Below are 144,179 nucleotides of genomic sequence, written 5' to 3' on the forward strand. Positions count from 1 at the left end.
GTAAAGTCTTGACACTAATTTGCAGCAGACACATGTCAAGGTACTGCAGTTCATCTTCCTGCATTCTAAGCTCCATGTGGAGGGCCAGTGGGACACTCCAAGTTGTAGCAATGCAGTAGCCATGGACAACCACTTTATGCACATCCCACTCCATTGGTCAATGAGAGGCAATGAGAGGCAGTCCCCACATTCAGTGGAAATATTATGCGTTGTGCAACACCAGTTCCTCACAGAAAGGGACATCCTATAGCGTGTCAGTTTAGAGTTGCCATGTGGGAATGCAGGAATGAGCCTCACCCCATTGTAGGGAAAATAAAAGCAGACAGTGATCAGAGAGTGTCCGTGCTAAATATTCTGATTGAAGTACCGGGGAACAGCTCTGCAGTACAAAGGAACAGATCCATCCAGGTGTTTAACTTATAGAGGGGGAGGAGGGGTAAAATCAGATCTCATTGCTTTCTGGATGATGGAGGCACCAACCATCATGTAGCCTTCAGTTGCCAGTAGCTAACCACTGCTGAAGTGCTGGGAAACCATGCAACAGCTGGCATGGCGATGTTGAACAGTCCCTTACAATGTCTGGTGCACAATTGAAATCACTTCCCAGATTGCAGGAGTATGAGGATCTAGAAGACCAGCTGGAGTAAGCCGATCCAAAAACGCAGAGTGGCTGGCATTTGGATCATATATTGCCAGTAGTGCATGGGGTGAGCCATCAAGTTGACCTTCCACCACCACATATCACCCTTTAGGACTGCCTTATGCATTGTCATTGTAAAAGGGGCACCAGACACATTCCATATCAAGACCCCTCTAGCGTATGCCAACAACATCGTATCATACACCTGGCCCCTCCACCTTGTACAGAGCCTCTGCAATTCCAATGCTACCATGTGAGTTTCCTGTAAGAATGCTGTATATATGTGGCGACTCTTGAGATAGGCATGAACTGGATAGTGGTTTGCGGGGGAACCCAGGCCCTTAGCATTCCATGTAAATTGGTTGTATTGCAGTATGAAACTGTGTGGGGGTAGGGTCATGTCAGTCTGTAGAGGAAGCAAAGCCATGCTGGGGAAGAGGGGCGCATGATTGTTGAATAAGTACTGGCTGTGTGTGCACATAGCTCGTATCATCAGGTAAACCATGTACCTAAACCCTTTCCATCCTGCATCCACCACGTATGCAGGCACCAAGTGGACCCCGCACAATAACAGTGTAGCAAAGGCACAACAAACTAAAAAGAAAAATAAATAATTAAAGAGAAGTCCAATACGGTGTGTGAAATGCAAGTCAGGGATAGCAGTTAGCTACCAGGCCCCAAGTAAGTCATGGGATAAGCAGGCCCCCTCCAACAAGTATTAACTCCTCTCCATATCGTTAAAGTACTGGCCATGGGTTAAAGTTAGGATCATTCGAGCTAATCAGGCCTTACCAGTCAGGGAGTCTGTTATTTTCAAAGTAAGTCGTTCGTCAAACTAGGGGTAATCCATCACTTCATTGGTATCGGAGTCTGCAGTGGAGGTAAGTTTGTCCTGTAGGACCACAAACAGATTGTGGTTACTGTGTAGTGAGTCTGCTTCTGACTGTGCATAGTACTTGATGGACAGCTCAGTGGTGGGCCGGTTTCAACAGTTCCCCGGTTTCACCATTTCGGCCTTGGCATCTGCCACCCTTCCAGCGGTTGGGTCTCCGGCGGTGGAGATGCCATTAGTTTAGCATGAAGTCATGTCCAGACAGGTTAACATTCTCACCTTCGATGACTGAGTCTTGTTGGAAATAGAAGAACATATTTGAGCCTTAGGTTGCGGAGTTGACGTTTAACAGCAGCGTAGGAATTGCATAGTCGCTGCACTTCCCTAATGTTGTTGGGATAAGCAGTAAGGGTGGCACTCTCAAACTGCCAAGGCTCATTAGAACAAAACAGTTGGAGGATCAGATCACCATCTCTGTAGTTCAGAAGTCATGCAATGATTCCGCATGGTGGGGCTCCTGGTGGGGGGGGGGGTGCGGCAGGCAGTGCACGCATTCTATGGAGAATTTAGGTACTTTGCCTACTAGGAATGTAGACTCTAACCAGAAAGAGTTCAATGCTAGACCCTTCTGTCTGTTTCGGGAACCTAGAGAAGTGTATATTTTGCAACGTGATGGTCCCTGGGCCCTTCTTTGTTAGGTGGTGACATCTCCACATAATTCGCAGAGATGAGATTGTACCTCCTGCACCATGGGGTGCATCAAGTAATTTAATCAGCTCTCTCTATCAGCTTCTGGTCCTTGGCATGGAGCAAGCTCACATCAATTGACAATGAATCTATCTTTGACTCCAGCATAGTCTTTGTGTCCTGGAGTATCTTTTCAAATTGTCTCAAATGTGTGTCCAACGTAGTTTCCAAGTGACAAAAGGCATCCATTCTGGGTGGTGGGTCTCAGTCAGTGTTTTCGGGTCTTCTGAGGGGGGGGCTATCTTGGTGTATTTGGTTTCATCACTGCTGCACTTCAAAGGAGTTGGTGTTGTCTCAGGGCATCAAGGGCATATCACTCTGTGGTGTTTGGCACAATTGTGCGTCCTTGTGCCGATTGGGCTTCTTGGAAGCAAGTTTTCTTAGTCCTGATCGGGCCAAACAGGACATCTGTCAGAGCTCCTATGGCCGGGTGTGTCCTGAGGGTGTTACCCGCATGTGTTCTCCAGCACAAGAGCAATGGGGGAATGGTGAAATTGTTTTCGCATTGCTCCCCCTATGACTGAGGTTAAGGTGACATGTCTGAGTCGCATGGGTTTTGTTCAGATTACAGAGTGGACAGAGTCATCCAACTGCTGATTTTGTGAGGTGTACCCCGACTAGGTCATCTACCCTGCAGGTACTGGCAATGGCCTCTGGTTCTTGCAATTGAAACAGAGGAGGGGGAAGGGAGGCCAGAGACTATCAGGGAAGAGAGCACTGCCAGTGCTGGCAGTCTTCCACCCACTATATCACGGGTGCTGCCCGATTTCTGTCACACTTTGGGCGGAAGTCCAGCAGTAGTCATGCTGGCGGGCAGAGGCGCTTGGGCAGTTCCACCACCGGCCCCGCCAGTAAGACTTCACCAGCCATATTATAGGCAATAATACGGCCTGGCGGTGTCCTGTTGGCTGGGCGCTGCTGGCGGTGGAAGCGCCCCATCCCGTTCCCTGGTGGACGACCTTCTCCCCAGACCAGTTAAGGTGATCGTCCGACAGGGGAGGGGTGGGAGGGTGATCGGTATTGTGAGTGCGTGTATGAGTGTGTGGTGTCTGGGTGTGTGCATGAATGTGCATATGTGTGGTTGTATGTGTGTCTCAATGTGGAAGTGAGTGCGTGTCTGCATGTAAGCGTGTATGCCTGTGTGGATGCGAGTGTGAGTGTTGTGGTGAATGCGTGTTTGTCTACGTGAGTGTATGCATGTTTGTCTGTTTGTGAGTATGCGTGTTTGGATGGGTGTGAGCATGCATGTTTGAATGGGTATGAGTAGGCCTACCTGAATGGGTGTGAGTATGCGTGCTTGAATGCATGCATGAATGTTGAAGTGAATGCGCGCATGAATGTTGAAGTGAATGCGTGTATGGATGTATGTAAGTGAATGCATGTATGTAAGTGTAGGTGAATGATTATATGCATGGTGTGTGTGGATGTATATGTGCATGTATGCAGGGAGGGAGGTGCTATGTCTGGAGAAGGGGTGGGGAGGTCTAGTGCTTACTGGGGGTTGGGTGATGGAAAGTGTATATGCACTGCTGTGCAGGCTGTGTGTCGTTTCTGGCAGGCTGTGCATAGAATTTCAACGCACAAGGAGTCCTTCTTGAAGAGATAAAGGTGGTCATTCTAACCCTGGCGGTAAAAACCGCCAGGGCGAATGACCGCGGTAGCACCGCCAACAGGCTGGCGGTGCACCGCTGGGCATTCTGACCGCGGCGGTTCAGCCGCGGCCAGAAACGGAAAGTCGGTGGTGTACCGCCGACTTTCCGCTGCCCTTCAGAATCCTCCATGGCGGCGGAGCGCGCTCCGCCGCCATGGGGATTCTGACACCCCCTACCGCCATCCTGTTCCTGGCGGGTCTCCCGCCAGGAACAGGATGGTGGTAGTGGGTTCCCCAGGGCCCCTGGGGGCCCCTGCAGTGCCCATGCCAATGGCATGGGCACTGCAGGGGCCCCCGTAAGAGGGCCCCACCTTGTATTTCAGTGTCTGCTTTGCAGACACTGAAATACGCGATGGGTGCCACTGCACCCGTCGCACCTTCCCACTCCGCCGGCTCAATTCTGAGCCGGCGTCCTCGTGGGAAGGCTGTTTCCCACTGGGCTGGCGGGAGGCCTTTTGGCGGTCGCCCGCCAGCCCAGTGGGAAACCCAGAATGACCGCCGCGGTCTTTCGACCGCGGTACGGTCTTCTGGCGGTTCCCGCTTGGCGGGCGGCTCCCGCCGCCCGCCAAGCTCAGAATCAGGGCCAAAGTCTTTTTGATCCTGAGACTTTAGGGAGTACCTCTTCACCAGAGAGCAGCACGGCTGCAGGGCAACAGCAAGGCAGCAGTCATTCACAGAAAGCAGAAAAGTGAGTCCTTTGGGCAGCCAGGTAGTTCTTCTTAGCAGGATGAAGTTTCTGGTTCAGGTTTCTTCTCCAGGAAGTGTCTGAGTTGGTAGGGGCAGAGGCCCTATTTATATACCCAAATGTGCCTTTGAAGTGTGAGGACTTCAAAGAGTGACTTAGAAGTGCACCAGGTCCCCTTTCAGTTCAATCCTGTCTGCCAGGGTCCCAGTAGGGGGTATGGCAGTCCTTTGTGTGAGGGCAGCCCTCCACCCTCCCAGCCCAGGAAGACCCATTAAAAATGCAGACGTATGCAAGTGAGGCTGAGTATCCTGTGTTTGGGGTGTGTCTGAGAGAATGCACAAGGAGCTGTCAACTAAACCCAGCCAGACGTGGATTGTAAGGCACAGAAAGATTTAAGTGCAGAGAAATGCTCACTTTCTAAAAGTGTCATTTCTAAAATAGTAATAGTAAATCCAACTTCACAATCAGCAGGATTTTGTATCACCATTCTGGCCATACTAAATATGACCTTCCTACTCCTTTCAGATCAGCAGCTACCACTCAAAACAATGTATGAGGGCAGCCCCAATGTTAGCCTATGAAGGGAGCAGTCCTGCCTTTTGCCTACACAGCACCCTGCCCTATGGGTTACTGAGGGCATACCTTATGGCTGTCTTATATGTAGAAAAGGGGGAGTTTTAGGCTTGGCAAGTACTTTTAAATGCCAAATCGAATTGGTAGTGAAACTGCACACACAGGCCTTGCAATGGTAGGCCTGAGACAAGATTAAGGGGCTACTTAAGTGGGTGGCACAATCAGTGCTGCAGACCCACTAGTAGCCTATAATCTACAGGCCTGGGCACATGTAGTGCACTCTAGTAGGGACTTATAAGTAAATTAAATAGTCCAATTGCGTAAGATCCAATGTCACCATGTTTAAAGGGAGAGAGCATATACACTTTAGCACTGGTTAGCAGTGGTAAAGTGTGCAGTTTCTTAAAACCAGCAAAAACAGTGTCTAGAAAGTGGAAGGAGGCAGGCAAAAAGTTAGGGGTGACCACCCTAAGGCTGTCAGGTCTAACATGTGTCCCCCCCAGCTGAAAGTGGGGAGAGCTACCCGACCTCCTGGGAGCTCTCATCGATAATGCGGAAGCATCTGGAGAGACCATCAACGTTGGCGTGGTCAATTCCTGGGAGATGCTCCACTGTAAAGTCCATCCCCTGTAGGGAAGTGGACCACCTCAAGTGTTTAGGATTCTCACCCCTCATCTGCATGAGCCATCTGAGGGACCTGTGGTCTGTCTGAACCTGGATTTGAGTCCCAAACAGGTATGGTCTCAGCTTCTTCAGTGCCCAGACCACAGCAAATGCTTTTCTCTCAATAGCACTCCACCTCTGTTCCTGTGGTAATAGTCTCCTGCTAGTAAAGACTACTGGTTGGTCTGAGCCCTCCTCATTTAGCTGTGCTAGAACAGCCCCATTGCCATGCTCTGAAGCGTCCGTCTGCACAATAAATTTCTGGGAGTAGTCATGAGCCTTGAGCACAGGGGCCGTGCACATGGCTTCCTTCAAAGAATCAAAGGATTTCTGACAAGCCTCTGTCCAATTTACCAACCTAGGTTGCTGTCAATGGTGACACAATGATCACAATAGCCCTTGACAAGTCTGCAGTAGTATCCACTGAGGCCTAAGAAGGCTCTCACTTCGGTCTGTGTTCTAGGTGGTTGCCAGGCCTTGATAGTTTCAATCTTGGCCTGGAGTAGCTGCACCTTGCCACCACCTAGTAGTTGTCCCAAGTACACCACGGAACCCTGTCAAATCTAGCACTTACTGGCCTCGATGGTCAGGCAGAGTTCTGGCTTTGCACCGTGTGAGAAGATAGCCTCTTTCTAGCCTTGTTACCCCCACTTTTGGCCTGTTTGTGAGTGTATGTCAGGGTGTTTTCACTGTCTCACTGGGATCCTGCTAGCCAGGGCCCAGTGCTCATAGTGAAAACCCTATGTTTTCAGTATGTTTGTTATGTGTCACTGGGACCCTGCTAGCCAGGACCCCAGTGCTCATAAGTTTGTGGCCTATATGTATGTGTTCCCTGTGTGATAACTAACTGTGTCACTGAGGCTCTGCTAACCAGAACCTCAGTGCTGATGCTCTCTCTGTACAAATTGTCACTAACAGGCTAGTGACCATTTTTACCAATTCACATTGCCTTACTGGAACACCCTTATAATTTCCTCGTATATGGAACCTAGGTATTGGGGTTCCAGGAGATCCCTATGGGCTGCAGCATTTCTTTTGCCAACCATAGGGAGCTCAGACAATTCTTATACAGGACTGCCACTGCAGCCTGAGTGAAATAACGCACACGTTATTTCACACCCATTTTAGACTGCACTTAAGTAACTTATAAGTCACCTATATCTCTAACCCTTACTTAGTCAAGTTTAGGTGTAAAGTTACTAAGTGTGAGGGCACCCTGGCACTAGCAAAGGTGCCCCCACATAGTTCACAGAAATTTCCCCGGACTTTGTGAGTGTGGCCATGTAACATGTCTAAGATCATGGAATTGTCCCCCATGCCAAATATGGTATTGGGGTGCCAATCCCATGCATCCCAGGGACTCCACAATGGACCCCGAGTACTGCTAAATAACCTCTCTCGGGTTTTCTCTGCAGCTACCACTGCTGCCAACCCACAGACAGGGATCTGCCCTCCTGAGGTCTGGGCAGTCTAGTCCCAGGAAGGCTGAACAAAGGATTTCCTCTGGGAGAGGGTGTTACACCCTCTCCTTTGTGGAAATAGGTGTTAAGGGCTGGGGAGAAGTAGCCTCTCCCAGCCTCTGGAAATGCTTTGAAGGGCAGAGATGGGGGATCCTCCAGTCCCTGCTCTGGCACGAAACTGGACAAAGGTAAGAGGAGTGACCACTCCCCTGTCCATCACAAACCCAGGGGTGGTGCCCAGAGCTCCTCCAGTGTGTCCCAGACCTCGCCATCTTGAATCCAGAGGTGTGAGGGCACAATGGAGGTCTCCGAGTGGCCAGTGCCATCAGGTGACGTCAGAGACCCCTCCTGATAGGTGCTTACCTCACTAGGTGGCCAATCCTCCTCTGGGGGCTATTTAGGGTTTCTCCTGTGGGCTTTTCCTCAGATAACGATTTGCAAGAATTCACCAGAGTTCCTCTGCATCTCCCTCTTTGACTTCTGCCAAGGATCGACCGCTGACTGCTCCAGGACACCTGCAAAACTGCAACAAATTAGCAGAAAGACTACCAGCGACATTGTTGCGCCTAATCCTGCCGGCTTTCTCAACTGTTTCCTGGTGGTGCATGCTCTGGGGGCTGTCTGCCTTCACCCTGCACTGGAAGCCAAGAAGAAATCTCACGTGGGTCGACTGAATCTTCCCCCTGCTCCAGCAGGCACCAAACTTCAGCATCACTGGTACTCTGGAACCCCTCTCATGCTGACGAGCGTGGCCCCTGGAACACAGGTGGTGGACCCAAGTAATCCAGACTGTCCAGTGGTCCAACCGTCCAAATTTGGAGGAGGTAAGTCCTTGCCTCCCCTCTGCAGACAGTAATCCTGTGCACTGCGTGAACGGCAGCTGCTAGGACTTCTGTGCACTTTTGCAAGGAATCCTTCATGCACAGACTAGCCCAGGTCCCCAGCACTCCGTCCTGTATTGCTGAACTCGCTGAGTTGACCACCGGCTTCGTGGGACCCGCTTTTGTAGTGTTGAGATGACTGCCATGCTCAGTTTTCTTGAACCTGTGTTCAAGTACTTGTGCAGGTGCTGCCTTCTTGTGCATGGGCTTTCTTTATTGCTGAGGGCCCCCTCTGTCTCCTCTTCCAAGTGGCGACCTCCTGGTCCTTCCTGGACATGGGCAGCACCCTTTATCTTCAACCACGACCTTTGCAGCTGGCAAGGCTTGTTTGTGGTCTTTCTCCAAAGAAACAATGCTGCATTCTCCAGCACTCCGTGGGACATCTTCTGCACAAAGGAGAAGTTCCTAGCGCCTTTCGTCATTGCAGAATCTTTGGCTTCTTCCACCCAGAGGCAGCCATTTTGCACCTTCATCCGGGGTTTAGTGGGCTCCTGCCCCCCCTGGACACTTTTGTGACTATTGGACTTGGTCTCCTTCCTGTAAACATCCTCAGGTCCAGGAATCCATCTTCAGTGCTTTGCAGCCTGTTGTTTTCCTTGCAGAATCTCCCATCACAGGTTTCGTGTGTTTCTGAGAAAGTAGTATCATTTTACTCCTACTTTTCAGGGACTTGGGGTGGGGTATCTTGGACACCCTTAGTGTTTTCTTATACTCCGAGTGACCCTCTACACACTACACTAGGTCAGGGGTCCCGAAGTGGTTCGCATTCCACTTTATTAGTATATGGTTTGTGTTACCCCTAGGCCTATTGCATCCTAATGTATTCTACAGAGTTTGCACTTCTTTTATAACTGTTTACTTACCTGATTTTTGTTTCTGTGTATATTGTGTGTATTTTACTTACCTCCTAAGAGAGTATATCCTCTGAGATATTTTTGGCACATTGCTACTAAAATAAAGTACCTTTATTTTAAGTAACTTTGAGTATTGTGTTTCTTGTGATATAGTGCTACATTATATAAGTGGTATAGTAGGAGCTTTGCATGTCTCCTAGTTCAGCCTAAGCTGCTCTGATATAGCTACCTCTATCAGCCTAAGCTGCTAGAACACTACTAAACTACTAATAAGGGATAACTGGACCTGGCACAAGGTGTAAGTAACATCAGGTACCCCCTATAGGCCAGGCCAGCCTCCTACACACTGGGGGCAGCAGCCTTAGGTACCAGTACCCCAGGGCTGGCCCAGGGACTACTGGACTTCTCGATAACCCCTAGGGTCAACATCTTGGAAACCTCCTCCTTGATGCTGGCCTTCACCTTATCCGACAACCTGTAAATGTTGGTCTTCACAGGGGGACTGTCTCCCCTGTCATTGTCATGGACACACAGATGAGTAAGTCCAGGAGTAAGGGAAAACAGGGAAGATAACTGTTCTAATAACTCATAGCAGTCTCCTGTCTGATCTAGAGTCAGGGAGTCAGAGAGAATGACACCCTCCACTGACCCTGTAGTGAATCCTAGTTTGTTTTAATGGGATAACAGGAGTTAGCTTAGCCTTTGGCTTGCAGACTCGTGCCCCCGTCATCTAGTGACTTTTAACCTACTTAGCTTGCTCTGTCTTAGCCCATTTAATTATTTAACTCTTCTAAGATGGCTGCCTTGTTTATAGTTAGGCCACTTGTTATGATTTGCATTATCAATGCCACCGCGTTAAGGCGTCAAGGTCAAGTGACAAAGACAATTAAACTGTAGGTGTTCACAGTTAAGGACTTTCCCTCTCCATGCTTTCGAGGCAATTGTTTATAATAATTGCCGTCCTAAGCATGCCTGTTATCTATTGTTTGGGAACACACCTACATCAGGGGTCCAAGTAGATCTGTATAAATACATCACACTTTAGACAGATAATCAGAGGGATTCCGACCAAAGGGCATCGCCACCATCGCTGATATCGATGCTGCACATCGACTTGAGGCTGACCTAGTCTTCGTGTCCTTACGGAGTCTCAGATAGAGACCTCACTGCAAGGTAACGAGGGATGGGGGCTCCTCTCATGGACATGGATTTCGCAGATTAGGTTTAACATACCCAGCTCTCCTTTAGGTAGGAGGTTAGGCCTATCATGATAAGGTATTAGGACATATTACACACTTTATATCTTTTCATTTTATTGCAAGATGGTGGGGGTCTTTGTAATAATGACTCTCGTCTTTATAATTCTGTTTCTGCACTATTCATTATCCTAATCATTGCAGCCCATGCAACTTATCGCAAATTGCAGTTGTGTTAAATAAAAACCATGGAAACTTTACTGCATCTTCGTTATTGCCTGTGTTTGGATGAGACATGATATATCTGTGAGAAAAGGGTAATCTCCGTTTAACCACGACACTCCCTGAGATGTCATACTTTTAAGTCCATGCGTAAAGGCTGCCACAAATCACCTTTTACTGTTTGGGTTTTTGGTGAGGTGCTGCTAGTGAGCCGGAGGGGTTGGGACTACAGCTGCGACTTGTTGTAGGATAGGCATAGTCGCCAACAAACATAAGTACTGTCATCCTTAAACCAGCTGTCTTGTCTAGAGCAAGAGTCCAACTACGACAACCCATCACCTTCTTTGGGAGAGAGGAGGTCAGGGAGAGGTTCACTATCCTCTTCCATGTCCTCACCTGTGACCAGGAGCACACTGACCTCAGACCTCTCAAAGTGAGGTTTGAGTCTGTTATGATGGAGGACCCTTAGGGGGTGCCTAGGGGTCTTGAGGTCCACTAGGTAAGTGGCCACCCCTTCCGCTCCTTAATCTCAAATGGGCCAGACCAGTGGCCCTAGGCTCTACTGGCTCAATCACCCAAAATATTGTTGAATCTCTCAACAAACCCATTGGATTGAGGTCGATAAGGGGGGGTAAACTGGTAGGTCACCCCACACTCATCCTACAGGGACTTCATGTATGCAGTTTGTGCCTCTGTCAGACACAACTTCCTTAGGGAATCTCATACGGGGAAATATTCCCAGTAGGGCTCAGGTCACCACCGGTGCAGTCACTGTTCTCAGAGGGATTGCCTTTGGATAGCGGGTGGCATGGTCCACCAAAACGAAGATAAACCTCTTGCCCAAGGCAGTTTTGGGGTCCAAGGGACCAACAATGTCGATGCCCAACCTTTCAAAGGGGGTGCAAACGACGGGGAGTGGGATCAGGGGAGCTTTAAGCTTTTTCCCTGTCTTCCCACTAGCCTGGCTGGTGAGGCAGGCTCTGTCGAAATTATCTGAGGCTACCCTCATTCTAGGACAATGGAAGTGGGTGGCAAGCCTGTCAAAGGTCTTGTCTTGGCCCGGATGTCCTGCCAGGGGAATGTCGTGAGCCAGACCCAGTAGGAAGGCTCAGTAACACTGGGGGGACACCAGCACACGTTCTGCCCCAGGGCCCAGAACCTTAGGCTCACTGTAAAGGAAATCATTCTCCCAGTAGAAACGGTGAGTGCCAGAGGCTTCACCAGCTGCTTGGGCTGTGGCCTGTCATCTCAGACCCTCAAGGGCGGGGCATTCTTTCTGTGCCTTGCAGAACTCTGCCCTGGTTGGCCCACCCTCTACTTGCCAGCCAGCAAGTTCAGGCAGGTTGCCCAGTTCAGCTATGTGCTCTCCAGTTGGCTCAGGGGCCTCCTCCTCCTCAGGGGCCCCGTCCACCACCTTTGGAACATCTGAGGCGGGTTTCCCACGCCTCTTGCCCTTCCTCTTTGCAGCTGTCTGGGCCATTGTTCCAGGCTCCAGACGCCCTTGACTCCCTCCACGGGCAGCCATGGACCTTGTGGTGATGCAGACCACTCAGGCAAACCTAACATCTCCAGCCGTGATCTGAGCCCTACCTCCTTCCAGGTAGTGTGCTCAAGATCATTGCCTAACAAACAATCTACAGGCATGGCAGGACTCACAGCTACTTTCAGAGTAACAGACCCCCCCCCACTCAAAGGGAACCAGAGCCACTGGTCGGTGACTCTCACAATTGTCAGCGACTATGACTGGGTGGAATTTATTAGGGACTATCTGCTCTGCTGACACCAGCTGACTCTTGACAGTTGTCATACTGGCTCCTGTGTCACGCAGAGCCTCCACCCTTTGCCCATCAATGGTGACCCACTGCCTATACTTGGAAGTATTTGCCGGCATGTAGGCTTTAGACACCATCTCTCTTTCCACCAGGGACACTAGGGAAACCTCTGTCTGCTCCCCAAAGCTAACTGGAACTATCTCCCCCCGGAGCGATACACTAGCCAACCCAGGTGTCTGTCCAGTGGTGGACTCTGCTCTCTTGGAACACTGTGAGTCGCCGTTAGAGTGTCCATGCTGGTAGCACTCTAAGCATTTGGGGATGAACTTCCCTAACTTTCTGTCAAAGAACCCTGGTTTCTTCCTAAATCTAGAAGAGGAATGGTTACCTCCCCCCTTGGGAATTGTTTGGGGGGCCTTTTGAGAACTCCTTTTTTAAAAAAGTTTTTCTCCCCCCTCTTTCTTCTGTTGGGAACCCTGACCACCTTTGTGGGTGTCCCCACCAGATGCCTTCTTGGACACTGGTGCTAACCCAGAGATCCACCTCCTCAGCAAGCTTTCTGGGATCAGTCAGCTTACTATATACCAAGTGCTGCCGCAACTCTGTAAAAGAAATACTGAGCATATGCTCTCCCAGAATCAAGTCATATAACCCTTTGTAATCATCTACTTTGCTGCCCCGCACCCATCCATCCAGTGCCTTATTGGAGAAATCAGAAAAATCTATCCAAGCTTGTGTGGAAATTTTGGTGCTGTCGGTAAACCTCTGACGGTATTTCTGAGGGGTCAGCCCAAACTTGGCCAGTGAAACAGCTTTCATGGGTGCATAGACATCTCTATCCTGTGGAGCTAGTGTAAGAAGTGTGCCCCTCCCCACCAGCAAAAACAGTGGCTACAAATTGGAGGGAGGCAGGCAAAAAGTTAGGTGTGACCACCCTAAGGCTGTCAGGTATAACAAGCACACTTCCACATTTTGAATCCTCTAGTAGACTCTGTGCTCATGGTGTTCCCCGAAGTTCCATCTTGTTACAGTCTTCGCTCAGCCCTTACATGATCGTGCTAGCTTATTTGATTCAATATTTTGGTTCAGTCTATTTCTTTCTGCGGATGATACACAAACCACTTGGAACCTGTCCCACGATGTCCAGTCAATGGTGGCTCGCCTGTATGATTGCCTCCCCAAGGTTCATCTTTGGATGAGTTCAAACCATCCCCGGCTTCATGGGGACCAGACATAAATCTTTTGTGGTACTAACCCCTCACTGTTTACATAACTATCATCTTGGCCCACCTACCCTGGGCCCTACGTCCACCTCCATGGCAGCTGTGAAAGATCTCAATGTAAAGGTGGATTCCTCCACTACTATGGTAGATCAGAGTCCTTCAGCCGAAAAATCTTGTTTACTCCAAATGCGTTCTCTAAAATGTTTTCACAGCTTCTTCCATTCCTTCACAAGTTTCAAATTAAGAACGCTTTTTATCAGCTCACTTGGATTACAGCCCGTCTTGACCTTCCAGCAGTCTTGTTCCACGAGAACAAATTCAAGGTCACGCTGCAGGACCAGCCCTTGGCTTTCATCAAAGGAACCATCTCTGACCAGCCCTCGCTGCATCGCCTGCAGTGAAAGACTTTGGGCCTAATTCATATATTGGCGGCAATGGCGAGGGAGGACCCTTTCCTCTAACATAATGGTCTACTCATCCGATTTAAATGCGGGCAGATCTATGGTGCAACCATAACAGAGACTACTGCGCCCTGTCGTGGTGACGCCCTCCTGATGGCCTGAAGGAGTAAGGCCTGTTGGAGGTTCACATGTATATTGGAGGCAATGGCGAGGGAGGACCCTTTCCTCTAACATAATGGTCTACTCATCCGATTTAAATGCGGGCAGACCTATGGAGACTACTGCGACTCTGTCGTGGTGACGCCCTTCTGATGGCCCGAAGGAGTAAGGCCTGTTGGAGGTTCACATGTATGTGCGCCCACATCATTCAGATGGGCGAACATGCAGGTTAGTTTTCACTGCCAGTCACCCACAGGAAAACCCTTGCTGTAAGTGACAGTGGAAACTGCAAAAATGCTTCCTTTGCTATGGCAGGTGTGGTAGGACATTGTTTTGTTTTTATTTTCAACAATGGAAATCCCTCTTTGAAGTTTTGTTTATGAAAAAAAAAAAACTTTTATCACACAGATCCTTCATGTCTGACGGAGACGTACAACAACATTACAGTGCATTGCAGTGACCACCTTGGCGGTTCCTCTCAATCCTTGAAAGGTCCAGAGACGTTTCAAAATGTGGCCGCTGGGACCCCCCCAAGAGACACGGAGGGATTTACTCCATCACCCTGGCGGAGGACAGCCCAACTGCAAAATGTTAAATTAGGCCCTTAAACTTATTTAAACAAATGTTATGGTATCAAAGCTACTTTTACTCCTGAACAGTCCTATTCCAACACAGATTTTACACGCACTCCTCTGGTCACCCATTAAGGCCTAAAAACAAGTGTATATTTGAGAATTCTAAATTTAAGTCCAACGACCACGAGTAGCAGGCCCTTTATCTATAACTCCAGCCCTTCAGTGGAATTACATGCCACCACATATGATGAAATTCAGAAAACTGCTGAAGACTGGTGGTGTCCAGCCCTCCAGTGCCCTGGGGTCTCTAGTCCTGCGGTCACTTTTTCAAGCCTGTTCAACTGGAGCTGTTGAGTGACTTTTGGTTTTCAGCATATACATTCCCTAGTTAGGGTGTAGATTGCACTTTACAAGTATCAAAACTAAACTAAAGCAAACACAGTAATTCCCCAAAAGCAGAAAGCTGTGCTTGGCTGCAGCTTGCAGTAGACACTGAGACATGGAGGTCATAGCTGGATGTGATACACCTGCTTTCTGGCCTATTGTTGATAGAGATCCTTGAGTGATACCATAGACCTTGATACCAGCCTCATTCATTCCACCCTTAGTGGTCCACCGACTTCTGAGAACTCAGAATCATGACCTCCCTCATATGACAAAGCAGAAGAACTGATCTGCACAGCTGCTCAACGACTGGCGGTGTGTATCTGACTCCAGACACATTGCTTCGATAGAGCAGCTTCGATAGAGCAGCACTATGTCCTCCATGTACATAAAGCAGTAATCGACCACATTCGTCTTACGACAGAGCTGCAGGACAGTTACTCTTTTAACAAACACTTGAAGGAATGTCGAAGCAGGCATGTTTATCTACAGAAAAGGTGCTACTATGACACTAGAAATTCTGCAGGAAGAACTGTTGTTCATTTTTACGCATTCCCAGGTCTACCACTAATGGTACATCTGGAAATATGTCAAGATTCATGGGCGGATGCTTGGGAACACCTATGTACCAACTATGGAACACCTCCCTGGGCCAAAGTTACGCCAGGCAACAATTTGCCAGACGTGCATGATGCCAGAGGATCAATTCAGCAGTCAATCCAGTGCTTAATTTGTAAATAAAAACGTGCTGGTGCCCAAAGCCTTCCTTTGAACACGCGGTTGCTGCAATTCAATGTGCGAGGACAGACTACTGAGGCAGCATAATCCTGAAGCCACCTGGGGCCTCTTTAATCCATTTACAGGCACTCCCTGCCTCTTCTGCTCACCCTTGCAGCTTTCTCCCTTTGTGAGGCTCTTTCGTTTTTCTCTTCCTCCACCTTTCCCACATGCATCTTTTGCTCACCGTAAATGCCTGATGCAGAAAAATAAGTACCGGCCCTCAAAAATAAGTGCTGTGCCCCCCCCCGCACCGGATACCACCAGCTCAAATTAAGCAGAGTCAATCATTGGTTTTCTGTATTAGTTCTCTTAGTTTTCTGCTAAAAATGAAAAATGCTAGGAACTTGCCAAAACACAGCAACCTCACAAGACAGGGTTCTGCCAAAAGGTCTTCTGCTACAGCAGCGTCAGCATTTTTAGTAAAAGAGATCCTCACCCAGACAGGGGGCCTCTACATAGGGAGGGATCTTGTGCGCCTGGGGGTGATGGGGGTGGATGCAGCAATCTGTACAACTCTGAATCAGACCTTCAGCTTGTTCCAAGTATAAAGAGCCCTCAGATCTGGACGCCCCATCCATGATGTGTATTTCTCGTCCACAGAACACTACATTTCAAGTCATCACTACAATCTGAGGCAGCATCTCCAATGAGGCTCCTGGTTGTAAGTAAATAGAAGTAAATAAAAAACGTACTTGTTCTCGAAGGGTTGAATACTTCCAGTACAACGTCCACGGGAACCTGCAGCTACAAAAGAATGAAACAAAGCGCTTAGAAGAGCTCTCCAAACACTGTAACAACAGTTCTTCTGTGCAATCACTGAAGTGTGACACATCACTGGCACTTACAAAGCTTTGCCTTTCACTCACCAGATTCTGTGCCAATGACAGAGGGCACAACGAGGTGGCAGACCGTCTGCTAGTTTTGATTTGTAATTCTCACTTGCATTGCAGTAGGAATCCTCATGCCCTTCTGCCATTTCCCTGTGGCACGTGTAACTGTGCCCTCTGACCCCGTCCTTCTTCACTTCGGGTCCACTCACAGCATGACCAGCACACATCCATGTGAGGGACCAGTCAGGTGTGTTCAACCCCTTCTGTGGAGGAGGTCAGAGGCCACACATCCATGTGAAGGGCCAGTCAGTTGTGCCCCCCGTGGAGGAGGTCAGAGGCCACACATCCATGTGAGGGGCCAGTCAGGTGTGTCCACCCCCCCCCCCCGGTGGAGGAGGTCAGAGGCCACACATCCATGTGAGGGGCCAGTCAGGTGTGCCCCCCGTGGAGGAGGTCAGAGGCCACACATCCATGTGAAGAAGGACCAGTCAGGTGTGCCCCCCCCATGGAGGAGGTCAGAGGCCACACATCCATGTGAAGGACTCAACAACCTTGGGACTCTAATTCCTAAACTGGAACTGAGGCCTCATTTCACTGCAGATAAACGGTGCCATTGCCAGGAGTTACAGAGCTCTAAGCAGACCACAGAGTCAACTATTCCAGCATCTGTACTTAGAAGTTGTTCTGAAAGTTGAGCCACTTCCATCGCTGCCTTAAGTCTCCTCTTAGGTGACGTCCATGAAATCTACTTCTCTGCATTGATGACCCAGATTGTGATGGATCTTAAAGTGCTGAACATAGCAGAGTGGATGCTCCCCTACTCTCGTCCTGATGAGCACTGGGGGCATATTTATACTTTGTTTGCACCGTTTGTGCGTCATTTTTTTTGACGCAAGTGCGCCACAAACTTAACTCCATATTTATATGTTGACGCTAGACCCGTCTAGTGTCAAAATATAGGAGTTTGCACCATTTTTTGGATGCGTGAACCTACCTTGCGTCAATGAGATGCAAGGTAGGCGTTCCCATCCAAAAAAAGCGGCTATCCCCATAGTGCCATATTTGTCCCCCTGTGCAAAATGACGCACAGGTAGGATGCGGCCCCAAAGAATGGGGTGAAGACCAGCCAATAGGGGACATGTGGACCCATTTCCATGGTCAAACACTGTAGGAGGCTGGCCTGGCTTGTAGTGGGTACCAAGGGGTACTTACACTCTGTAGCAGGTCCAGTTATCCCTTATTAGTGTAGAAGAGGTGTTTCTAGCAGCTTAGGCTGATAGAAGGTAGCTATGGAGAGCAGCTTAGGCTGAACTAGGAGATATGCAATGCTCCTACTATACCACTGGTGTCATATGCACAATATCGTAAGAAAACACAATACACAGATATACTAAAAATAAAGGTACTTTATTTTTATGACAATATGCCAAAAGTATCTCAGTGAGTACCCTCAGTATGACGATGCCAAATATACACAAGATGTATGTACACAATACCAAAATTATGCAGTAATAGCAAAAGAAAGTAAAGCAAGCAGTGTAAAGTTACAGTAGATTGCAATAGGAGCACATAGGTAGGGGCAACACAAACCATATACTCCAAAAGTGGAATGCGAACCACAAATGGACCCCAAACCTATGTGGGCTTGCAGGGGGTCGCTGGGACTGTAAGAAAACAGTGAGGGTTAGAAAAATAGCCCACCACAAGACCCTGTAAGGTAGGTGTAAAGTGCACCTACAACCCCCAAAGAGCACAGAAGTCGTGATAGGGGATTCTGCAAGGAAGACCAACACCAGCAAAGCAACAACAGTGGATATCCGGATCTGGGTACCTGTGAAACAAGGGGACAAAGTCCAAGAGTCACGACAATGTCGAGAGTGGGCGGATGCCCAGGAAATGCAAGCTGAGGGTGCAAAGGAGCTGCCACCGGATGGAAGAAGCTTGGTGTTTTGCAAGAACGAAGAGGACTAGGAACTTCCCCTTTGGAGGATGGATGTCCCACATCGTGAAGAAGCTTGCGGAGTTGTTCACACGCAGAAAGACCACAAACAAGCCTTGCTAGCTGCAAGGGTTGCTGTTAGGGTTTTTGGATGCTGCTGTGGCCCAGAAGGGACCAGGATGTCGCCACTTGGATGAGAAGACAGAGGGGCGCCCAGCAAGTTAGGGAGCCCTCACAGAAGCAGGCAGCACCCGCAGAAGTACCAGAACAGGCACTTAAAAGAGGAGTGAACCGGAGTCCACCCAAAGTCACAAAAGGGAGTCCCACGATGCCGGAGTACAACTCAGAAGGTTGTGCACTGCAGGTTAGAGTGTCGGGGACCCAGGCTTGGCGGTGCACAAAGGAAATCCTGGAAGAGTGCACAGGAGCTGGAGCAGCTGCAAATCACGCGGTACCCAGCAATGCAGTCTAGCGCGGGAGGCAAGGACTTACCTCCACCAAACTTGGACTGAAGAGTCACTGGACTGTGGGAGTCACTTGGACAGAGTTGCTGAGTTCCAGGGACCACGCTCGTTGTGCTGAGAGGGGACCCAGAGGACCGGTTGTAGGAGGCTGGACTGGCTTGTAGTGAGTACCAAGGGGTACTTACACCTTGCACCAGGCCCAGGTATCCCTTATTAGTGTATAGGGTGTCTAGCAGCTTAGGCTGATAGATAATGGTAGCTTAGCAGAGCAGCTTAGGCTGAACTAGAGATGAGTGAAGCTCCTACAGTACCACTAGTGTCACTTGCACAATATCATAAGAAAACACAATACACAGATATACTAAAAATGAAGGTACTTTATTTTTATGACAATATGCCAAAGTATCTCAGAGTGTACCCTCAGTAAGAGGATAGCAAATATACACAAGATATATGTACACAATACCAAAAATATGCAGTATAGTCTTAGAAAACAGTGCAAACAATGTATAGTTACAATAGGATGCAATGGGGACACATAGGGATAGGGGCAACACAAACCATATACTCCAAAAGTGGAATGCGAACCACGAATGGACCCCAAACCTATGTGACCTTGTAGAGGGTCGCTGGGACTATTAGAAAATAGTAAGGGTTAGAAAAATAGCCCACCCCAAGACCCTGAAAAGTGAGTGCAAAGTGCACTAAAGTTCCACAAAGAGCAAAGAAGTTGTGATAGGGGAATTCTGCAGGAAAGACACAAACCAGCAATGCAACAACGATGGATTTCCAAACGAGGGTACCTGTGGAACAAGGGGACCAAGTCCAAAAGTCACAAGCAAGTCGGAGATGGGCAGATGCCCAAGAAATGCCAATGGGGGGTGCAAAGAAGCTTCTACTGGACAGTAGAAACTTAGGATTCTGCAGAAACGACAAGGGCTAGAAACTTCCCCTTTGGAGGATGGATCCCCGACGCCATGGAGAGTCGAGCAAAAGTATTTTCCTGTAGAAATACATCCAACAAGCCTTGCTAGCTGCAAATTGTGCGGTAAAGGTTTTTGCATCCTGCTGTGGTCCAGGAGGGACCAGGATGTCGCCAATTGTGTCTGGGGACAGAGGGGGCATTGAGCAAGACAAGGAGCCCTCTCAGAAGCAGGCAGCACACGCAGAAGTGCCGGAATAGGCACTTCAAAGAAGAGGGAAACAGTGCTCTCCTGAAGTTGCACAAAGGAGTCCCACTCCGCCGGAGGACAACGTAGGAAGTCGTGCAATGCAGGTTAGAGTGATGTGGACCCAGGCTTGGCTGTGCGCAAAGGATTTCTGCCGGAAATGCACGGAAGCCGGAGTAGCTGCAGAAGACGCGGTTCCCAGCAATGCAGTCTGGCGTTGGGAGGCAAGGACTCACCTCCACCAAACTTGGACTGAAGAGTTACTGGAATGTGGGAGTCACTTGGACAGAGTTTCTGGAATCAAGGGACCTCGCTCATCGTCCTGAGAGGAGACCCAGAGTACCAGTAATGCAGTTCTTTGGTGCCTGCGGTAGCAGGGGGAAGATTCCGTCGACCCACGGGAGATTTCTTCGGAGCTTCTAGTGCAGAGAGGAGGCAGACTACACCCACAGAATGCACCACCAGGAAAACAGTCGAGAAGGCGGCAGGATCAGCGTTACAGAGTTGCAGTAGTCGTCTTTGCTACTTTGTTGCAGTTTTGCAGGCTTCCAGCGCGGTCAGCAGTCGATTCCTTGGCAGAAGGTGAAGAGAGAGATGCAGAGGAACTCTGATGAGCTCTTGCATTCGTTATCTAAGGAATTCCCCAAAGCAGAGACCCTAAATAGCCAGAAAAGAGGGTTTGGCTACTTAGGAGAGAGGATAGGCTAGCAACACCTGAAGGAGCCTATCAGAAGGAGTCTCTGACGTCACCTGCTGGCACTGGCCACTCAGAGCAGTCCAGTGTGCCAGCAGCACCTCTGTTTACAAGATGGCAGAGGTCTGGAGCACACTGGAGGAGCTCTGGACACCTCCCAGGGGAGGTGCAGGTCAGGGGAGTGGTCACTCCCCTTTCCTTTGTCCAGTATTGCGCCAGAGCAGGGCTAAATGGTCCCTGAACCGGTGTAGACTGGCTTATGCAGAAATGGGCACCATCTGTGCCCATGAAAGCATTTCCAGAGGCTGGGGGAGGCTACTCCTCCCCTGCCTTCACACCTTATTCCAAAGGGAGAGGGTGTAACACCCTCTCTCTGTGGAAGTCCTTTGTTCTGCCTTCCTGGGCCAAGCCTGGCTGGACCCCAGGAGGGTAGAAACCTGTCTGAGGGGTTGGCAGCAGCAGCAGCTGCAGTGAAACCCCTGAAAAGGCAGTTTGGCAGTACCCGGGTCTGAGCTACAGACCCGTGGGATCATGGGATTGTACCAACAATGCCAGGATGGCATAGAGGGGGCAATTCCATGATCTTAGACATGTTACATGGCCATATTCGGAGTTACCATTGTGAAGCTACACATAGGTAGTGACCTATGTGTAGTGCACACGTGTAATGGTGTCCCCACACTCACAAAGTCCGCTAAGTAAAGGTTAGACATATAGGTGACTTATAAGTTACATAAGTGCAGTGAAAAATGGCTGTGAAATAATGTGTGCATTATTTCACTGAGGCTGCAGTGGCAGGCCTGTGTAAGAATTGTCAGAGCTCCCTATGGGTGGCAAAAGAAATGCTGCACCCCATAGGGATCTCCTGGAACCCCAATACCCTGGGTACCTCAGTACCATATACTAGGGAATTATAAGGGTGTTCCAATATGCCAATGTGAATTGGTAAAATTGGTCACTAGCCTGTTAGTGACAATTTGGAAAGAAATGAGAGAGCATAACCACTGAGGTTCTGGATAGCAGAGCCTCAGTGAGACAGTTAGTCATATACACAGGTAACACAGTCAGGCACACTTATGAGCACTGGGGCCCTGGCTGGCAGGGTCCCATTGACACATACAACTAAAACAACATATATACAGTGAAAAATGGGGGTAACATGCCAGGCAAGATGGTACTTTCCAACACAACCCCCCCACAAACGAAGGACAATAAGACTAATCATTACCAGATGGGTCTTCATTGTCTAAGTGGAAATATCTGGAGAGTCCATCTGCATTGGAGTGGGTACTCCCAGGTCTATGTTCCACTGTATAGTCCATTCCCTGTAGGGATATGGACCACCTCAACAATTTAGGATTTTCACCTTTCATTTGTTTTAGCCAAAGTAGAGGTTTGTGGTCTGTCTGAACAATGAAGTGAGTGCCAAACAGGTATGGCCTCAACTTCTTCAGTGCCCAGACCACAGCAAAGGCCTCCCTCTCAATGGCAGACCAACGCTTTTCTCTAGGGGTCAAACTCCGACTAATAAAAGCAACAGGTTGATCCTGGCCCTCAGAATTGAGTTGTGATAGGACTGCCCCTACTCCTAATTCAGATGCATCAGTCTGGACATAGAATTTTTTAGAGTAACAAGGGCTTTTCAGGACAGGTGCAGAGCAGATGGCCTGCTTCAGCTCCTCAAAAGCTTTCTGACAGTTTTCTGTCCATAATACCTTCTTAGGCATTTTCTTTGAAGTGAGGTCATTAAGAGGGGCTGCAATGGAGCCATAGACCCCGTATTTATACTTTTTGGCGCTAAACTGCGCTAACGCAGTTTAGCGTCAAAAAAATTAGCGCCGGCTAACGCCATTCTGAAGCAACATGCGGGCGCCGTATTTATTGAATGGCGTTAGCCGGCATTAGCAGACCGGCGCTGCCTGGTGTGCGCGAAAAAAAAACACGTACACCAGGCAGCGCCGGCGTAGGGGAAAATGGCGTTAGGGCGTCTTAAAATGGGGCAAGTCAGGTTGAGGCAAAAAAATCGCCTCAACCCGATTTGCGCCATTTTTTTACGACGCCCAGGCGCCATTAACATGACTCCTGCCTTAGTAAAGACAGGAGTCATGCCCCCTTGCCCAATGGCCATGCCCAGGGGACTTATGTCCCCTGGGCATGGTCATTGGGCATAGTGGCATGTAGGGGGGCACAAATCAGGCCCCCCTATGCCAAAAAAAAATATAAAAAAAATACTTACCTGAACTTACCTGAATGTCCCTGGGGTGGGTCCCTCCATCCTTGGGGGTCCTCCTGGGGTGGGCAAGGGTGGCAGGGGGGGTCCCTGGGGGCAGGGGAGGGCACATGTGGGCTCATTCTGAGCCCACAGGTCCCTTAACGCCTGCCCTGACCCAGGCGTTAAAAAGAGGTGCAAATGCAGGTTTTTTTGACCCGCCCACTCCCGGGCGTGAATTTTGTCCGGGAGTATAAATACGACGCATATGCGTTGGAGTCATTTTTTAAGACGGGAACGCCTACCTTGCATCTCATTAACGCAAGGAAGGGGTTCACGCCAAAAAATGACGCTAACTCCAAGAACTTTGGCGCTGGACGCGTCTAACGCCAAAGTATAAATATGGCGTTAGTTTTGCGTCTAATTTGCGTCGAAAAAAACGACGCAAATTCGGCGCAAACGGAGTATAAATATGCCCCATAGTTCTTAATGAACCTCCTATAATACCCAGTGAGGCCTAAAAAGGCTCTCACCTGAGTATGAGTAGTAGTGGGAACCCAATATATAATAGTCTGGATTTTCCCCTGCAGTGGTGCAATCTGTTCTCCACCCACCAGGTGTCCCAGATAAACCACCTTCCCCTGCCCTATCTGGCACTTTGAAGCCTTGATAGTGAGGCCTGCCTTTTGCAAGGCCTCCAAAACTTTCCATAGGTGGACCAGGTGATTATCCCAACTGGAGCTAAAGACAGCTATATCGTCCAAACATGCTGGACTAAAAGCTTCCAGCCCTTGCAGGACTGTGTTCACCAACCTCTGAAAAGTGGCAGGTGCATTTTTCAATCCAAAAGGCATTACTGTAAATTGGTAATGACCTCCAATGGTTGAAAATGAAGTTTTTGCTTTAGCATCTTCTGATAATTTGATCTGCCAATACCCTGCAGTCAAATCAAAAGTGCTTAGATACTTGGCAGATGCCAGTGTATCTATGAGCTCATCTGCCCTCGGTATGGGGTGAGCGTCAGTTTTGGTTACCTGGTTGAGACCTCTGTAATCTACACAAAACCGCATTTCCTTCTTTCCATCTTTGGAATGGGGTTTTGGTACAAGTACCACAGGAGAAGCCCATGGACTTTCAGAGTGCTCAACCACTCCCAGTTCTAACATTTTCTGCACCTCTTGCTTTATGCAGTCTCTGACATGGTCAGGCTGCCTATAGATTTTACTTTTGACAGGCAAGCTGTCTCCAGTATCTATAGTGTGCTCACACCAAGAAGTGGTACTTGGCACAGTAGAGAAGAGTTCAGAAAACTGACCCAGGAGATTTCTGCAGTGGTCTTTCTGCTCAGCAGTAAGACAATCTGCCAGTACAACACCTTCCACCAGAGCATCTTGTTCTGTGGAAGAGAAGAGATCAGGTAGAGGATCACTGTCTTCTTCCTGTCCCTCATCAGTTGCCATGAGCAGGGTGAGATCAGCCCTGTCATAGTAGGGTTTTAGGCGATTGACATGGAGCACCCTAAGGGGACTCCTGGCAGTGCCTAAGTCAACTAAATAGGTGACTTCACCCTTTTTCTCAACAATTGTGTGGGGTCCACTCCATTTATCTTGGAGTGCTCTTGGGGCCACAGGCTCCAAGACCCACACTTTCTGCCCTGGTTGGTACTGAACCAAAACAGCCTTCTGGTCATGCCATTGCTTCTGGAGCTCTTGGCTGGCCTGAAGGTTTTTACTGGCCTTTTTCATGTACTCAGCCATCCTTGATCTGAGGCCAAGTACATAATCCACAATATCTTGTTTTGGAGCTTTTTAAGGTTGTTCCCAACCCTCCTTGACAAGTGTTAGTGGACCCCTAACAGGGTGTCCAAAGAGGAGTTCAAAGGGGCTGAAGCCCACTCCTTTCTGGGGTACCTCCCTGTAGGCAAAAAGGAGGCATGGTAACAGGATATCCCATCTCCTGCAGAGTTTTTCAGGGAGACCCATAATCATGCCTTTGAGAGTTTTGTTAAATCCCTCCACCAGTCCATTTGTTTGTGGATGATAGGGTGTAGTGAACTTGTATGTCACACCACACTCCTTCCACATGGCCTTCAAGTAAGCAGACATGTAATTGCTTCCCCTGTCTGATACCACCTCTTTTGGGAAGCCCACCCTGGAAAAGATTCCCAGGAGGGCCTTTGCCACTGCAAGTGTTGTAGTGGTCCTAAGAGGAATTGCTTCAGGGTATCTTGTGGCATGGTCCACTACCACCAAGATAAACCTATTGCCTGAAGCAGTAGGAGGGTCAAGGGGGCCAACTATGTCAACCCCTACCCTTTCAAAGGGAACCCCAACCACAGGCAGTGGAATAAGGGGTGCCTTTGGAGTGCCACCTGTCTTGCCACTGGCTTGACAGGTTTCACAGGACTTACAAAACTCTTTTGTGTCCTCAGACATTCTAGGCCAATGAAACAAAGGAACAAGCCTGTCCCATGTTTTCATTTGTCCTAGATACCCAGCTAGGGGAATGTCGTGAGCAAGAGTTAGGAGGAACTTTCTGTACTCCTGAGGAATCACTAATTTCCTGGCAGCTCCAGGTTTAGGATCCCTTGCCTCAGTGTACAAGAGGTTGTCCTCCCAGTAAACTCTGTGAGAGTCACTGACATCCCCATTAGCCTGTTTGACAGCTTGCTGTCTTAGACCCTCTAGTGTGGGACAGGTCTGCTGTGTCACACTCAGCTCCTTCCTGGCAGGCCCCCCTTCACCCAAAAGCTCAGCAGTGTCTGCTTCCAGCTCCTCTGTTGAAGGTTCTACACAGGGTGGGAATTCTTCTTCCTCAGAATTAGAATCCACTGTAGAGGGAGGGATAGTAGGTAGTGATTTGCCTTTCCTACCCCTAGCTTTAGGGAGCACTTGGTCCATTGTTCTAGGATCCAAGTCACCCTGTCCTTTTTGCTTTTTGGTCTGAGCCCTGGTTAAAGCAAAAATATGCCCTGGAATGCCCAGCATTGCTGCATGGGCCTCCAACTCCACATCTGACCAAGCTGATGTCTCCAAATCATTTCCTAGTAGACAGTCTACAGGTAAATCTGAGGCTACCACAACTTTCTTTGGACCAGTAACCCCCCCCCAGTTGAGATTTACAACAGCCATGGGGTGGCTAAGTGTGTTGTTGTGAGCATCGGTTACTTGGTACTGGTGACCAAGTAGGTGTTGTTCAGGGTGGACCAGTTTCTCAATTACCATAGTAACACAGGCACCAGTGTAGGCCTGAACCTCAACACCATTTATTAGGGGTAGTTGCTTGTACTTATCCATGTTAAGGGGACAAGCAACCAAGGTGGCTAAATCAATAGCCCCCTCAGAGACTAACACAACCTCTGTGGTCTCCCTAATAAGGCCACCCCAACTAAGTTAACAATAGTGAGCCCAGCTACTCCCTTGGATTGGCTATTAGTAGGTTTGCTCCCACCACCACTGCTATTAGTAAGGACACTAGGGGTAGCAGTAGGGGTTGTAGTGGTAGGAGGCTTGGTGCTTTTCTTTGGACAACTGGGATCTGTTGTCCAATGGCCTTTTATTTTACATAAATAGCACCATGGTTTCTTTTCTTTGTTTTGATTGGAAGAGGATTTGGGCCCACCACCCCCACCAGAGTGTTTTTGTGGGCCTGATGAAGACTCATTTTTAGATTTGTCCCCACCCTTGTCAGAAGACTTACAATCCTTCTTCTTATTGCCATCTTTGTCACCCCCTGTATGAACTTTTCAGTTCACCCTTGTTCTGACCCAGTTGACTGCCTTCTTTCCCAATTCTTGGGGAGAGGTCAGATCAGAGTCCACTAAGTACTGGTGCAACAAATCAGACACACAATTATTAAGAATATGCTCTCTCAGGATCAAGTTATACAGGCTGTCATAATCAGTAACTTTACTGCCATGTAACCACCCCTCCAAGGCCTTCACTGAATGGTCAACAAAATCAACCCAGTCTTGTGAAGACTCCTTTTTGGTCTCTCTGAACTTTATCCTGTACTGTTCAGTGGTTAAGCCATAACCATCCAGGAGTGCATTCTTAAGAACTGTAAAATTATTGGCATCACTTTCGTTCACAGTAAGGAGCCTATCCCTACCTTTTCCACTAAATGATAGCCATAGGATAGCAGCCCACTGCCTTTGAGGGACATCCTGTACAACACAGGCCCTCTCAAGTGCAGCAAACCACTTGTTAATGTCATCCCCCTCCTTATAAGGGGGAACTATCTTGTGCAGATTCCTTGAATCATGCTCTCTTGCAGGATGACTATGGGGAATACTGTTGCTGCCACCATGGGTTTCTAAACCAAATTTCTGTCTTTCCTTCTCTACTTCTAAGGATTGTCTGTCTAAATCCAGCTGTTGCTGTTTAAGCTTCAGTCTGGATTGCTCCACTCTCAATCTATTGAGCTCCCTTTCTAACATTCTGTCATCAGGGTGGGTGGGAAGTACATGCCTTGAAACAGAAGTATGGTGAGAATGGACAGAAGGAAACCTATCCCTTACAGAAGGCATCCTAACAGCTTGGTTAACAGAAACATCACTTCTACTGTGGTGAGAAGGAATACTCTTGCTATGAATTGAGACAACACTATCTGTATGTTGTGACTCTACATCAGTACCAACTATGCTAGACTGTCTAGTAATGGGCAGGCTAGGAAGTTTATTTCCTGAATCTTTTCATAGGGGAGTCCCTGGATCAGATTGGGAACCATTGGCTACTTTTTCAACAGATGGGGCATTTCTGTCCTTATCTTGTTCCTTAAGCATGTTAAGCAATAATTCCAAAGAAGGATTCTTCCCTACACTCAAACCTCTTTCTATGCAGAGACTCCTTCCTCCTTTCCAGCTAAGGTGATCATATGCAAGTTTGGACAGATCAACAGTTTGGCCTGTGCCAGACATTATAGAAAGTGTTTAAGTGACAGAAAAAGTGAAGAAAAAGGTTTTCAGAACTTTTTGAAAGACAGAAAAAACTTTTAAAACTTTTTAAAAACTTTTAGAAAGTTTAGAGGTACTTTTCAGCACTTTAGAAAGAAGTGAAAAGAGGAAATGCAAAACTTTTTGGTTAGGTGTACATACACTGAACTTGTTTTGTATATTTTTCTCTTACGAAAAGTACAATGACAAGAGTGGTAAGTATTCTCAAAGCACTTATCCCACCGCTGCACAACCAATGTAGGAGGCTGGACTGGCTTGTAGTGAGTACCAAGGGGTACTTACACCTTGCACCATGCCCAGGTATCCCTTATTAGTGTATAGGGTGTCTGGCAGCTTAGGCTGATAGATAATGGTAGCTTAGCAGAGCAGCTTAGGCTGAACTAGGAGACGAGTCAAGCTCCTACAGTACCACTAGTGTCACTTGCACAATATCATAAGAAAACACAATACACAGATATACTAAAAATAAAGGTACTTTATTTTTATGACAATATGCCAAAGTATCTCAGTGAGTACCCTCAGTATGTATACACAAGATATATGTACACAATACCAAAAATATGCAGTATAGTCTTAGAAAACTGTGCAAACAATGTATAGTTACAATAGGATGCAATGGGGACACATAGGGATAGGGGCAACACAAACCATATACTCCAAAAGTGGAATGCGAACCACGAATGGACCCCAAACCTATGTGACCTTGTAGAGGGTCGCTGGGACTATTAGAAAATAGTAAGGGTTAGAAAAATAGCCCACCCCAAGACCCTGAAAAGTGAGTGCAAAGTGCACTAAAGTTCCCCAAAAAGCAAAGAAGTTGTGATAGGGGAATTCTGCAGGAAAGACACAAACCAGCAATGCAACAACGATGGATTTCCAAACGAGGGTACCTGTGGAACAAGGGGACCAAGTCCAAAAGTCACAAGCAAGTCGGAGATGGGCAGATGCCAAAGAAATGCCAACGGCGGGTGCAAAGAAGCTGCTACTGAATAGTAGAAACTTAGGATTCTACAGGAACAACAAGGGCTAGAAACTTCCGCTTTGGAGGATGGATCCCCCACGCCATGGAAAGTTGTGTAGAAGTGTTTTCCTGTGGAAATATAGCCAACAAGCCTTGCTAGCTGCAAATCATGCGGTAAGGGTTTTTGCATGCTGCTGTGGCCCAGGAGGGACCAGGATGTCGCCAATTGCGTCTGGGAACACAGGGGGCATCGAGCAAGTCAAGGAGCCCTCTCAGAAGCAGGCAGCACATGCAGAAGTGCCAAAACAGGCACTTCAAAGAAGAGTGAAACGGTGCTCACCCGAAGTTGCACAAAGGAGTCCCACTCCGCCGGAGGACAACTTAGGAAGTCGTGCAATGCAGGATAGAGTGCCGTGGACCCAGGATTGGCTGTGCACAAAGGATTTCCGCCGGAAGTGCACGGAAGCCAGAGTAGCTGCATGTAGGAGGCTGGACTGGCTTGTAGTGAGTACCAAGGGGTACTTACACCTTGCACCAGACCCAGGTATCCCTTATTAGTGTATAGGGTGTCTAGCATCTTAGGCTGATAGATGATGGTAGCTTAGCAGAGCAGCTTAGGCTGAACTAGGAGACGAGTGAAGCTCCTACAGTACCACTAGTGTCACTTGCACAATATCATAAGAAAACACAATACACAGATATACTAAAAATAAAGGTACTTTATTTTTATGACAATATGCCAAAGTATCTCAGTGAGTACCCTCAGTATGAGGATAGCAATTATACACAAGTTATATGTACACAATACCAAAAATATGCAGTATAGTCTTAGAAAACAGTGCAAACAATGTATAGTTACAATAGGATGCAATGGGAACACATAGGGATAGGGGCAACACAAACCATGTACTCCAAAAGTGGAATGCGAACCACGAATGGACCCCAAACCTATGTGACCTTGTAGAGGGTCGCTGGGACTATTAGAAAATAGTAAGGGTTAGAAAAATAGCCCTCCCAAGACCCTGAAAAGTGAGTGCAAAGTGCACTAAAGTTCCCCAAAGGACAAAGAAGTCGTGATAAGGGAATACTGCAGGAAAGACACAAACCAGCAATGCAACAACGATGGATTTCCAAACGAGGGTACCTGTGGAACAAGGGGACCAAGTCCAAAAGTCGCAAGCAATTCGGAGATGGGCAGATGCCCAAGAAATGCCAACGGTGGATGCAAAGAAGCTGCTACTGGAAAGTAGAAATTAAGGATTCTGCAAGAACGACAAGGGCTAGAAACTTCCCCAATGGAGGATGGATCTTACACGCTGTGTAGAGTTGTGCAGAAGTGTTTTCCCATGGAAATACAGCCAACAAGCCTTGCTATCTGCAAATCGTGCAAAAAGGGTTTTTGGATGCTGCTGTGGCCCAGGAGGGACCAGGATGTCGCCAATTGCGTCTGAAGACAGAGGAGAAGTACAGCAAGACAAGGAGCCCTCTCAGCAGCAGGTAGCACCCTCAGAAGTGCCAAAAACAGGCACTAAAATGATGCGTCAAATGGTGCTCGCCGAAGTTGCACAAAGGAGTCCCACGTCGCCGGAGACCAACTTAGAAAGTTATACAATGCAGGTTAGAGTGCCGTGGACCCAGGCTTGGCTGTGCACAAAGGATTTCTGCCGGAAGTGCACGGTAGCCGGAGTAGCTGCAAAAGTCGCAGTTCCCAGCAATGCAGTCTGGCGTCGGGAGGCAAGGACTTACCTCCACCAAACTTGGACTGAAGAGTCACTGGACAGTGGGGGTCACTTGGACACAGTTGCTGGATTCAAGGGACCTTGCTCGTCGTGCTGAGAGGAGACCCAAAAGACCGGTGATGCAGTTCTTTGGTGCCTACGGTAGCAGGGGGAAGGTTCCGTCGACCCACGGGAGATTTCTTCGGAGCTTCTAGTGCTGAGAGGAGGCAGACTACCCCCACAGCATGCACCACCAGGAAAACACTTGAGAAGGCGGCAGGATCAGCGTTACAGAGTTGCAGTAGTCGTCTTTGCTACTTTGTTGCAGTTTTGCAGGCTTCCAGCGCGGTCAGCAGTCGATTCCTTGGCAGAAGGTGAAGAGAGAGATGCAGAGGAACTCTGATGAGCTCTTGCATTCGTTATCTAAAGTTTCCCCAGAGACAGAGACCCTAAATAGCCAGAAAAGAGGGTTTGGCTACCTAGGAGAGAGGATAGGCTAGCAACACCTGAAGGAGCCTACCAGAAGGAGTCTCTGACGTCACCTGGTGGCACTGGCCACTCAGAGCAGTCCAGTGTGCCAGCAGCACCTCTGTTTCCAAGATGGCAGAGGTCTGGAGCACAATGGAGGAGCTCTGGACACCTCCCAGGGGAGGTGCAGGTCAGGGGAGTGGTCACTCCCCTTTCCTTTGTCCAGTTTCGCGCCAGAGCAGGGCTAAGGGGTCCCTGAACCGGTGTAGACTGGCTTATGCAGAAATGGGCACCAAATGTGCCCATGAAAGCATTTCCAGAGGCTGGGGGAGGCTACTCCTCCCCTGCCTTCACACCATTTTCCAAAGGGAGAGGGTGTAACACCCTCTCTCAGAGGAAGTCCTTTGTTCTGCCATCCTGGGACAAGCCTGGCTTGACCCCAGGAGGGCAGAAACCTGTCTGAGGGTTTGGCAGCAGCTGCAGTGAAACCCCAGGAAAGGCAGTTTGGCAGTACCATGGTCTGTGCTACAGACCACTGGGATCATGGGATTGTGCCAACTATGCCAGGATGGCATAGAGGGGGCAATTCCATGATCATAGACATGTTACATGGCCATATTCGGAGTTACCATTGTGAAGCTACATATAGGTAGTGACCTATATGTAGTGCACGCGTGTAATGGTGTCCCCGCACTCACAAAGTCCGGGGAATTTGCCCTGAACAATGTGGGGGCACCTTGGCTAGTGCCAGGGTGCCCTCACACTAAGTAACTTTGCACCTAACCTTTACCAGGTAAAGGTTAGACATATAGGTGACTTATAAGTTACTTAAGTGCAGTGAAAATGGCTGTGAAATAATGTGTGCATTATTTCACTCAGGCTGCAGTGGCAGGCCTGTGTAAGAATTGTCAGAGCTCCCTATGGGTGGCAAAAGAAATGCTGCAGCCCATAGGGATCTCCTGGAACCCCAATATCCTGGGTACCTCAGTACCATATACTAGGGAATTATAAGGGAGTTCCAGTAAGCCAATGTAAATTGGTAAAATTGGTCACTAGCCTGTTAGTGACAATTTGGAAAGAAATGAGAGAGCATAACCACTGAGGTTCTGGATAGCAGAGCCTCAGTGAGACAGTTAGTCACTACACAGGTAATACAGTCAGGCACACTTATAAGCACTGGGGCCCTGGCTGGCAAGGTCCCAGTGACACATACAACTAAAACAACATATATACAGTGAAAAATGGGGGTAGCATGCCAGGCAAGATGGTACTTTCCTACACTGCAGAAGACGCGGTTCCCAGCAATGCATTCTGGCATGGGAGGCAAGGACTTACCTCCACCAAACTTGGACTGAAGAGTCCCTGGACTGTGGGAGTCACTTGGACTGAGTTGCTGGAATCAAGGGACCTCGCTCGTCATGCTGAGAGGAGACCCAGAGTACCGGTAATGCAGTTCTTTGGTGCCTGCGGTAGCAGGGGGAAGATTCCGTCGACCCACGGGAGATTTCTTCGGAGCTTCTAGTGCAGAGAGGAGGCAGACTACCCCCACAGCATGCACCACCAGGAAACAGTCGAGAAGGCGGCAGGATCAGCGTTACAGAGTTGCAGTAGTCGTCTTTGCTACTTTGTTGCAGTTTTGCAGGCTTCCAGCGCGGTCAGCAGTCGATTCCTTGGCAGAAGGTGAAGAGAGAGATGCAGAGGAACTCTGATGAGCTCTTGGATTCGTTATCTAAGGAATTCCCCAAAGCAGAGACCCTAAATAGCCAGAAAAGAGGGTTTGGCTACTTAGGAGAGAGGATAGGCTAGCAACACCTGAAGGAGCCTATCAGAAGGAGTCTCTGACGTCACCTGCTGGCACTGGCCACTCAGAGCAGTCCAGTGTGCCAGCAGCACCTCTGTTTCCAAGATGGCAGAGGTCTGGAGCACACTGGAGGAGCTCTGGACACCTCCCAGGGGAGGTGCAGGTCAGGGGAGTGGTCACTCCCCTTTCCTTTGTCCAGTTTCGCGCAAGAGCAGGGCTAAGGGGTCCCTAAACCGGTGTAGACTGGCTTATGCAGAAATGGGCACCATCTGTGCCCATGAAAGCATTTCCAGAGGCTGGGGGAGGCTACTCCTCCCCTGCCTTCACATCTTATTCCAAAGGGAGAAGATGTAACACCCTCTCTCTGAGGAAGTCCTTTGTTCTGCCTTCCTGGGCCAAGCCTGGCTGGACCCCAGGAGGGCAGAAACCTGTCTGAGGGTTTGGCAGCAGCAGCAGCTGCAGTGAAACCCCTGAAAAGGCAGTTTGGCAGTACCCGGGTCTGAGCTACAGACCCGTGGGATCATGGGATTGTACCAACAATGCCAGGATGGCATAGAGGGGGCAATTCCATGATCTTAGACATGTTACATGGCCATATTCGGAGTTACCATTGTGAAGCTACACATAGGTAGTGACCTATGTGTAGTGCACGCGTGTAATGGTGTCCCCGCACTCACAAAGTCCGGGGAATTTGCCCTGAACGATGTGGGAGCACTCTGGCTAGTGCCAGGGTGCCCACACACTAAGTAACTTAGCACCCAACCTTTACTAAGTAAAGGTTAGACATATAGGTGACTTATAAGTTACATAAGTGCAGTGAAAAATGGCTGTGAAATAATGTGTGCATTATTTCACTCAGGCTTCAGTGGCAGGCCTGTGTAAGAATTGTCAGAGCTCCCTATGGGTGGTCAAAGAAATGCTGCAGCCCATAGGGATCTCCTGGAACCCCAATACCCTGGGTACCTCAGTACCATATACTAGGGAATTATAAGGGTGTTCCAGTATGCCAATGTAAATTGGTGAAATTGGTCACTAGCATGTTAGTGACAATTTAGAAAGCAGAGAGAGCATAACCACTGAGGTTCTGGTTAGCAGAGCCTCAGTGAGTCAGTTAGTCATCACACAGGGAACACATACAGGGCACACTTATGAGCACTGGGGCCCTGGCTGGCAGGGTCCCAGTGACACATACACTAAAACAACATATATACAGTGAAATATGGGGGTAATTTGCCAGGCAAGATGGTACTGGTACTTTTCTACACTTGTGACAAATACCTTTTCCATATCTGAGAGAAAATAGCATAACAGGCTGGTATCATTCATGGCTGTCTCTCCTATCCATGGTATTCTGATTACAAGAAACTGATATTCATCTTTTCCAAGACCTAGGGATATGATTCTTTCCTTCTGGCAGTTAGGGTTGGGGATACTCTCATCAAAAATATTCATATTGTTTCCTGGAAGGTTTCCCCTCCATGATGCAACTAAGTGACTGCAGAATATTGTAAGGCTTCATTTAAATGACTTCTAGCATCTTATTTCTGACTAATGGATCACAATTCAGAAAATGTTTGCTTTCTTTGAAAACTGACCCTCTCAGGTGTCTGGTCGAGGTGAGCACATCTGGTGTCCATAAAGGTATCCAGCTAGTATGACATTTCTTGATACTCTCATGGCTCTTGGGTCGATTTTAATTGGCCATATTCTCTCATTTCTTTGTCTAGAACTCAACTACGTCTGGGCGTTTAAATCCACCGATGATGCGGTGTCCTTCCTAAAGCTTTTATTGTAAGAAACCCATACCTTGGTAGTCCACAGCTTCAGTAACCCAGATCCAACAATCAGAATACACTGTTAGTCCATCTTGCATTCCTACCAGTGAGGCGATCTGTTGTTCTAAATCTTATCTTAGATATTCTACAGAGCAAAGTACATGAGGCTCTGCTAGCCTGGGGCCTGATCACACAGGTAAACTTAGGTTTTTGTTCTAGGTTTAGGTTAGGTCTAAAGTGTAAAGGGCAGATTTAAGAGCCCCTATCACCTCCTTGTGCCAAATTAGTGTCATTTTTTTAATGCTAATGTGGCACAACGTGGCCAAAATCGCTGTGCCGAATTTACAAAGTACCAGGCATAATGTATGCAAAGGGGGAGTTTCCCCGTTAGGGGAGCCAAAAAATGGTGCAAAGAAATCTAAGAGATGTTTTTGCATCTTTTGGCACTTTTAATGCCTACACAGAGCAGGAGTTAAAAGGAGGCTCTCCATTGTTTACAATGGGCCTCAAGGGGCTTTGCAGGATTAGCGCCAAGATTTTTTACGCTAATCCTGCAAAGCTCTCAACTTGCCTAAAGAATTATGAAGCAAGTTCTCTAACTACCGCCATGGTTCACTGTATCTTAGATGCAGCACACACATGGTAGCGTTAGGGGAGAGCTAAGAGGCGCAAGAAAAATGACACTGCACTTAAATCTGGCCCTAAGTTTACAACTTTTTGGTATTCGCGAAGGTAAATTATGAGTAGCATCTTTAGGTCTGCATTCTGGGCAGAATCTCCGCAGTCAGAGTGGAATCTCTGCACTTGGGGCAGAGATCCACCCGAGTGTGGAGATTCCACTCCGGGTGCAGACAGTACACTCCGTGTGGGGAGATTACACTCCGGGAGCAGAGAGTACACTCCGTGTGTGGAGATTCCACTCCGGGTGCAGAGAGTAAACTCCGTGTGGGGAGATTACATTCCGGGTGCTGAGAGTACACTCCGTGTGGGGAGATTACACTCCGGGTGCAGAGTGGTATGTCTGCTCTCAGAGTAGAGATTCTGCCCGAAGTGTGAAGATTCCACCCCAGGTGCAGATGTAAAAATACTACTCATAATTTACCTTTCTGAATACCTGGTCAATACCTATGTCTAGTTACATAATGGTAACTCCGAATATCGTCATGTTTGATATCCAGAAGTCAAAGTGAAGGCTGCAGAGAAATACTGCTGGAGTCTTGCAAGCCAAATCTGAGCAACCACCCAAGAGAGAGACCCTAAATAGCCCTGAGAGGGGCATTGCTCACCTAACTAGGTAAGCACCAATCAGAAGGAGGCTCTGACGTCACCTGCCTGGCCTGGCCACTCAGATGCTCCCACAGTTCCATGCCACCCTTGTTTCCTAGATGGCAAAACCTGGAGACCCTCTGGAGGAGGTTTGAGCACCACACCTGGTGGTGATGGACACAGGAGTGGTCACTCCCCTTTCCTTTGTCCAGTTTTGTAGCAGAGCCGGGACTGGGGGTCCTTGAACCGGTGTAGACTGTTTTATGCAATGAGGGCACCAAATATGCCCTTCAAAGCATTACCAGTGGCTTGGGGAGGCTACCCCTCCCAAGCCTGTAACACCTATTTCCAAAGGGAGAGGGTGTAACAGCCCTCTCCCAAAGGACATGCTTTGTTCTGCCTTCCTGGGCTCGAGCTGCTCAAGCAACAGGAGGGCATAAACCTGTCTGAGAGGTGGCAGCAGTTGGGGCTGCCTGGAAAATCTCAGAATGCTGTCATGGCAATAATGAGGGTCCTCTAAGGAGCCCCCAGAGTGCATGGGATCATACAACTAGTCCTTGCAAAATCATAGGGATATGATTCCTACATGTTTGATACCCCAAAGTCTGGGAAAATGGCCTGAGTTGTGGGGGCACCTCTGCTAGTGCAGGGGTACCCTCACACACACATACTTTGCACCCAGCCCTCTGGGGATGGAAGGCCTGCCTTAGGGGTGACTTATAGGTGAGCTGGTGTAGTGAAAAATGGCAGTGAAAGGGTGAGTGCCCCATAGGGATTCTCTGGAAATCCAATGCCCTGTGTACCTAGGTATCATATACTAGGGACTTAGAAGGGGCACCAGGATGCCACATGTGGAGTGAAATACAGAGTGTTAGGGGAGAGAGAACATAATCACTGGGGTCCTGGTTAGTAGGATCCCAGTGAACACAGTCAAACACACTGACAAACAGTAAAACACACTGGCAAAAAGTCTATAAAAGGGCTACTTTCCTACACTCCTCTTCATGAATAGAGTCCTCCTGGGCCTTCCTGGTCCACGGCACCGCCACTTTCCGCCATCTGCAAGTTTCGCGTAAACCAGGGCTTGTTGGTTGAATCTGAAGATGCAAAGCCGACTGCGATCCTCCTTCCCGCGTGGGACATCACTTGCATCCTTCAGGAACTCGACTCGGTGTTCTGGGGTGCAGCAGTGACTCTTCATCCCCACCGTCAACTTACTTCTTCAACCTTCAGTCTGGAACTCTGCTGTGCTTCTTGGACTTGGTCCCCTTCTTTCACAGTTCTTCTTGTCCAGGAATCCACTATTGGTGTTTTGCAGTCTCTTCTGGTCTTTGCATTCCTCTCCTCTTCTATTAGTGGATGTTCTGGGGAAACTTCAGTGTTTTACTCCTGCTTTCCTGGTCTCTGGGGGGTGTTGTGATACTTACCTTTGGGCTGACCTAGTACTCCAAGCTCCACTCTGCACACTCCACTTACCTAGGTGGGGGACCAAATTTTGCATTCCATTTGTTTAGTATATGGTTTGTGCTCCCCCAGGCCCATTATTCTCTATGTGGTTTTCACTATGTTAATTGTTTTTAGGCCTATTTCTCCATTCTAGTGTATCTAATTTGTGTATTACTTACCTTCTAAGGGAGAATATCCTCTATGCTATTTTTATTATTTGTGTCACCAAAAGAAAGTACCTTTATTTTTGTAACACTGAGTGTATTATTTCATGTGTGTGAGTACTAAGTGTGACTACAGTGGTATTGCATGAGCTTTGCATATCTCTTAGATACGCCTTGGCTGCTCATCCACAGCTACCTCTAAAGAGCCTGTCTTCTAGACACTGACTACACTACACTAACAAGGGGATACCTTGACCTGGTATAAGTGTCAGGATACTTCAATTCGATTTCCTCAGAAGCAGAAGATAACTCCTCAGTCCCGACCCGAGCTACTCACAACGAATATTAATCCTTCGTGCTGAGTACCCCGGAGGGGGAAAGGGGAATGGGATGGTAGAGAGAGACTGCCACAGAGATGATTAACGCCAGTACTCAGTCTGCCTCTTCACATCTAAGATTGGATACAGCACCTGCAAGAGTCACTGTTGCAATTACTAGGGACATACAACTTCAGTTTTTCACTTTCTACTCTCAACACTTAATTCTCTTTAATTCTATTATTTCTTCACTCACCCTGAGTTCTCTGTAGCCTTGCTTCTCTCTATAAATGATAGCTCTTCTTTAAAAAATGCTTATTACTGATTCTGGAAGAACTTCTCAACCTTTGTTAGAGATTGGTTTTATGTTGCTATATATATATATATATAGTTGGTGATAATGGGTTCTTCAAATCAGCTGATGGTATTTAATTTCTCCTGTCTTATTGTGACTTCTGTCAATACTTGTATTTGTAAATGCTTGTTTAATTAAGTTCGTTTCTCCTTTCTTACTCGACATTTGTTGATAACTTGTATTTGTAAATGCTTGTTTATTACAGTTAGTTTCTCCTTTCTTACTTCGACATCTGTCGATAACTTGTAGTTGTAAATGCTTGTTTATTTAAGTTTGTTTCTCTTTTAAACTCTATTTAGGTTTATTACCATTGAATTTGTAAATGCTTATTTGTTAACAATTCGTTTCTCCTTTAAACTTGGCCTTTGTTTATAACCTTGACATTTGTAGATACTTGCTCTTTTAAAGTTCGTTTTTTCTTTGACTTTAATATCTTAAACAAGAACCTTGTAAACATAAGGTTAATTCATACATTAACTCTGTAGCCTTGCCGACTTCCACGGGAACGGTCTACTATCAAACTCTTCGAATAAACCTTGACAATATTTATCTGTTTTCTGTAATATAATCTTCAAATGTAATTTTACCTCACAGGAGTTTCTGCTCTGAAGCGCGCTCTCTCTCCACACAGCTGATTCCTGTCAAACCTCAGTTGAAGTGCAAGGCTTCCAGCTGGAGAGCTCGTAACCTAGCAAGCAACCGATTGCAAGACTAGAACTGTAACTAACCTTCAGGACTCACAGCGGCCATCTTGGATCTTCTCTTCTTGATTCTTCCTTTGAAATAAGCGCAAGATTACTCTGCAAACCTTCTTCCAGTTTGGGCTTTGCTGCCTCCACTGAGGATATCTCTTTGCTTTTCTCATGCACTTCTTTGATTTGACTTGGCAAGTTTGTGTGGTCATGACATGGTGTAAGGACCATAGGTTCCCACCACACACCAGGCCAGCTTCCTACATTGGTAGCAGAGGTGGAATAAAGCACTTGCAATTGCCTTATCACTCTGTCACCTAGTGCTTTCCACAGGAAAGACCACTCAATACCTAGAGGAATACATAGTACCTAGTGCAGAGAACTAGTTTCTATAGTTTAGGCAAGCTAGGGTCTAGACATAGCCTTTGCTCTCAACTTCCAAAAAGTTTATTTCGAGAGACTAGAGGGACAGGTAGTTAGGCACACCCTACACTATCCTCACACACACCTTTTCTGCTACTGGACACACCTCCGAGGTCATGGTTTCTCCCTATGAGAATCCGACCTTCAAACTTTCAAGAAATTGAAGGGGCTGTGTGCAGAGAGCACGGTGGTACACCTCTTCACAGGGCAGGAACCAAATAGTGGATGATAATGAAAGTAACCATTCTATTATTCAGCTACTCTCTACTTATCACCACGTAGACAATAAAGGCCCTCCTTATGACATTGGCGGTAAATCCCACTTACCGCCATGCTGACTGCTGCCTGCTGGCAACATAATCCGCCGCAGTGGATATCCGTTCACCATATTATGACACACACACACCAATCCGTCACTATTCAGCCACATACACAAATTCGCCACACCAAAGGTCAGTGATAAACTGGCAGTATCAAAACCCACACCGTTACGCCAGCAGATCAACGCCCACCACATTATGACCCACGAACCACCATGCGGGCATTCAATGGTGGTAAACCATTGGCTGTACATACCGCTGCGCTGACAATACACACATACATTGGACAATTCAAACAACACACACCTGACACCCATACACACACCACACCCACACACTCACACCACAATAAAACACACACCCACATTACCCACAACCCTTTACGACTCCAAACAGTTGCCACCAGAGAGAGAAAGCAAGACCACAGACACAACCAGAGCCACACAGCACTCACACCTATACATCACTCATGCATCTCACATCACACACCCCAACACATTACCCAACACGCCCTCACCTACACACCTCACACAACACCCATGGCACATAAAGACACCCCCGATTCTCAGAGGAGGAGCTAAGTGTAATGGTGGAGGAAATCATCAGGGTAGAGCCACAGCTATTTGGAGCACAGGTGCAGCAGATATTGATAGCTAGGAAGATGGAGCTATGGCGGATGATCGTGGACAGGGTCAACACTGTGGGACAGCACCCAAGAACTAGGGATGACATCAGGAAGAGGTGGAACAACCTACGGGTGAATGTACGTTCAATTGCAGCAAGACACCAACTCGCTGTACAGAGGACTGGCGGTGGATCCCCAACTCCTCCCCCACAACTCACAGCGTAGGAGGAGCAAGTCTTGGCAATAATGCATCCTGAAGGCCTGGCCGCAGTAGGAGGAGGACTGGACTCTGGTAAGTCAACTCTTTACTACTATCACCCCCCTACCTGCATGCCATCACATACCCTTACCCTGACCCTGACCCTCACCCTCACTCCCATCACTCCACCACCTCCCACACACCCCACCATCACATCTCACTCATCCCAATGCCAAGCCCTGCATGCTCTACCAATGCATGGACATCACTCACTAAAGCATGCGCACTATAGAGAATCAGCTAGCCCACCACATACCAATTTACACAAGTTAAAACTGCCAGGGCAAATAGAACCAAAGAGGGCAACCCACCAATGCACAATATGTCACAAACAGAAACAATAACACATCATTTACATCCCCACAGGTATCCCAGCCCATGTCACCAGAGAGGAGGTGCCACCAATATCCAGTCACTCAACTGAAGAGGCCCACAGTGATGACAGCAACTTTGGTCGCCTGGATCTGGATGACCAACCTGGCCCATCAGGGACCTCTGGACAGTCGGCTACCCAAGCCCAGTCGCAGATAACCATAGAGCCTCCCCATCTGGAAACATCACACAGCACCCACCCAGTGTACCCACACCTCTGTCCCCAGGACACATCAATCAGCAGTGTGTCCACCTCTACAGTGACCCCAGGACACACCTCAAACCCAAGACATTCAGGGACCTGGGGTCAGTGGCAGTGGGCACACGGTTCAGGGGACAGTGGCACAGGACAACAGGGAAACTGGGAGGACTGCTGTGCACCAGGGGGAGGACAGGCCCAGGGTACCGACTCTCCAGGAGGCACTTGAAGAGATCCTGGGAGCATATCAACATTCTCAGGACACGATGGGCCAAATCCTGGACAATGTGCGGGAGAACCGGCGGCTGCAGGAGGGACAGTACCAGTGGATCAGGGAGGACTTGCAGGCCTTCAACAACACCCTGGTCACCATAGCAGGGATGCTGGCAGACATGACCAACATTATGAGGGAGACAGCAGGCCCCTACCACTAGCCAAACATCTGAACTGCCTTCAACCTCCACTGCCGCTAGTGGACAGGAGGCCCCATCACAGGACTCACAGGCCACCAGCATCCCTTCCCCTGCAGAAGGAGAACCACCCCACAGACATTCCCTATGATCCAGGCAGAAGCCATAGACTATTGCCAAGACCCCCACCAGGAAATGAGACTCTCCTGACTGTCACCCTTGTGTCCCACTCTGTCACCCTGTCCACCTTGAACTGCCATTGCTCCCCTTCCTATGTCCCCATGGACAATGCACCTGTGCTACAGACTGGAACTATACCCTGGACTTTTCTCCTTCATCACCATCCCATTGCACTTGCCCCTCAATATCTTAACACTTCAATAAATACCGGTGGTAAAAATAGAAGTATGGAATATGTCACATTGCACTTCAACTGTACAGTAAATTAGCACATATGAAAGACCTGTAGTTGGCTGCAGTGATCACACAGGAGCTATTGTGAGGGACCAACATCTGTAAAATGAATTACCAAAGGGTACAGTGAGTGGGCATATGTAGGAGGCTGCCCTGGTTTGTAGTGGGTACCTTGGGTACTTACACCTTATACCAGGTCCAGTTATCCCTTGTTAGTGAATATAGTAGTGTTCTAGCAGCTTAGGCTGATAGAAGGTAGCTATAGACGAGCAGCTTAGGTTGAACTAAGAGAGATGCAAAGCTCATGCAATGCCACTTATAATTACACAGTACTTATACACTAGTAAAGACACTCCTCAGTGTTACAAAAAATAAAGGTATTTCTTTGGGTGACACGGTACCAAAAATATCTTAGAGACAATACTCCTTCTGGAGGTAAGTATTATACACAATATATACACTAGACACCAAAATTAGACAAGTAAATAGTCATAGAACAATGCAAACAGTAGGAAATCCTATAGAATGCAATGGGAGAAAATAGGTCTAGGGGCAACACAAACCATATACTAAAAAAAGTGGAATGTGAATCACGAATTCCCCCTTAGACAAGTGTAGTGTGTGCAGAATCGCTGGGAGAGTAAGAATACAGTAAACATAAATAAATTACCCCACCCCAGAGCCCAGAAAAGCAGGAGTAAAGTACTGCAAGTTTCCTTAGGGCACACTACACCTTGTTTGTGGGATTTTGCAGCAGCCAACCAAGTCTGCAAAGAACAACTGCTGAATTATTGGACCTGAAGACCTGCAAAGGAAGGGGACCAAGTCCAGAAGTCGAAAGAAGTTCCAGGAAGGACAGGAGCCCCTGCCAACCCAGAAGAGGGTACAGAGAAGAGTCCCTGGTTAGTAGAAATGCACCCTAGGAAGACGCCAGTGGGTTCCTGTATGATGCAAAAGATGTCCCATGGCGTGAAGATGTTTTCAGATGAGATTTCGTGTTCGAGGGCACCAACAAGCCTTGGCTACGACAAAAGTGCATTTTTCATCAAAATGGCACTGGATGGACCCAGGAGGGACCTGGGGACCTCAACTCTGTGTGAGAAGGAAGAGACGGCTCTCACCACTTTAGAAATCCCTCAGGATGCCATCCAGCACCATCAGAAGACGCAGGATTCAGGTTCAAAGGAGGTGCAAATTGAGGTTGATGCAGCACAACAAAAGAAGGTGCCACACCGCCAGAGAACAACTCAGCGAGTTGAGCATCGTAGGGTGGAGTGCAGGGGACTTGGGCCAAGTTGTGTATGAAGGAATTTTGCAAAGAGTGCACAGAAGCCTCAGGAGGCGAAGAAGACACAATACACAGGGGTACCATTGTTCTTCGGGAAGGCAAGGTCTTACCTCCTCCAAATTGTGTCAGCAGGACCTCAGGACAGTCTGTGTCCATGATGTCCACCCTCTGTGTCCTTAGGAGCACACTCGTTGCCATGAGAGGATTCCCAGGGTACGGGTCATCACCTTGGAAGGTACAGATAGTAATGGCAAGCGTTAATGCACCTCCAGAGGGTGCCCACTTTAAGTAAGTGAAATAGTCAAACAATGGTGCAGGTGGTACACTTTATATGTGCCTACTACCTGTAGGCACACATAAAGTGTATATTGGTATACACGGTAGACAATTAATTAGGTCAAGAGACTAGAAGCATGTATGCGTATCCTAATAGAACAGGTACGTGGTTCTGGTGTCCCAAGATAAAAGTATCGTGCATAACAAACGTGTGTCCTGTTATAGAGTATTTACTCTATAACGGGACACACATACCGCTACTCACCCTGCAGGACTTACCAAGGTTCTCTTGGCTCATCGCTTACATAAGACTTGACTACGTTCGTTAGTCTCGCCTTGAAAAAGTCACTGTGTGACGAAACACGTGGTGGCTGTGCTTATTTGGCTGTACATACTGGTACACAACTCTTGACCCAATTAAACATCTCTCTGGAACACTAAGAAGAGGACTTTACTATTCATTATCATATGTGTATTATCTAAATCTACTTTTGTACTTTACAACTATATATGCGCCGTGTGCTGTGGTCATATCTACGCAGTCGCCTTGGAAGGTGCATGCTTGCAGCAGGGGAGTGACTCCGTCACTCCACAGGAGATTTGTTTGGTCCTTCTGGTGCAGGATGAAGACAGGGAGTCCCCAGAGCATGCACACCATGGAAACTGTTTCAGTTGCTGACTTGAAGCTAAGATTTCTGAAGAAAAGTGTCTCTTGTAAACACTTTGTTGCAGTTACAGCGTTTCTTGGAGCAGGCTGCGGTTGATCCGAGTTCAGAAGAGTCTGAAGTTGTTGCATAGGATTCCTGAAGGAAACTTGCAAGCAGAATCTGAAGAGAACCCACAAGAAATACCCTAAATAGCCCTGAGGGGGGGATTGGATACCTTATCAGGTATGGACCTATCAGGAGGGGTCTCTGATGTCACCTGCTGGTACTGGCCACTCTGAGCCCTCCAGAGCACCCCCAAAGCTTGCAAAGCAAGATGGCGGCTGAAGGCTGGGACACACTGGAGGAGCTATGGGCACCACCCCTGGGGTGGTGATGGACAGGGGAGGGGTCACTCCCATTTCCTTTGTCCAGTTTCCCACCAGAGCAGGGGAGAAAATGTCCCTGGACCTGTGTAGACTGGTTTATGGAAGGAGGGCACCATCTGTGCCCTTCAAAGCATTTCCAGAGGCTAGGAGAGGCTACCCCTCCCCAGCCTGTAACACCTATTTCCAAAGGGAGAGGGTGTAACACCCTGCTCTCAGAGGAAATGCTTTGTTCTGCCTTCCTGGGACTGGGCTGCCCAGACCCCAGGGGGGCAGAACCCTGTCTGTGAGGTGGCAGCAGCTGTAGCTGCAGTGCAAGCCTCATAGAGCTGGTTTGACAGTACTGGGGGTCCATGGTGGAGCCCCCAGGATTCATGGAATTGGCTCCCCAATACCAGATTTGGAATGAGGGGACAATTCCATGATCTTAGACATGTTACATGGCCATATTCGGAGTTACCATTGTGAAGCTATATATAGGTGTTGACCTATATGTAGTGCACGCGTGTAATGGTGTCCCTGCACTCACATAATCCTGAGAAATTGCCCTGAACTATTTGGGGGCACCTGTGCTAGTGCAATGGTGCCCTCACACTTAGTAACTTTGCACCTAATCTTCAGCAAGTAAAGGTTAGACATATAGGTGACTTATAAGTTACTTAAGTGCAGTGAAAATGGCTGTGAAATAGTGTGTGCACTATTTCACGCAGGCTGCAGTGGCAGTCCTGTGTAAGGGTTTGTCTGAGCTCCCTATGGGTGGCAAAAGAAATGATGCAGCCCATAGGGATCTCCTGGAACCCCAATGCCCTGGGTACCTAGGTCCAGTATGCCAATTGAAATTGGTAAATGAAGTCACTGGCCTACAGGGACAACTTTAAAAGCAGAGAGAGCATAAGCACTGAGGTTTTGGTTAGCAGAGCCTCAGTGACACACTTAGGCACTACACAGGCATGCACATTAGGCCACAAACTATGAGCACTGGGGTCCTGACCATCAGTATCCTATTGACACAAGCAAAAACATACTGACATACATGTGAAAAATGTGGGTAACATGCCAGGCAAGATGGTACTTTCCTACACAACCCCCCCCCACCAAACGAGGGACAACAAGGCTAACCTTGCCCAGATGAGTCTTCATTGTCTAAGTGGAAATATCTGGAGAGTCCATCTGCATTGGAGTGGGTACTTCCAGGTCTATGTTCCACTGTATAGTCCATTCCCTGTAGGGAGATGGACCACCTCAACAATTTAGGCTTTTCACCTTTCATTTGTTTAAGCCATAATAGAAGTTTGTGGTCTATCTGAACAATAAAGTGAGTCCCAAACATGTAGAATCTCAGCTTTTTCAGTGCCCAGACCACACAAAAAGGCCTCCCCCACTCTGGAAAATATTCCCAAGAGGTCCTTTGCCACTGCAGGAGCTGTAGTGTTCCTTAAGGGGATAGCTTCTGGGTACCTTGTGGCATGGTCCACCACCACAAGGATAAACCTATTGCCAGAAGCTGTTGGAGGGTCAAGGGGACCAAATTATCAACCCCTACCCTTTCAAAGGGAACCCCAACCACTGGTAGTGGCATTAAGGAGGCCTTTGGGGTGGCACCAGTCTTGCCACTGGCTTGGCAGGTGACACAGGTGCAACAAAACTCCTTTGTGTCTTCCGACATATGGTGCCAGTGAAAATGTGGAACAAGTCTATCCCATGTTTTGCTCTGGCCTAAATGCCCAGCTAATGTGATGTCATGAGCCAGAGTTAGGAGGAATTCCCTGTACTGAAGGGGGATGAGCAGTCTCCTGGTGGCACCCGGTGTGTCAGTGACATCACCATGTTGCTGCTTGACAGCTTGCTGTCTTAAACCCTCTAGTGTGGGACAGGTTTGCTGTGCCATAACCAGCTCTTCCCTGGCAGCTCCCCCACACCCAAAAGCTCAGCTGTATCAGCTTCCAGCTACTCTGGTGTAGGTTCTGCACAGGGAGAGAATTCCTCCTCCTCAAAAGGGGAATCATCTGTGGAGAGAGGGATAGTGGACTTACCCCTAGTTTTTGGGAGCACTTGGATCCAAGTTCCCCTGTCCTCTTTGAATCTTGGCCTGAGCCCTGGTAAGAGCAAATATGTGCCATGGAACACCCATCACTGCTGCATGGGCCTCCAACTCCTCTTCAGCCCAAGCTGAAGTCTCCAAATCTTTGCCTAGCAGACATTCTAAAGGTAAATCAGTGGCTATCACAAGTTTCTTTGGACCAGTAGCCGCCTCCCCCAAGTTGAGATTCACAAAAGCCATGGGATGGCTAGCAGTGTTGCTATTGTGTAGGAGGCTGGTCTAGCTTATAGTGGGTACCTGATGGTACTTACACCTTGTGCCAGGTCCAGTTATCCCTTACTACTAGATTAATAGTGTTCTAGCAGCTTAGCCTGATAGAGGTAGCTATAGGAGAACAGCTTAGGCTGAACTAGGAGACATGCAAATCTCCTACCATACCACTCATATCATATAGCACTATATCACAAGAATCACAATACGCAGAGTTACTAAAAATAAAGGTACTTTATTTTAGTGACAATGTGTCAGAAATATCTCAAAGGACATACTCCCTTAGGAGGTAAGTAAAATACACAAAATATATGCACAAACCAAAATCAAGTAACTAAACAGTTAGAAAAATAGTGCAAACACTGTAGAATACAATAGGATGCCATAGGCCTAGGGGCAACACAAACCATAAACTAAGAAAGTAGAATGCGAACCACTTAGGGACCCCAGGCCTAGTGTAGTGTGTAGAGGGTTGCTGGGAGTGTAAGAAAACAATAAGGGTGTCCAAGATACCCCACCCCAAGACCCTGAAAAGTAGGAGTAAAGTTACCCTACTTTCCCAGAAACACAATAAAGTTGTGATAGGAGATTCTGCAAAGACCATAACTGACTGCAAAGCACTGAAGATGGATTCCTGGACCTGAGGACCTGCAAAGGAAGGGGACCAAGTCCAAGAGTCACAAAAGTCTCCAGGGGGGACAGGAGCCAACTAAAACCCAGATGAAGGTGCAAAATGTCTGCCTCCGGGTGGAAGAAGCTGAAGATTCTGTAACAACAGAAGATGCCAGGAACTTCTCCTTTGCACAGAAGATGTCCCACGGCGTTCTGGAGGATGCAGAGTTGTTTCCATGCAGAAAGACCGCAAACAAGCTTCGCTAGCTGCAAAGGAGGCAGTTGAAGCAAATGGGTGCTGCCCGGGCCCAGGAAGGACCAGGAGGTCGCCCCTTGGAGGAGGAGACGGAGGGGGCACTCAGCAACACAGAGAGCCCACACAGAAGCAGGCAGTACCCGCAGAAGTACTTAAACATGGGTTCAAGAAAACTGAGCATGGCCATCGTCTCAACACAACAAAGGAGGGTCCCACGAAGTTGGTGGTCAACTCAGCGAGTTGAGCAATGCACGAAGGAGTGCTGGGGACGTGGGCTGTGCTGTGCATGAAGGATTCCTTCAAAAAAGAGCACAGAAGCCCTACTAGCTGCAGTTCACGCAGTACACAGGATTACTGTCTGGCGTGGAAAGGCAAGGACTTACCTCCACCAAATTTGGAACAATGGACCAGTGGACTGTCGGGGTCACTTGGATCTAGCTCCTATGTTCTAGCGACCACGCTCGTCACGATGAGAGGGGACCCAGAGGACCGGTGAAGCAGAAGTTTGGTGCCTGCGTTAGCAGGGGGAAGATTCCGTCAACCCACAGGAGGTTTCATCTTGGCTTCTAGTGCAGGGTGAAGGCAGACAGCCCCCAGAGCAGGCACCACCAGGAAACCGACGAGAAAGCCGGCAGGATTAGGCGCTACAATGTCACTGGTAGTCTTCTTGCTACTTTGTTGCAGTTTTGCAGGTGTCCAGGAGCAGTCATAGGTCGATCCTAGGCAGAAGTCGAAGAGGGAGATGCAGAGGAACTCTGGTGAGCTCTTGCATTTGTTATCTGCAGAGGAGCCCACAGGAGAGACCCTAAATAGCCCTCAGAGGAGGATTGGCCACCTAGTCAGGTAAGCACCTATCAGGATGGGCCTCTGCAGGAGGCTGGCCTGGCTTATAGTGGGTACCTTGTGGTACTTACACCTTGTGCCAGGTCCAGTTATCTCTTATTAGTAGAATAGAGGTGTTTCTAGCAGCTTAGACTGTTAGAAGTAGCAATGGCAAAGCAGCTTAGGCTGAACTAGAAGACATGCAAAGCTCCTACTATGCCACTTATATCATATAGCACAATATCATAAGAAAACACAATACTCAGAGTTACTAAAAATAAAAGTACTTTATTTTAGAGACAATATGCCAAAAGTATCTCAGAGGATACCCTCACTGAGGAGGTAAGTAATATACACAAATTATATTTACACAAACCCAAAACAGGTAAGTAACAGTAAGAAAAGTAGTGCAAACAATGTAGAATCGCAATAGAATGCAATAGGTAGGAATAGGCCTAGGGGCAAAACAAACCATATACTCCAAAAGTGGAATGCGAACCACGAATGGACCCCAGGCCTAGTGTAGGTTGTAGAGGGTTGCTGGGACTGTAAGAAAACAGTAAGGGTGTCCAAGATACCCCACCCCAAGACCCTGAAAGTAGGAGTAAAGTTAACCTATTACCCCAGAAAGACAGAATAGTTGTGATAGGGGATTCTGCAAGAACCACAAGCACCAGCAAAACACTGAAGACGGATTCCTGGACCTGAGGACCTGTAAAGGACGGGGACCAAGTCCAAGACTCACACAAGTGTCCGGGGGCGCAGGAGCCCGCAAAACACTGGATGAAGGTGCAAAAAGGCTGCCTCCAGGTGGAAGAAGCCGAATATTCTGCAACAACGAAAAGGGCTAGGAACTTCTCCTTTGGATGGAAGATGTCCTACGGTGTGCCGGAGGTTGCAGAATTGTTTCCAGGCAGAAATACCACAAACAAGCTTTGCTAGCTGCAAGAGTCACGTTGAGAATTTTGGGTGCTGCTGGGGACCAGGATGTCGCCCCTTGGAGGAGGAGACAGAGGGGGCACTCAGCAACTCAGAGAGCCCCCGCAGAAGCAGGCAGCACCCGCAGAAGTAGCGGAACAGGCACTTAGAAGATATGTGAACTCAGAGTCACAAAAGGAAGGTCCCACAATGTCGGATTTCAACTCAGCGAGTTGGGCAATGCAGGACGGAGTGCTGGGGACCCAGGCTAGGCTGTGCACAATGGAATCTTTGGAAAAGTGCACAGAAGCCGGAGCAGCTGCAAATCACGCAGTACACAGGTTTGCTGTCTGGCGTGGGGAGGCAAGGACTTACCTCCACCAAATTTGGACAGAAGGACCACTGGACTGTGGCAGACACTTTTACCCAGCTCCTGTGTTCCAGGGACCACGCTTGTCAGGATGAGAGGGGACCCAGAGGACCGGTGATGCAGAAGTTTGTTGCCTGCGTTGGCAGGGGGATGATTCCGTCGACCTACTGGAGATTTCTTCTTGGCTTCCAGTGCAGGATGAAGGCAGACAGCCCTCAGAGCACACACCACCAGGAAACAGTTGAGAAAGCCAGCAGGATGAGGCGCTACAATGTTTCTGGTAGTCTTCTTGCTACTTTGTTGTGGTTTTGCAGGCGTCCTGGAGAAGTCAGCGGTTGATCCCTGGCAGAAGTCGAAGAGGGAAGTGCAGAGGAACTCTGGTGAGCTCTTGCATTCGTTATCTGAGGAATAGCCCCGAGGAGAGACCCTAAATGGCCAGAAAAGGAGGTTTGGCTTCTGAGAAAGGAGGTTTGGCTACCAAGAGAGGTAAGCACCTATCAGGAGGGGCCTCTGATGTCACCTGCTGGCACTGGCCACTCAGAGTAGTCCATTGTGCCCCCAACACCTCTAAATCCAGGATGGCAGAGGTCTGGGACACACTGGTGTAGCTCTGGGCACCTCCCCTGGGAGGTACTGGTCAGGGGAGTGGTCACTCCCCTTTCCTTTGTTTAGTTTCGCGCCAGAGCAGGGCTGGCCTGAACCGGTGTAGACTGGCTTATGCAGAGATGGGCACCATCTCTGCCCATCAAAGCATTTGCAGAGGCTGGGGGAGGCTACTCCTCCCCAGCCCTTCACACCTATTTCCAAAGGGAGAGGGTGTAACACCCTCTCTAAGAGGAAATCCTTTGTTCTGCCTTCCTGGGACCAGGCTGCCCAGGCCCCAGGGGGGCAGAAACCTGTCTGAGGGGTTGGCAGCAGCAGCAGTTGCAGTGGAGACCCGGAAAGGCAGTTTGGCAGTACCCGGGTTCTGTGCTAGAGACCCGGGGATGCATGGAATTGTCCACCCAATACCAGGATGGTATTGGGGTGACAATTCCATGATCCTAGACATGTTATATGGCCATGTTCAGAGCTACCATTGTGACGCTACATATAGGAGGTGACCTATATGTAGTGCACGCGTGTAATGGTGTCCCCGCACTCACAAAGTTTGGTGAATTTGCCCTGAACAATGTGGGGGCGCCTTGGCTAGTGCCAGGGTGCCCACACACTAAGTAACTTGACACCTAACCTTCACCAAGTGAGGGTTAGACATATAGGTGACTTATAAGTTACTTATGTGCAGTGAAAATGGCTGTGAAATAACGGGGACGTTATTTCACTCAGGCTGCAGTGGCAGTCCTGTGTAAGAATTGTCTGAGCTCCCTATGGGTGGCAGAAGAAATGCTGCAGCCCATAGGGATCTCCTGGAACCCCAATACCCTGAGTACCTAGGTACCATATACAAGGGAATTATAAGGGTGTTCCAGTGTGCCAATGAGAATTGGTAAAATTAGTCACTAGCCTGCAGTGACAATTTTAAAGCTGAGAGAGAGCATAAACACTGGGGTTATGGTTAGCAGAGCCTCAGTGATACTGTTAGGCACCACACAGGGAACATATGCAGGGCATACATTATGAGCACTGGGGTCCTGCCTAGCAGGATCCCAGTGACACATGGGCAAAAAGAAACATACATACAGAGAAAATGGGGGTAACATGCCAGGCAAGTCCAACTTTCCTACAGTCTCTGATGTCACCTGCTGGCACTGGCCACTCAGAGGCCTCCATTGTGCCCTCACACCTCTGCATTCAAGATGGCAGAGGTTTGGGACACACTGGAGGAGCTCTGGGCACCACCCCTGGGGTGGTGATGGACAGGGGAGTGGTCACTCCCCTTTCCTTTGTCCAGTTTTGCACCAGAGCAGAGGCTGGGGAATCCCTGAACCGGTGTAGACTGGCTTATGCAAGGAGGGCACCATCTGTGGCCTTCAAAGCATTTCCAGGGGCTGGGGGAGGTTAGTCCTCCCTAGCCCTTAACACATATTTCCAAAGGGAGATGGTGTAACACCTTCTCTCAGAGGAAATTATTTGTTCTGCCTTCCTGCGACTGCCTAGACCCCAGGAGGGTAGAAGCCTGGCTGTGGGTTGGCAGTAGCGGTAGCTGCAGTGAAAACCCCAGAGAGCTGGTTTGGCAGTACCCGGGGTCCATGCTGGAGCCCCGGGGATGCATGGGATTGGCACCCCAATACCATATATGTCATGGGGGGACAATTCTATGATCTTAGACATGTTACATGGCCATATTCGGAGTTACCATTGTGAAGCTACATATAGGTATTGACCTATATGTAGTGCACGCGTGTAATGGTGTCCCCACACTCACAAAGTCCGGGGAAATTGCCCTGAACTATATGGGGGCACCTTGGCTAGTGCCAGGGTGCCCTCACACTTAGTAACTTTGCACCTTACCATCAACAAGTGAGGGTTAGACTTATAGGTGACTTATAAGTTACTTAAGTGCAGTGTAAAATGGCTGTGAAAGAGCTCCCTATAGGTGGCAAAAGAAATGCTGCAGTCCATAGGGATCTCCTGGAACTCCAATACCCTGGGTACCTAGGTACCATATACTAGAAAATTATAAGGGTGTTCCAGTGTGCCAATTAGAATTGGTAAAAATGGTCACTAGCCTGCAGTGACAATTTTAACGGCAGAGAGAGCATACGCACTGAGGTTCTGAATAGCAGAGCCTCAGTGACACAGTAAGGCACCACACAGGGAACACACTCAGGCCACAACTATGAGCACTGGGGTCCTGGCTAGCAGGATCCCGGTGAGACAGGCAAAAACAAACTGACACACAAGTAAAAAATGGGGGTAACATGCCAGGCAAGAAGGTACATTCCTACATATGGGTGTCTGTCAGTTGGTACTGGTGACCAAGTAGGTGTTGCTCAGGGGCAACCAGTTTGTCCATCACCATTGTGACACTGGCACCTATGTCCCTGTAGGCCTCTACCTGAACGCCATTAATCAGGGGTAGCTGCTTGTACTTATCCATATTGAGGGGACAAGCAACTAAAGTGGATTGGTCAATGCCACCATCAGAGACTAAAACAGCCTCAGTGATTTCCCTAACTAGACCAACTCCAACTACATTACCAATGGTGAGCCAAGCTACACCCTTTGATTGGCTATTAGTAATGTTTTTCCCACCACCACTGCTATTACTAGGGGGACTAGCGGTTGCAGTTGGGGTCGAGGTGGTGGGAGTTATGGTTTTTTTCTTTGAACAATGAGGATCAGTTACCCAATGGCCTTTGGCTTTACAGATATAACACAAAGCTTTCTTATCTTTGTGAGAAGAGGATTTGGACCCACCACCCCTAGAGGATTTTTGTGGCCTGATGAAGACTCTGATGATTTTTTATCTTTGTCCCCGCCCTTGTCATGTGACTTACCATCCTTCTTCTTGCCATCCTTGTCACCCCCTGTATGAGCTTATCTGCTCACCATTGTTCTGACCCATTTGTCTGCCTTCTTTCCCAGTTCTTGGGAAGAGGTTAGATCTGAGTACACAAGATATTGATGCAAAAAGTCAGGCACACAATTATTCAAGATATGCTCTCTCAGAATAAAGTTATATAGGCTTTCATAATCAATCACCTTACTGCCATGTAACCAACCTTATAAGGCCATCACAAAACAGTCCCCAAAGTCTGTCCAGTCCTGTGATGGCTCTTTTCTGGTCTCTCTGAACTTAAGTCTGTACTGTTCAGTTGTTAAGCCCAGACCATCTAAGAGTGTACCTGTAAGAACCTGATATTTATCTGCATCATCCTCCCTGACAATCAGAAGTCTGTCTCTACCTTTGCCAGAGAAGGATAACCAAAGGATAGCAGCCCACTGTACATGACGGACCCTTTGAACTTTACAGGCCCTCTCAAGTGCAGCAAACCACTTGTTGATGTCATCACCATCCTTGTAAGGAGGGACAGCTTTATGCAGAATTCTAGAATTAAATGAAGGTTCCCTAACATTTGTATTCCTAAAACTGCTGCTGCCACCATGGGAAACTAACCCCAAACCCTGCCTCTCTTTCTCCACAGCCAGGGATTCCCTGTCTAAGGCGAACTGCTGCGACATTAGCTTAAGTCTGGCCTCCTCTAACCTCAGCTTTCTGAGTTCCCTATCTAGGGACTGGTCCTCAGGTTTAGAATTATGTGAAACCTCTGAAACAGAGTTAAGATGAGAGTGTGCAAAGGCAGACCTATCTCTAACAGGGGCCACCCTATTGACATGGCCTCTAGGGGCGAAAGGAGCCCTACTTGTGTGTGAACCCGTCTCACTACCAGTTATACTAGGAGGCTTGTTGACAGATAGGTGTAGGAAATCTCCTATCACGACTTTAGTGTGTTTCTGGGGAAGTAGGATAACTTTACTCCTACTTTACAGGGCCTTGGGGTGGGGTATCTAAGACACCCTTAGTGTTTTCTTACACTCCCTTCGACCCTCTACACACTACACTAGACCTGGGGTCCATTTGTGGTTCGCATTCCACTTTTAGAGTATATGGTTTTTGTTGCCCCTAAGCCTAATGTGTCCTAATGTGTTCTACAGTGTTTGCACTACTTTTCTAACTATTTACTTACCTGATTTTGGTTTGTGAGTATATTTTGTGTATTTTACTTGCCTCCTAAGGGAGTATATCCTCTGACATATTTCTGACACATTGTAACTAAAATAAAGTACCTTTATTGTTAGTAACTCCGAGTATTGTGATTCTTATGACATAGGGGGTCATTACAACATTGGCGGTAAAAGCCGCTTACCGCCATGCAGAAGACCGCCAATACACCGCCGCGGCCGTGGAATTCCGCCACAGCTATTATGACCCACATCTCGCAATCCGCCGAAATTCAGACACCCACACAATTCCGCCACACCAAAGGTCAGTGATAAACTGGCGAAAACAAATCCTCCACCGTCACCCCAATGGAAACACGCCCATGCTATAACGACCCACGAATCCACGCGGCCGTCTTTCAACTGCGGTATTTGTGAGAAAGTAGCCTCTTTCTAGCCTTGTTACCCCCACTTTGGGCCTGTTTGTGAGTGTATGTCAGGGTGTTTTCACTGTCTCACTGGGATCCTGCTAGCCAGGGCCCAGTGCTCATAGTGAAAACCCTATGTTTTCAGTATGTTTGTTATGTGTCACTGGGTCCCTGCTAGTCAGGACCCCAGTGCTCATAAGTTTGTGGCCTATATGTATGTGTTCCCTGTGTGGTGCCTAACTGTCTCACTGAGGCTCTGCTAACCAGAACCTCAGTGGTTATGCTCTCTCATTTCTTTCAAATTGTCACTAACAGGCTAGTGACCAATTTTACCAATTTACATTGGCTTACTGGAACACCCTTATAATTCCCTAGTATATGGTACTGAGGTACCCAGGGTATTGGGGTTCCAGGAGATCCCTATGGGCTGCAGCATTTCTTTTGCCACCCATAGGGAGCTCTGACAATTCTTACACAGGCCTGCCACTGCAGCCTGAGTGAAATAACGTCCACGTTATTTCACAGCCATTTTACACTGCACTTAAGTAACTTATAAGTCACCTATATGTCTAACCTTTACCTGGTAAAGGTTAGGTGCAAAGTTACTTAGTGTGAGGGCACCCTGGCACTAGCCAAGGTGCCCCCACATTATTCAGGGCCAATTCCCCGGACTTTGTGAGTGCGGGGACACCATTACACGCGTGCACTACATATAGGTCACTCCCTATATGTAGCTTCACAATGGTAACTCCGAATATGGCCATGTGACATGTCTATGATCATGGAATTGGCCCCTCTATGCCATCCTGGCATAGTTGGCACAATCCCATGATCCCAGGGGTCTGTAGCACAGACCCTGGTACTGCCAAACTGCCTTTTCAGGGGTTTCACTGCAGCTGCTGCTGCTGCCAACCCCTCAGACAGGTTTCTGCCCCCCTGGGGTCAAGCCAGGCTTGTCCCAGGATGGCAGAACAAAGGACTTCCTCTGAGAGAGGGTGTTACACCCTCTCCCTTTGGAAAATGGTGTGAAGGCAGGGGAGGAGTAGCCTCCCCCAGCCTCTGGAAATGCTTTCATGGGCACAGATGTGCCCAATTCTGCATAAGCCAGTCTACACCGGTTCAGGGGACCCCTTAGCCCTGCTCTGGCGCGAAACTGGACAAAGGAAAGGGGAGTGACCACTCCTCTGACCTGCACCTCCCCTGGGAGGTGTCCAGAGCTCCTCCAGTGTGCTCCAGACCTCTGCCATCTTGGAAACAGAGGTGCTGCCAGCACACTGGACTGCTCTGAGTGGCCAGTGCCACCAGGTGACGTCAGAGACTCCTTCTGATAGGCTCCTCCAGGTGTTGCTAGCCTATCCTCTCTCCTAGGTAGCCAAACCCTCTTTTCTGGCTATTTAGGGTCTCTGTCTCTGGGGAAACTTTAGATAACGAATGCAAGAGCTCATCAGAGTTCCTCTGCATCTCTCTCTTCACCTTCTGCCAAGGAATCGACTGCTGACCGCGCTGGAAGCCTGCAAAACTGCAACATAGTAGCTAAGACGACTACTGCAACTCTGTAACGCTGATCCTGCCGCCTTCTCGACTGTTTTCCTGGTGGTGCATGCTGTGGGGTTAGTCTGCCTCCTCTCTGCACTAGAAGCTCCGAAGAAATCTCCCGTGGGTCGACGGAATCTTCCCCCTGCTACCGCAGGCACCAAAAAGCTGCATTACCAGTCCCTTGGGTCTCCTCTCAGCATGACGAGCGAGGTCCCTTGAATCCAGCAACTCTGTCCAAGTGACTCCCACAGTCCAGTGACTCTTCAGTCCAAGTTTGGTGGATTTAAGTCCTTGCCTCACCTCGCTAGACTGCATTGCTGGGAACCGCGACTTTTGCAGCTACTCCGGCCCCTGTGCACTTCCAGCGGAAATCCTTTGTGCACAGCCAAGCCTGGGTCCACGGCACTCTAACCTGCATTGCACGACTTTCTAAGTTGGTCTCCGGCGACGTGGGACTCCTTTGTGCAACTTCGGCGAGCACTGTTTCACGCATCCTCGTAGTGCCTGTTTCTGGCACTTCTCCGGGTGCTACCTGCTGCTGAGAGGGCTCCTTGAGTTGCTCGACATCCCTTCTCTCTTCTGGTCCAATATGCGACCTCCTGGTCCCTCCTGGGCCACAGCAGGAGTCCAAAAACGCTAACCGCACAATTTGCAGCTAGCAAGGTTTGTTGGCGTTCTTTCGGCGGAAAAACACTTCTGCACGACTCTCCACGGCAAGGGGGATCCGTCCACCAAAGGGGAAGTCTCTAGCCCTTTTTGTTCCTGCAGAAACCTCAGCTTCTTCTGTCCAGTAGAAGCTTCTTTGCATCCACAGATGGCATTTCCTGGGCATATGTGTAGGAAAGTACCATCTTGCCTGGCATGTTACCCCCATTTTTCACTGTATATATGTTGTTTTAGTTGTATGTGTCACTGGGACCCTGGTAACCCAGGGCCCCAGTGCTCATAAGTGTGCCTGAATGTGTTACCTGTGTAGTGACTAACTGTCTCACTGAGGCTCTGCTAATCAGAACCTCAGTGGTTATGCTCTCTCATTTCTTTCCAAATTGTCACTGACAGGCTAGTGACCATTTTTACCAATTTACATTGGCTTACTGGAACACCCTTATAATTCCCTAGTATATGGTACTGAGGTACCCAGGGTATTGGGGTTCCAGGAGATCCCTATGGGCTGCAGCATTTCTTTTGCCACCCATAGGGAGCTCTGACAAATCTTACACAGGCCTGCCACTGCAGCCTGAGTGAAATAACGTCCACGTTATTTCACAGCCATTTTACACTGCACTTAAGTAACTTATAAGTCACCTATATGTCTAACCTTTACCTGGTAAAGGTTAGGTGCAAAGTTACTTAGTGTGAGGGCACCCTGGCACTAGCCAAGGTGCCCCCACATTGTTCAGAGCCAATTCCCTGAACTTTGTGAGTGCGGGGACACCATTACACGCGTGCACTACATATAGGTCACTACCTATATGTAGCTTCACCATGGTAACTCCGAATATGGCCATGTAACATGTCTATGTTCATGGAATTGCCCCCTCTATGCCATCCTGGCATTGTTGGTACAATTCCATGATCCCAGTGGTCTGTAGCACAGACCCTGGTACTGCCAGACTGCCCTTCCTGGGGTTTCACTGCAGCTGCTGCTGCTGCCAACCCCTCAGACAGGCAGCTGCCCTCCTGGGGTCCAGCCAGGCCTGGCCCAGGATGGCAGAACAAAGAACTTCCTCTGAGAGAGGGTGTGACACCCTCTCCCTTTGGAAAATGGTGTGAAGGCAGGGGAGCAGTAGCCTCCCCCAGCCTCTGGAAATGCTTTGTTGGGCACAGATGTGCCCAATTCTGCATAAGCCAGTCTACACCGGTTCAGGGACCCCTTAGCCCCTGCTCTGGCGCGAAACTGGACAAAGGAAAGGGGAGTGACCACTCCCCTGACCTGCACCTCCCCTGGGAGGTGTCCAGAGCTCCTCCAGTGTGCTCCAGACCTCTGCCATCTTGGAAACAGAGGTGCTGCTGGCACACTGGACTGCTCTGAGTGGCCAGTGCCACCAGGTGACGTCAGAGACTCCTGCTGATAGGCTCCCTCAGGTGTTAGTAGCCTTTCCTCTCTCCTAGGTAGCCAAACCCTCTTTTCTGGCTATTTAGGGTCTCTGTCTCTGGGGAAACTTTAGATAACGAATGCATGAGCTCAGCCGAGTTCCTCTGCATCTCTCTCTTCACCTTCTGATAAGGAATCGACCACTGACCGCGCTGGAAGCCTGCAAACCTGCAACATAGTAGCAAAGACGACTACTGCAACTCTGTAACGCTGATCCTGCCGCCTTCTCGACTGTTTTCCTGCTTGTGCATGCTGTGGGGGTAGTCTGCCTCCTCTCTGCACCAGAAGCTCCGAAGAAATCTCCCGTGGGTCGACGGAATCTTCCCCCTGCAACCGCAGGCACCAAAAAGCTGCATTACCTGTCCCTTGGGTCTCCTCTCAGCACGACGAGCGAGGTCCCTTGAATCCAGCGACACTGTCCAAGTGACCCCCACAGTCCAGTGACTCTTCAGCCCAAGTTTGGTGGAGGTAAGTCCTTGCCTCACCTCGCTGGGCTGCATTGCTGGGAACCGCGACTTTGCAGCTACTCCGGCCCCTGTGCACTTCCGGCGGAAATCCTTCGTGCACAGCCAAGCCTGGGTCCACGGCACTCTAACCTGCATTGCACGACTTTCTAAGTTGGTCTCCGGCGACGTGGGACTCCTTTGTGCAACTTCGGCGAGCACCGTTTCACGCATCCTCGTAGTGCTTGTTTCTGGCACTTCTCAGGGTGCTACCTGCTTGAGGGCTGTTTGTCTTGCTCGACGTCCCCTCTCTCTGCAGGTCCAATTTGCGACCTCCTGGTCCCTCCTGGGCCCCAGCAGCATCCAAAAACGCCAAACGCACGATTTGCGTGTAGCAAGGCTTGTTGGCGTCCTTTCGGCGGGAAAACACTTCTGCACGACTCTTTAAGGCGAGATGGATCCGTCCACCAAAGGGGAAGTCTCTAGACCTTTTCGTTCCTGCAGAAACCTCAGCTTCTTCTGTCGAGTCGAAGCTTCTTTGCATCCACAGCTGGCATTTCCTGGGCATCTGCCCATCTCCGACTTGCTTGTGACTTTTGGACTTGGTCCCCTTGTTCCACAGGTACCCTAGATTGGAAATCCACAGTTGTTGCATTGCTGGTTTGTGTCTTTCCTGCATTATTCCTCTAACACGACTCTTTTGTCCTTAGAGGAACTTTAGTGCACTTTGCACTCACTTTTCAGGGTCTTGGGGAGGGTTATTTTTCTAACTCTCACTATTTTCTAATAGTCCCAGCGACCCTCTACAAGGTCACATAGGTTTGGGGTCCATTCGTGGTTCGCATTCCACTTTTGGAGTATATGGTTTGTGTTGCCCCTATCCCTATGTTTCCCCATTGCATCCTATTGTAACTATACATTGTTTGCACTGTTTTCTAAGACTATACTGCATATTTTTGCTATTGTGTGTATATATCTTGTGTATATTTCCTATCCTCTCACTGAGGGTACACTCTAAGATACTTTGGCATATTGTCATAAAAATAAAGTACCTTTATTTTTAGTATAACTGTGTATTGTGTTTTCTTATGATATTGTGCATATGACACTAAGTGGTACTGTAGTAGCTTCACACGTCTCCTAGTTCAGCCTAAGCTGCTCTGCTAAGCTACCATTATCTATCAGCCTAAGCTGCTAGACACCATATACACTAATAAGGGATAACTGGGCCTGGTGCAAGGTGCAAGTACCCCTTGGTACTCACTACAAGCCAGTCCAGCCTCCTACATTGGTTGTGCAGTGGTGGGATAAGTGCTTGAGACTACTTACCACTCTTGTCATTGTACTTTTCATAAGAGAAAAATATACAAAACAAGGTCAGTGTATATACACATAGCCAAAAAGTTTTGCATTTCCTCTTTTCACTCTTTTCTAAGTGCTGAAAAGTACTTCTAAAACTTTCAAAAAGTTCTTAAAAGTTTAAAAAGTTTTTTCTGTCTTTCCAAAAAGTTCTGAAAACTTTTTTCTCTTTTTCTATCACTTTAACTCTCTCTAAAAAATGTCTGGCACAGGAAAAAATGTTGAACTGTCCAAACTTGCATATGATCACCTTAGCTGGAAAGGAGCAAGGAGTCTCTGCATAGAGAGAGGTTTGAGTGTAGGGAAGAATCCTTCCTTAGAACTGTTAATTAATATGCTTAGAGTACAGGATAAGGCCATAAGTGCCCAATCTGTAGAAAAAGTAGCTAATGGTTCTCAATCTGATCCAGGGACTCCCCCAGGAAAAGGTTCAGGAAAGAAACTTCTCAGCCTGCCCATTACTAGACAGTCTAGCATAGTTGGTACAGAGGTTGAATCACACCATACTAATGGTGTGCTCTCACATTATACTGGTAGCCAAGCTGTTAGGGTGCCCTCTGTAAGGGACAGGTCTCCTTCTGTTCATTCCCATCATACCTCTGTATCTAGAAATGTCCCTCCCACCCACCCTGATGACAGATTGTTAGAAAGGGAGCTCAATAGATTGAGAGTGGAACAAACCAGACTGAAGCTCAAGAAGCAACAGCTGGATTTGGATAGACAGTCTTTAGAAGTAGAGAGGGAAAGACAGAAGTTGGGTTTAGAAACCCATGGTGGCAGCAGCAGTATTCCCCATAGTCATCCTGCAAAAGAGCATGATTCCAGGAATCTGCACAAGATAGTTCCCCCTTATAAGGAGGGGGATGACATTAACAAGTGGTTTGCTGCACTTGAGAGGGCCTGTGCTGTACAGGATGTCCCTCAAAAGCAGTGGGCTGCTATCCTATGGCTATCATTTACTGGAAAAGGTAGGGATAGGCTCCTTACTGTAAAAGAAAATGATGCTAATAATTTCCAAGTTCTTAAGAATGCACTCCTGGATGGTTATGGCTTAACCACTGAACAGTACAGGATAAAGTTCAGAGAGACCAAAAAGGAGTCTTCACAAGACTGGGTTGATTTCATTGACCAGGCAGTGAAGGCCTTGGAGGGGTGGTTACATGGCAGTAAAGTTACTGATTATGACAGCCTGTATAACTTAATCCTGAGAGAGCATATTCTTAATAATTGTGTGTCTGATTTGTTGCACCAGTACTTGGTGGACTCTGATCTGACCTCTCCCCAAGAATTGGGAAAGAAGGCAGACAAATGGGTCAGAACAAGAGTGAACAGAAAAGTTCATACAGGGGGTGACAAAGATGGCAACAAAAAGAAGGATGGTAAGTCTTCTGACAAGGGTGGGGACAAATCTAAAAATGAGTCTTCATCAGGCCCACAAAAACACTCTGGTGGTGGTGGTGGGTCCAAATCCTCCTTTAATCAGAACAAGGAAAAGAAACCATGGTGCTATTTATGTAAAATAAAAGGCCATTGGACAACAGATCCCAGTTGTCCAAAGAAAGGCACCACAGCTCCTACCACTACAACCCCTACTGCTACACCTAGTGTCCCTACTAATAGCAGTGGTGGTGGGAGCAAACCTACTAATAGCCAATCCAAGGGAGTAGCTGGGCTCACTTTTGGTAATTTAGTTGGGGTTGGTCTGATTAGGGAGACCACAGAGGCTACTTTAGTCTCTGAAGGGGCTACTGATTTAGCCACTTTGGTTGCTTGCCCCCATAACTTGGAGAAGTACAAGCAACTAACCCTAATAAATGGTGTTGAGGTCCAGGCCTACAGGGACACAGGTGCCAGTGTCACAATGGTGATTGAGAAACTGGTGCACCCTGAACAACACATACTTGGACACCAGTACCAAGTAACCGATGCTCACAACATAACACAAAGCCACCCCATGGCTGTTGTAAATCTCAACTGGGGGGGGGTAACTGGTCCAAAGAAAGTTGTGGTAGCTTCAGATTTACCTGTAGACTGTCTATTAGGGAATGATTTGGAGACATCAGCTTGGTCAGATGTGGAGTTGGAGGCCCATGCAGCAATGCTGGGCATTCCAGGGCATATTTTTGCTTTGACAAGGGCTCAGGCCAAAAAGCAAAAAGGACAGGGAAGCTTGGATCCTGGAACAATGGACCAAGTGCTCCCTAAAGCTAGGGCTAGTAGAAGCAAACAACTTCCTACTATCCCTCCCTCTACAGTGGATTCTACTTCTGAGGAAGAAGAATTCCCTCCCTGTGCAGAACCTACACCAGAGGAGCTGGAAGCAGACACTGCTGAGCTTTTGGGTGAAGGGGGGCCTGCCAGGGAGGAGCTGAGTGTGGCACAGCAAACCTGTCCCACATTAGAGGGTCTCAGACAGCAAGCTGTCAAACAGGCTAATGGGGATGTCAGTGACTCTCACAGAGTTTACTGGGAGGACAACCTCTTGTACACTGAGCATAGGGATCCTAAACCTGGAGCTGCAAGGAGATTAGTGATTCCTCAGGAGTACAGAAAGTTCCTCCTAACACTGGCACATGACATTCCCCTAGCTGGGCACCTGGGTCAAATGAAAACTTGGGACAGATTGGTTCCCCTGTTTCATTGGCCTAGGATGTCTGAGGACACAAAAGAATTTTGCAAGTCCTGTGAAACCTGTCAAGGCAGTGGCAAGACAGGTGGCACCCCAAAGGCACCCCTTATCCCACTGCCTGTGGTTGGGGTTCCCTTTGAAAGGGTAGGGGTTGACATAGTTGGCCCCCTTGACCCTCCTACTGCTTCAGGCAATAGGTTTATCTTAGTGGTAGTGGACCATGCCACTAGATATCCTGAAGCTATTCCTTTAAGGACCACTACAGCACCTGCAGTGGCAAAGGCCCTCCTGGGAATATTTTCCAGGGTGGGCTTCCCAAAGGAAGTAGTATCAGACAGGGGAAGCAATTTCATGTCTGCATACTTAAAGGCCATGTGGAAGGAGTGTGGTGTAACTTACAAGTTCACAACACCCTATCATCCACAAACAAATGGACTGGTGGAGAGATTTAATAAAACTCTCAAAGGCATGATTATGGGACTCCCTGAAAAACTCCGCAGGAGATGGGATATCCTTCTACCATGCCTCCTTTTTGCCTACAGGGAGGTACCCCAGAAAGGAGTGGGCTTCAGCCCCTTTGAACTTCTTTTTGGACACCCTATTAGGGGTCCACTCACACTTGTAAAGGAGGGTTGGGAACAACCTTTAAAAGCTCCTAAGCAGGATATTGTGGATTATGTACTTGGCCTCAGATCAAGGATGGCTGAGTACATGAAAAAGGCCAGTAAAAACCTTTAGGCCAGCCAAGAGCTCCAGAAGTCCCCTTAGGGTGCTCCATGTCAACCGCCTGAAACCCTACTATGACAGGGCTGATCTCACCCTGCTCATGGCAACAGATGAGGGACAGGAAGAAGACAGTGATCCTCTACCTGATCTCTTCTCTTCCACAGAACAAGATGCTCTTGTGGAAGGTGTAGTTTTGGCTGATTGTCTTACTGCTGAGCAGAAAGATAATTGCATAAATCTCCTAGGACAATTTTCAGAACTCTTCTCTACTGTGCCAGGCACCACTTCTTGGTGTGAGCACACTATAGATACTGGAGACAGTTTACCTGTCAAAAGTAAGATCTATAGGCAGCCTGACCATGTCAGGGACTGCATAAAGCAAGAAGTTCAGAAAATGTTGGAACTAGGAGTGGTTGAGCACTCTGACAGTCCATGGGCTTCTCCTGTGGTACTGGTACCAAAACCCAATTCTAAAGATGGAAAGAAGGAAATGAGGTTTTGTGTAGACTATAGAGGTCTCAACTTGGTAACCAAAACTGATGCTCACCCTATACCCAGGGCAGATGAGCTCATAGATACACTGGCATCTGCCAAGTATCTAAGCACTTTTGATTTGACTGCAGGGTATTGGCAGATCAAATTGTCAGAAGATGCTAAACCTAAGACTGCATTTTCTACCATTGGAGGACATTACCAGTTTACTGTAATGCCTTTTGGTTTGAAAAATGCACCTGCCACTTTTCAGAGGTTGGTGAACACAGTCCTGCAAGGGCTGGAAGCTTTCAGTGCAGCATATTTGGACGATATAGCTGTCTTTAGCTCCAGCTGGGATGATCACCTGGTCCACCTATGGAAAGTTTTGGAGGCTCTGCAAAAGGCAGGCCTCACTATCAAGGCTTCAAAGTGCCAGATAGGGCAGGGTAAGGTGGTTTATCTGGGACACCTTGTTGGTGGGGAACAGATTGCACCACTTCAGGGGAAAATCCAAACTATTATTGATTGGGTTACCCCTACCACTCAGACTCAGGTGAGAGCCTTCCTAGGCCTCACTGGGTATTACAGGAGGTTCATTAAGAACTATGGCTCCATTGCAGCCCCTCTTAATGACCTCACTTCCAAGAAAATGCCTAAAAAGGTATTATGGACAGCAAGCTGTCAGAAAGCTTTTGAGGAGCTGAAGCAGGCCATGTGCTCTGCACCTGTCCTGAAAAGCCCTTGTTACTCTAAAAAATTCTATGTCCAGACTGATGCATCTGAATTAGGAGTAGGGGCAGTCCTATCACAACTTAATTCTGAGGGCCAGGATCAACCTGTTGCTTTTATTAGTAGGAGGTTGACCCCTAGAGAAAAGCGTTGGTCTGCCATTGAGAGGGAGGCCTTTGATGTGGTCTAGGCTCTGAAGAAGTTGAGGCCATACCTGTTTGGCACTCACTTCATTGTTCAGACAGACCACAAACCTCTACTTTGGCTAAAACAAATGAAAGGTGAAAATCCTAAATTGTTGAGGTGGTCCATATCCCTACAGGGAATGGACTATACAGTGGAACATAGACCTGGGAGTAGCCACTCCAATGCAGATGGACTCTCCAGATATTTCCACTTAGACAATGAAGACTCATCAGGTAATGGCTAGTCTTATTGTCCTTCGTTTGGGGGGGGGTTGTGTAGGAAAGTACCATCTTGCCTGGCATGTTACCCCCATTTTTCACTGTATATATGTTGTTTTAGTTGTATGTGTCACTGGGACCCTGGTAACCCAGGGCCCCAGTGCTCATAAGTGTGCCTGAATGTGTTACCTGTGTAGTGACTAACTGTCTCACTGAGGCTCTGCTATTCAGAACCTCAGTGGTTATGCTCTCTCATTTCTTTCCAAATTGTCACTGACAGGCTAGTGACCATTTTTACCAATTTACATTGGCTTACTGGAACACCCTTATAATTCCCTAGTATATGGTACTGAGGTACCCAGGGTATTGGGGTTCCAGGAGATCCCTATGGGCTGCAGCATTTCTTTTGCCACCCATAGGGAGCTCTGACAAATCTTACACAGGCCTGCCACTGCAGCCTGAGTGAAATAACGTCCACGTTATTTCACAGCCATTTTACACTGCACTTAAGTAACTTATAAGTCACCTATATGTCTAACCTTTACCTGGTAAAGGTTAGGTGCAAAGTTACTTAGTGTGAGGGCACCCTGGCACTAGCCAAGGTGCCCCCACATTGTTCAGAGCCAATTCCCTGAACTTTGTGAGTGCGGGGACACCATTACACGCGTGCACTACATATAGGTCACTACCTATATGTAGCTTCACCATGGTAACTCCGAATATGGCCATGTAACATGTCTATGATCATGGAATTGCCCCCTCTATGCCATCCTGGCATTGTTGGTACAATTCCATGATTGCACAGACCCTGGTACTGCCAGACTGCCCTTCCTGGGGTTTCACTGCAGCTGCTGCTGCTGCCAACCCCTCAGACAGGCAGCTGCCCTCCTGGGGTCCAGCCAGGCCTGGCCCAGGATGGCAGAACAAAGAACTTCCTCTGAGAGAGGGTGTGACACCCTCTCCCTTTGGAAAATGATGTGAAGGCAGGGGAGGAGTAGCCTCCCCCAGCCTCTGGAAATGCTTTGTTGGGCACAGATGTGCCCATTTCTGCATAAGCCAGTCTACACCGGTTCAGGGACCCCTTAGCCCCTGCTCTGGCGCGAAACTGGACAAAGGAAAGGGGAGTGACCACTCCCCTGACCTGCACCTCCCCTGGGAGGTGTCCAGAGCTCCTCCAGTGTGCTCCAGACCTCTGCCATCTTGGAAACAGAGGTGCTGCTGGCACACTGGACTGCTCTGAGTGGCCAGTGCCACCAGGTGACGTCAGAGACTCCTGCTGATAGGCTCCTTCAGGTGTTAGTAGCCTTTCCTCTCTCCTAGGTAGCCAAACCCTCTTTTCTGGCTATTTAGGGTCTCTGTCTCTGGGGAAACTTCAGATAACGAATGCATGAGCTCAGCCGAGTTCCTCTGCATCTCTCTCTTCACCTTCTAATAAGGAATCGACCGCTGACCGCGCTGGAAGCCTGCAAACCTGCAACATAGTAGCAAAGACGACTACTGCAACTCTGTAACGCTGATCCTGCCGCCTTCTCGACTGTTTTCCTGCTTGTGCATGCTGTGGGGGTAGTCTGCCTCCTCTCTGCACCAGAAGCTCCGAAGAAATCTCCCGTGGGTCGACGGAATCTTCCCCCTGCAACCGCAGGCACCAAAAAGCTGCATTACCGGTCCCTTGGGTCTCCTCTCAGCACAACGAGCGAGGTCCCTTGAATCCAGCGACGCTGTCCAAGTGACCCCCACAGTCCAGTGACTCTTCAGCCCAAGTTTGGTGGAGGTAAGTCCTTGCCTCACCTCGCTGGGCTGCATTGCTGGGAACCGCGACTTTGCAGCTACTCCGGCCCCTGTGCACTTCCTGCGGAAATCCTTCGTGCACAGCCAAGCCTGGGTCCACGGCACTCTAACCTGCATTGCACGACTTTCTAAGTTGGTCTCCGGTGACGTGGGACTCCTTTGTGCAACTTCGGCGAGCACCGTTTCACGCATCCTCGTAGTGCCTGTTTCTGGCACTTCTCAGGGTGCTACCTGCTTCAGTGAGGGCTCTTTGTCTTGCTCGATGTCCCCTCTCTCTGCAGGTTCAATTTGCGATCTCCTGGTCTCTCCTGTGCCCCAGCAGCGTCCAAAAACGCCAAACACACGATTTGCGTGTAGCAAGGCTTGTTGGCGTCCTTTCGGCGGGAAAACACTTCTGCACGTTTTTCCAAGGCAAGAGGGATCCGTCCACCAAAGGGGAAGTCTCTAGCCCTTTTCGTTCCTGCAGAAACCTCAGCTTCTTCTGTCCAGTCAAAGCTTCTTTGCATCCGCAGCTGGCATTTCCTGGGCATCTGCCCATCTCCGACTTGCTTGTGACTTTTGGACTTGGTCCCCTTGTTCCACAGGTACCCTAGATTGGAAATCCACAGTTGTTGCATTGTTGGTTTGTGTCTTTCCTGCATTATTCCTCTATCACGACTTCTTTGTCTTTTGGGGAACTTTAGTGCACTTTGCACTCACTTTTCAGGGTCTTGGGGAGGGCTAATTTTCTAACTCTCAATATTTTCTAATAGTCCCAGCGACCCTCTACAAATCACATAGGTTTGGGGTCCATTCGTGGTTCGCATTCCACTTTTGGAGTATATGTTTTGTGTTGCCCCTATCCCTATGTGTCCCCATTGCATCCTATTGTAACTATACATTGTTTGCACTGTTTTCTAAGACTATACTGCATATTTTTGGTATTGTGTACATATAACTTGTGTATATTTGCTATCCTCTTACTGAGGGTACACTCTAAGATACTTTGGCATATTGTCATAAAAATAAAGTACCTTTATTTTTAGTATAACTGTGTATTGTGTTTTCTTATGATATTGTGCAAGTGACACTTGTGGTACTGTAGTAGCTTCACACGTCTCCTAGTTCAGCCTAAGCTGCTCTGCAAAGCTACCATTATCTATCAGCCTAAGCTGCTAGACACCCTATACACTAATAAGGGATAACTGGGCCTGGTGCAAGGTGCAAGTACCCCTGGGTACTCACTACAAGCCAGTCCAGCCTCCTACAGTATTCCATTGGCGGTACACACCGCCACGCTCAAAATACACACACATCTCCAAAACACCGCCACATTGGACAATTCAAAATACACACACCTGATACACATACAAACACCACTCCCACACACCAAACACAATATAAAACACACACCCACATCACCCACAAACCCCTACGACCAAAAATTAGAGACGAAGGCGACAGAGAGAGAGCACAGGAATAGACAACCCCACCACACAGAGGCACACAACACCATCACCCACACAACATCCACGCACAAAACACCCCACACCACTACACATCACCACACTCATCATCACATACACCACCCCACACATCACCTACACCACCCCATGGCACGCCAAAGACACCCCAGGTTTTCGGAGGAGGAGCTCAGGGTTATGGTGGAGGAAATCGTACGGGTAGAGCCACAGCTATTTGGATCACAGGTGCAGCACACCTCTATAGCTAGGAAGATGGAGCTATGGCGAAGAATCGTGGACAGGGTCAACGCAGTGGGACAGCACACAAGAAATCGGGAGGACATCAGGAAGAGGTGGAACGACCTACGGGGGAAGGTGCGTTCCGTGGTCTTCAGGCACAACATCGCGATTCAGCGGACTGGCGGCGGACCCCCACCTCCTCCCCCACAACTAACAACATGGGAGGAGCAGGTCTTCACCATTATGCATCCAGAGGGCCTCAGAGGAGTCGGTGGAGGAATGGACACTGGTAAGTCAAATCTTAACTATCATATCCCCCACCCTACCTGCATGCTATCACACACCCCCACCCTCACCCCCTCCCCTATCACTCCAACTCCTCACTAATGCACTAATAACACAAACCACCTATCCCAACACCAAGCCCTGCATGACACAACAAAGCATGGATACCCATCTTTAAAGCATGCACACTGCACATACCCATAACACCCCCTAACCATCATCACACAAGCCCCCACACAGGAATAGTTGTACTGGGGTACACGCTCACCCACCCATTGCACACCATGACACACACAGATGCAATAATCATGCTTTTATACCCCTGCAGGACCACTATGTATTGTCATCAGACAGGAGGATCCAGACATCTCTACCCCACCCACAGAAGAGGCCCACAGTGATGACAGCAGCTCTGGCCAACTGGATCCCGATAAAAAGCCCGGATCATCGTGGGCCTCGGGACAGTCGGTTCCCCTTGCACAGGCACAGCCCAACACTGACCTTCCACCCTCTGGTAACACCAGCACAGCACCCACCCAGCGGACCCATACCTCCGTACCCAGGACACTTCAATCAGCTGTGTGTCCACCACTACAGGGAACTCAGGATAACCCACCACCCCAACAACAACAGGGACCTGGGGCAGTGGTAGCGGGCACACGGTCCAGGAGACGGAGGCACAGGAACCCAGGGGAACTGGGAGGGCTGCTGTGCAACAGGGGGCAGACAGTCCAAGGGAACCCACTCTCCACGAGGCCCTCTCCTCCACCATGGGAGCATACCACCACTCACAGGAGACAATGGCTACGGTCCTGGCCAAGTTTCAGGAGACCCAGCGCATGCAGGAGGAACAGTATTTGGGGTTCAGGGAGAAGCTCAGAACCATCAGCTCCGCCCTGGGCACCATCGTAGGGGTGCTGAAGGACATACAGAAGACCATGAGGGACACCGTGGCACTCCAAGGGGTCCCTGACACTAGCCTGGACGATGAACTGCCCACCACCTCCGCCGGCGCTAGTGGACAGGACGCCCCGCCACAGAACCACCACACCAGCACCCCACCCCCTGCAGACAGAGAACCACCCCGCAAGCGGTCCCTGAGATCCAGGAACAGGACAGAGCAAGATGGCAAGACCGCCGCCAGGAAATTAGACCACCCTGATTGTCATCCCACTATCACACTTTGTTACCCTGTCTGTAGGAGGCTGGCCTGGTTTGTAGTGGTACCAAAGGGTACTTACACTCTGCACCAGGTCCAGTTATCCCTTATTAGTGTAGAGGAGGTGTCTAGCAGCTTAGGCTGATAGAAAAGGAAGCTTAGCAGAGCAGCTTAGGCTGAACTAGGAGGCGAGTAAAGCTCCTACTATACCACTGGTGTCATATGCACAATATCATAAGAAAACACAATACACAGATATACTAAAAATAAAGGTACTTTATTTTTATGACAATATGCCAAAAGTATCTCAGTGAGTACCCTCAGTATGAGGATAGCAAATATACACAAGATATATGTACACAATACCAAAAATATGGAGTAATAGCAATAGAAAGCAATGCAAGCAATGTACAGTCACTATAGATTGCAATGAGAGCACATAGGTACAGGGGCAACACAAACCATATACTCTAGAAGTGTAATGCGAACCACGAATGGACCCCAAACCTATGTGACCTTGTAGAGGGTCGCTGGGACTGTAAGAAAACAGTGAGGGTTAGAAAAATAGCCCACCCCAAGACCCTGAAAAGTGGGTGCAAAGTGCACCTAAGTTCCCCAGAGAGCACAGAAGTCGTGATAGGGGCATTCTGCAAGGAAGACCAACACCAGCAATGCAACAACGATGGATTTTCAGACGAGAGTACCTGTGGAACAAGGGGACCAAGTCCAAGAGTCACACTCAGGTCGGGAGTGGGCAGATGCCCAGGAAATTCCAGCTGTGGGTGCAAAGAAGCTGCCACCGGATGGTAGAAGCTGTGGGTTCTGCAAGAACGAAGAGGACTAGGAACTTCCCCTTTGGAGGATGGATGTCCCACGTTGTGAAGAAGCTTGCAGAGGTGTTTCCGTGCAGAAAGACCGCAAACAAGCCTTGCTAGCTGCAAGGGTTGCGGTTAGGGTTTTTGGATGCTGCTGTGGCCCAGGAGGGACCAGGATGTCGCCAATTGCGTGAGGAGACAAAGGGGGCGTCCAGCAAGACAAAGAGCCCACTCAGAAGCAAGCAGCACCTGCAGAAGTGCCAGAACAGGCATTACGAAGAAGAGTGAACTGGAGCTCAACTGAAGTCACAAAGGAAGGCCCCATGAGGCCGGAGGACAACTCAGGAGGTCGTGCACTGCAGGTTAGAGTGCCAGGGATCCAGGCTTGGCTGTGCACAAAGGAAATCCTGGAAGAGTGCACAGGAGCCGGAGCAGCTGCAAATCACGTGGTACCTGGCAATGCAGTCTAGCTTGGCGAGACAAGGACTTACCTCCACCAAACTTTGACTGAAGAGTCACTGGACTATGGGAGTCACTTGGACAGAGTTGCTGAGTTCCAGGGACCTCGCTCGTTGTGCTGAGAGGAGACCCAGAGGACCTGTGATGCAGTCTTTTGGTGCCTGCGGTTGCAGGGGTAAGATTCCGTCGACCCACGGGAGATTTCTTCGGAACTTCTAGTGCAGAGAGGAGGCAGACTACCCCCACAGCATGCAGCACCAGGAAAACAGTCGAGAAGGTGGCCGGATCAGCGTTAGAAGGTCGCAGTAGTGGTCTTTGCTACTTTGTTGCAGTTTGGCAGGCTTCCAGAGCAGTCAGCGGTCGATTCCTTGGCAGAAGTTGAAGAGAGAGATGCAGAGGAACTCTGAGGAGCTTGTGCATTCGTTATCTAAAGAATTCCCCAAAGCAGAGACCCTAAATAGCCAGAAAAGGAGGTTTGGCTACTTAGGAGAGAGGATAGGCTAGCAACACCTGTAGGAGCCTATCAGAAGGAGTCTCTGATGTCACCTGCTGGCACTGGCCACTCAGAGCAGTCCAGTGTGCCAGAGGCACCTCTGTTTCCAAGCTGGCAGAGGTCTGGAGCACACTGGAGGAGCTATGGGCACCTCCCAGGGGAGGTGCAGGTCAGGGGAGTGGTCACTCCCCTTCCCTTTGTCTAGTTTCGCGCCAGAGCAGGGCTGGGGGATCCCTGAACCAGTGTAGACTGGCTTATGCAGAAATGGGCAACATCTGTGCCCATGAAAGCATTTCCAGAGGCTGGGGAGGCTACTCCTCCCCACCCCTAACACCTTTTTTCCAAAGGGAGAGGGTGTAACACCCTCTCTCTGAGGAAGTCCTTTGTTCTGCCTTCCTGGGCCAAGCCTGGCTGGACCCCAGGAGGGCAGAAACCTGTCTGAGGGGTTGGCAGCAGCTGCAGTGAAACCCCGGGAAAGGCAGTTTTGGCAGTACCCGGGTCTGTGCTAGAGACTCGGGGGATCATGGAATTGTCTCCCCAGTGCCAGAATGGCATTGGGTTGACAATTCCATGATCTTAGACATGTTACATGGCCATGTTCTGAGGTACCATTGTGACGCTATACATATGTAGTGACATATGTATAGTGCACGTGTGTAATGGTGTCCCTGCACTCACAAAGTCCGGGGAATTTGCCCTGAACAATGTGGGTGCCCACACACTAAGTAACTTAGCACCCAACCTTTACCATGTACCATGCCCATTGATGTATCCTGGGGAGTGCAAAGCCACTGTCTCACAAGTCTTTGCAGTGGGTGGTTTGCCCACTACTCTATCCTGGGGAGTGCAAATCCACAGTCTCACAAGTCTTTGCAGTGGGTGGGTTGCCCACTGTTCCTTCCTGGGGAGTGCAAAGCCACAGTCTCATAAGTCTTTTCAGTGGGTGGGTTGCCCACTGCACCATCCTGGGAGTGCAAAGCCACAGTCTCACAAGTCTTTGCAGTGGGTGGGTTGCCCACTGTACCATCCTGGGGAGTGCAAAGCCACAGTCTCACAAGTCTTTGCAGTGGGTGGGTTGCCCACTGTACCTTCCTGGGGAGTGCAAAGCCACAGTCTCACAAGTGGATAACAGTCTCCACTGGTTCTGGAGGGGGACTGGTGCCCAGAGTGCTTCATCCTGTTAAGGACTCAGGTAGTGGATGCTGTTCTCCACTGGTTCTGGAGGGGGACTGGTGCCCAGAGTGCTTCATCCTGTTAGGGACTCAGGTAGTGGATGCTGTTCTCCACTGGTTCTGGAGGGGGACTGGTGCCCAGAGTGCATCACGCTCCCCGTGGCGGTCCCAGTTCCGTCACTGGCCCAGCCGCACATGAGCTAACGATGCTTGAGTTGGCGGTCTTTGCCCTGTTCAGCGGTGCTTGCCCTGTTCAGCGGTGCTTGCCATGGCGGTTTTTGCCCTGTTCAGCGGTGCTTGCCCTGTTCAGCGGTGCTTGCCATGGCGGTCTTTGCCCTGTTCAGCGGTGCTTGCCCTGGCGGTCTTTGCCCTGTTCAGCGGTGCTTGCCATGACGGGCTTTGCCCTGTTCAGCGGGGCTTGACTTTGCTGTCTCTGACCTGTGCAGCGGTGTGTGCCATGGCGGTCCCTCATTGCCCAGCGGGGCTGTGGCTGCCGGGGCCCTCCTGGGCACTGACTCTGGCGGTGGTCTCCGGACCAGTGACGATTGTGCTGCCCTCCTGGGCACTGACTCTGGCAGTGGTCTCCGGACCAGTGACGATTGTGCTGCCCTCCTGGGCACTGACTCTGGCGGTGGTCTCCTGACCAGTGACGATTGTGCTGCCCTCCTGGGCACTAACTCTGGCGGTGGTCTCCAGACCAGTGACGATGGGGCTGACGGTGGCGTCCTGGCCAGCGGGGAGGATGGCGTCCTTCTCCGCCGTGCTGCTCTTCCCAGACTTTGGCGACTTCTTCTGCCCCTTCCCCACCTTGGGAGGAGTCACAGCTGACTCGACACTCCCCCCTCTCCCGTCGGGCACTGTGCAACTTCTGGTGTTTCATATGGGGTGAACTGGCAGTGCTTTGGCTCCGTGTCACACTGGCTGCCCTGGTGCCCGGTGCACTCCACATACCTCTAACAGGCACCACTGGTACTGGACTTTTTTTGGCTGAGGTGCTAGTACCGGACCTATGAATTGGAAGGGGGGGGGGTGGTGGGACAGAGGTCAAGGTTGACAAAAACTGGGATTGGTAGCTGGAGGGGGTCTGGGAGTGGAGGAAGAGGAGGTGGTTGCAGGAGGTGTAACTTTAGATGATTTGGGTGCAGGTGCATGTTCTGGAGGCTGTCGTGAGGTGGATGGATGTTGGGTTTGTGTGTGCCCGCGTTTGTGTACTTTGGGAGGGGGCGTCACAGACAGACTGGGAGAGGACACAGGGGACGTGTAAATGGTAGTGGGGGTGGTGAGTGCAGGTGAGGGGGGTGTGGTGCTGGGTGTTCTGGTGCGAGTCCTAGTGGATGTAGTGGTAGTGCATGCAGGTGAGAGTGTAGACAACACTGGGAGGGAGGACGGAGACGACGACGAGGGGGACACAGTGGAGGCAGTGAATGTTGCTGTGTCTGTATGTGGGTGATGCTTGTGTGAGTGCCTGTGGGATGTGTGGTGCCTATGTTTGCCTGAGCTGCCCTTGTGTGTTGACGTGTGTGCAGGCTGGTCTGATGGTATGCTTGGGATAGGCTGGGGTACAGGGGATTGGGTCTGGGTGGAGGAAGTTGGAGGGGGGAGGCTAGACACAGGGACAATGGCTGCCATCAGTGCTGAGGCCAGAGATTGCAGGGTTCGATGATGGGCAGCCTGACCAGAATGAATGCCCTCCAGGAATGCATTAGTGTGTTACAACTCCCTTTCTACACCCTGGATGGCATTCACAATGGTAGACTGCCCAACAGTGAGTGACCTGAGGAGGTCAATGGCCTCCTCACTGAGGGCAGCAGAGGTGACAGGGGCAGGGGCTGAGGTGCCTGGGGCGAAGGTGATGCCCACCCTCCTAGATGAGCGGGCACGGAGCGAAGGCTGAGGGGCTGCTGGGAGGGCGGTGCTGGTAGGGGGGTGGCGGCTGTACCTGTAGAAGTGGGGGGCACAGATGGTGCCGTCACCACAAGGGAGCTCCCATCGGAGGACGAGTCTGTGTCGCTGGTTGCCGATCCGATGACCGATGTGAAGCTCCCCTCGCCCTCCGTCCCACTGGTGTATTCCGAGTCCGTGGTGTGGCCCTCCATGGCCGTGTGGGATGCAGCCCCTGTAGGAGGCTGGACTGGCTTGTAGTGAGTACCAAGGGGTACTTGCACCTTGCACCAGGCCCAGTTATCCCTTATTAGTGTATAGGGTGTCTAGCAGCTTAGGCTGATAGATAATGGTAGCTTAGCAGAGCAGCTTAGGCTGAACTAGGAGACGTGTGAAGCTACTACAGTACCACTTAGTGTCATATGCACAATATCATAAGAAAACACAATACACAGTTATACTAAAAATAAAGGTACTTTATTTTTATGACAATATGCCAAAGTATCTTAGAGTGTACCCTCAGTGAGAGGATAGGAAATATACACAAGATATATATACACAATAGCAAAAATATGCAGTATAGTCTTAGAAAACAGTGCAAACAATGTATAGTTACAATAGGATGCAATGGGGAAACATAGGGATAGGGGCAACACAAACCATATACTCCAGAAGTGGAATGCGAACCACGAATGGACCCCAAACCTATGTGACCTTGTAGAGGGTCGCTGGGACTATTAGAAAATAGTGAGAGTTAGCAAAATAACCCACCCCAAGACCCTGAAAAGTGAGTGCAAAGTGCACCAAAGTTCCCCTAAGGACAAAATAGTCGTGTTAGAGGGAGAATGCAAGGAAAACACAAATCAGCAATGCAACAACGATGGATTCCTGACTGAGGGTACCTGTGGAACAAGGGGACCAAGTCCAAAAGTCACAAGCAGCTCGGAGATGGGCAGATGCCCAAGAAATGCCAGCGGTTGGTGCAAAGAAGCTCTTACTAGGCTGAAGAACTGTGAATACTGCAGGAACGACAAGGGCTAGAGACTTCCCCTTTGGAGGATGGATCCCCCACGCCTTGGAGAGTCGTGCAGAAGTGTTTTCCTGCCGGATGGACGCCAACAAGCCTTGCTACACGCAAATCGTGCGTTTGGCGTTTTTGGACGCTGCTGGGGCCCAGGAGGGACCAGGAGGTCGCAAATTGGACCTGCAGAGAGAGGGGACGTCGAGCAAGACAAAGAGCCCTCACTGAAGCAGGTAGCACCCGGAGAAGTGCCAGAAACAGGCCCTACGAGGATGCGTGAAACGGTGCTCGCCGAAGTTGCACAAAGGAGTCCCACGTCGCCGGAGACCAACTTAGAAAGTCGTGCAATGCAGGTTAGAGTGCCGTGGACCCAGGCTTGGCTGTGCACACAGGATTTCTGCCGGAAGTGCACAGGGGCCGGAGAAGCTTGCAAAGTCGCGGTTCCCAGCAATGCAGCCCAGCGAGGTGAGGCAAGGACTTACCTCCACCAAACTTGGGCTGAAGAGTCACTGGACTGTGGGGGTCACTTGGACGGTGTCGCTGGATTCGACGGACCTCGCTCGTCGTGCTGAGAGGAGACCCAAGGGACCGGAGATGCAGCTTTTTGGTGCCTGCGGTTGCAGGGGGAAGATTCCGTCGACCCACGGGAGATTTCTTCGGAGCTTCTGGTGCAGAGAGGAGGCAGACTACCCCCACAGCATGCACAAGCAGGAAAACAGTCGAGAAGGCGGCAGGATCAGCGTTACAGAGTTGCAGTAGTCGTCTTTGCTACTATGTTGCAGGTTTGCAGGCTTCCAGCGCGGTCAGCGGTCGATTCCTTATCAGAAGGTGAAGAGGGAGATGCAGAGGAACTCGGCTGAGCTCATGCATTCGTTATCTAGAGTTTCCCCAGAGACAGAGACCCTAAATAGCCAGAAAAGAGGGTTTGGCTACCTAGGAGAGAGGAAAGGCTACTAACACCTGAAGGAGCCTATCACAAGGAGTCTCTGACGTCACCTGGTGGCACTGGCCACTCAGAGCAGTCCAGTGTGCCAGCAGCACCTCTGTTTCCAAGATGGCAGAGGTCTGGAGCACACTGGAGGAGCTCTGGACACCTCCCAGGGGAGGTGCAGGTCAGGGGAGTGGTCACTCCCCTTTCCTTTGTCCAGTTTCGCGCCAGAGCAGGGGCTAAGGGGTCCCTGAACCGGTGTAGACTGGCTTATGCAGAATTGGGCACCTCTGTGCCCAACAAAGCATTTCCAGAGGCTGGGGGAGGCTACTCCTCCCCTGCCTTCACACCATTTTCCAAAGGGAGAGGGTGTCACACCCTCTCTCAGAGGAAGTTCTTTGTTCTGCCATCCTGGGCCAGGCCTGGCTGGACCCCAGGAGGGCAGATGCCTGTCTGAGGGGTTGGCAGCAGCAGCAGCTGCAGAGAAACCCCAGGAAGGGCAGTCTGGCAGTACCAGGGTCTGTGCTACAGACCACTGGGATCATGGAATTGTACCAACAATGCCAGGATGGCATAGAGGGGGCAATTCCATGATCATAGACATGTTACATGGCCATATTCGGAGTTACCATGGTGAAGCTACATATAGGTAGTGACCTATATGTAGTGCACGCGTGTAATGGTGTCCCCGCACTCACAAAGTTCAGTGAATTGGCTCTGAACAATGTGGGGGCACCTTGGCTAGTGTCAGGGTGCCCTCACACTAAGTAACTTTGCACCTAACCTTTACCAGGTAAAGGTTAGACATATAGGTGACTTATAAGTTACTTAAGTGCAGTGTAAAATGGCTGTGAAATAACGTGGACGTTATTTCACTCAGGCTGCAGTGGCAGGCCTGTGTAAGAATTGTCAGAGCTCCCTATGGGTGGCAAAAGAAATGCTGCAGCCCATAGGGATCTCCTGGAACCCCAATACCCTGGGTACCTCAGTACCATATACTAGGGGATTATAAGGGTGTTCCAGTAAGCCAATGTAAATTGGTAAAAATGGTCACTAGCCTGTCAGTGACAATTTGGAAAGAAATGAGAGAGCATAACCACTGAGGTTCTGATTAGCAGAGCCTCAGTGAGACAGTTAGTCACTACACAGGTAACACATACAGGCACACTTATGAGCACTGGGGCCCTGGGTTACCAGGGTCCCAGTGACATATACAACTAAAACAACATATATACAGTGAAAAATGGGGGTAACATGCCAGGCAAGATGGTACTTTCCTACACAACCCCCCCCCAAACGAAGGACAATAAGACTAGCCATTACCTGATGAGTCTTCATTGTCTAAGTGGAAATATCTGGAGAGTCCATCTGCATTGGAGTGGCTACTCCCAGGTCTATGTTCCACTGTATAGTCCATTCCCTGTAGGGATATGGACCACCTCAACAATTTAGGATTTTCACCTTTCATTTGTTTTAGCCAAAGTAGAGGTTTGTGGTCTGTCTGAACAATGAAGTGAGTGCCAAACAGGTATGGCCTCAACTTCTTCAGAGCCCAGACCACAGCAAAGGCCTCCCTCTCAATGGCAGACCAACGCTTTTCTCTAGGGGTCAACCTTCTACTAATAAAAGCAACAGGTTGATCCTGGCCCTCAGAATTAAGTTGTGATAGGACTGCCCCTACTCCTAATTCAGATGCATCAGTTTGGACATAGAATTTTTTAGAGTAACAAGGGCTTTTCAGGACAGGTGCAGAGCACATGGCCTGCTTCAGCTCCTCAAAAGCTTTCTGACAGTTTGCTGTCCATAATACCTTTTTAGGCATTTTCTTGGATGTGAGGTCATTAAGAGGGGCTGCAATGGAGCCATAGTTCTTAATGAACCTCCTGTAATACCCAGTGAGGCCTAGGAAGGCTCTCACCTGAGTCTGAGTGGTAGGGGGAATCCAATCAATAATAGTTTGGATTTTCCCCTGAAGTGGTGCAATCTGTTCCCCACCAACAAGGTGTCCCAGATAAACCACCTTACCCTGCCCTATCTGGCACTTTGAAGCCTTGATAGTGAGGCCTGCCTTTTGCAGGGCCTCCAAAACTTTCCAAAGGTGGACCAGGTGATCATCCCAGCTGGAGCTAAAGACAGCTATATCATCCAAATATGCTGCACTGAAAGCTTCCAGCCCTTGCAGGACTGTGTTCACCAACCTCTGAAAAGTGGCAGGTGCATTTTTCAAACCAAAAGGCATTACAGTAAACTGGTAATGTCCTCCAATGGTAGAAAATGCAGTCTTAGGTTTAGCATCTTCTGACATTTTGATCTGCCAATACCCTGCAGTCAAATCAAAAGTGCTTAGATACTTGGCAGATGCCAGTGTATCTATTAGCTCATCTGCCCTGGGTATAGGGTGAGCATCTGTTTTGGTTACCAAGTTGAGACCTCTATAGTCTACACAAAACCTCATTTCCTTCTTTCCATCTTTAGAATTGGGTTTTGGTACCAGTACCACAGGAGAAGCCCATGGACTGTCAGAGTGCTCAACCACTCCTAGTTCCAACATCTTCTGAACTTCTTGCTTTATGCAGTCCCTGACATGGTCAGGCTGCCTATAGATCTTACTTTTGACAGGTAAACTGTCTCCAGTATCTATAGTGTGCTCACACCAAGAAGTGGTGCCTGGCACAATGGAGAAGAGTTCTGAAAATTGTCCTAGGAGATTTATGCAATTATCTTTCTGCTCAGCAGTAAGACAATCAGCCAAAACTACCCCTTCCACAAGAGCATCTTGTTCTGTGGAAGAGAAGAGATCAGGTAGAGGATCACTGTCTTCTTCCTGTCCCTCATCTGTTGCCATGAGCAGGGTGAGATCAGCCCTGTCATAGTAGGGTTTCAGGCGGTTGACATGGAGCACCCTAAGGGGACTCCTGGCAGTGCCTAAGTCAACCAAGTAGGTGACTTCACCCTTCTTTTCAACAATTGTGTGTGGACCACTCCATTTATCTTGGAGTGCTCTTGGGGCCACAGGCTCCAAGACCCACACTTTCTGCCCTGGTTGGTACTGAACCAAAACAGCCTTCTGATCATGCCATTGCTTCTGGAGCTCTTGGCTGGCCTGAAGGTTTTTACTGGCCTTTTTCATGTACTCAGCCATCCTTGATCTGAGGCCAATTACATAATCCACAATATCCTGCTTAGGAGCTTTTAAAGGTTGTTCCCAACCCTCCTTTACAAGTGTGAGTGGACCCCTAACAGGGTGTCCAAAAAGAAGTTCAAAGGGGCTGAAGCCCACTCCTTTCTGGGGTACCTCCCTGTAGGCAAAAAGGAGGCATGGTAGAAGGATATCCCATCTCCTGCGGAGTTTTTCAGGGAGTCCCATAATCATGCCTTTGAGAGTTTTATTAAATCTCTCCACCAGTCCATTTGTTTGTGGATGATAGGGTGTTGTGAACTTGTAAGTTACACCACACTCCTTCCACATGGCCTTTAAGTATGCAGACATAAAATTGCTTCCTCTGTCTGATACTACTTCCTTTGGGAAGCCCACCCTGGAAAATATTCCCAGGAGGGCCTTTGCCACTGCAGGAGCTGTAGTGGTCCTTAAAGGAATAGCTTCAGGATACCTTGTGGCATGGTCCACTACCACTAAGATAAACCTATTGCCTGAAGCAGTAGGAGGGTCAAGGGGGCCAACTATGTCAACCCCTACCCTTTCAAAGGGAACCCCAACCACAGGCAGTGGGATAAGGGGTGCCTTTGGAGTGCCACCTGTCTTGCCACTGGCTTGACAGGTTTCACAGGACTTACAAAATTCTTTTGTGTCCTCAGACATCCTAGGCCAATGAAACAGTGGTACCAATCTGTCCCAAGTTTTCATTTGACCCAGGTGCCCAGCTAAGGGAATGTCATGTGCCAGTGTTAGGAGGAACTTTCTGTACTCCTGAGGAATCACTAATCTCCTGGCAGCTCCAGGTTTAGGATCCCTATTCTCAGTGTACAAGAGGTTGTCCTCCCAGTAAACTCTGTGTGAGTCACTGACATCCCCATTAGCCTGTTTGACAGCTTGCTGTCTGAGACCCTCTAATGTGGGACAGGTTTGCTGTGCCACACTCAGCTCCTCTCTGGCAGGCCCCCCTTCACCCAAAAGCTCAGCAGTGTCTGCTTCCAGCTCCTCTGGTGTAGGTTCTGCACAGGGAGGGAATTCTTCTTCCTCAGAAGTAGAATCCACTGTAGAGGGAGGGATAGTAGGAAGTGGTTTGCTTCTACTAGCCCTAGCTTTAGGGAGCACTTGGTCCATTGTTCCAGGATCCAAGCTTCCCTGTCCTTTTTGCTTTTTGGCCTGAGCCCTTGTCAAAGCAAAAATATGCCCTGGGATGCCCAGCATTGCTGCATGGGCCTCCAACTCCACATCTGACCAAGCTGATGTCTCCAAATCGTTCCCTAATAGACAGTCTACAGGTAAATCTGAAGCTACCACAACTTTCTTTGGACCAGATACCCCCCCCCAGTTGAGATTTACAACAGCCATGGGGTGGCTTTGTGTTATGTTGTGAGCATCGGTTACTTGGTACTGGTGTCCAAGTATGTGTTGTTCAGGGTGCACCAGTTTCTCAATCACCATTGTGACACTGGCACCTGTGTCCCTGTAGGCCTGGACCTCAACACCATTTATTAGGGTTAGTTGCTTGTACTTCTCCACGTTATGGGGGCAAGCAACCAAAGTGGCTAAGTCAATAGCCCCTTCAGAGACTAAAGTAGCCTCTGTGGTCTCCCTAATCAGACCAACCCCAACTAAATTACCAAAAGTGAGCCCAGCTACTCCCTTGGATTGGCTATTAGTAGGTTTGCTCCCACCACCACTGCTATTAGTAGGGACACTAGGTGTAGCAGTAGGGGTTGTAGTGGTAGGAGCTGTGGTGCCTTTCTTTGGACAACTGGGATCTGTTGTCCAATGGCCTTTTATCTTACATAAATAGCACCATGGTTTCTTTTCCTTGTTCTGATTAAAGGAGGATTTGGGCCCACCACCCCCACCAGAGTGTTTTTGTGGGCCTGATGAAGACTCATTTTTAGATTTGTCCCCACCCTTGTCAGAAGACTTACCATCCTTCTTTTTGTGGCCATCTTTGTCACCCCCTGTATGAACTTTTCTGTTCACTCTTGTTCTGACCCATTTGTCTGCCTTCTTTCCCAATTCTTGGGGAGAGGTCAGATCAGAGTCCACCAAGTACTGGTGCAACAAATCAGACACACAATTATTAAGAATATGCTCTCTCAGGATCAAGTTATACAGGCTGTCATAATCAGTAACTTTACTGCCATGTAACCACCCCTCCAAGGCCTTCACTGCCTGGTCAATGAAATCAACCCAGTCTTGTGAAGACTCCTTTTTGGTATCTCTGAACTTTATCCTGTACTGTTCAGTGGTTAAGCCATAACCATCCAGGAGTGCATTCTTAAGAACTTGGAAATTGTTAGCATCATTTTCTTTTACAGTAAGGAGCCTATCCCTACCTTTTCCAGTAAATGATAGCCATAGGATAGCAGCCCACTGCTTTTGAGGGACATCCTGTACAGCACAGGCCCTCTCAAGTGCAGCAAACCACTTGTTAATGTCATCCCCCTCCTTGTAAGGGGGAACTATCTTATGCAGATTCCTGGAATCATGCTCTTTTGCAGGATGACTATGGGGAATACTGCTGCTGCCACCATGGGTATCTAAACCCATTTTCTGTCTTTCCCTCTCTATTTCTAAAGACTGTCTATCCAAATCCAGCTGTTGCTTCTTGAGCTTCAGTCTGGTTTGCTCCACTCTCAATCTATTGAGCTCCCTTTCCAACAATCTGTCATCAGGGTGGGTGGGAGGGACATTTCTAGATACAGAGGTATGATGGGAATGAACAGAAGGAGACCTGTCCCTTACAGAGGGCACCCTAACAGCTTGGCTACCAGTATAATGTGAGAGCACATCCTCAGTATGATGTGATTCAACCTCTGTACCAACTATGCTAGACTGTCTAGTAATGGGCAGGCTGAGAAGTTTCTTTCCTGAACCTTTTCCTGGGGGAGTCCCTGGATCAGATTGAGAACCATTAGCTACTTTTTCTACAGATTGGGCACTTATGGCCTTATCCTGTACTCTAAGCATATTAATTAACAGTTCTAAGGAAGGATTCTTCCCTACACTCAAACCTCTCTCTATGCAGAGACTCCTTGCTCCTTTCCAGCTAAGGTGATCATATGCAAGTTTGGACAGTTCAACTTTTTGGCCTGTGCCAGACATTTTTAGAGAGAGTTAAAGTGATAGACAAAAGAGAAAAAAAGTTTTCAGAACTTTTTGGAAAGACAGAAAAAACTTTTTAAACTTTTAAGAACTTTTTGAAAGTTTAGAAGTACTTTTCAGCACTTAGAAAAGAGTGAAAAGAGGAAATGCAAAACTTTTTGTCTATGTGTATATACACTGACCTTGTTTTGTATATTTTTCTCTTATGAAAAGTACAATGACAAGAGTGGTAAGTAGTCTCAAAGCACTTATCCCACCACTGCACAACCAATGTAGGAGGCTGGACTGGCTTGTAGTGAGTACCAAGGGGTACTTGCACCTTGCACCAGGCCCAGTTATCCCTTATTAGTGTATAGGGTGTCTAGCAGCTTAGGCTGATAGATAATGGTAGCTTAGCAGAGCAGCTTAGGCTGAACTAGGAGACGTGTGAAGCTACTACAGTACCACTTAGTGTCATATGCACAATATCATAAGAAAACACAATACACAGTTATACTAAAAATAAAGGTACTTTATTTTTATAACAATATGCCAAAGTATCTTAGAGTGTACCCTCAGTGAGAGGATAGGAAATATACACAAGATATATATACACAATAGCAAAAATATGCAGTATAGTCTTAGAAAACAGTGCAAACAATGTCTAGTTACAATAGGATGCAATGGGGAAACATAGGGATAGGGGCAACACAAACCATATACTCCAGAAGTGGAATGCGAACCACGAATGGACCCCAAACCTATGTGACCTTGTAGAGGGTCGCTGGGACTATTAGAAAATAGTGAGAGTTAGCAAAATAACCCACCCCAAGACCCTGAAAAGTGAGTGCAAAGTGCACCAAAGTTCCCCTAAGGACAAAATAGTCGTGTTAGAGGGAGAATGCAAGGAAAACACAAATCAGCAATGCAACAACGATGGATTCCTGACTGAGGGTACCTGTGGAACAAGGGGACCAAGTCCAAAAGTCACAAGCAGCTCGGAGATGGGCAGATGCCCAAGAAATGCCAGCGGTTGGTGCAAAGAAGCTCTTACTAGGCTAAAGAACTGTGAATACTGCAGGAACGACAAGGGCTAGAGACTTCCCCTTTGGAGGATGGATCCCCCACGCCTTGGAGAGTCGTGCAGAAGTGTTTTCCTGCCGGAAGGACGTCAACAAGCCTTGCTACACGCAAATCGTGCGTTTGGCGTTTTTGGACGCTGCTGGGGCCCAGGAGGGACCAGGAGGTCGCAAATTGGACCTGCAGAGAGAGGGGACGTCGAGCAAGACAAAGAGCCCTCACTGAAGCAGGTAGCACCCGGAGAAGTGCCAGAAACAGGCCCTACGAGGATGCGTGAAACGGTACTCGCCGAAGTTGCACAAAGGAGTCCCACGTCGCCGGAGACCAACTTAGAAAGTCGTGCAATGCAGGTTAGAGTGCCGTGGACCCAGGCTTGGCTGTGCACACAGGATTTCCGCCGGAAGTGCACAGGGGCCGGAGAAGCTTGCAAAGTCGCGGTTCCCAGCAATGCAGCCCAGCGAGGTGAGGCAAGGACTTACCTCCACCAAACTTGGGCTGAAGAGTCACTGGACTGTGGGGGTCACTTGGACGGTGTCGCTGGATTCGAGGGACCTCGCTCGTCGTGCTGAGAGGAGACCCAAGGGACCGGAGATGCAGCTTTTTGGTGCCTGCGGTTGCAGGGGGAAGATTCCGTCGACCCACGGGAGATTTCTTCGGAGCTTCTGGTGCAGAGAGGAGGCAGACTACCCCCACAGCATGCACAAGCAGGAAAACAGTCGAGAAGGCGGCAGGATCAGCGTTACAGAGTTGCAGTAGTCGTCTTTGCTACTATGTTGCAGGTTTGCAGGCTTCCAGCGCGGTCAGCGGTCGATTCCTTATCAGAAGGTGAAGAGGGAGATGCAGAGGAACTCGGCTGAGCTCATGCATTCGTTATCTAGAGTTTCCCCAGAGACAGAGACCCTAAATAGCCAGAAAAGAGGGTTTGGCTACCTAGGAGAGAGGAAAGGCTACTAACACCTGAAGGAGCCTATCACAAGGAGTCTCTGACGTCACCTGGTGGCACTGGCCACTCAGAGCAGTCCAGTGTGCCAGCAGCACCTCTGTTTCCAAGATGGCAGAGGTCTGGAGCACACTGGAGGAGCTCTGGACACCTCCCAGGGGAGGTGCAGGTCAGGGGAGTGGTCACTCCCCTTTCCTTTGTCCAGTTTCGCGCCAGAGCAGGGGCTAAGGGGTCCCTGAACCGGTGTAGACTGGCTTATGCAGAATTGGGCACCTCTGTGCCCAACAAAGCATTTCCAGAGGCTGGGGGAGGCTACTCCTCCCCTGCCTTCACACCATTTTCCAAAGGGAGAGGGTGTCACACCCTCTCTCAGAGGAAGTTCTTTGTTCTGCCATCCTGGGCCAGGCCTGGCTGGACCCCAGGAGGGCAGATGCCTGTCTGAGGGGTTGGCAGCAGCAGCAGCTGCAGAGAAACCCCAGGAAGGGCAGTCTGGCAGTACCAGGGTCTGTGCTACAGACCACTGGGATCATGGAATTGTACCAACAATGCCAGGATGGCATAGAGGGGGCAATTCCATGATCATAGACATGTTACATGGCCATATTCGGAGTTACCATGGTGAAGCTACATATAGGTAGTGACCTATATGTAGTGCACGCGTGTAATGGTGTCCCCGCACTCACAAAGTTCAGTGAATTGGCTCTGAACAATGTGGGGGCACCTTGGCTAGTGTCAGGGTGCCCTCACACTAAGTAACTTTGCACCTAACCTTTACCAGGTAAAGGTTAGACATATAGGTGACTTATAAGTTACTTAAGTGCAGTGTAAAATGGCTGTGAAATAACGTGGACGTTATTTCACTCAGGCTGCAGTGGCAGGCCTGTGTAAGAATTGTCAGAGCTCCCTATGGGTGGCAAAAGAAATGCTGCAGCCCATAGGGATCTCCTGGAACCCCAATACCCTGGGTACCTCAGTACCATATACTAGGGGATTATAAGGGTGTTCCAGTAAGCCAATGTAAATTGGTAAAAATGGTCACTAGCCTGTCAGTGACAATTTGGAAAGAAATGAGAGAGCATAACCACTGAGGTTCTGATTAGCAGAGCCTCAGTGAGACAGTTAGTCACTACACAGGTAACACATACAGGCACACTTATGAGCACTGGGGCCCTGGGTTACCAGGGTCCCAGTGACATATACAACTAAAACAACATATATACAGTGAAAAATGGGGGTAACATGCCAGGCAAGATGGTACTTTCCTACAGCCCCCTCATGCTACGGTGCCCCTGTACCCTCCGCCTGATGATGCTGATGCACAAAAGAACAGGGAGAGCACAAAAAGGGGTGGGGAAACAGAAGAATGACAGGTTGAGTGCATGGCTTACCACTACCGTTGGCGGACAATACAGGCACAGCAGCCCCCTGCACTACGCCATGCTCTTGGCCTCTACAGATGCAGTTCCTGGGATATGGCCTACATGGCTATGAGTGTCATCTGCCCACATAGATGACACAGGTGCATGTTTACCTGTACTTGGCACTCTACAGAGGTGGGGTGGAGTGGCACATGGCCTGCATTACGGAGGGTCCTAGCCTACGGAACTCGCCCTGGGCTAGGGAAACCCATAGGCCTCCTCCCCAACCCAGACCCCTTCACTGCGCGCAAAGTCATGAGAATGTGAGTGTACTCATCCCCTTGTGTCTGCTGTGATGCCCTCATGCGCCCATCCAACTCAGGGTAGGCCACCGGCAGGATCCGGAACATCAGGCGGGTCATGGTGCGACGGGCACCCCTCCCACTTTGGGAGGCCATCCCCAGCTGATCCTCCGCCGTCTTCTTGCTCCAGCTGCGAATGTCCTCCCATCTTTTACGGCAGTGGGTGGTCTGTCTCTGGTGGACCCCCAGGGTCCGGACGTCCTTGGCGATGGCACGCCAAATATCCTTCTTCTGGTGGGCGCTGACCTACATGACATGTACAGGGGAAGAAGAGAAGTCATTAGCAACTGCACTGTCGAAGTGAGTGGCCCACATCCCTGCCCTTGCAATGTGGCACATGCAATCACAGTCCTTCATGCTCGCAGAACTCTGCCCCCTTCCTACTTACATCCAGCCCTCTCCACCCAGGCATAGCCCATACAACTTGCACCCTATGTACTCACCTGTTGGTCTGGAGGACCGTAGAGTAGCGTGTACTGCGGGAGGACCCCGTCCACGAGCTTCTCCAACTCCTGTGCAGTGAAGGCAGGGGCCCTTTCCCCAGACACACGTGCCATTGTCTCTTCCAGACCAAGGTCACAGCAGAACTTGCAGTGTAGGTCCTCTCCTGTCCAAGATCAGGTATCAAGCGATTGAACAGATAGAAAATGGCGGTCACGTCCGCGGCGGTGCGTATCATCACCGCCGGCGCACTTCGTCATTGGCTCCTGGGACCCATAGGGTTCAATGTTAACCAATGCAGCATTGCGCCACGGTCTACGACCGCCTACCGTGACGGTGTACAATGCCAGCGCAGTTACCTCACATCCCTTTGTCCCACTTTACAGGTCAGGCATCCGCCATTTCAGGGGCCCACATGGTTTCATTTACAACTGCGTCACACATACCTAGACCTGGACTCAACACACATACAGGAAGATTTTTGTATTTTGTGTCGTGTTCTGTGTAGCTGTGGGTACATACCTCAGAATTGGTTGACTCTGTGGTCGCTGTTGTCCTTCCTAGGCACCGTCAGCTGGGACATGTGAGGAGATGGCGGAATCCTCCGGTGTACCGACCGCTGGTGGACCTGTTGACAATGGAGGAGCGACATTTAATCATCACCTACAGGTTTGACCTTGCCACAATCCAGGAACTGTGTACCCAGTTGGAGCCAGACCTTATGTCACCAATCCGCCATCCCACAGGAATCCCCCCTCAAGTGCAGGTGGTATCAGTGCTCCATTTCCTTGCAAGTGGCTCATTTCAAACAACCGTGGCCATGGCATCAGGGATGTCCTAAGCTATGTTTTCCAACGTGTTGTCCAGAGTGTTGTCTGCCCTGCTGAACACATGAGGAGCTACATCGTTTTCCCTCAGGTGAAGGATTTGGCTACAGTTAAAGGTGACTTCTATGCCCTGGGACATATCCCTAACATCAGGTGCCATTGATGGGACCCATGTAGCTCTGGTCACCCCCCACAGGAGTGAATAGGTGTACAGGAACCGGAAGAGTTATCATTCGATGAATGTACAGATGGTATGTTTGGCAGACCAGTACATCTTGCAGGTAAATGCTATGTTCCCTGGCTCAGTGCATGACGCCTACATCCTGTGGAATAGCAGCATTCCTTATGTGATGGGTCAACTCCAGAGGCACCGGGTGTGGCTATTAGGGGACTCTGGTTACCCCCAACCTGTCATGCCTACTGACCCCAGTGAGGAATCCCAGGACCAGGGCAGAGGAACGCTACAATGAGGCACATGGGCGGACTAGGAGGGTGATCGAACGCACCTTCGGCCTCCTGAAGGCCAGGTTCAGGTGCCTGCATATGACAGGTGGTTCCCTATTCTACTCACCAAGGAAGATCATCATCGCCTGCTCTATGCTTCACAATCTTGCTTTGCGTCGCCAGGTGCCTTTTCTGCAGGAGGATGGTCCAGATGACGGTGTTGTGGGAGCTGTGGAGCCTGTGGACAGTGATGAGGAGGAAGCTGAGGAAGAAGACATTGACAACAGGGCCTCTGTCATACAGCAATATTACCAGTGACACACAGGTGAGAACAATTTCTTTACTAGTACATTTACTTTCACACTTCTACCTCTATCCTGTCTGTCACTTTGAAGCAGTATTTGGTAACTGAGTTGAACATTCCCATTACGGTTTCACAGGTGTGGTTACCAACGTGTGTCATCTGCTTGCATCCTTCATGGACTTGTGACGTGTGACATAGGTATGTTGACATTACATTTTCGAAAGGATTTTGTAATTGTCATAGATAATACAAATTTTCAAAATCACAGACGGACTCCAAATTGTTTTGTGGTTCAAGGGTGTTTATTGAAGTGCTAATTATTGGAGGGGGTGGCAAAATGGCGATGGGTGATGGTGGAGGAATGTCCATGGCAGAGTCCAGTCTATTAGTCTCACAGGTGCACTGCCCATATGGGCATAGGAAGTGGAGCTGGGGCAGTTCCAATATGGACAGTGTAGGAAAGTACCATCTTGCCTGGCATGTTACCCCCATATTTCACTGTATATATGTTGTTTTAGTTGTATGTGTCACTGGGACCCTGCCAGCCAGGGCCCCAGTGCTCATAAGTGTGCCTGACTGTGTTACCTGTGTTATGACTAACTGTCTCACTGAGGCTCTGCTATCCAGAACCTCAGTGGTTATGCTCTATCATTTCTTTCCAAATTGTCACTAACGGGCTAGTGACCAATTTCACCAATTCACATTGGCATACTGGAACACCCTTATAATTCCCTAGTATATGGTACTGAGGTACCCAGGGTATTGGGGTTCCAGGAGATCCCTATGGGCTGCAGCATTTCTTTTGCCACCCATACGGAGAGATGACAATTCTTACACAGGCCTGCCAGTGCAGCACGAGTGAAATAACGTCCACATTATTTCACAGCCATTTACCACTGCACTTAAGTAACTTATAAGTCACCTATATGCCTAACCTTCACCTGGTGAGGGTTGGGTGCAAAGTTACTTAGTGTGTGGGCACCCTGGCACTAGCCAAGGTGCCCCCACATTGTTCAGGGCAAATTACCCAGACTTTGTGAGTGAGGGGACACCATTACACATGTGCACTATACATAGGTCGCTACCTATGTATAGCGTCACAATGGTAACTCCGAACATGGGCATGTAACATGTCTAAGATCATGGAATTGTCACCCCAATGCCATTCTGGCATTGGGGAGACAATTCCATGATCCCCCGGGTCTCTAGCACAAAACCCGGGTACTGCCAAACTGCCTTTCCGGGGTCTCCACTGCAGCTGCTGCTGCTGCCAACCTCTCAGACAGGTTTCTGCCCTCCTGGGGTCCAGGCAGCCCTGGCCCAGGAAGTCAGAAGAAAGGATTTCCTCTGAGAGAGGGTGTAACACCCTCTCCCTTTGGAAATAGGTGTGAAGGCTGGGGAGGAGTAGCCTCCCCCAGCCACTGGAAATGCTTTGATGGGCACAGATGCTGCCCATCTCTGCATAAGCCAGTCTACACCGGTTTAGGGATCCCCCAGCCCTGGTCTGGCGCGAAACTGGACAAAGGAAAGGGGAGTGACCACTCCCCTGACCTGCACCTCCCAGGGGAGGTGCCCAGAGCTCCTCCAGCGTGCCCCAGACCTCTGCCATCTTGGATTCAGAGGTGTGCTGGCACACTGGACTGCTCTGAGTGGCCAGTGCCAGCAGGTGACGTTAGAGACTCCTTCTGATAGGCTCTTACATTTCTTACTAGCCTATCCTCCTTCCTAAGTAGCCAAACCTCCCTTTCTGGCTATTTTGGGTCTCTGCTTTGGGGAATTCTTCAGATACCAAATGCAAGAGCTCACCAGAGTTCCTCTGCATCTCCCTCTTCACCTTCTGCCAAAGGATCGACCGCTGACTGCTCAGGACGCCTGCAAAACCGCAACAAAGTAGCAAAGACGACTACTGCAACCTTGTATCGCCTCATCCTGCCGGCTTTCTCGACTGTTTCCTGGTGGTGCATGCTCTTGGGGTAGCCTGCCTCGTTCTTGCACCAGGAGCTCTGAAGAAATCTCCCGTGGGTCAACAGAATCTTCCACTGCAACCGCAGGCAACAAAAGACTGCATCACCAGTCCTCTGGGTCCCCTCTCAGCACGACGAGCGTGGTCCCTGGAACTCAGCAACTCTGTCCAAGTGACTCCCACAATCCAGTGACTCTTCAGTACAAGTTTGGTGGAGGTAAGTCCTTGCCTCCCGACGCTAGACTGCATTGCTGGGTACCACGTGATTTGCAGCTGCTCCGGCTCCTGTGCACACTTCCAGGATTTCCTTCGTGCACAGCCAAGCCTGGGTCCCCGACACTCTAACCTGCAGTGCACAACCTTATGAGTTGTCCTCCGGCGTCGTGGGACTTCCTTTTCTGACTTCGGGTGGACTCCGGTTCACTCCTCTTCTAAGTGCCTGATCCAGTACAACTGTGGATGCTGCCTGCTTCTGTGAGGGCTCCCTTACTTGCTGGGCACCCCCTCTGTCTCCTCATCCAAGTGGCGACATCCTGGTCTCTTCTGGGCCACAGCAGCATCCAAAAATCCTAACTGCGACCCTTGCAGCTAGCAAGGCTTGTTTGCGGTCTTTCTGCGTGTGAACACCTCTGCAAGCTTCTTCAAGACGTGGGACATATATCCTCCAAAGGGGAAGTTCCTAGTCCTCTTCGTTCTTGGAAAACATCAAGCTTCTTCCATCCGGTGGCAACTTCCTTGCACCCTCAGCTGGCATTTCCTGGGCTCCTGCCCACTCTTGACACTGTCGGGACTCTTGGACTTCGTCCCCTTGTCTTACAGGTACTCAGGTACGGAAATCCACTGTTGTTGCATTGCTGGTGTTGGTTTTCCTTGCAGAATCCCCCTATCACGACTTCTGTGCTCTCTGGGGGTTGTAGGTGCACTTTACACCTACCTTAAAGGGTCTTCGGGTGGGCTATTTTTCTAACCCTCACTGTTTTCTTACAATCCCAGCAACCCTCTACAAGCTCACATAGGTTTGGGGTCAATTCGTGGTTCGCATTCCACTTTTGGAGTATATGGTTTGTGTTTCCCCTATACCTATGTGCTTCTATTGCAATCTATTGAAACTTTACACTGCTTGCATTACTTCCTTTTGCTATTACTGCATAATTTTGGTATTGTCTACATATATCTTGTGTATATTTGGCACCCTCATACTGAGGGTACTCACTGAGATACTTTTGGCATATTGTCATAAAAATAAGGTACCTTTATTTTTAGTATGATATTGTGCATATGATACCAGTGGTATAGTAGGAGCTTTACATGTCTCCTAGTTCAGCCTAAGCTGCTTTGCCATAGCTACCTTCTATCAGCCTAAGCTTCTAGAAACACTAATAAGGGATAACTGGACCTGGCACAAGGTGTAAGTACCTTTGGTACCCACTACAAGCCAGGCCAGCCTCCTACATTGGTTGTGCAGTGGAGGGATAAGTACTTGTAACTACTTACCACTTTGTCATTTTGTACTTTTCATAAGAGAATAATATACAAAACAAGTTCAGTGTATGTACACCTAACCAAAAAGTTTTGCTTTTCTTCTCTTACACTTTCTGCTACGTGCTGAAAAGTACTTCTAAACTTTCTAAAAGTTTCAAAAAGTTTGAAAAAGTTTTTTTCCTGTTCTTTAAAAAGTCCTGAAACGTTTTCTCTCTTCTCACTGTCTCTAAACCTTCTTCTATCATGTCTGATGTAGGTACTGCTCTTAAATTAGTCAATACAACTTATGACAATTTAAACTTCAAGAGCCTAAGGAGTCTCTGCATTGATAGAGGTTTAGTGGTAGGAAAGAACCCTTCTAGAGAATTTCTGTACAACATGCTCATTGAGAATGATAAGTCCCTAGGTGGCACTTCATCTGAGAAGTTAGTAGATAGCTCACACTCTGACTCAGGGGAACCCCTTGAGGGAGGTGTATAGGGTTCTCTTCCAAATCTGCCCCTTAGCAGACCACCTAGCAATGTTGGTAGAAATAGGAGCTCCCATCATAGTAGGTATGATTTTGTTCCTGAAGGCCAGGTTGTTATAATGCAAACTGTTAGGGACAGGTCTCCCTCTGTTGTTTCCAATTTGTCCTCAGTGTCTAAACATTCCCAACCCACCCACACTGAAGACAACATGTTAGAAAGGGAACTCAAAACGTTGAGAGTGGAAGAGACGAGGCAGAAGCTTAAACAGCAACAGCTGGCTCTAGACAGGGAATCCCTAGACCTGGAGAAAGAGAGACAGAGATTGGGGTTTAGACCCCGTGGTGGCAGCAGCAGTATTCCTGATAGTAATCCTGTGAGAGAGCATGATTCCAGGAATCTGCACAAGATAGATTCCCCCTTACAAGGAGGGGGATGACATTAACATGTGGTTTGATGCACTTGAGAGGGCCTGTATGGTACAGGGGGTCCCTCAAAGGCAGTGGGCTGCTATTATATGGCTATCTTTCAATGGAAAGGGTAGGGATAGGCTCCTTCCTGTTAGAGAAAGTGATGCCAATAATTTTGCAGTTTTGAAGGATGCACTCTTGGATGGATTTGGCTTAACCACTGAACAATACAGGATTAAGTTCAGAGACACCAGAAAAGAGTTCTCACAAGACTGGATAGACTTTGTTGACTGTTCAGTGAAGGCCTTGGAGGGGTGGTAACATGGCAGTAACGTTTCTGACTATGAAAGCCTGTTATATCTTATTCTAAGAGAGCCTATTCTTAATAATTGTGTGTTTGACTTGTTACACCAATATCTAGTGGACTCAGATCTGACCTGTAGGAGGCTGGCCTGGTTTGTAGGGGTACCAAGGGGTACTTACACTCTGCACCAGGTCCAGTTATCCCTTATTAGTGTAGAAGAGGTGTCTAGCAGCTTAGGCTGATAGAAAAGGTAGCTTAGCAGAGCAGCTTAGGCTGAACTAGAAGACGTGTAAAGCTCCTACTATACCACTGGTGTCATATGCACAATATCATAAGAAAACACAATACACAGATATACTAAAAATAAAGGTACTTTATTTTTATGACAATATGCCAAAACTATCTCAGTGAGTATCCTCAGTATGAGGATAGCAAATATACACAAGATATATGTACACAATATATGTACACAATACCAAAAATATGCAGTATAGTCTTAGGAAACAGTGCAAACAATGTATAGTTACAATAGGTTGCAATGGAGACACATAGGGATAGGGGCAACACAAACCATATACTCTAGAAGTGGAATGCGAACCATGAATGGACCCCAAACCTATGTGACCTTGTAGAGGGTCGCTGGGACTGTAAGAAAACAGTGAGGGTTAGAAAAATAGCCCACCCCAAGACCCTGAAAAGTAGGTGTAAAGTGCACCTAAGTTCCCCAAAGAGCACAGAAGTCGTGATAGGGGAATTCTGCAAGGAAGACCAACACCAGCAATGCAACAACAATGGATTTCCAGATGAGAGAACCTGTGGAACAAGGGGACCAAGTCCAAGAGTCACACTCAATTCGGGAGTGGCCAGATGCTCAGGAAATGCCAGCTGTGAGTGCAAAGAAGCTGCCACCAGATGGTAGAATCTGTGGATTCTGCAAGAACGAAGAAGACTAGGAACTTCCACTTTGGAGGATGGATGTCCCACGTTGTGAAGAAGCTTGCAGAGGTGTTTCCGTGCAGAAAGACTGCAAACAAGCCTTGCTAGCTGCAAGGGTTGCAGTTAGGGTTTTTGGATGCTGCTGTGGCCCAGGAGGGACCAGGATGTCGCCAATTGCGTGAGGAGACAAAGGGGGCCTCCAGCAAGACAAGGAGCCCACTCAGAAGCAAGCAGCCCCCACAGAAGTGCTGGAACAGGCACTACGAAGAAGAGTGAACTGGAGCTCGCCAGAAACAACAAAAGAAGGTCCCACGACGCCGGAGGTCGTGCACTGCAGATTAGAGTGTTGGGGACCCAGGTTTGGCTGTGCACAAAGGAAATCATGGAAGAGTTCACAGGAGCCGGAGCAGCTGCAAATCAAACGGTACCCAGAAATGCAGTCTAGCGTGGGGAGGAAAGGACTGACCTCCACCAAACTTGGACTGAAGAGTCACTGGACTATGGGAGTCTCTTGGACAGAGTTGCTGAGTTCAAGGGACCTCGCTCGTTGTGCTGAGAGGAGACCCAGAGGACCGGTGATGCAGTTCTTTGGTGCCTGAGGTTGCAGGGGGAAGATTCCGTCGACCCACAGGAGATTTCTTCGGAGCTTCTAGTGCAGAGAGGAGGCAGACTACCCCCACAGCATGCACCACCAGGAAAACAGTCGAGAAGGCCGCAGGATCAGCGATACAAGGTTGCAGTAGTTGTCTTTGTTACTTTGCTGCAGTTTTGCAGGCGTCCAGAGCAGTCAGCGGTCGATTCCTTAGCAGAAGGTGAAGAGAGAGATGCAGAGGAACTCTGATGAGCTCTTGCATTCGTTATCTAAAGAATTCCCCAAAGCAGAGACCCTAAATAGCCAGAAAAGGAGGTTTAGCTACTTAGGAAGGAGGATAGGCTAGCAACACAGGTAAGAGCCTATCAGAAGGAGTCTCTGACGTCACCTGCTGTCCCTGGCCACTCAGAACAGTCCAGTGTGCCAGCAGCACCTCTGTTTCCAAGATGGCAGAGGTCTGGAGCACACTGGAGGAGCTCTGGACACCTCCCAGGGGAGGTGCAGGTCAGGGGAGTGGTCTCTCCCGTTTCATTTGTCCAGTTTTGCGCCAGAGCAGGGCTAAGGGGTCCCTGAACCGGTGTAGACTGGCTTATGCAGAAATGGGCACCATCTGTGCCCATGAAAGCATTTCCAGAGGCTGGGGGAGGCTACTCCTCCCCTGCCTTCACACCTTATTCCAAAGGGAGAGGGTGTAACACCCTCTCTCTGAGGAAGTCCTTTGTTCTGCCTTCCTGGGCCAAGCCTGGCTGGAACCCAGGGGGGCAGAAACCTGTCTGAGGGGTTGGCAGCAGCTGCAGTGAAACCCCTGAAAAGGCAGTTTGGCAGTACCCGGGTCTGAGCTACAGACCCGTGGGATCATGGGATTGTACCAACAATGCCAGGATTGCATAGAGGGGGCAATTCCATGATCTTAGACATGTTACATGGCCATATTCGGAGTTACCATTGTGAAGCTACACATAGGTAGTGACCTATGTGTAGTGCACACGTGTAATGGTGTCCCCGCACTCACAAAGTCCGGGGAATTTGTCCTGAACGATGTGGGAGCACTCTGTCTAGTGCCAGGGTGCCCAACACAAAGTAACTTAGCACCCAACCTTTACTAAGTAAAGGTTAGACATATAGGTGACTTATAATTTACTTAAGTGTAGTGAAAATGGCTGTGAAATAATGTGTGCATTATTTCACTCAGGCTGCAGTGGCAGGCCTGTGTAAGAATTGTCAGAGCTCCCTATGGGTGGCAAAAGAAATGCTGCAGCCCATAGGGATCTCCTGGAACCCCAAAACCCTGGGTACCTCAGTACCATATACTAGGGAATTATAAGGGTGTTCCAGTATGCCAATGTGAATTGGTAAAATTGGTCACTAGCCTGTTAGTGACAATTTGGAAAGAAATGAGAGAGCATAACCACTGAGGTTCTGGATAGCAGAGCCTCAGTGAGACAGTTAGTCATATACACAGGTAACACAGTCAGGCACACTTATGAGCACTGGGGCCCTGGCTGGCAGGGTCCCAGTGACACATACAACTAAAACAACATATATACAGTGAAAAATGGGGGTAACATGCCAGGCAAGATGGTACTTTCCTACACAACCCCCCCCCCAAACGAAGGACAATAAGACTAATCATTACCAGATGGGTCTTCATTGTCTAAGTGGAAATATCTTGAGAGTCCATCTGCATTGGAGTGGGTACTCCCAGGTCTATGTTCCACTGTATAGTCCATTCCCTGTAGGGATATGGACCACCTCAACAATTTAGGATTTTCACCTTTCATTTGTTTTAGCCAAAGTAGAGGTTTGTGGTCTGTCTGAACAATGAAGTGAGTGCCAAACAGGTATGGCCTCAACTTCTTCAGTGCCCAGACCACAGCAAAGGCCTCCCTCTCTATGGAAGACCAACGCTTTTCTCTAGGGGTCAACCTCCTGCTGGTAAAAGCAACAGGTTGATCCTGGCCCTCAGAATTAAGTTGTGATAGGACTGCCCCTACTCCTAATTCAGATGCATCAGTCTGGACATAGAATTTTTTAGAGTAACAAGGGCTTTTCAGGACAGGTGCAGAGCACATGGCCTGCTTCAGCTCCTCAAAAGCTTTCTGACAGTTTGCTGTCCATAATACCTTTTTAGGCATTTTCATTGAAGTGAGGTCATTAAGAGGGGCTGCAGTGGAGCCATAGTTCTTAATGAACCTCCTATAATACCCAGTGAGGCCTAAAAAGGCTCTCACCTGAGTCTGAGTAGTAGGGGGAACCCAATCTATAATAGTCTGGATTTTCCCCTGAAGTGGTGCAATCTGTTCTCCACCAACCAGGTGTCCCAGATAAACCACCTTCCCCTGCCCTATCTGGCACTTTGAAACCTTGATAGTGAGGCCTGCCTTTTGCAGGGCCTCCAAAACTTTCCATAGGTGGACCAGGTGTTCATCCCAACTGGAGCTAAAGACAGCTATATCGTCCAAATATGCTGCACTAAAAGCTTCCAGCCCTTGTAGGACTGTGTTCACCAACCTTTGAACAGTGGCAGGTGCATTTTTCAATCCAAAAGGCATTACTGTAAATTGGTAATGGCCTCCAATGGTTGAAAATGCAGTTTTAGCTTTAGCATCTTCTGATAATTTGATCTGCCAATACCCTGCAGTCAGATCAAAAGTGCTTGGATACTTGGCAGATGCCAGTGTATCTATGAGCTGATCTGCCCTGGGTATAGGGTGAGCGTCAGTTTTGGTTACCTGGTTGAGACCTCTGTAATCTACACAAAACCGCATTTCCTTCTTTCCATCTTTGGAATGGGGTTTTGGTACAAGTATCACAGGAGAAGCCCATGGACTTTCAGAGTGCTCAACCACTCCCAGTTCTAACATTTTCTGCACCTCTTGCTTTATGCAGTCTCTGACATGGTCAGGCTGCCTAGACATCTTACTTTTGACAGGCAAGCTGTCTCCATTATCTATAGTGTGCTCACACCAAAAAGTGGTACCTGGCACAATAGAGAAGAGTTCAGAGAACTGACCCAAGAGATTTATGCAGTGGTCTTTCTGCTCAGCAGTAAGACAATCTGCCAGTACAACACCTTCCACTAGAGCATCTTGTTCTGTGGAGGAGAAGAGATCAGGTAGAGGATCACTGTCTTCTTCCTGTCCCTCATCAGTTGCCATGAGCAGGGTGAGATCAGCCCTGTCATAGTAGGGTTTCAGGCGATTGACATGGAGCACCCTAAGGGGACTCCTGGCAGTGCCTAAGTCAACTAAGTAGGTGACTTCACCCTTTTTCTCAACAATTGTGTGGGGTCCACTCCATTTATCTTGGAGTGCTCTTGGGGCCACAGGCTCCAAGACCCACACTTTCTGCCCTGGTTGGTACTGAACCAAAACAGCCTTCTGGTCATGCCATTGCTTCTGGAGCTCTTGGCTGACCTGAAGGTTTTTACTGGCCTTTTTCATGTACTCAGCCATCCTTGATCTGAGGCCAAGTACATAATCCACAATATCTTGTTTTGGAGCTTTTAAAGGTTTTTCCCAACCCTCCTTGACAAGTGTTAGTGGACCCCTAACAGGGAGTCCAAAGAGGAGTTCAAAGGGGCTGAAGCCCACTCCTTTCTGGGGTACCTCCCTGTAGGCAAAAAGGAGGCATGGTAACAGGATATCCCATCTCCTGCGGAGTTTTTCAGGGAGACCCATAATCATGCCTTTGAGAGTTTTATTAAATCTCTCCACCAGTCCATTTGTTTGTGGATGATAGGGTGTAGTGAACTTGTATGTTACACCACACTCCTTCCACATGGCCTTCAAGTAAGCAGACATGAAATTGCTTCCCCTGTCTGATACTACCTCTTTTGGGAAGCCCACCCTGGAAAAGATTCCCAGGAGGGCCTTTGCCACTGCAGGAGCTGTAGAGGTCCTAAGAGGAATTGCTTCAGGATATCTGGTGGCATGGTCCACTACCACCAAGATAAACCTATTGCCTGAAGCAGTAGGAGGGTCAAGGGGGCCAACTATGTCAACACCTACCCTTTCAAAGGGAACCCCAACAACAGGCAGTGGAATAAGGGGTGCCTTTGGAGTGCCACCTGTCTTGCCACTGGCTTGACAGGTTTCACAGGACTTACAAAACTCTTTTGTGTCCTCAGACATTCTAGGCCAATGAAACAAGGGAACAAGCCTGTCCTAAGTTTTCATTTGCCCCACATGTCCAGCTAGGGGAATATCGTGAGCAAGAGTTAGGAGCAACTTTCTGTACTCCTGAGGAATCACTAATCTCCTGGCAGCTCCAGGTTTAGGATCCCTTGCCTCAGTGTACAAGAGGTTGTCCTCCTAGTAAACTCTGTGAGAGTCACTGATATCCCCATTAGCCTGTTTGACCGCTTGCTGTCTTAGACCCTCTAGTGTGGGACAGGTCTGCTGTGCCACACTCAGCTCCTCCCTGGCAGGCCCCCCTTCACCCGAAAGCTCAGCAGTGTCTGCTTCCAGCTCCTCTGGTGTAGGTTCTGCACAGGGTGGAAATTCTTCTTCCTCAGAAGTAGAATCCACTGTAGCGGGAGGGATAGTAGGTAGTGCTTTACTTCTACTAGCCCTAGCTTTAGGGAGCACTTGGTCCATTGTTCCAGGATCCAGGTCACCCTCTCCTTTTTGCTTTTTGGCCTGAGCCCTGGTTAAAGCAAAAATATGCCCTGGGATGCCCAGCATTGCTGCATGGGCCTCCAACTCCACATCTGACCAAGCTGATGTCTCCAAATCATTTCCTAGTAGACAGTCTACAGGTAAATCTGAGGCTACCACAACTTTATTTGGACCAGTAACCTCCCCCCAGTTGAGATTTACAACAGCCATGGGGTGGCTAAGTGTGTTGTTGCGAGCATCGGTTACTTGGCACTGGTGACCAAGTAGGTGTTGTTCAGGGTGGACCAGTTTCTCAATTACCATAGTAACACTGGCACCAGTTTCCCTGCAGGCCTGAACCTCAACACCATTTATTAGGGGTAGTTGCTTGTACTTATCCATGTTAAGGGGACAAGCAACCAAGGTGGCTAAATCAATAGCCCCCTCAGAGACTAACACAGCCTCTGTGGTCTCCCTAATCAGACCAACCCCAACTAAGTTACCAATAGTGAGCCCAGCTACTCCCTTGGATTGGCTATTAGTAGGTTTGCTCCCACCACCACTGCTATTAGTAGGGACACTAGGTGTAGCAGTAGGGGTTGTAGTGGTAGGAGGCTTGGTGCTTTTCTTTGGACAACTGGGATCTGTTGTCCAATGGCCTTTTATTTTACATAAATAGCACCATGGTTTCTTTTCTTTGTTTTGATTGGAAGAGGATTTGGGCACACCACCCCCACCAGAGTGTTTTTGTGGGCCTGATGAAGACTCATTTTTAGATTTGTCCCCACCCTTGTCAGAAGACTTACCATCCTTCTTCTTATTGCCATCTTTGTCACCCCCTGTATTAACTTTTCTGTTCACCCTTGTTCTGACCCATTTGTCTGCCTTCTTTCCCAATTCTTGGGGAGAGGTCAGATCAGAGTCCACGAAGTACTGGTGCAACAAATCAGACACACAATTATTAAGAATATGCTCTCTCAGGATCAAGTTATACAGGCTGTCATAATCAGTAACTTTACTGCCATGTAACCACCCCTCCAAGGCCTTCACTGAATGGTCAACAAAATCAACCCAGTCTTGTGAAGACTCCTTTTTGGTCTCTCTGAACTTTATCCTGTACTGTTCAGTGGTTAAGCCATAACCATCCAGGAGTGCATTCTTAAGAACTGTAAAATTATTGGCATCACTTTCTTTCACAGTAAGGAGCCTATCCCTACCTTTTCCACTAAATGATAGCCATAGGATAGCAGCCCACTGCCTTTGAGGGACATCCTGTACAACACAGGCCCTCTCAAGTGCAGCAAACCACTTGTTAATGTCATCCCCCTCCTTATAAGGGGGAACTATCTTGTGCAGATTCCTGGAATCATGCTCTTTTGCAGGATGACTATGGGGAATACTGCTGCTGCCACCATGGGTTTCTAAACCCAATTTCTGTCTTTCCTTCTCTAGTTCAAAAGACTGTCTATCCAAATCCAGCTGTTGCTTTTTAAGCTTCAGTCTGGTTTGTTCCACCCTCAACTTATTGAGTTCCCTCTCTAACATTCTGTCATCAGGGTTGGTGGGAGGGACATTCCTAGATACAGAGGTATGATGGGAATGAACAGAAGGAGACCTGTCCCTTAGAGAAGCCACCCTAACAACTTGGTTAACAGAAACATTACTACCAGTATGGTGAGAATAAATGCTTTTGCTATGATGTGAGACAACACTATTTGTATGGTGTGGCTCATCATCATTACCAACTATGCTAGACTGTCTAGTAATGGGCAGGCTAGGAAGTTTCTTTCCTGAATCTTTTCCTGGGGGAGTCCCTGAATCAGATTGAGAACTATTAGGTACTTTTTCAACAGATGAGGCACCTATGGCTTTATCCTGTTCTCTAAGCATGTTAAGTAACAGTTCCAAGGAAGGATTCTTCCCTACACTCAAACCTCTCTCTATACAGAGACTCCTTGCTCTTTTCCAGCTAAGGTTGTCGAAATGCAAGTTTGGACAGATCAACATTTTGGCCTGTGCCAGACATTTTTAGAGAGAGTTAAAGTGATAGTAAAAGATAAAAAGTTTGTCAGAGCTTTTAGAAAGACAGAGAAAAAAAACTTTAAAAACTTTTTAGAACTTTTTAGAAAGTTAGAAGTACTTTTCAGCACTTAGAAAAGAGTGAAAAGAGGAAATGTAAAACTTTTTGGCTATGTGTATATACACTGACCTTGTTTTGTATATTTTTCTCTTATGAAAAGTACAATGACAAGAGTGGTAAGTAGTCTCAAGCACTTATCCCACCACTGCACAACCAATGTAGGAGGCTGGACTGGCTTGTAGTGAGTACCAAGGGGTACTTGCACCTTGCACCAGGCCCAGTTATCCCTTATTAGTGTATAGGGTGTCTAGCAGCTTAGGCTGATAGATAATGGTAGCTTAGCAGAGCAGCTTAGGCTGAACTAGGAGACGTGTGAAGCTACTACAGTACCACTTAGTGTCATATGCACAATATCATAAGAAAACACAATACACAGTTATACTAAAAATAAAGGTACTTTATTTTTATGACAATATGCCAAAGTATCTTAGAGTGTACCCTCAGTGAGAGGATAGGAAATATACACAAGATATATATACACAATAGCAAAAATATGCAGTATAGTCTTAGAAAACAGTGCAAACAATGTATAGTTACAATAGGATGCAATGGGGAAACATATGGATAGGGGCAACGCAAACCATATACTCCAAAAGTGGAATGCGAACCACGAATGGACCCCAAACCTATGTGACCTTGTAGAGGGTCGCTGGGACTATTAGAAAATAGTGAGAGTTAGAAAAATAACCCTCCCCAAGACCCTGAAAAGTGAGTGCAAAGTGCACTAAAGTTCCCCTAAGGACAAAGAAGTCGTGTTAGAGGAATAATGCAGGAAAGACACAAACCAGCAACGCAACAACTGTGGATTTCCAATCTAGGGTACCTGTGGAACAAGGGGACCAAGTCCAAAAGTCACAAGCAAGTCGGAGATGGGCAGATGCCCAGGAAATGCCAGCTGCGGGTGCAAAGAAGCTTCTACTGGACAGAAGAAGCTGAGGTTTCTGCAGGAACGAAAAGGGCTAGAGACTTCCCCTTTGGTGGACGGATCCCTCTCGCCTTGGAGAGTCGTGCAGAACTGTTTTCCCGCTGAAAGGACGCCAACAAGCCTTGCTAGTCGCAAATCGTGCGTTTGGTGTTTTTGGACGCTGCTGGGGCCCAGGAGGTCGCAAATTGGACCTGAAGAGAGAGGGGACGTCGAGCAAGACAAAGAGTCCTCACTGAAGCAGGTAGCACCCGGAGAAGTGCCAGAAACAGGCACTACGAGGATGCGTGAAACGGTGCTCGCCGAAGTTGCACAAAGGAGTCCCACGTCGCCGGAGACCAACTTAGAAAGTCGTGCAATGCAGGTTAGAGTGCCGTGGACCCAGGCTTGGCTGTGCACAAAGGATTTCCTCCGGAAGTGCACAGGGGCCGGAGTAGCTGCAAAGTCGCGGTTCCCAGCAATGCAGCCCAGCGAGGTGAGGCAAGGACTTACCTCCACCAAACTTGGACTGAAGAGTCACTGGACTGTGGGGGTCACTTGGACAGAGTCGCTGGATTCGAGGGACCTCGCTCGTCGTGCTGAGAGGAGACCCAAGGGACCGGTAATGCAGCTTTTTGGTGCCTGCGGTTGCAGGGGGAAGATTCCGTCGACCCACGGGAGATTTCTTCGGAGCTTCTGTTGCAGAGAGGAGGCAGACTACCCCCACAGCATGCACAAGCAGGAAAACAGTCGAGAAGGCGGCAGGATCAGCGTTACAGAGTTGCAGTAGTCATCTTTGCTACTATGTTGCAGGTTTGCAGGCTTCCAGCGAGGTCAGCAGTCGATTCCTTATCAGAAGGTGAAGAGAGAGATGCAGAGGAACTCGGATGAGCTCTTGCATTCGTTATCTGAAGTTTCCCCAGAGACAGAGACCCTAAATAGCCAGAAAAGAGGGTTTGGCTACCTAGGAGAGAGGATAGGCTAGCAACACCTGAAGGAGCCTATCACAAGGAGTCTCTGACGTCACCTGGTGGCACTGGCCACTCAGAGCAGTCCAGTGTGCCAGCAGCACCTCTGTTTCCAAGATGGCAGAGGTCTGGAGCACACTGGAGGAGCTCTGGACACCTCCCAGGGGAGGTGCAGGTCAGGGGAGTGGTCACTCCCCTTTCCTTTGTCCAGTTTCGCGCCAGAGCAGGGCTAAGGGGTCCCCTGAACCGGTGTAGACTGGCTTATGCAGAATTGGGCACATCTGTGCCCAACAAAGCATTTCCAGAGGCTGGGGGAGGCTACTCCTCCCCTGCCTTCACACCATTTTCCAAAAGGAGAGGGTGTCACACCCTCTCTCAGAGGAAGTTCTTTGTTCTGCCATCCTGGGCCAGGCCTGGCTGGACCCCAGGAGGGCAGCTGCCTGTCTGAGGGGTTGGCAGCAGCAGCAGCTGCAGTGAAACCCCAGGAAGGGCAGTTTGGCAGTACCAGGGTCTGTGCTACAGACCACTGGGATCATGGGATTGTGCCAACTATGCCAGGATGGCATAGAGGGGGCAATTCCATGATCATAGACATGTTACATGGCCATATTCGGAGTTACCATTGTGAAGCTACATATAGGTAGTGACCTATATGTAGTGCACGCGTGTAATGGTGTCCCCGCACTCACAAAGTTCAGGGAATTGGCTCTGAACAATGTGGGGGCACCTTGGCTAGTGCCAGGGTGCCCTCACACTACGTAACTTTGCACCTAACCTTTACCAGGTAAAGGTTAGACATATAGGTGACTTATAAGTTACTTAAGAGAAGTGTAAAATGGCTGTGAAATAACGTGGACGTTATTTCACTCAGGCTGCAGTGGCAGGCCTGTGTAAGAATTGTCAGAGCTCCCTATGGGTGGCAAAAGAAATGCTGCAGCCCATAGGGATCTCCTGGAACCCCAATACCCTGGGTACCTCAGTACCATGTACTAGGGAATTATAAGGGTGTTCCAGTAAGCCAATGTAAATTGGTAAAAATGGTCACTAGCCTGTTAGTGACAATTTGGAAAGAAATGAGAGAGCATAACCACTGAGGTTCTGATTAGCAGAGCCTCAGTGAGACAGTTAGTCACTACACAGGTAACACATTCAGGCACACTTATGAGCACTGGGGCCCTGGGTTACCAGGGTCCCAGTGACACATACAACTAAAACAACATATATACATTGAAAAATGGGGGTAACATGCCAGGCAAGATGGTACTTTCCTACAGTGATCATAAGCAAGTTTGGACAGATCAACAGTTTGGTCTGTGCCAGACACTTTTAGAAAGGGTTTAAGTGACAGAAAAAGTGAGAAAAAAGTTTTCAGAACTTTTTGAAAGACAGAAAAAAAACGTTAAAAACTTTTTAAGAACTTTTAGAAAGTTTAGAGGTACTTTTCAGCACTTTAGAAAGAAGTGAAAAGAGGAAATGCAAAACTTTTTGGTTATGTGTACACACACTGAACTTGTTTTGTATATTTTTCTCTTATGAAAAGTACAGTGACAAAAGTGGTAAGTAGTTACAAAGTACTTATCCCACCACTGCACAACCAATGTAGGAGGCTGGACTAGCTTGTAGTGAGTACCAAGGGGTACTTACACCTTGCACCAGGCCCAGATATCCCTTATTATAGTATAGGGTGTCTAGCAGCTTAGGCTGATAGGTAATGGTAGCTTAACAGAGCAGCTTAGGCTGAACTGGGAGACGAGTGAAGCTCCTACAGTACCACTAGTGTCACTTGCACAATATCATAAGAAAACACAATACACAGATATACTAAAAATAAAGGTACTTTATTTTTATGACAATATGCCAAGGTATCTCAGAGTGTACTCTCAGTATGAGGATAGCAAATATACACAAGATATATGTACACAATACCAAAAATATGCAGTATAGTCTTAGAAAACAGTGCAACAATGTATAGTTACAATAGGATGCAATGGAGACACATAGGGATAGGGGCAACACAAACCATATACTCCAAAAGTGGAATGCGAACCACGAATGGACCCCAAACCTATTTGACCTTGTAGAGGGTTGCTGGGACTATTAGAAAATAGTTAGGGTTAGAAAAATAGCGCAGCCCAAGACCCTGAAAAGTGAGTGCAAAGTCAACTAAAGTTCCCCAAAGGACAAAGAAGTCTTGATAGGGGAATTCTGCGGGAAAGACACAAACCAGCAATCCAACAACGATGGATTTCCAAACGAGGGTACATGTGGAGCAAGGGGACCAAGTCCAAAAGTCACAAGCAAGTCGGAGATGGGCAGATGCCCAAGAAATGCCAACGGTGGGTGCAAAGAAGCTGCTACTAGACAGTAGAGACTTATGATTCTGCAGGAACGACAAAGGCTAGAAACTTTTCCTTTGGAGGATGGATCCCCCACGCCGTGTAAAGTTGTGCAGACGTGGTTTCCTGTGGAAATACAGCCAACAAGCCTTGCTAGCTGCAAATCGTGCGGTAAGGGTTTTTGCGTGCTGCTGTAGCCCAGAAGGGACCAAGATGTCGCCAGTTGCGTCTGGAGACAGAGGGGGCGTGGATCAAGAGAAAAAGCCCTCTCAGAAGCAGGCAGCACATGCAGAAGTGCCAGAACAGGCACTTCAAAGAAGAGTGAAACGGTGCTCACCCAAAGTTGCACAAAGGAGTCCCACGCCGCCGGAGGACAACTTAGAAAGTCGTGCAATGCAGGTTAGAGTGCCGTGGACCCAGGCTTGGCTGTGCACAAAGGATTTCTGCCGGAATTGCACGGAAGCCAGAGTAGCTGCAAAACACGCGGTTCCCAGCAATGCAGTCTGGCGTGGGGAGGCAAGGACTTACCTCCACCAAACTTGGACTGAAGAGTCACTGGACTGTGGGAGTCACTTGGATAGAGTTTCTGGAATCAAGGGACCTCGCTCGTCATGCTGAGAGGAGACCCAGAGTACCGGTAATGTAGTTCTTTGGTGCCTGCGGTTGCAGGGGGAAGATCCCGTCGACCCACGGGAGATTTCTTTGGAGCTTCTAGTGCAGAGAGGAGGCAGACTACCCCCACAGCATGCACCACCAGGAAAACAGTCGACAAGGCGTCAGGATCAGCGTTACAGAGTTGCAGTAGTCGTCTTTGCTACTTTGTTGCAGTTTTCCAGGCTTCCAGCGCGGTCAGCAGTCGATTCCTTGGCAGAAGGTGAAGAGAGAGATGCAGAGGAACTCTGATGAGCTCTTGCATTCGTTATCTAAGGAATTCCCCAAAGCAGAGACCCTAAATAGCCAGAAAAGAGGGTTTTGCTACTTAGGAGAGAGGATAGGCTAGCAACACCTGAAGGAGCCTATCAGAAGGAGTCTCTGACGTCACCTGCTGGCCCTGGCCACTCAGAGCAGTCCAGTGTGCCAGCAGCACCTCTGTTTCCAAGATGGCAGAGGTCTGGAGCACACTGGAGGAGCTCTGAACACCTCCCAGGGGAGGTGCAGGTCAGGGGAGTGGTCACTCCCCTTTCCTTTGTCCAGTTTCGCGCCAGAGCAGGGCTAAGGGGTCCCTGAACCGGTGTAGACTGGCTTATGCAGAAATGGGCACCATCTGTGCCCATGAAAGCATTTCCAGAGGCTTGGGGAGGCTACTCCTCCCCTGCCTTCACACCTTATTCCAAAGGGAGAGGGTGTAAGACCCTCTCTCTGAGGAAGTCCTTTGTTCTGCCTTCCTGGGCCAAGCCTGGCTAGACCCCAGGAGGGCAGAAACCTGTCTGAGGGGTTGGCAGCAGCAGCTGCAGTGAAACCCCAGGAAAGGCAGTTTGGCAGTACCAGGGTCTGAGCTACAGACCCGTGGGATCATGGGATTGTACCAACAATGCCAGGATGGCATAGAGGGGGCAATTCCATGATCTTAGACATGTTACATGGCCATATTCGGAGTTACCATTGTGAAGCTACATATAGGTAGTGACCTATGTGTAGTGCACGCGTGTAATGGTGTCCCCGCACTCACAAAGTCCGGGGAATTTGCCCTGAACGATGTGGGAGCACTCTGGCTAGTGCCAGGGTGCCCACACACTAAGTAACTTAGCACCCAACCTTTACTAAGTAAAGGTTAGACATATAGGTGACTTATAATTTACTTAAGTGTAGTGAAAATGGCTGTGAAATAATGTGTGCATTATTTCACTCAGGCTGCAGTGGCAGGCCTGTGTAAGAATTGTCAGAGCTCCCTATGGGTGGCAAAAGAAATGCTGCAGCCCATAGGGATCTCCTGGAACCCCAATACCCTGGGTACCTCAGTACCATATACTAGGGAATTATAAGGGTGTTCCAGTATGCCAATGTGAATTGGTAAAATTGGTCACTAGCCTGTTAGTGACAATTTGGAAAGAAATGAGAGAGCATAACAACTGAGGTTCTGGATAGCAGAGCCTCAGTGAGACAGTTAGTCATATACACAGGTAACACAGTCAGGCACACTTATGAGCACTGGGGCCCTGGCTGGCAGGATCCCAGTGACACATACAACTAAAACAACATATATACAGTGAAAAATGGGGGTAACATGCCAGGCAAAATGGTACTTTCCTACAGTCATGCCATTGCTTTTGGAGCTCTTGGCTGACCTGAAGGTTTTTGCTGGCCTTTTTCATGTACTCAGCCATTCTGGATCTTAGGCCAAGTACATAGTCTACTATGTCTTGCTTAGGAGCTTTTAAAGGTTGTTCCCAACCCTCCTTCAGAAGTGCAAGGGGACCTCTCACAGGGTGCCCAAAGAGGAGTTCAAAGGGGCTAAAGTCCACTCCTTTTTGGGGTACCTCCCTGTAAGCAAAAAGGAGGCATGGCAACAGGACATCCCATCTCCTTCTGAGTTTTTCAGGGAGTCCCATAATCATATCCTTGAGAGTTTTATTAAACCTCTCAACCAGACCATTTTTGGTGGATGGTAAGGAGTTGTGAACTTGTAAGTTACACCACACTTCTTCCACATAGCTTTGAGGTATGCAGACATGAAGTTACTACCTCAGTCTGACACCACTTCCTTAGGGAATCCCACTCTGGAAAAGATTCTGAGTCTTTATCAGGCACACAAACATCCTCTGGGGGTGGTGGGTCCAAATCCTCTTCCAGAAATCAAAAGAAGCCATGGTGTTACTTATGTAAAAGTAAAGGCCATTGGGCCAGTGATGCCACTGGTCCAAAGAAAAACACCAAGGCTCCCACTACAACAACCCCAACTGCAACCTCTCGTGCCCCTAGTAATAGCAATGGTGGTGGGAAGTCTACTACAAATTGTAGGAAGGTCGCCTCTTTCCAGCCTTGTTACCCCCACTTTTGGTCTGTTTGTGAGTATATGTCAGGGTGTTTTTACTGTCTCACTGGGATCCTGCTAGCCAGGGCCCAGTGCTCATAGTGAAAACACTATGTTGTCAGTGTGTTTGATATGTGTCAGTGGGATTCTGCTAGCCAGGACCCCAGTGCTTATTAGTTTGTGGCCTATATGTGTTCCCTGTGTGGTGCCTAACTGTATCACTGAGGCTCTGCTAACCAGAACCTCAGTGCTTATGCTCTCTCTGCCTTTAAATTTGTCACTATAGGCTAGTGACCATTTTTACCAATTCTAATTGGCACACTGGGACACCCTTATAATTCCCTAGTATATGGTACCTAGGTACCCAGGGTATTGGGGTTCCAGGAGATCCCTATGGGCTGCAGCATTTCTTTTGCCACCCATAGGGAGCTCAGACAATTCTTACACAGGACTGCCACTGCAGCCTGAGTGAAATAACGTCCACTTTATTTCACAGCCATTTTCACTGCACATAAGTAACTTATAAGTCACCTATATGTCTAGCCTCCACTTGATGAAGGTTAGGTGCAAAGTCCCTAAGTGTGAGGGCACCCTTGCACTAGCAAAGGTGCCCCCACATAGTTCAGGGCAATTTCCCCGGACTTTTGTGAGTGCGGGGACACCATTACACACGTGCACAATGGTAACTCCGAATATGGTCATGTAACGTGTCTACGATCATGGAATTGTCCCCCATGGCAAAATTTGGTATTGGGGAGCCAATTCCATGCATCCCCGGGGCTCCACTATGGGCCCTGTGTACTGCCAAACCAGCTCTCTGGGTTTTTTTCTGCAGCTACTGCTGATTCCACCCCACAGACAGGGTTCTGCCCTCCTGGGGTCTGGGCAGCCCAGTTCTTAACTTCATCTCTCTCTTGCCATCTTTTGTATGAGGTTCGGGGACCAAGAGAACTGGGCTAGCCCAGGGACTGTCAGAGTGCTCAATCACTCCTAACTCCAGCATCTTGTGGCCTTCCTTGACTTGGTCAGACTGTCTGAATATTTTATTTTTGACAGGCATACTGTCTCCTGTGTCCACATCATGGGTACACAGGTGTGTCTGACCAGTGGTCAAAGAAAAGAGCTCAGCAAACGTCTTGGAGGACTTAACTGCAGTCAGTTTGCTGTTGGCCAGAGAGGGTGTCTGAATAGATCACTCCATCTACTGAGCCATCTTTAGGGTCAGTGGAGAGGATATCAGGGAGAGGTTTACCTTTCTGCTTCCTGATCCTCATCTGTAACCATTAACATGTTTACATCTGCACTATCATGAAAGAGTTTAAGGCGGTTCACATGGATCACCCTCTTGGGGGTCCTGCTAGTGCCTGGGTCCTCCAGGTAGGTGACCTGATTATTTTTCTTAAGTACTGGATAAGGGCCACTCCATCTGTCCTGAAGTGCCCTGGGAGCCACAGGCTCCAGAACCCAGACTTTCTGCCCTGGCTGAAACTCAACCATAGCAGCCTTTTGTTCATACCACAACTTCTGGAGTTGTTGGCTGGCCTCAAGGTTTTTGCTTGCCTTTTCCATGTACTCTGCCATCCTTGAACATAGGCCTAGTACAGAGTCCACCACATATTGTTTAGGCTCATGGAGAGGTCTCACCCAGCCTTCTTTTACAGGTGCCAAGGGTCCCCTAACAGGATGGCCAAACAGAAGCTCAAAGGGGGAAAACCCTACTCCCTTCTGTGGCACCTCTCAGTAGGCAAAAAGTCGACATGGCAAGAGGACATCCCATCTCTTTATGAGTTTTTCAGGGAGCCCCATGATCATGCCCTTCAATGTCTCGCTAAAGCTCCCCATAAGACCATTGGTTTGTGGATGGTATGGTGTGGTGAATTTATAAGTCACCCCACACTCATTCCTCATGTGTTTTAGGTAAGCTGACAAGTTTCTGTCGGAAACCACCTCCTTAGGAAATCCCACTCTGGTAAAAATACCAATGGGTGTTTTTGCTACTGCAGGGGCAGTAGTGGACCTAAGGGGAAATGCCTCAGGGTACCTAGTGGCATGATCCACTACTACTAGGATATACTGGTTCCCTGAGGCTGTGGGAGGTTCCAGTGGACCCACTATGTCAAATCCTACTCTTTCAATGGGGACCCCCACCACTGGAAGTGGAATGAGGGGGGGGGGGGCTTTGGATGGCTACCTGTCTTACAACTGACTTGACAGGTGACACAGGAGGTGCAAAACTCCTTTACCTTCTGGGTCATATTGGGCCAGTAGACATGATTGACTAATCTTTCCCATGTCTTGGTTTGTCCCAAATGCCCAGCAAGGGGAATGTCATGAGCTAAGATCAGAATGAACTCCCTAAACTCCTCCTGAGGCACTACCACTCTCCTAGTGGCACCAGGTTTTGGATCTCTTACCTCAGTGTAAAGGAGCACATCTTCCCAATAGACTCTGTGGGTACCACTTACATCTTTTTTTTCTTGCTCAGCTGCTTGCTGTCTTAGGCCTTCAAGAGAGGGACAGGTATCTTGCCCCTTACACAGCTGTTCCCTTGAGGGCCCCCTGGGCCCAAGAGTTCAACCTGGTAAGGCTCCAGCTCCATGGACTCAGTTCCCTCAGGGGATAGAACATCTTCCTGGGAAGAGAGGTTCTATTTCTTTTGCTGTGTTAAAGCGACCTCTGACTTGTTTCAGGTCCTGAGCTCGCCCCCCACGACCGCAGCACCAACCTGCTGCCTCCTGCCTCTGTCCCCTGACCACGCTGCTGTTTGCGTGTTCGAGGCCCTCCTCCACCCGCAGGCATCCTCCTGCGCCTCATCCCTGGGGTCTAGTGGGCTTTGACTAGCTTCACTTGACCCGTGTGCCGCTTTCCGCCGTCCCGTAAGTGTTTTTCGTTTTTTTCGCTTTTTTCAGCGCCTCGCCGCCGGCGCTTCTGCCCCCTTTGTGCCCCCCTGATTGCTGTCTCCCCGATCGTATATTGTGCCATTTTGTTTTTCTGATTGTGTGCTTTTCTTATTGTAACTGCTTGTATTTTGCTCGTTTTCAGTGTTTTGCCCCTTGTGCGCTCCCCGTTCCCTGCCGCTGCCTCCCTGCGGCCCCTCCCCCCTCGCGCCCTCATTTGCCGCTCCCTCCCGCCTCCCGCCTCCCGCCTCCCAGCTGCTCCTCCCTCCCCCCTCCCTTCTTAATGGCTGGCGCTGCGCGTCGCGAGTGAGCGACCTCTGACCTGTTTCAGGTCCTGAGCTAGCCCCCCACGACCGCAGCACCAACCTGCTGCCTCCTGCCTCTGTCCCCTGACCATGCTGCTGTTTGCGTGTTCGAGGCCCTCCTCCACCCGCCGGCATCCTCCTGCGCCTCATCCCTGGGGTCTAGTGGGCTCTGACTAGCTTCACTTGACCCGTGTGCCGCTTTCCGCCGTCCCGTAAGTGTTTTTCGTTTTTTTTCGCTTTTTTCAGCTCCTCGCCGCCAGCGCTTCTGCCCCCTTTGTGCCCCCCCGATTGCTGTCTCCCCGATCGTATATTGTGCCATTTTGTTTTTCTGATTGTGTGCCTTTCTTATTGTAACTGCTTGTATTTTGCTTGTTTTCAGTGTTTTGCCCCTTGTGCGCTCCCCGTTCCCTGCCGCTGCCTCCCTGCGGCCCCGCCCCCCTCACACCCCCATCTGCTGCTCCCTCCCGCCTCCCAGCTGCTCCTCCCTCCCCCCTCCCTTCTTAATGGCTGGCGCTGCGCGTCGCGAGTGAGCGACCTCTGACCTGTTTCAGGTCCTGAGCTCGCCCCCCACGACCGCACCACCAACCTGCTGCCTCCTGCCTCTGTCCCCTGACCACGCTGCTGTTTGCGTGTTCGAGGCCCTCCTCCACCCGCAGGCATCCTCCTGCGCCTCATCCCTGGGGTCTAGTGGGCTCTGACTAGCTTCACTTGACCCGTGTGCCGCTTTCCGCCGTCCCGTAAGTGTTTTTCATTTTTTTCGCTTTTTTCAGCACCTCGCCGCCGGCGCTTCTGCCCCCTTTGTGCCCCCCTGATTGCTGTCTCCCCGATCGTATATTGTGCCATTTTGTTTTTCTGATTGTGTGCTTTTCTTATTGTAACTGCTTGTATTTTGCTCGTTTTCAGTGTTTTGCCCCTTGTGCGCTCCCCGTTCCCTGCCGCTGCCTCCCTGCGGCCCCGCCCCCCTCGCGCCCCCATTTGCCGCTCCCTCCCGCCTCCCGCCTCCCAGCTGCTCCTCCCTCCCCCCTCCCTTCTTAATGGCTGGCGCCGCGCGCCAGAGGCAAGCCCGTCTGCGCCCGTCCGTGCCTGGACCGCGCCCAGTGCCACACCCCCTGGCCCTCGCGCCCCCCGCATCCGCTACTCGATCAACGAACTCCGCGCCTTCAACCCCGGCCCCTCCACTGAATGCTACTGGGCATCCCCGAAGCACACTAAAGGACCTTTTTCCTGCCGTACCTGCAACTTCTCCTGCATCAGAACGACCAATCCAACTACGAAAACATCCAACCCCAACCACCTGAACTGCATCCTCATCAACACCCGCTCCGCACGAAAACACGCCATCGAGCTCTGGGATTTGCTCGACACCACTGCTCCTGACGTGGCTTTCCTGACCGAAACCTGGTGGAACGACTCCTCGTCTCCGGATATCGCCATCGCCATACCGGACGGCTACAAAATCACCAGAAGAGATCGAACCAACGGAATCGGCGGCGGAATAGCCATCGCTCACAAAGCTACCCTCAAAATCCACACCCACTCGGACGACACCCTCAGGACAGCCGAACACCTCCACTTCCAGATCCACACGGACCCCAACACGACCCTCAGAGGAACCCTCATTTACCGCCCTCCAGGACCAAGAGCCCCCTTCAACGACACCATCGCTGACCTTGCAAGCACCCACGCCCTCGCTTCCCCGGAATACATCCTCCTGAGAGATCTGAACTACCATCTGGAAAATGCCAACGACGTCAACACCGTGTCACTGACCTCCAACCTCCTCAACCTCGGTCTCCGCCAGCTAGTCAACACACCTACCCACATCGCCGGTCACACCCTTGACCCCCTCTTCACCTCTAGCAACCACATTTCCTTCAGCCACACCTCCGAACTCCACTGGACTGACCATCACTTTGTCCATTTCATCTTTAAGAAAACCACAGAGCAACACCGCATCCAGCTACCTCCCCACCGCCGCTGGGGCAAAGTCACCCAAGAACAACTGACCAGCACCCTCATCAACAACCTTCCACCCGACGCAATCGACCCGAGCACAGCCGCCATCAACCTCCATCAATGGATCCTCGACTGCGCCAACACCCTTGCCCCTCTCAAGAAACCCACCACCATCCAAGGAAAGAAAAAACCAGCCTGGTTCACAGACGATCTCACCACCTCCAAAAGCAACTGCCAGAAACTCAAAAAGAAATGGATCCAAGAACGCACACCCGACAACCTCGCCGCCCTCAAAAACGCCAACCGCGAACACCACCAACGGATCCGCACCGCCAAGCGCGCCCACTTCACCGAACGCATCAACAACAACGCCCACGACTGCAAAGAACTCTTCGGCATCGTGAAGGAACTCTCCAATCCGAAAGCCAACTCCAACGACATCCCGCCCTCCCAGAAACTCTGCGACGACCTCTCCACCTTCTTCCACCAGAAAATCACCACCATCCACTACAGCTTCATCACCGGTCCACCGCCAGACCCCACCCCCGACGTCTCCTCCCGCGACTGCCGCCTCACCGCCTGGACCCACGTGGACGAGGCAGAAACCTTAGCAACCATGAACACCATCCACTCAGGCTCCCCCACGGACCCCTGCCCCCATCATGTTTTCAACTCAGCCAACGCCACCATCGCCCCCGAACTCCGCAAGATCATCAACCTCTCCTTCACTTCTGCCACCTTCCCGGACAGCTGGAAACACGCAGAAATCCAACCCCTCCTCAAAAAACCCAAGGCTGACCCCAACGACCTCAAAAACTTCCGTCCGATCTCTCTCCTCCCTTTTCCAGCGAAAGTCATCGAGAAGATCGTCAACACTCAGCTCACCCACTTCCTCGAAGACAATTCCATCCTGGACCCCTCACAATCCGGATTCAGACGAAACCACAGCACTGAGACCGCCCTCCTCGCCGCCACAGATGACATCAGACATCAAATGGACAACGGCGAAACCTCAGCCCTCATCCTCCTCGACCTATCAGCCGCTTTTGACACCGTCTGCCACCGCACCCTACTGACCCGCCTCCAGGAAGCCGGCATCCAAGATAAAGCCCTCCACTGGATCTCATCCTTCCTCTCCGACAGAACGCAGAGAGTCCGTCTCTCCCCTTTCCGCTCCAAAGCCACCAACCTCATCTGCGGCGTCCCCCAAGGATCCTCCCTCAGCCCCACATTGTTCAACGTCTACATGGCCCCCCTCGCTGAACTGGCCCGCCAACATCATCTCAGCATCATCTCCTACGCCGACGATACCCAGCTCGTCCTCTCCCTGACCAAAGACCCGCTCACCGCCAAAACAAACCTCCACGAGGGACTAAAATCCATCGCCGATTGGATGAACAACAGTCGCCTGAAACTCAACTCCGACAAGACGGAAGTCCTCATCCTCGGACGCACTCCCTCAGCCTGGAACGACTCATGGTGGCCCTCCGTCCTCGGACCCCCACCCACCCCTGCCAGCCACGCAAGAAACCTCGGCTTCATCCTGGACTCCGCCCTCACCATGTCCAAACAGGTCAGCGCCGTCTCCTCCTCCTGTTTCAACACCCTTCGAATGCTCCGCAGAATCTTCAAGTGGATTCCAACAGAAACCAGAAAGACGGTGACCCAGGCCCTCGTCAGCAGCAGACTTGACTACGGCAACGCACTCTACACAGGCATCCCAACCAAAGACATCAAACGCCTCCAACGTATCCAAAATGCCTCCGCCCGACTGATCCTCAACATACCCCGCCGAAGTCACATCTCCCCTCACCTAAAGGAACTCCACTGGCTCCCGGTAGACAAGAGGATCACCTTCAAACTCCTGACCCACGCTCACAAGGCACTTCACAACACCGGACCCTCCTACCTCAACACCAGACTCAACTTCTACACTCCAACACGTCAACTCCGATCCGCCAACCTCGCCCTCGCCATCGTACCCCGAATCCAGCGCAAGACATCCGGCGGCAGATCCTTCTCCTTCCTCGCCGCCAAGACCTGGAACTCTCTCCCCACATCTCTTCGCCAGACCCAGGACCTCCTCGCATTCAGAAGGCTCCTCAAGACCTGGCTCTTCGACCGCTAAACCAGCAGCGCTCCCCCCCCCCCCCCCCTCAGCGCCTCAAAACCCTGACGGGTACATAGCGCGCTTTATAAATACTATGATTGATTGATTGATTGATTGAAAGCTGGTTCCCCAGTCTTCTTTAATTTTCTCTTGGAAGGTTGGGCCATTATTTCAGACTCCAACACTTCTTTTTCACCCTGAGCCCTGCTTTGTGCCCTTGTCTTTACACACACCAGTTCAGGGATAGCCAGCATGACTGCATGGGTTTTGAGCTCTACCTCAGCCTATGCTGAAACTCCAGATAATTCCCTAGCAGACATACTACTGGGATTGCAGAGGAGGCTACCACCTGTTTCAGGCCAGTGACCCCTCCCCATTCTAAAGTTACCATTGCCATGGAATGGACTTCAGTCTGATTGTCAGCATTTGTGACTGGATATGTCTGTCCGGCTAGGTATTGTCCTGAGGAAACCAGTTTGTCTGTCACCATTGTGACACTGGCTCCTGTATCCCTCAGGGCTTCTACTCTAGTCCCATTGATTAAGAGCTGCTGCCTGTATTTTTGCATGTTAGGCGGCCAGGCAGCAAGTGTGGCTAAATCCACCCCACCCTCAGAGACTAATGTAGCTTCAGTGTGAACCCTGATTTCCTCTGGGCACACTGTTGATCCCACCTGGAGACAGCCTATTCCAATGCTAACTGGAGTAGTATTAGTTGCCTAACTTTCTTACGACAGGCCTTGCCTCCAGTTTGGTGTCCATGCTGAGTACAGATGCGACACCAGGCCTTCTTGGGATCAATGTTTTTACCCTTGTACCCATTTGAGGACTGTGAAGAGGCCCAGGGCCCACCCTCCTGAACAGGTTTTTTGGGGCCCTGTAGAAGACTCTTTACATTTTTTTCCTTGGATGTCTCAACACTCTTTCCCTGGGCAGGCTTTGTGACCCCTTTCTTTTGGTCACTGTAGGAAAGTACCATCTTGCCTGGCATGTTACCCCCATTTTTCACTGTATATATGTTGTTTTAGTTGTATGTGTCACTGGGACCCTGGTAACCCAGGGCCCCAGTGCTCATAAGTGTGCCTGAATGTGTTACCTGTGTAGTGACTAACTGTCTCACTGAGGCTCTGCTAATCAGAACCTCAGTGGTTATGCTCTCTCATTTCTTTCCAAATTGTCACTAACAGGCTAGTGACCATTTTTACCAATTTACATTGGCTTACTGGAACACCCTTATAATTCCCTAGTATATGGTACTGAGGTACCCAGGGTATTGGGGTTCCAGGAGATCCCTATGGGCTGCAGCATTTCTTTTGCCACCCATAGGGAGCTCTGACAAATCTTACACAGGCCTGCCACTGCAGCCTGAGTGAAATAACGTCCACGTTATTTCACAGCCATTTTACACTGCACTTAAGTAACTTATAAGTCACCTATATGTCTAACCTTTACCTGGTAAAGGTTAGGTGCAAAGTTACTTAGTGTGAGGGCACCCTGGCACTAGCCAAGGTGCCCCCACATTGTTCAGAGCCAATTCACTGAACTTTGTGAGTGCGGGGACACCATTACACGCGTGCACTACATATAGGTCACTACCTATATGTAGCTTCACCATGGTAACTCCGAATATGGCCATGTAACATGTCTATGATCATGGAATTGCCCCCTCTATGCCATCCTGGCATTGTTGGTACAATTCCATGATCCCAGTGGTCTGTAGCACAGACCCTGGTACTGCCAGACTGCCCTTCCTGGGGTTTCTCTGCAGCTGCTGCTGCTGCCAACCCCTCAGACAGGCAGCTGCCCTCCTGGGGTCCAGCCAGGCCTGGCCCAGGATGGCAGAACAAAGAACTTCCTCTGAGAGAGGGTGCGACACCCTCTCCCTTTGAAAAATGGTGTGAAGGCAGGGGAGGAGTAGCCTCCCCCAGCCTCTGGAAATGCTTTGTTGGGCACAGATGTGCCCAATTCTGCATAAGCCAGTCTACACCGGTTCAGGGACCCCTTAGCCCCTGCTCTGGCGCGAAACTGGACAAAGGAAAGGGGAGTGACCACTCCCCTGACCTGCACCTCCCCTGGGAGGTGTCCAGAGCTCCTCCAGTGTGCTCCAGACCTCTGCCATCTTGGAAACAGAGGTGCTGCTGGCACACTGGACTGCTCTGAGTGGCCAGTGCCACCAGGTGACATCAGAGACTCCTGCTGATAGGCTCCTTCAGGTGTTAGTAGCCTTTCCTCTCTCCTAGGTAGCCAAACCCTCTTTTCTGGCTATTTAGGGTCTCTGTCTCTGGGGAAACTTTAGATAACGAATGCATGAGCTCAGCCGAGTTCCTCTGCATCTCCCTCTTCACCTTCTGATAAGGAATCGACCGCTGACCGCGCTGGAAGCCTACAAACCTGCAACATAGTAGCAAAGACGACTACTGCAACTCTGTAACGCTGATCCTGCCGCCTTCTCGACTGTTTTCCTGCTTGTGCATGCTGTGGGGGTAGTCTGCCTCCTCTCTGCACCAGAAGCTCCGAAGAAATCTCCCGTGGGTCGACGGAATCTTCCCCCTGCAACCGCAGGCACCAAAAAGCTGCATTACCGGTCCCTTGGGTCTCCTCTCAGCACAACGAGCGAGGTCCCTCGAATCCAGCGACACTGTCCAAGTGACCGCCACAGTCCAGTGACTCTTCAGCCCAAGTTTGGTGGAGGTAAGTCCTTGCCTCACCTCGCTGGGCTGCATTGCTGGGAACCGCGACTTTGCAAGCTACTCCGGCCCCTGTGCACTTCCGGCGAAAATCCTTCGTGCACAGCCAAGCCTGGGTCCACGGCACTCTAACCTGCATTGCACGACTTTCTAAGTTGGTCTCCGGCGACGTGGGACTCCTTTGTGCAACTTCGGCGAGCACCGTTTCACGCATCCTCGTAGTGCCTGTTTCTGGCACTTCTCCGGGTGCTACCTGCTTCAGTGAGGGCTCTTTGTCTTGCTCGACGTCCCCTCTCTCTGCAGGTCCAATTTGAGACCTCCTGGTTCCTCCTGGGCCCCAGCAGCGTCCAAAAACGCCAAGCGCATGATTTGCGTTTAGCAAGGCTTGTTGGCGTCCATCAGGCGGGAAAACACTTTTGCACGACTCTCCAAGGCGTGGGAGATCCATCCTCCAAAGGGGAAGTCTCTAGCCCTTGTCGTTCCTGCAGTATTCACAGTTCTTCAGCCTAGTAAGAGCTTCTTTGCACCAACCGCTGGCATTTCTTGGGCATCTGCCCATCTCCGAGTTGCTTGTGACTTTTGGACTTGGTCCCCTTGTTCCACAGGTACCCTCAGTCAGGAATCCATCGTTGTTGCATTGCTGATTTGTGTTTTCCTTGCATTTTCCCTCTAACACGACTATTTTGTCCTTAGGGGAACTTTAGTGCACTTTGCACTCACTTTTCAGGGTCTTGGGGAGGGTTATTTTGCTAACTCTCACTATTTTCTTATAGTCCCAGCGACCCTCTACAAGGTCACATAGGTTTGGGGTCCATTCGTGGTTCGCATTCCACTTCTGGAGTATATGGTTTGTGTTGCCCCTATCCCTATGTTTCCCCATTGCATCCTATTGTAACTATACATTGTTTGCACTGTTTTCTAAGACTATACTGCATATTTTTGCTATTGTGTATATATATCTTGTGTATATTTCCTATCCTCTCACTGAGGGTACACTCTAAGATACTTTGGCATATTGTCATAAAAATAAAGTACCTTTATTTTTAGTATAACTGTGTATTGTGTTTTCTTATGATATTGTGCATATGACACTAAGTGGTACTGTAGTAGCTTCACACGTCTCCTAGTTCAGCCTGAGCTGCTCTGCTAAGCTACCATTATCTATCAGCCTAAGCTGCTAGACACCCTATACACTAATAAGGGATAACTGGGCCTGGTGCAAGGTGCAAGTACCCCTTGGTACTCACTACAAGCCAGTCCAGCCTCCTACAGTCACCCCCTGTGGAAGTCTTGGTCACCCTAGTCTTGACCTAATAGTCTGCCTTCTTTCCAAATTCTTGGGAAGAAATTGGACCTAGGTCTACCAGATGCTGATGCAGTTTGTCATTGAACCAATTACTTAACAGATGTTCTTTCATAAACAAGTTATGCATCCCATCATAATCATTTACACCACTGCCAGTTATCCAACCATCCAGTGTTTTGACTGAGAAGTCAACAAAATCAACCCAGGTCTGGCTCGAAGATTTTTGAGCCCCCTGAACGTAATCCTGTACTCCTTAGTTGAGAATCCAAAGCCCTCAATCAGGGTAGCCTTCATGAGGTCATAGGATTCTGCATCTTTACCAGAGAGTGTGTGGACTCTATCTCTACACTTTCCAGTGAACATTTCCCAAAGGAGAGCACCCCAGTGCGATTTGTTTACTTTTCTGGTTGCACAAGCTCTCTCAAAAGCTGTGAACCATTTGGTGATATCATCACCATCTTCACATTTTGTTACAATCCCTTTTGGGATTTGTAGGATGTCAGTATTCTCTCAGACCCTATTTATGTTGCTGCCACCATTGATGGGAGCTAAACCCATCTCATGTCTTTCCCTTTCTATGGCTAGGAGCTGTCTCTCTAAAGCTAATCTTTTGACCATCCTGGCTAACAGGAGGTCAGATTGATTGAGGCTGCCCTCAATGCTTCCAGAGTTACTGGTCTACCCTGTGGAAGAACCAGTCTCTCTGACTATGATTTGTGAAGTTGAGAAACCCTGTTCTACCTGGTTAGGGCAGGAGGGGGCAAATCATCCTCCAGTTCACTAACTTCCCCATCTGTAGGATTATCCTCAGAGGGGTGGTCCCTTGTAAACTCTGCCAAAAGCTCCTGAAGCCTTACTTTGGTACGGTTGGACCCAGTTGTTATCTTTTTAATTTTACAGAGAGACCTTAACTCTGACATCCCTAGATGCAGGGAAGGGGTGAGGTTGAGTTCCACCACCATCTCATCTGTACTAGACATTATCACTTTAAAAGTTAGGATTACTGTTTAAGAATCTAAAAACTACTTCTAGAACTTAAATCTAAACTTTTACAAACTTTTAAACTCTAAAAGAAATGCAAACAGGGACTTACACAAGGCCCTAGCAGGACTTTTAATAATTTAGAAAAATCGTTCAAATTGCAAAAATCAGTTTCCCTTACAATTTGTGGAATGTAGTTGTGTGATCAGGTATTGGCTCTGATCCACCAATGTAGGAAGCTGGCTCTGTATATACTATCGCAACGTGAGAGATAGTGTGCACAGGGTCCAAGGGTTCCCCTTAGAGGCTGATAGTGGCAACATTAGAAAATTCTAAAGCTCTATTTTGTGGTAATGTGGCCGAGCAGTAGGCTTATCAGAGGGTAGTGTTAAGCATTTGTTGTACACACACAGGCAATAAATGAGGAACACACACTCAAAGATTTAACTCCTCACCAATAGTTTTTAAATAGAAAAATATATTTTCTTAATTTACTTTAGAACCACAAGATTCAAGGTTTGAAGTAAATACATAAAATGCAAGGTACCCCACAAGAGGTAAGTAAGGAGCTTTGAATTAAAGCAGTAGTACACACAGAATAGATTAAAATGGCAATAAGCTAATTTAAAAGTGGACACAGTGCAAAAATCAACAGTTCCTGGGAGAGGTAAGTTTGATTAGTTTTTGCAGGTAAGTAAAGCACTTACACAGTCAGTCTCCCGAGCATAGGCAGTCCACCGTTGGGGGTTCAAGGCAACCCCAAAGTCACCGCAGCAGCAACGTAGGGCCTGTCAGGTGCAGAGGTCAAAGGAGAGACCAAAACACATAGGTGCCTATGGCGAACAGGGGGGCTCCGGTTCCGGTCTGCTGGCAGGTAAGTACCTGCGTCCTGGTGGAGCAGACCAGGGGGGTTTTGTAGAGCACTGGGTAGGATATAAACAGGCACAAAAAACACATCCTCAGCTGCACAGGGGCGGCCGAGTGCAATGTGCAAAGTTGGCTTTGGGCTTGCTATAGAAAGCAATAGAGGGACTCAGGGGTCACTTAAGCAATGCAGGCAGGGCACACGGGGGCTTCTCGGGGCCAGCCACTGACTGGGCTAGGAAGAGGGCCACCTGCTGGTCACTACTGCACTGGAGGTTGGTTCCTTTAGGTCCTGGGGGCTGCGGATGCAATGCTTGGTCCAGGCATCGGGTTCTTTGTTACCTGGCAGTCGCGGTCAGGGGGTGCCTTTGGATCCTCTCTGCAGGCGTCACTGTCGGGGTGCAGGGGGGTCGTCTCAGGTTACTCATGAAGTCACAGTCACCTGGGAGTCCTCTCTGCGGTGTTAGTCCTCTGGAGCTTGAGCCGGGGTCGTCGGGTGCGGAGTGTGAAGTCTCACGCTTCCGGCGGGAAGATTGAGTTCTTTAAAAGTTGTTTCTTTGTTGCACCTATGTTGCTGTTATTGAACAGTGCAGCTGTTCTTGGGTGTTTCTTGGTCCTTCGGTTTCAGGGCAGTCCTCTGAGTCCTCAGAGGTCACTGGTTCCTGTCGGAAGCGTCGCTGTGCAGGTTCTTTGAGAAGGAGACAGGCCGGTAGGGCTGGGGCCAAGTCAGTTGTCGTCTCAGTCATCTCTGCAGCGCTTTCATGTCAGCAGTCCTTCTCCTTTGTGTAGGTTGCAGTAATCTGATTTCCTGAATTCTGGGTCGCCCCTAAATACTAAATTTAGGGGTGTGCTTAGGTCTGGGAGGGCAGTAGCCAATGGCTACTGTCCTGGAGGGGGGTGGCTATGCCCTCTTTGTGCCTCCTCCCTGGGGGGAGGGGGGCACATCCCTAATTCTATTGGGGGAATCCTCCAACTCAAGATGGAGGATTCCTAAAGACAAGGGTCACCTGAGCTAGGACACCCTAGGGGCTGTACTGACTGGTGGGTGACTCCTACTTGTTTTTCTCAACATCCTCTCCTGCCTTCATGTGAAAAGTGGGGGCAGTGGCCAGAGGGGCAGGCATCTCCACTAGCTGGGATGCCCTGGGGTGCTGTAACAAAAGGCATGAGCCTTTGAGGCTCACCACCAGGTGTTACAGTTCCTGCAGGGGGAGGTAAGAAGCACATCCACCAAGTACAGGCTTTGTTCCTGGCCACAGAGTGACAAAGGCACTCACCCTATGTGGCCAGAAACTCATCTGATTGTGGCAGGCTGGCAGAAACTGGTCGGCCTAGCACTAGGAGTCGGCTGGTATTCATGGGGCATCTCTAAGATGCCCTCTGGGTGCATTTTACAATAAATCCCACACTGGCATCAGTGTGCATTTATTGTGCTGAAAACTTTGATACCAAACTTCCCAGATTTCATTGTAGCCATTATGGAACTGTGGAGTTTGTGTTTGACAAACTCCCAGACCATATACTCTTTATGGCTACAATGTCTAAGGTTTTGCTTAGACACAGTAGGGGCATAGTGCTCATGCACATATGCCCTCACCTGTGGTATAGTGCACCCTGCCTTAGGGCTGTAAGGCCTGCTAGAAGGGTGACTTACCTATGTCACAGGCAGTGAGAGGTGGGCATGGCACTCTGAGGGAAATGCCATGTCGACTTAGTCATTTTCTCCCCACCAGCACACACAAGCTGTGAGGCAGTGTGCATGTGCAGAGTGAGGGGTCCCCAGGGTGGCATAAGACAAGCTGCAGCCCTTAAAGACCTTCCCGGGCATCAGGGCCCTTGGTACCAGGGGTACCATTTACAAGGGACTTATCTGGGTGCCAGGGCTGTGCCAATTGTGGGAACAAAGGTACAGTTTAGGGAAAGAACACTGGTGCTGGGGCCCGGTTAGCAGGGTCCCAGCACACTTTCAATCATAACTGGCATCAACAAAAGGCAAAAAGTCAGGGGTAACTTTGCCAAGGAGGTATTTCCTTACAGCGAGCAAACTTCTCTTTCCTTTTGTGTTTCTCGCGCTCATGGCCGCTGTGGTGCTTTGAAACAGCTCGCTTATGTCAACTGTTGTACGGTTCATTTTCAATTTATGTGGCTAGAAAAGTCCAGTTAGGAATTTACAACGCTAATTGCGCTAACTCGAGCAAACGCGAGACCCATTGCATTGCAAATGCTTACTAGAATTGTATTCACTGCTGTGTAGAAAGGACACTGTAATTTTAACCTCTGTCCTGCCTGAATTAAAGTAGATTATTAGAAACATGAATTGTGGTCCCTGCGCTCTGCTCTTACGACAAGGAGAAGGAGCAGAAAGGCCGAAGCAGCACTCGCGTTTCCATGGAATCCCACAAATGAGGACTTCTGATGGAGACGGATGGAAAACCATAAGCGTCGTGCTGCAATGTCCCACCCTCTGAACACTTCCTGAAGTCCCCAGAGACCGCAGAGATGGTAGGGGGCTTTAAACATAGGAAGAGATACCAAATCACCAGGATGTTCATCTGAGAGGATCATTTAGTTTGCAGGGTAGACAATAAAATAGCAATATTTTCCAGGACAAGAGACTCCCTCCACAGTGCAGGACACCTAGTCCCTTATGTGTAGCTAGGGGAGGAATGGGCACCTAAGAGGCAGCAGCACAGCCAACAATCCCTGCAATGAGTCCCTTCAGTCTGTGAAAGCCCAGGGAGAGTGGGTGAAGGAGGTGATGAGCTGATGTGATGTCATAAAGTACACAACATCTTCACGTTTCAGCAGTGCCCTCTGACACCACAAGAGGGCACTCAAAAGCTACACTATACACTGGAGAACATAACATATCAATGAAAAGAGAAGAGGGACTTAGATGAAACAGAGATGAAGGGCTTCATTCAGGATTTGACACAAATAAACTTACAAGAAGAGGGCCCTCTTCAACTGCAACAGGATCCTGTAGAACTTCCTACAAGACAATTTAAAATAAATAGTTAGGGGAAAGAGCACAGAGGAACACTTCCTTTGCGTCAGGTATCATTTCTACTTTCAAAAATAATGTGTGAATTTTCTCTAAAACCTACCTGTTTACCTTGGACGGAAAGGGGGGCATATCACATTGTACAATGAGCAAATCACACATAGATGATATAACAACAAGCACTGGCAAATCCAATAAATCCCACCTTTTGCACTGTTTTTTAGCGATGCTGTAGAGCATCCCCGATCCTGTGCAGCATGTCTAAAGAATAATAAAAAAAAAAAAGCTTCATGCAGCTGCCCGGGCATTGTTCTCCTTTTTTATTTACTGATAGTGGGTGGTGAGAACCAATACAGGGCAGACACAGCAAGGGAACTCTGTTGGGAGAAGCTGCTTGTTTGGAGTAATCAACACGAGGCAAGGATGGGGGAGCAACCTGGGGGGCTTTGGTGGGGGCAGGTAAAAGCAGACGGTGGAGACAGAGAGCAATACTGAGTGCAGTGGTGAGAAAGGCAAATGGATGAGAGAGAGAAAACAATGTCCCTAGCAAGAAGCCATTTCCAGATTACCTGGGCTTCGTGAGACAAGAGCCTGGACCTCGTCCCACCCTGTTTGTTGAGGTAGTACCTGGTTGCAGTATTGTCCGTCTGAACAAGCAGGGAGTTGGAGGTGAACGATGGATGCGCGCAGCTCTAAGAGGTTATTGTGATAAGTTTCTCCGTGACCACTTCCACTTGTAGGTGGCCCATGTGGGCTCCCCATCCTACGAGAGAGGCATCCGTGACTATTGTTACCAGAGTGTAGGAGGCTGGCCTGGCTTGTAATGGGTACCAAGGGGTACTTACACCTTGTGCCAGGTCCAGTTATCCCTTATTAGTGTAGAAGAGGTGTTTCTAGCAGCTTAGGCTGATAGAAGGTAGCTATAGCAGAGCAGCTTAGGCTGAACTAGGAGACATGCAAAGCTCCTACTATACCACTGGTGTCATATGCACAATATCATAAGAAAACACAATACACAGATATACTAAAAATAAAGGTACTTTATTTTTATGACAATATGCCAAAAGTATCTCAGTGAGTACCCTCAGTATGAGGATGCCAAATCTACACAAGATGTATGTAAACAATACCAAAAATATGCAGTAATAGCAAAAGGACGTAATACAAGCAATGTAAAGTTACAGTAGATTGCAGTAGGAGCACATAGGTATAGGGGCAACACAAACCATATACTCCAAAAGTGGAATGCGAACCACAAATGGACCCTGTACGAGGCTGGACTGGCTTGTAGTGAGTACCAAGGGGGTCCTTACACCTTGCACCAGGCCCAGGTATCCCTTATTAGTGTAGAGGGGTGTCTAGCAGCTTAGGCTGATAGAAAAGGTAGCTTAGCAGAGCAGCTTAGGCTGAACTAGGAGACGAGTGAAGCTCCTACAGTACCACTAGTGTCACTTGCACAATATCATAAGAAAACACAATACACAACTATACTAAAAATAAAGGTACTTTATTTTTATGACAATATGCCAAAGTATCTCAGTGAGTACCCTCAGTATGAGGATAGCAAATATCCACAAGATATATGTACACAATACCAAAATATGCAGTAATAGCAATAGAAAATAGTGCAAACAATGTATAGTCACAATAGAATGCAATGGGGGCACATAGGGATAGGGGCAACACAAACCATATACTCTAGAAGTGGAATGCGAACCACGAATGGACCCCAAACCTATGCGACCTTGTAGAGGGTCGCTGGGACTGTAAGGAAACAGTGAGGGTTTAGAAAAATAGCCCACCCCAAGACGCTGAAAAGTGGGTGCAAAGTGCACCTAAGTTCCCCAAAGAGCACAGAAGTCGTGATAGGGGAATTCTGCAGGAAAGACCAACACCAGCAATGCAACAACAGTGGATTTCCAGACGACAGTACCTGTGGAACAAGGGGACCAAGTCCAAAAGTCACAATCAAGTCGGAAGAGGGCAGATGCCCAGGAAATGCCAGCTGTGGGTGCAAATAAGCTGCCAGTGGATGGTAGAAGCTATGGATTCTGCAAGAACGACAAGGGCTAGAAACTTCCCCTTTGGAAGATGGATGTCCCACGTGGTGAAGAGTCGTGCAGAAGTGTTTTCGTGCAGAAAGACTGCAAACAAGCCTTGCTACCTGCAAGGATTGTGTTTAGGGTTTTTGAATGCTGCTGTGGCCCAGGAGGGACCAGGAGGGACCAGGATGTCGCCAATTGCATGAGGAGACAGAGGGGGCGTCCAGCAAGACAAAGAGCCCTCTCAGAAGCAAGCAGCACCCGCAGAAGTGCTGGAACAGGCACAACGAAGTGGAGTGAACTGGAGCTTACCCGAAGTTGCACAAGAGAGTCCCACGATTCCGGAGGACAACTCAGGAGTTTGTGCAATGCAGATTAGAGTGCCAGGGACCCAGGCTTGGCTGTGCACAAAGGAAATCCTGGAAGAGTGCACAGGAGCCGGAGTAGCTGCAAAAAACGCAGTTCCCAGCAATGCAGTCTAGCGTGGGGAGGCAAGGACTTACCTCCACCAAACTTGGACTGAAGAGTCACTGGACTGTGGGAGTCACTTGGACAGAGTTGATGAGTTCAAGGGACCTCGCTCGTTGTGCTGAGAGGAGACCCAGAGGACCGGTGATGCAGTTCTTTGGTGCCTGCGGTTGCAGGGGGAAGATTTCGTCGACCAACAGGAGATTTCTTCGGAGCTTCTAGTGCAGAGAAGAGGCAGACTACCCCCACAGCATGCACCACCAGGAAAACAGTCGAGAAGGCGGCAGGATCAGCGTTACAAGGTCGCAGTAGTCGTCTTTGCTACTTTGTTGCAGTTTTGCAGGCTTCCAGCGCGGTCAGCAGTCGATTCCTTGGCAGAAGGTGAAGAGAGAGATGCAGAGGAACTCTGATGAGCTCTTGCATTCGTTATCTAAGGAATTCCCCAAAGCAGAGACCCTAAATAGCCAGAAAAGGAGGTTTGGCTACTTAGGAGAGAGGATAGGCTAGCAACACCTGAAGGAGCCTATCAGAAGGAGTCTCTGACGTCACCTGCTGGCACTGGCCACTCAGAGCAGTCCAGTGTGTCAGCAGCACCTCTGTTTCCAAGATGGCAGAGGTCTGGAGCACACTGGAGGAGCTCTGGGCACCTCCCAGGGGAGGTGCAGGTCAGGAGAGTGGTCACTCCCCTTTCCTTTGACCAGTTTCGTGCCAGAACAGGGCTGAGGGATCCCTGAACTGGTGCAGACTGGCTTATGCAGAGATGGGCACCATCTGTGCCCATCAAAGCATTTCCAGAGGCTGGGGGAGGCTACTCCTCCCCAGCCCTGACACCTTTTTCCAAAGGGAGAGGGTGTAACACCCTCTCTCTGAGGAAGTCCTTTGTTATGCCTTCCTGGGCCAAGCCTGGCTGGACCCCAGGAGGGCAGAAACCTGTCTGAGGGGTTGGCAGCAGCAGCAGCTGCAGTGAAACCCGGGGAAAGGTAGTTTGGCAGTACCCGGGTCTGAGCTAGAGACTGGGAGGATCATGGAATTGTCTCCCTAATGCCTTGGGGTGACAATTCCATGATCCTAGACATGTTACATGGCCATGTTCGGAGTTACCATTGTGACGCTATACATATGTCGTGACATATGTATAGTGTGTACGTGTAATGGTGTCCCCGCACTCACAAAGTCTGGGGAATTTGCCCTGAACAATGTGGGGGCACCTTGGCTAGTGCCAGGGTGCCCGCACACTAAGTAACTTAGCACCCAACCTTTACCAGGTAAAGGTTAGACATATAGGTGACTTATAAGTTACTTAAGTGCAGTGGTGAATGGCTGTGAAATAACGTGGACGTTATTTCACTCAGGCTGCACTGGCAGGCCTGTGTAAGAATTGTCAGATCTCCCTATGGGTGGCACAAGAAATGCTGCAGCCCATAGGGATCTCTTGGAACCCCAATACCCTGGCTACCTCAGTACCATATACTAGGGAATTATAAGGGTGTTCCAGTATGCCAATGTAAATTGGTGAAATTGGTCACTAGCCTGTTACTGACAATTTGGAAAGAAAATGAGAGAGCATAACCACTGAGGTTCTGGTTAGCAGAGCCTCAGTGAGACAGTTAGTCATAACACAGGTAACACATACAGGGCACACTTATGAGCACTGGGGCCCTGGCTGGCAGGGTCCCAGTGACACATACAACTAAAACAACATATATACAGTGAAATATGGGGGTAACATGCCAGGCAAGATGGTACTTTCCTACACAACCCCCGCCCCAAACGAAGGACAATAAGACTAGCCATGACCTGATGAGTCTTCATTGTCTAAGTGGAAATATCTGGAGAGTCCATCTGCATTGGAGTGGGTACTCCCAGGTCTATGTTCCACTGTATAGTCCATTCCCTGTAGGGATATGGACCACCTCAACAATTTAGGATTTTCACCTTTCATTTGTTTTAGCCAAAGTAGAGGTTTGTGGTCTGTCTGAACAATGAAGTGAGTGCCAAACAGGTATGGCCTCAACTTCTTCAGTGCCCAGCCCACAACAAAGGCCTCCCTCTCTATGGCAGACCAACGCTTTTCTCTAGGGGTCAACCTCCTGTTGATAAAAGCAACAGGTTGATCCTGGCCCTCAGAATTAAGTTGTGATAAGACTGCCCCTACCCCTAATTCAGATGCATCAGTTTGGACAATGAATTTGTTGGAGTAACAGGGGCTATTCAGGACAGGTGCAGAGCACATGGCCTGCTTCAGCTCCTCAAAAGCTTTCTGACAGTTTGCTGTCCATAATACCTTTTTAGGCATTTTCTGAGATGTGAGGTCATTAAAAGGGGCTGCAATGGAGCCATAGTTCTTTATGAACCTCCTGTAGTACCCAGTGAGGCCTAAAAAGGCTCTCATCTGAGTCTGAGTTATAGGGGGAACCCAATCTATAATAGTTTGGATTTTTCCCTGAAGTGGTGCAATCTGTTCTCCACCTACCAGGTGTCCCAGATAAACCACTTTCCCCTGCCCTATCTGGCACGTTGAAGCCTTGATAGTGATCCCTGCCTTTTGCAGGGCCTCCAAAACTTTCCATAGGTGGACCAGTTGATCATCCCAGCTGGAGCTAAAGACAGCTACATCATCTAGATATGCTGCACTAAAAGTTTCCAGCCCTTGCAGGACTGTGTTCACCAACCTTTGAAAAGTGGCAGGTGCATTTTTCAATCCAAAAGGCATTACTGTGAACTGGAAATGGCCTCCAATGGTTGAAAAAGCAGTTTTTGCTTTTGCATCTTCTGATAACTTGATCTGCCAATAACCTGCAGTAAAATCAAAAGTGCTTAGATACTTGGCAGATGCCAGTGTATCTATTAGCTCATCCTCCCTGGGTATAGGGTGAGCATCAGTTTTGGTTACCTGGTTGAGACCTCTGTAGTCAACACAAAATCTCATTTCCCTTTTACCATCTTTGGAATGAGGTTTTGGTACAAGTACCACAGGAGAGGACCATGGACTTTCAGAGTGCTGAACCACTCCCAGTTCAAGCATTTTCTGTACCTCTTGCTTTATGCAGTCTCTGACATGGTCAGGCTGCCTATAGATCTTACTTTTGACAGGCAAGCTGTCTCCAGTATCTATAGTGTGCTCACACCAAGAAGTGGTGCCTGGCACAGTAGAGAAGAGTTCAGAAAACTGACCCAGGAGATTAATGCAGTGGTCTTTCTGCTCAGCAGTAAGACAATCTGCCAGTACAACACCTTCCAATAGAGCATCTTGTTCTGGGGAAGAGAAGAGATCAGGGAGAGGGTCACTCTCTTCTTCCTGTCCCTCATCTGTTGCCATGAGCAGGGTGAGATCAGCCCTGTCATAGTAGGGTTTCAGGCGATTGACATGGAGCACCCTAAGGGGACTCCTGGCAGTGCCTAAGTGAACTAAGTAGGTGACTTCTCCCTTCTTTTCAACAATTATGTGGGGTCCACTCCATTTGTCTTGGAGTGCTCTTGGGGCCACAGGCTCCAAGACCCACACTTTCTGCCCTGGTTGGTACTGAACCAAAACAGCCTTCTGGTCATGCCATTGCTTTTGGAGCTCTTGTCTGGCTTGAAGGTTTTTACTGGCCTTTTTCATGTACTCAGCCATCCTAGATCTTAGGCCAAGCACATAGTCCACTATGTCTTGCTTTGGAGCTTTTAAAGGTTGTTCCCAACCCTCCTTAACAAGTGTTAGAGGACCTCTTACAGGGTGTCCAAATAGGAGTTCAAATGGGCTGAAGCCCACTCCTACTTGGGGTACCTCCCTGTAAGCAAAAAGGAGGCAAGGTAACAGGATATCCCATCTCCTGCTGAGTTTTTCAGGGAGTCCCATTATCATTCCTTTGAGAGTTTTATTAAACTTCTCTACCAGTCCATTTGTTTGTGGATGATAGGGTGTGGTGAACTTGTATGTCACACCACATTCCTTCCACATGGCCTTTAAGTAAGCAGACATGAAATTGCTTCCCCTGTCTGATACCACCTCTTTTGGGAAGCCCACCCTGGAAAAGATTCCCAGGAGGGCCTTTGCCACTGCAGGAGCTGTAGTGGTCCTTAGAGGAATAGCTTCAGGATATCTGGTGGCATGGTCTACTACCACCAAGATAAACCTATTGCCTGAAGCAGTAGGAGGGTCAAGGGGGCCAACTATGTCAACCCCTACCCTTTCAAAGGGAACCCCAACCACAGGCAGTGGAATAAGGGGTGCCTTTGGAGTGCCACCTGTGTTGCCACTGACTTGACAGGTTTCACAGGACTTACAAAATTCTTTTGTGTCCTCTGACATTCTAGGCCAATGAAACAAGGGAACAAGCCTGTCCCAAGTTTTCATTTGCCCCAAATATCCAGCTAAGGGAATGTCGTGGGCTAGAGTTAGGAGGAAAATTCTGTATTCCTGAGGAATCACCAATCTCCTGGCAGCTCCAGGTTTGGGATCCCTTGCTTCAGTATACAAAAGGTTATCCTCCCTGTAAACTCTGTGAGAGTCAGTGACATCCCCATTTGCTTGTTTGACAGCTTGCTGCCTTAGACCCTCTAGTGTGGGACAGGTATGCTGTGCCACCCTCAGCTCCTCCCTGGCAGGCCCCCCTTCACCCAAAAGCTCAGCAGTGTCTGCTTCCAGCTCCTCTGGTGTAGGTTCTGCACAGGGTGGAAATTCTTCTTCCTTGGAAGTTGAATCCACTGTAGAGGGAGGGATAGTAGGTAGTGATTTACCTTTACTAACCCTAGCTTTAGGGAGCACTTGGTCCATTCTTCCAGGATCCAAGTCACCCTGTCCTTTTTGCATTTTGGCCTCAACCCTGGCCAAGAACAAATATGCCCTGGAATGCCCAGCATTGCTGCATGAGCTTCCAACTCCACTTCTGCCCAAGCTGATGTCTCTAAATCGTTCCCTAGTAGACAGTCTACAGGTAAATCTGAGGCAACCACAACTTTCTTTGGACCAGTAACCCCCCCCAGTTGAGATTCACAACAGCCATGGGGTGGCTAAGAGTGTTGTTATGAGCATCGGTTACTTGGTACTGGTGACCAAGTAGGTGTTGTTCAGGGTGGACCAGTTTCTCTATTACCTTTGTAACACTGGCAGCTTTGTCCCTGTAGGCCTGAACCTCAACACCGTTTATTAGGGGTAGTTGCTTGTACTTATCCATGTTAAGGGGACAAGCAACCAAGGTGGCCAAATCAATGGCCCCCTCAGAGACTAACACAGCCTCTGTGGTCTCCCTAATCAGACCAACCCCAACTAAGTTACCAAAAGTGAGCCCAGCTACTCCCTTGGATTGGCTATTAGTAGGTTTGCTCCCGCCACCACTGCTATTACAAGGGGCACTAAGTGTAGCAGCAGGGGTTGTAGTGGTAGGAGGCTTGATGCTTTTCTTTGGGCAACTGGGATCAGTTGTCCAATGGCCTTTTATTTTACATAAATAGCACCATGGTTTCATTTCTTTGTTTTGATTTGAAGAGGATTTGGGCCCACCACCCCCACCCGAGTGTTTTTGTGGGCCTGATGAAGACTCATTTTTAGATTTGTCCCCACCCTTGTCAGAAGACTTACCATCCTTCTTCTTGCCATCCTTGTCACCCCCTGTATGAACTTTTCTGTTCACACTTGTTCTGACCCATTTGTCTGCCTTCTTTCCCATTCTTGGGGAGAGGTCAGATCAGAGTCTACCAGATACTGGTGTAACAAATCAGACAAACAATTATTAAGACTATGCTCTCTCAGGATTAAGTTATACAGGCTTTCATAGTCAGAAACTTTACTGCCATGTAACCACCCCTCCAAGGCCTTCACTGAATGGTCAACAAAGTCTACCCAGTCTTGTGAAGACTCCTTTTTGGTTTCTCTAAACTTCATCCTGTACTGTTCAGTGCTTAAGCCACAACCATCTAGGAGTGCATTCTTAAGAACTGTAAAATTATTGGCATCACTTTCCTTCACAGTGTAGGAGGCTGGACTGGCTTGTAGTGAGTACCAAGGGGTACTTGCACCTTGCACCAGGCCCAGTTATCCCTTATTAGTGTATAGGGTGTCTAGCAGCTTAGGCTGATAGATAATGGTAGCTTAGCAGAGCAGCTTAGGCTGAACTAGGAGACGTGTGAAGCTACTACAGTACCACAAGTGTCAGTTGCACAATATCATAAGAAAACACAATACACAGATATACTAAAAATAAAGGTACTTTATTTTTATTACAATATGCCAAAGTATCTCAGTGAGTACCCTCAGTATGAGGATAGCAATTATACCCAAGTTATATGTACACAATACCAAAAATATGCAGTATAGTCTTAGAAAACAGTGCAAACAATGTATAGTTACAATAGGATGCAATGGGGACACATAGGGATAGGGGCAACACAAACCATATACTCCAAAAGTGGAATGTGAACCACGAATGGACCCCAAACCTATGTGACCTTGTAGAGGGTCGCTGGGACTATTAGAAAATAGTGAGAGTTAGAAAATTAGCCCTCCCCAAGACCCTGAAAAGTGAGTGCAAAGTGCACTAAAGTTCCCCAAAGACAAAGAGTCGTGATAGAGGAATAATGCACGAAAGACACCAACCAACAATGCAACAACTGTGAATTTCCAATCTAGGGTACCTGTGGAACAAGGGGACCAAGTCCAAAAGTCACAAGCAAGTCGGAGATGGGCAGATGCCCAGGAAATGCCAGCTGCGGGTGCAAAGAAGCTTCTACTGGACAGAAGAAGCTGCGGTTTCTGCAGGAACGAAAAGGGCTAGAGACTTCCCCTATGGTGGACGGATCCAGCTCGCCGTGGAGAGTTGTGCAGAAGTGTTTTCCCGCCAAAAGAACGCCAACAAGCCTTGCAAGCTGCAAATCGTGCGGTTAGCGTTTTCGGATGATGCTGAGGCCCAGGAGGAACCAGGAGGTCGCAAGTTGGACCAAGAGAGAGAGGAGACGTTGAGCAAGACAGGAAGCCCTCTTTGAAGCAGGTAGCACCCAGAGAAGTGCCAGGCACTACGAGGATGCGTGAAACGGTGCTCGCCGAAGTTGCACAAAGGAGTCCCACGTCGCCGGAGACCAACTTAGAAAGTCGTGCAATGCAGGTTAGAGTGCCGTGGACCCAGGCTTGGCTGTGCACGAAGGATTTCCGCCGGAAGTGCACAGGGGCCGGAGTAGTTGCAAAAGTCGCGGTTTCCAGCAATGCAGTCTAGCGAGGTGAGGCAAGGACTTACCTCCACCAAACTTGGACTGAAGAGTCACTGGACTGTGGGAGTCACTTGGACAGAGTTGCTGGATTCGAGGGACCTCGCTCGTCATGCTGAGAGGAGACCCAAGGGACCGGTAATGCAGCTTTTTGGTGCCTGCGGTTGCAGGGGGAAGATTCCGTCGACCCACGGGAGATTTCTTCGGAGCTTCTGGTGCAGAGAGGAGGCAGAGAGGAGGCAGACTACCCCCACAGCATGCACAAGCAGGAAAACAGTCGAGAAGGCGGCAGGATCAGCCTTACAGAGTTGCAGTAGTCGTCTTTGCTACTATGTTGCAGTTTTGCAGGCTTCCAGCGCGGTCAGCAGTCAATTCCTTGGCAGAAGGTGAAGAGAGAGATGCAGAGGAACTCTGATGAGCTCTTGCATTCGTTATCTAAAGTTTCCCCAGAGACAGAGACCCTAAATAGCCAGAAAAGAGGGTTTGGCTACCTAGGAGAGAGGATAGGCTACTAACACCTGAAGGAGCCTATCAGAAGGAGTCTCTGACGTCACCTGGTGGCACTGGCCACTCAGAGCAGTCCAGTGTGCTGGCAGCACCTCTGTTTCCAAGATGGCAGAGGTCTGGAGCACACTGGAGGAGCTCTGGACACCTCCCAGGGGAGGTGCAGGTCAGAGGAGTGGTCACTCCCCTTTCCTTTGTCCAGTTTCACGCCAGAGCAGGGGCTAAGGGGTCCCTGAACCGGTGTAGACTGGCTTATGCAGAATTGGGCACATCTGTGCCCAAGAAAGCATTTCCAGAGGCTGGGGGAGGCTGCTCCTCTCCTGCCTTCACACCATTTTCCAAAGGGAGAGGGTGTAACACCCTCTCTCAGAGGAAGTCCTTTGTTCTGCTGTGAGAAGGTAGCCTCTTTCTAGCCTTGTTACCCCCACTTTTGGCCTGTTTGTGAGTGTATGTCAGGGTGTTTGTCACTGTTTTCACTGTCTCACTGGGATCCTGATAGCCAGGCCTCAGTGCTCATAGTGAAAACACTATGTTTTCAGTATGTTTGTTATGTGTCACTGGGATCCTGCTAGTCAGGACCCCAGTGCTCATAAGGTTGTGGCCTATATGTATGTGCCACTGGGACCCTGTCACACAGGACCCCAGTGCTCATAGGTGTGCATGTATGTGTTCCCTGTGTGGTGCCTAACTGTCTCACTGAGGCTCTGCTAACCAGAACCTCAGTGGTTATGCTCTCTCATTACTTTCAAATTGTCACTAACAGGCTAGTGACCATTTTTACCAATTTACATTGGCTTACTGGAACACCCTTATAATTCCCTAGTATATGGTACTGAGGTACCCAGGGTATTGGGGTTCCAGGAGATCCCTATGGGCTGCAGCATTTCTTTTGCCACCCATAGGGAGCTCTGACAATTCTTACACAGGCCTGCCACTGCAGCCTGAGTGAAATAACGTCCACGTTATTTCACAGCCATTTTACACTGCACTTAAGTAACTTATAAGTCACCTATATGTCTAACCTTTACCTGGTAAAGGTTAGGTGCAAAGTTACTTAGTGTGTGGGCACCCTGGCACTAGCCAAGATGCCCCCACATTGTTCAGAGCCAATTCACTGAACTTTGTGAGTGCGGGGACACCATTACACGCGTGCACTACATATAGGTCACTACCTATATGTAGCTTCACAATGGTAACTCCGAATATGGCCATGTAACATGTCTATGATCATGGAATTGCCCCCTCTATGCCATCCTAGCATAGTTGGCACAATCCCATGATCCCAGTGGTCTGTAGCACAGACCCTGGTACTGCCAAACTGCCCTTCCTGGGGTTTCACTGCAGCTGCTGCTGCTGCCAACCCCTCAGACAGGCATCTGCCCTCCTGGGGTCCAGCCAGGCCTGGCCCAGGATGGCAGAACAAAGAACTTCCTCTGAGAGAGGGTGTGACACCCTCTCCCTTTGGAAAATGGTGTGAAGGCAGGGGAGGAGTAGCCTCCCCCAGCCTCTGGAAATGCTTTGTTGGGCACAGAGGTGCCCAATTCTGCATAAGCCAGTCTACACCGGTTCAGGGACCCCTTAGCCCCTGCTCTGGCGCGAAACTGGACAAAGGAAAGGGGAGTGACCACTCCCCTGACCTGCACCTCCCCTGGGAGGTGTCCAGAGCTCCTCCAGTGTGCTCCAGACCTCTGCCATCTTGGAAACAGAGGTGCTGCTGGCACACTGGACTGCTCTGAGTGGCCAGTGCCACCAGGTGACGTCAGAGACTCCTGCTGATAGGCTCCTTCAGGTGTTAGTAGCCTATCCTCTCTCCTAGGTAGCCAAACCCTCTTTTCTGGCTATTTAGGGTCTCTGTCTCTGGGGAAACTTTAGATAACGAATGCATGAGCTCAGCCGAGTTCCTCTGCATCTCCCTCTTCACCTTCTGATAAGGAATCGACCGCTGACCGCGCTGGAAGCCTGCAAACCTGCAACATAGTAGCAAAGACGACTACTGCAACTCTGTAACGCTGATCCTGCCGCCTTCTCGACTGTTTTCCTGCTTGTGCATGCTGTGGGGGTAGTCTGCCTCCTCTCTGCACCAGAAGCTCCGAAGAAATCTCCCGTGGGTCGACGGAATCTTCCCCCTGCAACCGCAGGCACCAAAAAGCTGCATTACCGGTCCCTTGGGTCTCCTCTCAGCACGACGAGCGAGGTCCCTCGAATACAGCGACACCGTCCAAGTGACCCCGACAGTCCAGTGACTCTTCAGCCCAAGTTTGGTGGAGGTAAGTCCTTGCCTCACCTCGCTGGGCTGCATTGCTGGGAACCGCGACTTTGCAAGCTACTCCGGCCCCTGTGCACTTCCGGCGGAAATCCTTCGTGCACAGCCAAGCCTGGGTCCACGGCACTCTAACCTGCATTGCACGACTTTCTAAGTTGGTCTCCAGCGACGTGGGACTCCTTTGTGCAACTTCGGCAAGCACCGTTTCACGCATCCTCGTAGTGCCTGTTTCTGGCACTTCTCCGGGTGCTACCTGCTTCAGCGAGGGCTTTTTGTCTTGCTCGACGTCCCCTCTCTCTGCAGGTCCAATTTGCGACCTCCTGGTCCCTCCTGGGCCCCAGCAGCCTCCAAAAACGCCAAACGAACGATTTGCGTGTAGCAAGGCTTGTTGGCGTCCATCCGGCGGGAAAACACTTCTGCACGACTCTCCAAGGCATGGTGGATCCATCCTCCAAAGGGGAAGTCTCTAGCCCTTGTCGTTCTTGCAGTATTCACAGTTCTTCAGCCTAGTAAGAGCTTCTTTGCACCAACCGCTGGCATTTCTTGGGCATCTGCCCATCTCCGAGTTGCTTGTGACTTTTGGACTTGGTGCCCTTGTTCCACAGGTACCCTCAGTCAGGAATCCATCGTTGTTGCATTGCTGATTTGTGTTTTCCTTGCATTTTCCCTCTAACACGACTATTTTGTCCTTAGGGGAACTTTGGTGCACTTTGCACTCACTTTTCAGGGTCTTGGGGAGGGTTATTTTGCTAACTCTCACTATTTTCTAATAGTCCCCGCGACCCTCTACAAGGTCACATAGGTTTGGGGTCCATTCGTGGTTCGCATTCCACTTCTGGAGTATATGGTTTGTGTTGCCCCTATCCCTATGTTTCCCCATTGCATCCTATTGTAACTATACATTGTTTGCACTGTTTTCTAAGACTATACTGCATATTTTTGCTATTGTGTATATATATCTTATGTATATTTCCTATCCTCTCACTGAGGGTACACTCTAAGATACTTTGGCATATTGTCATAAAAATAAAGTACCTTTATTTTTAGTATAACTGTGTATTGTGTTTTCTTATGATATTGTGCATATGACACTAAGTGGTACTGTAGTAGCTTCACACGTCTCCTAGTTCAGCCTAAGCTGCTCTGCTAAGCTACCATTATCTATCAGCCTAAGCTGCTAGACACCCTATACACTAATAAGGGATAACTGGGCCTGGTGCAAGGTGCAACTACCCCTTGGTACTCACTACAAGCCAGTCCAGCCTCCTACATTGGTTGTGCAGTGGTGGGATAAGTGCTTGAGACTACTTACCACTCTTGTCATTGTACTTTTCATAAGAGAAAAATATACAAAATAAGGTCAGTGTATATACACATAGCCAAAAAGTTTTGCATTTCCTCTTTTCACTCTTTTCTAAGTGCTGAAAAGTACTTCTAAACTTTCAAAAAGTTCTTAAAAGTTTAAAAAGTTTTTTCTGTCTTTCCAAAAAGTTCTGAAAACTTTTTTCTCTTTTTCTATCACTTTAACTCTCTCTAAAAAATGTCTGGCACAGGAAAAAATGTTGAACTGTCCAAACTTGCATATGATCACCTTAGCTGGAAAGGAGCAAGGAGTCTCTGCATAGAGAGAGGTTTGAGTGTAGGGAAGAATCCTTCCTTAGAACTGTTAATTAATATGCTTAGAGTACAGGATAAGGCCATAAGTTCCCAATCTGTAGAAAAAGTAGCTAATGGTTCTCAATCTGATCCAGGGACTCCCCCAGGAAAAGGTTCAGGAAAGAAACTTCTCAGCCTGCCCATTACTAGACAGTCTAGCATAGTTGGTACAGAGGTTGAATCACACCATACTGATGGTGTGCTCTCACATTATGCTGGTAGCCAAGCTGTTAGGGTGCCCTCTGTAAGGGACAGGTCTCCTTCTGTTCATTCCCATCATACCTCTGTATCTAGAAATGTCCCTCCCACCCACCCTGATGACAGATTGTTAGAAAGGGAGCTCAATAGATTGAGAGTAGAACAAACCAGACTGAAGCTCAAGAAGCAACAGCTGGATTTGGATAGACAGTCTTTAGAAATAGAGAGGGAAAGACAGAAGTTGGGTTTAGATACCCATGGTGGCAGCAGCAGTATTCCCCATAGTCATCCTGCAAAAGAGCATGATTCCAGGAATCTGCACAAGATAGTTCCCCCTTATAAGGAGGGGGATGACATTAACAAGTGGTTTGCTGCACTTGAGAGGGCCTGTGCTATACAGGATGTCCCTCAAAAGCAGTGGGCTGCTATCCTATGGCTATCATTTAGTGGAAAAGGTAGGGATAGGCTCCTTACAGTGAAAGAAAATGATGCCAATAATTTCCAAGTTCTTAAGAATGCACTCCTGGATGGTTATGGCTTAACCACTGAACAGTACAGGATAAAGTTCAGAGAGACCAAAAAGGAGTCTTCACAAGACTGGGTTGATTTCATTGACCATTCAGTGAAGGCCTTGGAGGGGTGGTTACATGGCAGTAAAGTTACTGATTATGAAAGCCTGTATAACACAATCCTGAGAGAGCATATACTTAATAATTGTGTGTCTGATTTGTTGCACCAGTACCTGGTAGACTCTGATCTGACCTCTCCCCAAGAATTGGGAAAGAAGGCAGACAAATGGGTCAGAACAAGGGTGAACAGAAAAGTTCATACAGGGGGTGACAAAGATGGCAATAAGAAGAAAGATGGTGAAAAATCTCAAGATAAGCATGGGGATAAGGGTAAAACCAAAGATCCCACTTCAAATCTTAAACACTCTTCAGAGGGTGGGGATAAAACAAATTCTTCCTCTTCTTCCCAACCTGCACACATTAAAAAGCCTTGGTGCTTTGTGTGTAAAAATAGAGGCCATAGGCCAGGGGATAAGTCCTGTCCAGGTAAACCCCCTGAGCCTACCATCACTAATACATCAAGCTCTAGTGCCCCTAGCAGTAGTGGTACTAGTGGTGGGACTGCTGGCAACAGTCAAGCAAAGGGTGTAGTTGGGTTCACTTATGGGTCCATAGTGGAAACTGATGTCATCAGTCCCAAGACAGTTTCTGTCACACCTAGTGGCATTGGCCTTGCCACACTGGCTGCTTGTCCCCTTACAATGGATAAGTACAGGCAGACAGTTTCAATAAATGGTGTTGAGGCCTTGGCCTACAGGGACACAGGTGCCAGTTGTACTTTGGTGACTGAAAACCTAGTGCCTCCTGAACAACACATCATTGGACAACAGTATAAGATTATTGATGTCCATAACTCCACTAAGTTTCTTCCCTTAGCTATAATTCAGTTTAGTTGGGGTGGAGTTACTGGCCCTAAGCAGGTGGTGGTATCACCTAGCTTACCTGTAGACTGTCTCTTAGGTAATGACCTAGAGGCCTCAGGTTGGGCTGATGTAGAGTTTTATGCCCATGCAGCCATGCTGGGCATCCCTGAGGAATTGTTCCCTCTCATTTCAAGTCAAATGAAAAAGCAAAGGAGAGAAGGCCTGAAAACTCAGGATCCCTCTCCATCAACAGGTAAAAAGGGTATCACAGTATCCCCTAACCACCCTACCATTCAGGATACTATTCCTGTGGTGGGAGAAACCTCTCCTGGGGTGGCACCTGTTCCAAGGGAATCATCAGCTGGCAAAGCTGGACTCCCTGAGGTGGAAGTACCTCTCTGTGGGATAACTAACATTGGTGAGAAAAACAGCACCATTTTAGTTAACATGGAGCATCCCTCCAACCCTCCCAGAGAAACTTTAGTGCAGAAACCCTGCACTACCTCACAACACTTAGGACAGCATCCCTGCCCTAGTGTGGAGCTCATAGGACAGCATCCCTGCCCTGCTCCAACTCAAGAGAAACAGCATCCCTGTTCTCTCTTCCAGCCAGATGGACAAAGTTTTTGCCCAGCTATGGCTTTTCTGAGACAGCATCCCTGTCTGGCATTTCCATCACTACAAATAGGTTCAGTGGACAATTCCCACTGCTCTAAACTAAAACTTACTGATAGAAACTCTGAAAATACATCTTCACATTGTTGCTTAGCTAAAAAACTTCAAACAGGGTGGTTTACATCCCCACAGGGAAGTAACCATATAGTGGATGATAAAGGGAGTAACCAGTCTATTGCAGAGCTACTCTCTACTTATCACCACTTAGACAATAAAGTCTCAACTGGCCAAGGTTAGCCTTTTTGTCCTTCGTTTGGGGGGGGTTGTGTGAGAAGGTAGCCTCTTTCTAGCCTTGTTACCCCCACTTTTGGCCTGTTTGTGAGTGTATGTCAGGGTGTTTGTCACTGTTTTCACTGACTCACTGGGATCCTGATAGCCAGGCCTCAGTGCTCATAGTGAAAACACTATGTTTTCAGTATGTTTGTTATGTGTCACTGGGATCCTGCTAGTCAGGACCCCAGTGCTCATAAGGTTGTGGCCTATATGTATGTGCCACTGGGACCCTGTCACACAGGACCCCAGTGCTCATAGGTGTGCATGTATGTGTTCCCTGTGTGGTGCCTAACTGTCTCACTGAGGCTCTGCTAACCAGAACCTCAGTGGTTATGCTCTCTCATTACTTTCAAATTGTCACTAACAGGCTAGTGACCATTTTTACTAATTTACATTGGCTTACTGGAACACCCTTATAATTCCCTAGTATATGGTACTGAGGTACCCAGGGTATTGGGGTTCCAGGAGATCCCTATGGGCTGCAGCATTTCTTTTGCCACCCATAGGGAGCTCTGACAATTCTTACACAGGCCTGCCACTGCAGCCTGAGTGAAATAACGTCCACGTTATTTCACAGCCATTTTACACTGCACTTAAGTAACTTATAAGTCACCTATATGTCTAACCTTTACCTGGTAAAGGTTAGGTGCAAAGTTACTTAGTGTGTGGGCACCCTGGCACTAGCCAAGGTGCCCCCACATAGTTCAGAGCCAATTCACTGAACTTTGTGAGTGCGGGGACACCATTACACGCGTGCACTACATATAGGTCACTACCTATATGTAGCTTCACAATGGTAACTCCGAATATGGCCATGTAACATGTCTATGATCATGGAATTGCCCCCTCTATGCCATCCTAGCATAGTTGGCACAATCCCATGATCCCAGTGGTCTGTAGCACAGACCCTGGTACTGCCAAACTGCCCTTCCTGGGGTTTCACTGCAGCTGCTGCTGCTGCCAACCCCTCAGACAGGCATCTGCCCTCCTGGGGTCCAGCCAGGCCTGGCCCAGGATGGCAGAACAAAGAACTTCCTCTGAGAGAGGGTGTGACACCCTCTCCCTTTGGAAAATGGTGTGAAGGCAGGGGAGGAGTAGCCTCCCCCAGCCTCTGGAAATGCTTTGTTGGGCACAGAGGTGCCCAATTCTGCATAAGCCAGTCTACACCGGTTCAGGGACCCCTTAGCCCCTGCTCTGGCGCGAAACTGGACAAAGGAAAGGGGAGTGACCACTCCCCTGACCTGCACCTCCCCTGGGAGGTGTCCAGAGCTCCTCCAGTGTGCTCCAGACCTCTGCCATCTTGGAAACAGAGGTGCTGCTGGCACACTGGACTGCTCTGAGTGGCCAGTGCCACCAGGTGACGTCAGAGACTCCTGCTGATAGGCTCCTTCAGGTGTTAGTAGCCTATCCTCTCTCCTAGGTAGCCAAACCCTCTTTTCTGGCTATTTAGGGTCTCTGTCTCTGGGGAAACTTTAGATAACGAATGCATGAGCTCAGCCGAGTTCCTCTGCATCTCTCTCTTCACCTTCTGATAAGGAATCGACCGCTGACCGCGCTGGAAGCCTGCAAACCTGCAACATAGTAGCAAAGACGACTACTGCAACTCTGTAACGCTGATCCTGCCGCCTTCTCGACTGTTTTCCTGCTTGTGCATGCTGTGGGGGTAGTCTGCCTCCTCTCTGCACCAGAAGCTCCGAAGAAATCTCCCGTGGGTCGACGGAATCTTCCCCCTGCAACCGCAGGCACCAAAAAGCTGCATTACCGGTCCCTTGGGTCTCCTCTCAGCACGACGAGCGAGGTCCCTCGAATCCAGCGACACCGTCCAAGTGACCACGACAGTCCAGTGACTCTTCAGCCCGAATTTGGTGGAGGTAAGTCCTTGCCTCACCTCGCTGGGCTGCATTGCTGGGAACCGCGACTTTGCAAGCTACTCCGGCCCCTGTGCACTTCCGGCGGAAATCCTTCATGCACAGCCAAGCCTGGTTCCACGGCACTCTAACCTGCATTGCACGACTTTCTAAGTTGGTCTCCGGCGACGTTTGACTCCTTTGTGCAACTTCGGCGAGCACCGTTTCACGCATCCTTGTAGTGCCTGTTCCTGGCACTTCTCCGGGTGCTACCTGCTTCAGCGAGGGCTCTTTGTCTTGCTCGACGTCCCCTCTCTCTGCAGGTCCAATTTGCGACCTCCTGGTCCCTCCTGGGCCCCAGCAGCGTCCAAAAACGCCAAACGCACGATTTGCGTGTAGCAAGGCTTGTTGGAGTCCATCCGGTGGGAAAACACTTCTGAACGACTCTCAAAGGCGTGAGGGATCCATCCTCCAAAGGGGAAGTCTCTAGCCCTTGTCGTTCTTGCAGTATTCACAGTTC

This window comes from Pleurodeles waltl, chromosome 2_1 (genome assembly GCF_031143425.1).
Source record: "Pleurodeles waltl isolate 20211129_DDA chromosome 2_1, aPleWal1.hap1.20221129, whole genome shotgun sequence".
NCBI classification, from domain to species: Eukaryota; Metazoa; Chordata; class Amphibia; order Caudata; family Salamandridae; genus Pleurodeles; species Pleurodeles waltl.